The sequence below is a fragment of the Lepidochelys kempii genome, chromosome 12, assembly GCF_965140285.1.
Source record: "Lepidochelys kempii isolate rLepKem1 chromosome 12, rLepKem1.hap1, whole genome shotgun sequence".
NCBI classification, from domain to species: domain Eukaryota; kingdom Metazoa; phylum Chordata; order Testudines; family Cheloniidae; genus Lepidochelys; species Lepidochelys kempii.
The window spans coordinates 37,921,036-38,038,491 of NC_136391.1; the positions used below are offsets into that span (position 1 = coordinate 37,921,036).

Genomic DNA, 117,456 nt, shown 5'->3' on the forward strand with positions numbered 1-117,456 from the left:
ATAAAAACACTAGATAATTCACAAACATTCAGAGAATCTCTCACCAGCTGCATCTGTTAGCTGAACTTTCTCTTTCTTTTGGGGAGTGGGGGTGGGGAAAGGGAAGCGAAGGGGAGGAAGAAACAAATTGCCACATTTTTTCTGTGCGAGGACATTGGTTAAACAGTAAACCGCACTGTAGTGACCAGCAATAGAGTGCAATAGTTTCCTTCCCTTCATTTTACGGACTTTCACCTGTAAAGTTGTTCAATGTTTTTCCCCTCAATGTGTGTGGATTTAATGTTGGTGTCAGGTGCTGACCTGACAACTCTGGAGACTAACACCCTCTATTTAGCAATAGTAGAAGTGCAGTCCTTAGAGCAAAGGAATAAACTTCTCCCATACAGTATAAAACCCCTTTAAACACCAGGGAAGTTTGGAACGGGTTTGTACTTCTGACTGTGAAATATATTTCAATGTGCTGTCACTTAGCTCGTATGGACATGTGATGGAGTCCTGGGAGGTGAGCTTTCCTCAGGCGACTGCCATGAAAGATCTACTTGATTTAAAGGAGGGAGTTAGCCACTGCTTCCCAGCTTGGGTTTTGTGAAAGTAGACTATACACAAAGATTTTTTGTTTTAAGATAGTAACTGTAGTTCAAATGTCAAGAATATTGATTCAAAAGGTGCCCCTCCAAGTCTGCAGTGGTGATGGGCTAGTCCTAAGAACATAAAAACACCATACTATGTTAGACTAGTGGGCCATCTAGCCAGTATCCTGTCTTCTGGCAGCAGCCAGTGCCAGATGCTTCAGAGGTAATAAACAGAACAGGGTAATTTCCAGTGATCCATCCGCTGTCATCCAGTCCCAGCTTCTTGCAATTTGAGGTTTAGGGACACCAAGAGCATAGGGTTGCATCCCAGATCATCTTGGTTAATAGCCATTGATGGATCTATCCTCCATGAACTTGTCTAATTGATTTTTAGCCCAGTTATAAATTTAGCCCTCACAACATCCCCTGGCAATGAGTTCCACAGGTTGACTGTGTGTTGTGCGAAGTACTTTTTGTTATATTTGTCCTAGTCAAAGATTTAGCAAACCATTCTGGAGGACAGTAGCCAAGGGTTTAACAAGAAGAGGCTTGTGATATGGCGATTCCTCTGGGACAGGTGAGTCTGGGGGAAAGATTACTCCTGGACAATACTGGGAGGAGGGTGGCCCAGTCAAATGCTTGAGGAATGGCTTATTCTACAGCAGAGAAAGCTGGTTTACAAGGGTAAGGGGAGACAGAAGGCACAAGGGCAGATTATGTGTTGGCCCAGACAGTTCTGCTGGGATGAAAAGCAGACAGCTTCCTCCTGAAACAGCTAGGTTTTCTCCAGAGAGGGCATGTTGGAGAGAGAGCCGCGGGGCAGGACACTGAGTGAGTTTCCTGGAGGAGAGCGTGCTATCACTCTAAAGAACTGGCTATACGACTGTTTACAGAGTGCTAGTGTGAGCCCCATTAGCCTAAGTCTATAGACCCAGGCTGGGAGGCTCACCCCAAAGTGTAGTGTAGATGTTCCCTCAGAAGCCAGTTTATCATTACTGATGTGTGATAATCACTTTCTAAGGGAGAATGATTGTGGACTCTGACCTATGGCTGGTTGGATAAAGGCGGAGGTAGGTGGCTATTCTCTGCCATTCTAGTGTCTTTAATTTAAATATATTATTGCTCTAAAAAGAGGGCAGGTAAGGAATTTCACAGGATCAGCTTTTTCCCAGCGGCAGGTCCCAACAGGGAAAATATTCCCTTGTCTAATTGGATCTGCTATTGTATAGCAGACAGGTAAAGGTGTTTTTTGCTGTGTCAGTATTGGTTCTCTTTGCTTGTGTCATCCCTGTAGCCTTTAAGACTCAGTCGATGGAATCTATGTAAGTTGGAATCAAAGCTAATACATAATGTCTCTCCCAGGACTGAAATATTCTGCTGCAGTCTACAGAAAAGAAAGTCTTGGCATAGGATTCTCCAAATGTGGGCCTCTGTAATCCTGCCCAGAGCTGCCTTCTAACAAACGACACCATGGCCAATGCCTTGTGTGTTCTATTTCAGGTTTGACAGCTCGTGTGACCTGGTGGATAGAGCATGGGAATCAGAGCTAGGACCTAGGCCGAGCTCTGCCACTGACCTGCAGAGTAGGGTAAGTCACCTCACCTCTCTGTCCTTTATGACCCCTCTGTGAAGAAGTGGAGATAACAATACCCCTTTTTGTAAAGTGCATTAAGATGCGTGTGTTAAAAATGTTATATGGGCCAGATTTTCAAAAGTGCTCTTCTCCCATTCAGGCACCAAATCAATACTCCAATTTTAAAAAAGCGCTCTGCACCCACTAACTCCCCCTGAGTTAGTAAGAGCTCCTGGGTGCTGATTAGTTTTGGGTAGCTGGCCCCCAAAGTGCTAATGGAATTGGTATTTCCTGTACCGCTGCCTGCAGTCCATGAGAGAACAGCAATTCAGAGAATATCGTGAATTCTAATTCTGTGTAATGTCTAAAGCTAAGGATGATTTTTCTTATTCAGAGATGGAGTGGCTCCAACAGTGAGCCACTTGCTGTGAACAGCTTTTAAAAGCCGTCTCTTTTAAAAGGGATCTCCCTAGTTTTCAATCAGTGGGCAGAGGGGTCAAGCATAGATTGTATTCCTATAGTTTAGATTTTAAATGCACACCAACCTCCCTCATGATGATCAGCCAACTTGTTTCAGCTGCTCTTCTCTGTATGATAGGTGTAAACATTATAGATCTCAGGGCTGTCTTTCTCAGAGCAGTCAGTCGCGTTTTGTAGTGATCTCATCCTATGATTATATAGCTACCAGAAATACTTGGCCTTGAATCATAAGGTGCCTACTGAGCCTTCCTTTCAAAATGAGAACAGGGCATCCTGTAATTTTAATTTATATTTCCTTCCTAGAAACTGTAACCATGCTACAAGTAATCACCAACTCATCAACCAGTTGATTCAGGGATCCCCAATGTACTGAAGTATTCTCATCTTGTTCAGAATGTTGTCTGACTGGCTGCAGAAGGAGCACTGACTTTAATGCACCATCATGGCAAGGTCATGGGTCACCCCGATAGCTTATAGTACTGTATAAGGCAGTTAAAATTAAAAACAGTTTGATTTTAGCAGAGGCTGGTGGCTGGGCAGGCATAAATGAAAACTGGGTTTGCAACTGAATTGTTTGGATTCTGCTACAGTTCTAACAAGTTTGATACATTGATATGGCTTGGTCCAGGTTTCAAAATGAAGATTGGTCTAGACTAGGATTTAAAGGTGCCAGACGGAGTTACTTAGCTGTACCTAATAAAATTCTCTAGGTGAGGCACAGCAACTGTATGCTAGCATTTGCAGCTGAACATGTGAGATACTGTTGCACTTCCTTAGGCCAGATTTACACTGCAGACCTATATCAGTATAACTACGTTGTTCAAGGGTGTGAAAAATCCGTCCCCTGAGCGACATAGTTATACGGACCTAACCCCCCGTGCAGACAGTGCAGTGTTGATGGGAGAGCTTCTCCCGCCAACATAGCTACCGCCTCTCGGGAGGTAGATTAACTATGCTGATGGGAGAAGCTCTCCCGTCAGCATAGGAGTGTCTTCACTAAAGTTCTACAGATGCAGCTGTATCACTGTACATGGAGATAAGCCCTTAGTGTAGATAAAGCCTAAATGCACCATGGAAATACTGAATCATGCAACTTTCTTATGCTTAAAATAAACTGCTTCCAGACCTTAAAGTCTCCTACCCCTTGTCCCCCCCCCCCTCCGTCTCCTTGACAAGCTAAACTGTTTTTATGCAGTCTGTGTTAATAGGAATAAATAAAAATACATATTAACTGAGCTGGGGTCAATGCTAAGGCTATGAGAAGGCAAATTTTGTGATAAATTCCTGTGTTCAATTCTACAAACAAAATAGTCCCTTAGAAGTAAACTTTTCTTGGTTCCACCCCACCCCAGAAGAGGATGTATTTTGGAAATTTAGGCTAAAATGGTTCAGCTGTTTTGTGTTATAAGAGCAGGGGAAATACACTTATTTTGCTTTGTATTATAAAATCAAATACCCTGAAGATTGTTCTGACTTAGTAAGTGGCTGTTCTCTCAGAGGCAGAAAACCTGTTGGCAGGGGACAGGACTCAACAGCCCTGGGGCTCACTTCCAGTTTGTTTTATGTTCCTAAAAACCCTTGCTTCAGGATTTCAGCCGGCCACTTGCCGAGGTCAGGAAGGGATTCTCCCTCCCCTATATCTTCTATTTTTAAAATCCTCTGAAGCATGCAATGGCTATAGCTGGAGAAGGGACATTGGACAGGGAGGGCCAAGGCTCTGACGTGGCACTGAGCATTCTCTCTCCTGGTGCTTCCCTGTCTGGTTCTTGCTCACATATCACCATATGTGGGGTCAGGAAGGAATTTCCCCCTTGGTCAGATTGGCAGTGACCTTGGGGGCGGAGGGGTTGTTTTTTTGTTTGTTTGTTTTTGCCTTCCTTTGCAGCAAGTGGGTACAGGTCACTTGCCAGGATTCTCTGGGTATATCTTACAGGGAGCCTCAGGCAATGGTGCACTTCAGTCGCTCCTACTCTCTGCCTATGGCACATAATAGTGTAGTCTCCCATGGGCTGTAATACTTTGTCTCATTTCAGTTGTTGGGTTTAGTGTGTTTGCGCAGGTGTTGGGGTGGTGTGGGTGACCTGTGATATACAGGTCAAAGTAGATGATGGGGGGGGGGTGTCCTTGCAACCTTAAACTTAAATAATGCCATTGATGGTGTTTTGATACAGTTGTGGGGACGCAGCCCATATTACCAAGCCTGATTGGGACTGGGATTGTTGCTTAATGTCATAAGAACGGCCATACTGGGGTCAGACCAAAGGTCCATCTAGTCCAGTATCCTGTCTTACGACAGTGGCCAATGCTGGGTGACCTAGAGGGAATGAACAAAACAGGTAATCATCAAGTGATCCATCCTGTCACCCATTCCCAGCTTCTGGAAAACAGAGACTAGCGGCACCATCCCTGCCAATCCTGGCTAATAGCCATTGATGGACCTTTCTTTTTTGAATCCTGTTATAGTCTTGGCCTTCACAACATCCTCTGGCAAGGAGTTCCACAGGTTGACTGTGTTTTGTGTGAAGAAATACTTCCTTTTGTTTTAAACCTGCTGCCTATTAATTTCATTTGGTGGCCCCTAGTTCTTGTGTTATGAGAAAGAGTAAACAACACTTCCTTATTTTCTCCACACCAGTCATGACTTTATAGACCTTAATCATACCCCTCCCCCGTTAGTCATCTCTTTTCCAAGCTGAAAAGTCCCAGTCTTATTAATCTCTCCTCATATGGTAGTCATTCCATACCCCTAATCATTTTTGTTGTCCTTTTCCAATTCCAATATATCTTTTTTTAAATGGGTGACCACAGCTGCACGCAGTATTCAAGATGTGAGCATACCATGGATTTATACAGAGGCAAGATGCTATTTTCTGTCTTATTATCTATCCATTTCTTAATGATTCCCAACATTCTGTTAGGTTTTTTGACTACCGCTGCACATTGAGTGGATGTTTTCAGAGAACTATCCATGGTGACTCCAAGATCTCTTTCTTGTGTGGTAACAGCTAATTTGGACCTCACCATTTTATATGTATAGTTGGATTATGTTTTCCAATGTGCATTACTTTGCATTTATCAACATGCTTCATGCCTCTAGGAAAAGAGAAGTAATCACTCACCCTTAGGCAAAGGGTCTGGGAAGGACAAAATAATGGCTAGATGAGAGGACTGCTGATCAGGTTTGTCATAATAGCATCTGCATTTTAATGGTGCCATTTAGGTTGTGCAATATACACCTGCTCTGTGAGATGTGGTGAGTCTGTGTGCGTGGCGGGGTGGGGTAGGGATGAGCAGGTGACCTCTGAAGAGGTGAACTGAATGGGGAGGAGTGAATTGTTTTAGCTGTTGTTTAGCTGCAGGAGATGCCCTTACAGACTGGGAAACTGTCTCGAAGCTAGATCCAGAAGCTGTGTGTATACAAGTATTTATTCCTATTCTTGTGCTACCACAGTGCTAGTGTGAGAGAGACCATCTCTGCCACCAAGGGGATTGAACCTGGGAGGGACCTCTAGGGTTGAAAGCATGAGTCTCACTAGTTATAAAGACATAAAGAGCCAGGCTCAGTAACTAGGGGCAGTAACAAACCCATATCCTATCTTGATCAGATATAGAGGAGGACAAGTAATCACACAATGCTTAAACCGCCAGTGTCTGGTCTCTACTGTTCTAGCACAAATAGAATTAGAGCTGCGATGGTTGGAAACGTAAGGGTGATGATAACAAAGACAAAGTCCGAGTGGTCCCCATATGGTACAATTAAACTCATCTTAGGGCATCCAGTTACAGTATTTGCTGAACCCAGCAACATGGCTGGGCTTTGCTAGTGTAGGCCTGTGGGAGGAAATTACATGGAGGGGGCTATGGTTGTCATGGGGATGTTTAGATGGGAGTGGGAACACCAAGTGCTGGCATTTGGAGGTTGGTATGATGCCAGGGGACAGTTTGTGGTCAGTGTGGTGCTGGGAGGTGCTATATGTGGCGGTTGTGACACTGATGGAGACATCACACGAAGAGGTTGGCATGGTGCTGGTGGGGGTATCATGGGAGTAGCTGTGGCTGGCATGGGCGTGGTGAGTGGGCAGCATGTGGGGGCACCATGGTCTATGTGGGGGGGGGGCTGAGGTTGGTATGGCAGTGTGTGGGGAGCTGGTGAGAAGGCATGGGGTGTGAGGGAGGCTGATGGGAGGCATCGCAGGGGGGTGAGGCTGTGGCCCGGCCAGGCTCATGGGATGAGTTGTCCCCATACACTAGGCTTATGGCTTGTGAAGGGAGTATTGCGATGGAGGTGGGGGATGCTGGGGCTGGCAAGGGGGTACCGGGGGGGGCCGGCAAGGGGGCCGTGAAGGGAGTATTGCGATGGAGGTGGGGGGATGCTGGGGCTGGCAAGGGGGTACCGGGGGGGGCCGGCAAGGGGGCCGTGAAGGGAGTATTGCGATGGAGGTGGGGGATGCTGGGGCTGGCGAGGGGGTACCGGGGGGGGCCGGCAAGGGGGCCGTGAGGGGAGTATTGCGATGGAGGTGGGGGGATGCTGGGGCTGGCGAGGGGGTACCGGGGGGGCCGGCAAGGGGGCCGTGAGGGGAGTATTGCGATGGGGCTGGTGAGGGGGTTCCGGGGGGGGCGGCAAGGGGGCCGTGAGGGGAGTATTGCGATGGAGGTGGGGGGATGCTGGGGCTGGTGAGGGGGCCGTGAGGGGAGTATTGCGATGGAGGTGGGGGGATGCTGGGGCTGGCGAGGGGGTACCGGGGGGGGGCCGGCAAGGGGGTCGTGAGGGGAGTATTGCGATGGAGGTGGGGGGATGCTGGGGTGGCGAGGGGGTACCGGGGGGGGCCGGCAAGGGGGTCGTGAGGGGAGTATTGCGATGGAGGTGGGGGGATGCTGGGGCTGGTGAGGGGGTTCCGGGGGGGGCCGCAAGGGGGCCGTGAGGGGAGTATTGCGATGGAGGTGGGGGGGATGCTGGGGCTGGCGAGGGGGCCGTGAGGGGAGTATTGCGATGGAGGTGGGGGGGATGCTGGGGTGGCGAGGGGGGTACCGGGGGGGGGCCGGCAAGGGGGTCGTGAGGGGAGTATTGCGATGGAGGTGGGGGGATGCTGGGGCTGGCGAGGGGGTACCGGGGGGGGCCGGCAAGGGGGTCGTGAGGGGAGTATTGCGATGGAGGTGGGGGGATGCTGGGGCTGGTGAGGGGGTTCCGGGGGGGGCCGCAAGGGGGCCGTGAGGGGAGTATTGCGATGGAGGTGGGGGGATGCTGGGGTGGCGAGGGGGTACCGGGGGGGGGCCGGCAAGGGGGTCGTGAGGGGAGTATTGCGATGGAGGTGGGGGGATGCTGGGGCTGGTGAGGGGGTTCCGGGGGGGGCCGCAAGGGGGCCGTGAGGGGAGTATTGTGATGGGGCTGGTGAGGGGGTACGTGGTGGAGGGTGCTGCTCGTGACGGCGCATCGTGGGGGAGGGGCTGTGGCTGCTGAGATCGTGGGGCAGCCTTGGGCCGAGCTCCCCCTGTGACGCACGAGGCCTGGCGCTGGCCTGGGGCGACTAGGGGCCGGTTTGTTACTCAGGCCGCACGTGAGGGGCGGGGCCGGGCCGGCCTTCGCGGCTGAGCACCGCCGCGTTCCCTCTGTTGCGCGCACGCGCAGGGCCCCCGCCGCAGCTCCGCCACACTCAAGATGGCGCCGGGGGCAGGCGCCGGGCCCCGCCCCCTGTGACGCGCGGGCGAGCAGGCCCTGCGGGGGGTGGTGGTGGAGGCAGGGGCGGAGCGGCGCCGCCAGTAGCCGCTGGAGCCGGGCCGGGCTGGGCCAAGCCGCGCCGCCGCCATGCCCTCCGAGAAGAGCTTCAAGCAGCGCCGCACCTTCGGTGAGGACCGGGCCGCGGGGGGACGAGCGGCCGGCAGGGGGGCCCGGGTACCGGCGGCGGCCCGCTTCGCGGCGTGGGAGGGGCCGCTCCCCCGGCCGGGGGGGGCTGCGGTGTGTGAGGGGGGGTGATTAGCGGGGGAGGGGGCTCTGGGCCCGGTACAAAGGGGGGGACCCCCGCTCTCTCCTGAGGGGCTTCACCCCCCCCAACCCCCCGTGCCCGGCCTCGGGAGGTGCCGCCCGCCCCGGGCCGGCATCGCTCCGGGGCCCGGCCGCCGTGGGGACCTGCCCGCCCGGAGCGGCCGTGCCGTGGTGTTGAAGTGAAGGAACCGCGTCATGGCCCCCCCACCCCCCCTTGTTGCTCCCAGGCGCAGCCCAGACCCGGTGTCACTTCTCTCGACTGAGTCCTCCCGGGGGGCGCGGGAGTCAAGTGCTGGTGACTCACAGGCTAGGCTTTTTTTTGTTTTTAAAACCCATCCTTGTTGATCCAACAGTCCGCCGAGGGGGACCTGGCCCTGACAGAGCAGGAGGAACTGCATGGGACGCCAGTGCCCTAATTTTGAAGAGGAATTAGTGAGGGAGTCAGATAACCACCTTATTACAAGGAGTTGCAACAAAAGGCTACCCAAAGATGTAGTGCTGGGCAGCTTAACATGCATTAAAACGGTTGGCACTGCAGCTGGCATTGGAGGCTTGGCTTTAAAATGTCAATCCCCTCCCCCCCCCCTTTTTTTTTTTAAGCAGGGACAAGATTAGAGGCTCTCTGTTGTTGTTATACTTCTGTCTCAAGTGGTTTCCCCGCTTGCTCGAGTGGAACAAGAATCCTAGCTTTGTCTTGCTGCCACACTGCAGAAAATGAAAGCAAAGGTTATAGTGTGGTTTATTTTCATTTCGTATGGTGTGGTACTTGTTCCACATCAGCAGGCCGGGGAACCTGTCTGTGGGTTGGCAAGCATGGTAGCAACAGGGCTATGCTTTCAAATGGAACGGGATCCTGAAAACTATTGGTTAAAGGAGTTTTGTGGCATGGTGGTGTTGAGACTCATCCTCACAAAAGGATGAAATGTACTGCAGAATTAGATTCTTGGGCTGGTGATATTACATGTCCACGTAATCCATTATTGACTGCAGAACTCCCAGGTGCCAGAAAACCCCTCTCTTCATTGTATGCCTGGAATTAGGTATGTAACCCCTTCCTGTCAGGGTTGAGCATCTAACTTCCGCTGTGATGTTGACATGAGAATTAAATTCCACTTTCAGTTTTTAATTCTAACATGTGGAAATAATTCTCCACTTAAAAGTCTGTAAGATGACTAAAATGCATTCCTTGCATCCCTGTTTAGTTCTTCAAAGCATAAAATACCCTGTTTAATGTTGGCTGGGGAACCTAGATTAGTCCCTTTCAGTAAGCACGGGTTTAAAGCACAGTTTGCTAGAATGGTGCCAACACACTTCCTGGAGTCAAAAAGCTTGAAGGGGCTGCATTCTTTGATCTGTTCATAGAGATCAGGGAGGAGGACTGGAATACTATCTCCTTTTTATTGCTCCTGGAGCCGCCATTTTCTTAAAACAAGAATTGGCAGCACAGCCTATTCCACTTGAAGTGCAAAGTTTTCTATGCAAAATAAAATTGATGGAAATCATTGGTCCAGATTCTTCCTGCATCTGTCTCTGGGTTGGAGTCTAACTATACTCAGCAGCCCCTCCACAGTCACTCCCTTGTACTCTAGCTAGTGTCTGTACTGATGTTGCTGGCAAATTTTACCAATCTAATCTGTCCTTTCTTCTGGAACAGGGGTGGGCAAACTTTTTGGCCCGAGGGCCACATCAGGGTGCAAAACCGTATGAAGGTCTGGGTAGGGAAGGCTGTGCCCCCCAAACAACCTGGTCCCTGCCCCCTTCCACTTCCCGCCCCCTCAGAACCTCCGACCCAGCTGCTGCCCAGGCAGAGCAAGCTGCACTGCCCACACAGTGGTGTAGCAGCAGGGGAGGGGCCAGGGGCTAGATTCCTTGGCCAGGAGCTCAAGGGCCGGGCAGGATGGTCCCATGGGCCGGATATGGCCTGTGAGCTGAAGTGTGCCCACCTCTGTTCTGGAGCCTCAAATACCAACATCAGCTTCCCTCCAAAAGCCGTTCCTCCCCCCCCCCCCCATTCCTATCAACAGCTTCAGTCCCAGGTATTAAGTTCAGCTAGGATGGCAGCCAATTAGTTGCTACTACAACTAATGCAGTCAGAGTACAGCTTTTATCTGTAACTTACTGAGGCCTGATTTTGAACATGCCATACACAGTAGTCAGAGAGATTTGTCTGGCTACCATTTTGTGCTGCTTCTACTCTACCCTATTAGTGCTAGAATCAAACAGAATTCCCATGTCTAAGCTCATCTCTTTCAACAGAAAAGAAACTAAAGCCAAGTTTATTTGGTTGGTTGAGGATTACTGTTCCTTCTCTTCTCCCCCCCCCCCCCCCCCACAGTCCTATTTCTGGTAAATTTAAGATTGGATATTGCTTAATAGCATACTTTTCTGTCCTCAGACATGGTAATGGTGGACCCTAAGGACTGTGGGTAGTGTTTATCTGGAACTCAGTGAATTAGAACTGGTCTCTACTGAAAGTTAATTTTGGTATTGGGGGTCTTGAGCACCAGGAAGTTTGTAATAAAGATCTTAAGTTTTGGGAAGTCATTAATTCCCACATATCACTGCAGACCTGCTCTTTAGAAGCTTTAGGTTTGCTTGATTCTTGTTAGACTAATTTAATTTTAAAATCATGAGTCACATGTGCTGCATGTCATTACTAATCACATAGAAAACTTGCATGTAATTGTTGGATACATGAGATCTTAGCAGGGACCAAAGAATAGCTCTGAAAAGCAGTTGATTGAATGACAGGCCAGGTAATCAGTCCTTACCTTAGAATAAAAGGTAATGGGCTCAGTTGATGGGAGAGGAAGAATGGTCAGCAACACCCCTGAAGATCTGTTCTTATTACAGGAGTCTACTAATGCATCTAGGCTGTACTGTAGCCTTTAGTCCTTTTTCTGCAAGAGGTATTTATAGAGGGACATGGCCCATAAAGCAGAGAGAAGTGGAGATAAAGTCTGAGTTCATGGCAAGTCCAAATTCAGGCCCGGTGTAAGCAGGCATAACTAACTTGAAAGTAATTGTATCCGTTTACACCAGGTCTGACTTCCGTTTTGCCCAGCGTGTTAAGTCTGTGCTACTAATACCTCCCTTTAAAAGGAAACTAACCTTGTCTTGTGAACTGGCATGGGTAAATACTGAACAAGCCAGAGGTTCGAAGAACAGCACCATCAGCATGGGTGACGTGGTATGCAATTAATGGAAAATGGATAACTAATTCAAATGTACAGTGTTAAGTGGACATTGATCTAAGAGCTAAGACTACATGCCAGTATATAGCCAGCAACTCCCTCTTCAGGAACACAACATTAAACCTAGGATAGTGTCATGTTAAGTTTCCTAAACAGGAATATAGGATAAGGGATAACAGGAATAGATGCGGCAAATTCATGTGATTAAATGTCCTTTGCTTTAGTGGGCATCGCATTCTGCATTAAGACAGTATAGGTTTCTCAGCCAAAATGAGTTTAGTAGTCATCTTTCTGGTCACAGAACAGTCATCCCTGATTGGAGAGTTGGTATTTATCATTGCTTTATTTTAGACAGTTGCCTTGACTGAACCGGTTCTTTCCTCTGAGTAAATTCTTTACCTCTTTTTTTTTTATAGCAAAAAGCCTACTAGCAAGTAAGAGCCCATGGAAATAGCATACCTTGTATCCCTGAGGCTTAGAACAAAACCAATGTAGCGTGTATCTGAGCATTTAGATGGGCAATATTTTTTCCTCCCACAGAGCAAAGAGTAGAAGATGTGCGACTGATTCGAGATCAGCATCCAACAAAAATACCAGTAAGTGATTAATAACTTTACCTTTCTTACCACAGAAGGGAAGAAAGGCCAAAATGTATTAGGAATCCTCTGGGTCTGTAGGAATAAAAGATTATTCCTTTCAGGGGTGGCCTGGTCTTGAGGAAGTAATCCTCAGACTGGCAACCAATGACCAACGTGCTAGCTGGTGGCTGCTGCTAATCAGGTGAAATATGGTGTGTATGGTATAATGCGACTTGTAACAGAACCACAGTCCAATGAGAATCCTATGTGCAACTCTTTAGATGCAAAAACTGAAGACCTGTCTTTATAATAGAAGAGTACTCAGTAACTCCTGTCAGGAGTGTAACCCTAAAGAACAAGGGCTAAGTTATGCTTTGATTTGAATTACATCTAAGGATCCATGCTGCCAAAAATATGCCAACTCCTATCTTCTAAAAAAAAAAACAACCAAAAAACCCTTCTATCTAGAGCCTTCTGAGGCCTGGTGGGAGTGCTTCTTCTGAAAGCTTGGCTCCTGCGCCACCCACTTGCACTCTGTCTACACAAGAAAGGTGACCCATAGCTGGAAGCATCTGTTAGCCACAGGTCCTGCCAACTCCACCTCACTTTGGCTGATGGGACCGGTCTCCTTCTTGAAACTAGAAGTGTCTTTATTTTTTGACTCTTACTGCTCTAGATGCAGCTCTGTCAGTGGTGGGAGAGCTACTGTGTTCTCTAGGATTTGCTCAGTAGTAACTCAGGCAAGTCAGGACTCCTGTCCAGGCTACCATTTCCTTCTGACTAGGCTATTGTATGGGTGGTGAATTCTGAGTTCCATTGTATGGGCAGCCTTGATCTTGCCTTTGCAACTGCAAAGCGCAAAAAAAAAAAAAAAAAGCCACCCTAGTTTAAAATCAAAAGGAAGCTATGCCAGTAAGGATAATGTGGTGCTAATTTTTCTTCTTAATTTACCATTCTTTGCATGAAAATTGCCTTTCCTCCCTGTCATGGTGTAAAATGATCTTTAGGGGGTGTTAGTAAAGTGTGGGAGGCACTTTGTTTCTCTGAAAGCAACAGCAGTAATTTAATTAGGGGATAACTTAATTTGAGGTCTTTGCTCTCAGCTGTTTCCCAGTGCTGAAAACTGATGACATAGCCAGTTGAAGTTCCTCTACAAAGTGTCTGGTTTTTGTTTTTTTTGTTTTTTAAATCAAACACTTTCCACTGTTCTTGCACTTCACTAGCAAGTAGCCCAGAAGACTGTGTTCTACAACAGAGCTGGTTTGCCACTTAAAATGGAAACCGAAATAGCTGGCGTGGACTATTCCTGCACTGCATTGATTTCTCGATAACCAAACCAGTTCCGTTCTTCTTTCTGATTGAGCGAAGGTCCTCGCTGCCACTAGACCAGACTAATTTTATAACAGTACCCGCGTTTAAACTTGTGAACGGAGTAGAAGGAAGGTAATTATTTACAACCAGGCTGCGGAGGAACTGCCACGCCTAAGGTAAAACCGCTCCTTACCACCACAGTTGTTCAGCGTGTTCTACCCTTGAATGTAGGGTTATAAAATAACCAGAAACAAGCCCCTGCACGGCCTTATAACTGCTACTTCAGAACTTTTTTCCTTCCAGGTCATTATTGAAAGGTACAAAGGTGAGAAGCAGCTTCCAGTTCTGGATAAAACTAAGTTCCTGGTACCAGATCACGTCAACATGAGCGAACTAATCAAAATTATCAGGTATGTTAACGGTTGAGTACAACACGGTGGATCAAAATAAAGTCATAGTTCAGTGTTAATCTGCTAGCTAGTGAATGCTTTGGATAACTATGGTAGGACAATGTCCTCAAGCTCGCCCCCTTGTGGCACAGCATGGCCTTGTGGGCCTGCTGCCCTCTGTCTCCCTTTTTGGGCTTTCAGTGACTTATTCAAACCCAGGGATTGAGGACAAGATGCCCTAGTTGTGGGATCTTATTAACTCTTTTTACAGAATACAACCCCTCTCTCCACCAGTTTAGCCCCTGAAGTCTAACCTTCAGCCCTGGGGTTAATGCCAACAAGTATGTTCTCTCACCTTCATGGGTCCCTAGCATGTCTCCTGGCACTGGATTAGCATGCAGAATAAAGTCAAGCACATCTGATGAGGCATCTACAGCTCTCCCCTTGGAGGGTTACAATTCAGGCCAGCTGTAGCCCTCAGTCAGCTTCTCCCCAGTTAGCCTCTTTTTACTTACTGCTTTCATATGTCCACGTAGCAAGGTTAACAGGTCAAAATTGTCATTCTCCTCCTAGGAGTCTTGGGTAGGTAGCTTTTCTCTCTAGCAATACTTCCCTCCAAGGGAGCACTGGTAGCCTTTTATCAGGCCTAGGCACTCATTAGTTAATTGCCTAGGTGATGTTAATTAACTGCTTACAGGTGTGCTGAGATGACTGGTTCCAGTAGTGTTGTCAAGGAGAAGGGTGGGGAAACGGACTTTACCCATTTCATACTTGAGGGAGATGGAGTTTAGCTTAGTTTATCCACTTATTTTTTTCCCACTACATTTGTGGCTTGTTCTCCTTGAATTCTGTAATGAGCAGACTGGGCCCTGGCTCCACTTTAAGGGGCCAGCCACCTGTGACACCCTTTAAACAAACTACAGTTTTTTGTACCAATATAACTATCAGTTAGGGGTGTAACTTTTTTTATCCAAATTGCTATACCAGTACAACCTCTGGTGGAGATGCAGTTTTACTAGTATGGTTTCCCTTTCACATTTGAGAATATAGCTACACTGCAATAAAGCATCTCTCTACCACTATAGCTGCATCCCGACTAGGGGGCCAAAGCACTTTAAGTATGTTCGGTCTAACTAAAGCAGCCCTTTAGTTTGTGTGTGGACAAGCCCTAAGTGAAAATGTTGAATCCCATAATACAGATTCATAGACTGTGGGGCTTTGATATCCATGCTTCTTACTGAGACTGTGGCTGAGTACTGTAATGCTTTTGCTTTGTGTTGCTTCAGAGGAAAGTCAAAGATGAAGTTGGGGGGGGGAGGAAGAAAGAAAGAAAAAACCTTAATATGTTACTGTAGCATAACGGCATTACTGTGCAGCAGAGGAGATCCATGTACAGTTCCCTATCTTGATGTAAGCAGAGGATATTTGATTTGAGGGTAGTAAGTAGTCATCAGTGTTCGGTATCATTCACCATTTTGAGTCTAGTTTGTTGCTTCACTAATGTTCTAAAGCAGCAGTTCTCAAACCTTAGCAACCCGAGGACCCCCATTTAAAAAATTTTGAGGGTCCCCCAAACTCCCTCGCTCGGCCCTGGCCTCACCCCACCTCTTCCCGTCTCCTGCTCACTCCATCTCCCCCTCCCTCCGTCGCTTTCTCTCCTCACTCACTTTCACCAGGCTGGGGCAGGGGGTTGGGGTGCAGGAGGAGGTGTAGGCTCTGGGACAGAGTTTGGGTGCGGGGGGGTGGGGGTGAGGTGCGGACTCTGGGGTGAGGTGCAGGCTCTGGAAGGGAGTTTGAGTGCGGGCTCTGGGCTGGGGCAGGGGGTTGGGTTGGGGTGCAGGCTCTGGCTGGGCGGTGCTTATCTCGGCCGGCTCCCGAATATGACCAGCACATCTCTCTGACAGCAGCTTCTAGGCGGGGGATGGAGGTGGAGGTCACCACGCACTGCCCCTACCTGCCAGCACCGCCCCCACAGCTCCCATGGGCCACAGTTTCCAGCCAGTGAGAGCTGCAGAGTCAGCGCTTGGGCAGTGTGTGGAGACCTCCTGGTTTCTCTCTGCTCCCCCACTCCCCCGTGTGCTGTCCGCTTCCAGGAACGGCACAGAGCCAAGGCAGCCAGGGAGCCTGCCTTAGCCCAGGTGTGCCACTGGACTTTTAGCACCTAAAATCTTCCAGTTTGGCTTCAGTAGCCTCCAGGAGATAGAGGGACAGGGAGGAGTTGAAGGAGAAAGGTGGAGGAATTGATCAGTGGGGCCTGAGAACCTCCTGGAGTACTCTCAGTGACCCCTGGGGTCCGTGGATCCCAGTTTGAGAAACACTGTTCTAAAGAATAGAGTGGCTGTTTCTCTGGCTGAACTGTATATGTGAGCTACTTCTTTTAGAATGGTCTTTGGGACAAATACTGAAATAGAGACCCTCCCCATATGGTACTGTAAAAATCCCCCTTATGGGATTGTTACTGTCATAACCTAATTCAGATTCTTACATAAGAACTACTAAACGTGGGAACTGACCTCAGAATTAGGGTCCCAAAGTATTTTGGAGCAGTTTGAAAGACTTTTAAATTAAGATCCTACTTTAGCAGTAGGACTTGTCTACACAGAGACACACTGGACAACTTAATCCAAATTGAAAAGGAGTACTTGTGGCACCTTAGAGACTAACCAATTTATTTGAGCATGAGCTTTCGTGTAGCTCACGAAAGCTCATGCTCAAATAAATTGGTTCGTCTCTAAGGTGCCAGAAGTACTCCTTTTCTTTTTGCGAATACAGACTAACACGGCTGTTACTCTTAATCCAAATTAACACTTAACTAATCTATTTTACATTCCCACCTAAAGTGTATCAAATCCATGTGTGGATTCAGAATTAAGGTGGCTTTAATTTGGTTTCTCTTACCTTAATTCCATTTGGAAGTGAATTAAACAAATACGGAAGTGAATTAAGAGAAACCAAATTAAAGCCACCTTAATTCTAGATAAGAGCATCCACACATGGATTTAAGGCTGTTTAACTAATCCATTTTAAATTCATACAAAGTTAATTTAGATTAATTTTCCTGTGTCCCTGAGTAGACAAGGCCTTAGCTGAAAGGCCTTCCTGCTACTCAGTTTTTTTGTCCATTTTCATGCTGGACTTCAGTGCCCTTTAATGACTTTGTGCAATTGGTCTTGGTCTTACCTATGTGCTTTTGCATATACCAAACTGTAGCCACTCTGCGGGAACGTCCTCCTGTGCTGTCCATTGGCTATTACATTCAGTAAACCTTTTGTACCTGAGTGGTTAGAATTTGAGCTCAAGGTGGCTCTTCTACTCTGCTGTAGCTAAAAGAGTAAAGGAATCTTCTGTTGAGAGCTCTACAGCTGATAGAGCCAAAAGCAGAGTTGGCAGGAAGCAGCTCTGTCCCCAATGACTTAGGGTGGTAGAACGAGTATTTATGTGCTGCTGGCTGCTTTGGAAGGCAGTCTGACTCCTCAGCTCTATACTCAGGCAGGAACAGAATGACAATGCATTAATTTCTTTTCAAGCTCCCCATTTCTCCTCACTTTAATCCTGCATGTATCTGCTCCAGTGCAGAAGGCTGTGTACTCCAAAGCCCAGAGTCTTAAGAATAAGCATGTTTTTCTTGCTTCAGTCCTCATGTTTATGGGCAAAGCTATGGGTTTTTTTCTACAGAAAATTGTAATGCATGTCATGGCAGAGGTGTGGGGGAAAACAAGGATATGTCACAAAGGGTGGGGAGGAGCTGGAGAGTGAGCTAACCCCACAGCAGTGGTTCCTGTCCCACAAGGCTGAGCTTGGCTCCCCACTCCAGGCATTGCAGTGGAGGCAGAGGGCCAAATTTGATTGGCACTGGAGAGCTGGATGCACCAAACCTGAGCAGCCCTGCAACCATGTATGCCAGATTGCAACACCTGGAGGCCACAGAAGCTGCAGGGATCACAGACTTATTCAAATTCACAATGATCATGAACACTGATCTTTGTTCCAAAAGCTTAGCCTTACTGGTGGTCCCACAGAAGGCTATTTGGGCCCCTCCTCTGTAACCTTGTAAAGGCCAACTTGTTTAAAAATGTCAGGGTGCTTTCCAGGGAATATGAAATGAAAAGCTCCTCGAGTTAGGCTGAGCCTGGATTCTCCAAGTGCTTGTAAAAGACATAATTCCATCCTTCATTCTTTCAGTGTCATAGAATCATAGAATATCAGGGTTGGAAGGACCTCAGGAGGTCATCTAGTCCGACCCCCTGCTCAAAGCCGGACCAGTCCTCAATTTTTGGCCCAGATCCCTAAATGGCCCCCTCAAGGATTGAACCTAGAACCCTGGGTTTAGCAGGCCAATGCTCAAACCACTGAGCTATCCCTCTGTAACCTGGCTTTCCAATTCCACAGCTTTGCAGGCTCTAGGGCCTGACTTCTAAACTGTGCATGCAGATAAACAGTTCTAATCTCATGTTTGCAGTTACCTGATTTAAGTAAATGAGCCATTTCTACACTTTTGGATTTTTACCAACTATAATAAGAACCCCTGGCAACTGCTCTCAGCACTCTTGACAATCTTTAAAAATATACTAAACAGATATTCAGTTCCCCCTCTCAAATGGATAGTCAAGGGACAACAAATACAATAGAAGCTAACAGTACACAATCCCAGGGGGTTTACCTCATCAGCTCTCCGAAAACACCTGTCTCCCCACAGGCAAAGGGCAAGGTGGGCCTTAGCATGCACACTGAAGACATGATAAGGAAGTGAATTCCAAAGGTCTAGGGTGCTAATCGAGAACACCCTTCCAGCTACCCATGGGGGTTCAGGTGATGTCATTGGGTGAATCTGGGCCTCAGTTTCATACGGTTACAGTAAGAGGTTCCTTAACTAAATCTAAATGCAAAAGTCTTTTGGGCCTTGTCTACATAGGAACTTTTTTGTGGTTCTACCAGTATACTTATAGTTATTCTGTAACCTTTATGCAGACACTTTCGAGTGTCAGACTGCCTCTTCTCAGTTTAGTTTAAACGCCTTCCTAAGTGACAAGCTAAGCTGAAAATGGCACTTTTATACTGGAATAAGTGTCTACACAGGCAGGTTTGTAGCAGTATAACTATGCTGTTTTAACCCCACTGGCGAACCTGGCAAACTTTCCCATGTAGGCCTTGTACAAGAGACTTTGGGCAGGTCTACACTATGGCCAGGATCAATGCTCTGAGATCGATTCACTGGCGGTCGATTTAGCAGGTCTAGTAAAGACCTACCAAATCGACTGCAGATCGCTTTCCAGTTGACCCCTGTACTCTACCCCCAATGAGAAGAGTAAGGTAAGTTGACGGGAGATTTTTCTCCTGTCGACCCACCGCGGCATGGACCCGGCTGTAACTCAACCTAAGGTACGTTGACTCCAACTACATTATTCATGTAGCTGGGGTTGCGTAGTGTAGGTCGACTTACCGCGGTAGTGTAGACATAGCCTCAGCCTCTATTTCAGGGCTTGTCTACATGGTGTGTTAGTGCAAAACAGCTTAGGTGTAAGTTGTCTGGCACGCTAACAGTGCTGGCATGCACTGACTGTTTCTGGCATGCCTGATGTAGTCCTGCTTACAGGACTAAGTTAATGCTCACTAGGAAATTTTTACTGCATGCCAGTAGGTCTGCAAGGACCATTAGTGTTACTCCTGGAGGAATTCTGCACCACAAAATAAAAAATTCTGCACGCAATATTTGAAAATACAATATGCAGAATTTGTCAAAATAACGATATAATGATGCCAGGTACAATTATTTTGGTGATTTATTTCAAAATATCTGTCAGCAAGTATGTCTGTAACAATACAGACAAAAAAAAGATTCTGGTAATTTTTTTTGATTGCTTACTAGGCATATTAATACAGAACTTTGTGTAATTCATTTAAATTACAATGCAGAACAGTATTTCCTGTCAGAAGCAGTGCAGAGGCTTTAGGGAGTTGAGACCGGAAGAGCTGAGTGAGAGGGAAGGAGCCTAGGAGTGAACCTGGAGGGTGTTGGGTGTGGGTAGGTGGTTTGCATTGGGCATAGAATTTTGTATTTTCCTGCATAAAATACATTTTGTCTAAGAAGTGCTGCAGTTCTGCCTTTTGCCCAGCAGAGGCCTCTGTGGCGCCAGAACAGCAGGCTGAACCCAGCTGGCTGTTCTGGCACCACAGCGGCTCCTGGTGGGTAAAAGGCAGAACTGCAGCACTTCATAGGCCAGAGGCCTTTTGTGCGGGAAAATACAAAACTGTGGAAGACAGATGAATTCTGTGTGTCGGTGGATGCACAGAATTCCCCCAGGAGTATAGTGTGCACCAGCACATCACTCGCCAACGCAGCTTGTGGAGAAGCCACAAATGAGCGTTTGTTAGATGATACTGGGGTAACGCGAAGTTCCATTACCATCGCACTTCCCTTCTCTCTCTTTGCTTAACAGACGACGCCTGCAGCTGAACTCCACTCAGGCTTTCTTCTTACTGGTGAATGGACACAGCATGGTGAGCGTGTCAACCCCCATATCAGAGGTGTACGAAAGCGAAAAGGATGAAGATGGATTCCTGTACATGGTATATGCCTCTCAGGAAACTTTTGGAGTGCAATCTTCCGTGTAATCCATTCAAGTGGCTTCTAGCCTAGGATTTTGGTTTTACCTTCTACCCCCCCATCCCCACCCCAGGAAAAAGAAAGGGATGTCACCTACTCCTCAGTACCTTAGCATAGTCTTGCTTTAGCAGGTGTCCTCCTCTTACCTTGCCTTGTTTGTGAATATTAAACAGCTGAATGCCAGTACAGACAAGCATAGATCTAGCTTCGAAAACCTGCTGTCATATTTCACATAGGCACACTTGTTTTAAGTCTCTGGACTTCCTGAATGGAACCATACCTTGCACATTCAGATTGCCAACACAAGAAACACTTGATGGTCTTCAGTGACACAGGAACTGGCACCAGTTTCCTGGTGTGAACAAAAGTGTTTGTGTGACATCTTTCTGTTAATTACTCATACTGTTCCTAGAAAGTGCTCCTTTGCATGGAAAGGCTACCTTTTCCCATCATGGAGCAAACATGTTAGGGTCTAAAGTACAAGTTTGTGCATATTAAATCTTTAGTCTAACTATGGAATCATTTGCCTCAGTATTTGCAGAAAGTGAGGGCAAGTGGTGGTGGGGGAATAGTTTCATAGTACTGCTACTGCATAAGATAAGATGCCAGATTCCTGGACATTATTCATACCAAATGCCACAGCTTTACTCTAATTGTAGCAAGTCCATATTTTAAGATGATTCCAGGTTAGCTCCTGGACCGTTAACATTAAGAGAAACTTTAATCTGTTAAGAAGTTTCACTGACACAAATGGCTGCTCCATGTGAGCGAACTTTCAGTGGGTAGACCCTCCTACCCTGAGGGGCTGCTTTTCCAGAAAATAATTGTTTTTTTTGGTTAAATTACTTCCATAACCATGCCTGAGTGATAGATGCAGCCCCTAAAAATGGGTAATGCCCCCCTAGTGATCTTGGTCTTTAAAATCTTAGTTTTACTCCATGCACTATTCTGCCTAATTTGTTTTTGATTACTGCTCCCTATAGTCAGTAAAGCAGCTGTATATCAACTCTTCAGGGCTGAAAGTCCGACTGCTTTGTTTATACACAGTTCTACTGAAAACATTGGATTCAAACATGAATCTAAATTGTCTGTCATTTGTTCATGCCATAACTGATGGGGGAAGTGCTTTATAAAATCATTTCACATTCAGGAATTGCTATTTTAAAGTTCTGAGGTACAGCTGTCACTGAAGCTTCCTGCCCACTGGGTGGAGTTTAAAAATTTGGTGTTACTAGTATCATGAATAGGGATGCATCCTATGCAGAGGGTTCCCAGTAGGATCAGTGTCCTGCCTTTAGAGTTGTAAAGTTAAGTATTGCAGACTAAGATTTACCCTTGTGTATCATGTGTTTGAATTAATTACATCTGTTAGTGGAAGTTAACTTACTACCAGGGAGAAGGGGAGGAGAGAAGCAATACTACTGCATCTTGGCACTCTGTACAACATCCAGGTGTACAATTTGTACCTACAGCTTTCTGCATGCATCTTGGTCACAATACTTATTTAATTTTTAAATGTTCATTGTTTTTTACTTAATGTAAACTTTAAACGCAGCTTGTCTTATGTTTAGTTTTTTGTGTAAAACCATCCTGTTAACTCATGACAGCCATTCTTGTAATTACTGTGTGATCAGTATGACTGATTTCTGTACAAATGTTGCTTTTTTTTTAAATTAATACAGTGCTATGACATGACTCAGTCACAGCTTGAGTGGTAATTTAGACTGCTTTCTTCTCATTTTAATGCAATAGCCATTCCTAGAGAAGGGCAGACAAATGTGTCAAGGGCCACCATATGATTCCAGTACCCAGAGCTGAATGATAGGTTTGTCTGTTAGTAGATCAGACTGTGGATTAGCAATCTATGATGATGCTTAGGACCCTGAACAACCATATTAAAATTAACTCTGTTAGAATGGAGGCACCCTGTCACAAAAGAAAGGGAGAAGTTAGAAGGAGGGGCTTGTGGAGCTGCCATCAGCAGGCAATCCCATTGCGATTTAGTTGTTCGTGGGGAAGGATGCATTATGTTTCCCGTAGCAAAGACATAATGAACTACCCACACAAAACCATACTAATAAAATAGCTTGAATATTTTCTGCACAGAAAACAGCTGTTCCCATCTCATCCAAGATTTTACTTAAAACTTCCCTCAATCTAGCTTTTTATCCCAAGGCTAACTTGTTATATTCTGCAACATTAGTCACTGTTAGCTTTTTTTCTGAGTTTACAGGAACAAGTAAGTTTAAAGAAATCTCATGTTTTTAATTTGGGGTTAGATTCTACACCACTTACTCCATCAGTAGTCCCCACTGACTTTACTGGGACTATGACCCGTAAGGTACTACAACAGGCATAAGGGTGGCAGAATCTAGCCCTTCAGTGATTTAATAAACAATTCAGAAGCAATTGTAGGTACTGAGACTTAACTAGGGTTTCAAAGGAATGGATCTAGCAAGAAAGCAATGAGCAGACAGCACTTTGTATAGCTTACAGCACAAAATGCCATTCTTCCAAAACAGTGTTTTAATACTGGCTTTAAGGGCTATGGCTGTGTTCAGCAGTTCCACTTGTCTTTCACCTGTGAAGACCAGACTTGTAATTCTTTAAGTCACAGTGTGGTCCTAGTTTATAAACACTGCAGAACCCCCTGCTCACTAACCCAACAGTCAGTCTTCTGAAATGAGGTCCAGGAGTGAAGTGTCACGTTGTGGACAGCAGTACCTTGCAGAGTAACCTCAGTTGTGCTTGACTCAGGCAAAGTTTGTCCCTCAAATTTTAAATATTAGAGAATAGCAGTTGCATAGAGACACAAACAATGTAAGGTCTATCTGATTCATTAGCAGATGAGTATAGTTAGACTGAGGGTGGCTTTAACTGTAAAATGGTTCTGAATTATTTTTAAGATAGTTCTCAACTTAAGTTGGGAGAAAACTAAAAGGGATAAAGCCTTTTAAAAGCAATTAAGGACTTGGACATTTTTTATTTTCCATACATTAAATTTACTTAGATAAAAACATTCTAAAAATGTACAATTTTACCTTTAACAAAGTATAATAAAACATAAAAATTCCAATACCAGAATACTTGACATTTACAATTCAAAATCAAATTAGCTGAATATTAAATATTTACAAAACTATTTTAAAAATATTTATAAAGTTACATGCACAATTGACTGAAGTAAGGGAAATGGCTCAAATTGGAGTAGGAGTTTCCTTTATTCCTAGTGGAAAACTATATCCAAGAGAAACTGTTAAACTATACTTCAAAACATAGGATTTGCTTTGTTTCTGTACCAAAGCATCTTTTACTTGTGTAAGAACTTAAACAGTCCCAAGGGTTTGTTGTGTAGTTCCTTAGTATTGTAGTAACTTACCTTTGGCCTCAACCAGCAATATGATTTTCCAGAATCTTGCAAGTGGTAAGTACATTTACTTCCAACGAAACAGGACCCACTGGATTTACAAAGGAATTCTAGACCACTCCCAGAATCCAGGGCTTTAAGTGTTCTATAGGACTGATGCCATTATGAAACTGCAAGAACTAATCTGTTTTCATTTGGGGGAGTGGAATTAGTGTGGCTTCTCTGCCAAATACCATAAACCAAATTTTAGTATCTGTACTAACAAGCAGTAAATGGCATGAAACTCAAGCTGAGGTAACAGTGGTTGGTTTATACTATTATTTGAGGAAGTCCTTCACCTATTTTGTGGCTGAATTTTTACTGGTCATGTTTAATACAGTTTAGGAAGTTTCACATAACATGAAACCTGATATTACTGTAGGTAAAGTTACTATGAAATCCTATTAATACCTGCTTCCTGATATGAATCTTCCTTGTTGACCCTCCTAACTAATGTTAATGACACAAATATACTAACCTCTAATGCTTAATTTCAAATTGGACTGCTACTGTCAGAAGAGTTTGTTGGTAATTCTGGCTTCATCCTCCTAACACTTCCATCACCAATACTTTAAAATCAGAAAGACTACTGTGAAATTGCACTATATACTATATATTCCCCCGGTAAGGAAGCTTAAAGTTATGACCCTCTTTCACATTCCTACAGTGCTGAGATTAAAAGCAGAGAATGACCAGGAGTTTGTCCCTCTTTTGCATTTTAAAGTCTCAGGTATCCTATAGTGCAATCTAGTTTGTAAACTAGATATTCTTACACTGCCAGGGTAAAGATATGAGTAAAAAGCTTATTCTGTGTCTATTTTCCATATTTGGACATACAGAAATGGTATTATGAGCTGGTTCTTTCAGTCACTCTATACAAACTAATTTGAGAGGAAAGATGGACTTGTGCCTTTTTAAAATGGATTATATAATTAAAGTGCTCTGTTTCGGCTCACCAACTTTGGTTGTTCTTGGTACAAACTGAACAGATTATGCTAGCAAAATCAGCAGCCATAATTCAGGTTGATGATTTAGGGAAAGCTCTATAAACAATACTTGCTCTTCAAACATTTCTACATTAAGCTCCACTTCCTTCCATTTACTCAGGCTCTTCTGAGTTTGAATTTGAAATCAGCCTTAAAAGGTAATTTTTAAAGATAGTTAAGTGCACATTAATCAGCCTAGGAAATATCAGCCTTAACTTTACATAAAGGAAACATTCTTGAAGAGAAGAATTCTGAATGCAGGAATGAAACCATTTTTGAAGACACTAACTGGATAAAAGTTCAGTTTAATAATCCTTGTTACCCTTTTAATGTGCAGTGAATATTAAACAGACAAGACTATACTTCCCAGCCTTACCCATGAAACAAAATGTAACTGGTATAGAAAACAAGAATTTGTTTTTGTTGGTTTGAGAGAGGGCTTTTAGTCCTTGCATGTGTGTTGAAATAGTTTAAATACAGTTCAATTTTAAAATAGTCTTTTGTTTAAAAAAAGTGAAAAAATGTGAAAGTTTGGCTTTCAGCACACGTTCCAGGCTACTGGAGAGACCATCAAAATCCTGTAGTAAACATTTTAAGTGAAAACTGCAAGTTCCCTTTAACATACTGTATGACAGCTTTTTTTGTACTATTGTTTCAAGCTCATTAAGGCGAAGTAAATTGCATTGTCAGTTCTCATCACGTTAGTGTTGCAGATGTGAAAGTTGCTCATGAGACCATTCTATATAACCACCTCAAAATACAGACATAGCAAACAATTGTTTCAACACTGTCTATAAATACTGTGTAGTGTGAACAGAGCTGAGGATACAGAAGTATGGCGTTTCTTCATTGCATAGAAATAAGAAAAAACAGAAATCTTGTTATTTTTGAAAAACCAAATGTTACACAACTTCAGGCTTTGGTTTCAGTAAGCCAAAAAACTGTATGACCTCCAAAGGAAAACTGGGATAAGTTTGGTGTCTTGCCATCTCACGTTACAATGCCTCTTTATCAATACTAATTCATCATATTGTCCTAGCCTGTTGTTGCTTTCGGGTGAGGCTGACAGTTTTGAGAAAACGGAACTGAAAGGTGTCCCAGACGTTTAACTTCTCTAACATTTGCCATTAAAATCTTGATTGACAATTTATTGCATTAGCTACTTAAACTCACACTTCAGTAGCTAACGCCGGATCTACCCTGAAGAGCTTTGCGCACACGTAGAAAGCGTCTTGCACTGATCTGGCTTCCTTGCTTTCAAACCAGAGCAAGATGCACCAGGACAAGTGCTATTTATTCTGGCATAGCACCTCTACCCTCGGGTTTGCACTGGTGTAGCTATACAGGTGTAAAAAAAATCCCACAAGGTAAACAAGGCCTCAGGTATTAAAGTTGCATACTCTAATCTGGAAAACAAGAATCACTTTAAATGTCAGGCCATTTTTTAAAAAAAAGGCCGCACCCATTGCAGCCTGTGAAATTCCTTGGGCAAGACAGGACAAGACCTTTTCAATTCAGCAACATGAGCTTTGTTTGGCTTCTGCCTAACTCTTAATTAAACTTGCCAACTCAAAATTATGTATGCTAGGTAGTTAACACCAAAATTAGTAATCTGGAGTCTACGGCCACAAAGAAGGCTGACAGTAAATCCTTAAAAGTCTTCAAAATAATGACGTTTACGACCCTTTACATGTTTGAATTCCTCCCCTCTGACTCCTGTAGCAAAAGCCCTGGGGTACGAGTCAGTTTCATTACATAAAGTAAAGCAACAGCTTGCTAACTCTGCTGCCAGAGTTTATTTTTAGGATGGTTTAAAATTCATTTACAAAAGCAGAGTAGTAAGGTTTCTGTGAAAGAGACCTATACACAGTAACAGGACTTAAAAGGTGTTTCGTGTATTACTTAAAAAAAAACCCCTCTTTTGTGAAGCCTTTATGGCCCTGGAGTCTCTGGGACTTGGACCCTTGGAAAACTAAGTTACTTTCACTGCTGGTAACCCACTTCTATCTAGTAATAATGGTGACAGTGAGAGTACGGTTGTTTCCAGAACGAAATGAAACTGCCATGTGTGTTCTTTTGGAAGGGAAAGGAGAGAATTATTTAAGATTTTTATTGTGTAGTAAATCGCATAGCCTGCTGGTGCCAATGTTCAAAGGTTGGAACTTCTTTGCCTCTTGCACTGGTCTCGGAGTGACACTGTCTGCTAAAAGTGCAGAAGCCTGAATAGTTTTACATTCTTCTGTAGTGCAATCCTTAAAAATCCCAGAGATTAGTGCCTGATGACTTTTGAAAAAAAGCAGCCATTTTACCTAGCCCAGGGTTTCAAAGGCTAGCTGGCACACAGCCGCTCACACCTTCAACCTCCAGCTCTCATTTCAGATCACATTGTAGTAGCTGCCCTGGAGTTATCCTTTTCATGGTAGAAGGTCCAAAGATGGCAACATTCTTCAGCAGAAGTGTGTAGGGTGGTTGGTTTTTTTTGCATTTGCAACAGAAAATGTAGCTGGCCAACTTCACCTGCCATCCACTGCGCATCAATCGCATGATCCGTATTAGGCAAGTTCCGACTCCAAGATCTAAGCTTGAATTTTGGCGATCAAAAATGGGTTTGATGCATCCCTAAGCTAGATTTTCTACCTGTCTAGTAAAGTAAAGCACCTTTGGATTAAAAAACACATTAAAACTTAACAGTAATGGACTTCTCAGTTTCATATTTAAAATTCCTTATCTCCATGGCTTACAGTGTTCTCTTGGCAGAGAAAGTTATCAGTCTGTGGAGTCAAGACTTTCAGCTGGAGGGGCATATTTCAGCCTAAAAGTACCTGTAGAAGAGGGAAAGAGGGGGAAAGGAAGTCAACAATGCAAACCTTTTTTAGCAGTTCTCTCTCACAGCATTTTAAATATCTGCTTCTTACAGACTATGCAACAGCATTATAAAATGCTAAAATTAAAAAAAAAAGGATTTTTTAAAATTTAAATTAAATACTTTTCTTTTAAAAATAAACCCATTTAAAATTTATTAAAATATAACCTATGTTAAGGCCTAAATTTAGTATACTCTATACAATTATTTAAAATTAAATACCAAATTATGCACTACGTTTGTGCTGCCTTTGGGCAGGTCTACACTAGAAGTGCTACATCGGTGCAGCTGCGCCAGCGTAGTGCATCTGGTGAAGACACTCTATGCTGACCGGAAAGCACTCTCCCCGCGGCATAATTACTCCACCTCCACGAAAGACGGAAGCTATGTTGGTGGGAAATCATCTCCCGCCAACATAGCGCCAGCGTGGTCAGTGCTTAGCTCACCGTAACTTGCGTTGCTCAGGGGGGTCTTTTTCACACCCCTGAAAGACGTAAGTTAGATCAACTTAAGCGGTGTTGTAGACCTGCCCTAAGTTTTACAGAAAATCAAGCCACTGAACTGATGGAAGTCATTGGCTAAGCAACAACCTGGTTCTAGGTGAAGTGCTAAGCCAGCTTTTGACAGCAGTCGCCTCAGGCACAGAGAGAATATTTGCATTCATTTCAGTTTATTCAACTAGTTAAGTTCAGTAACTGGTTCATTCAAAGTTAAGAGAGGGACTGAGAACTGAAAAAGCAGGAAAACTTGTTTTCCTCTTCCAATATGAGTAAAAAGTAGGTGTGGGAGGATGACATCTACTAGTTCTAAAATCTTGAAGACATCATGACCAGAAGTAATCAGATACTACTACTTGTTAAAAAAAGTTTTAAATGTACTTTCTGATAAACTTACTTTTCCCCTTATGTATCCAGCACAGTTTTATTTAACTACCTTATTTATTTTAACTAATAATACACAATTTTGAAATGTTAAAATACTGTTATGTATTAATTGAATTCAGTTTCCATTCAACTGCAGCTTGACACAAATCACAAGTAAAAAAATTAATCATATTGTAAATAAAGAATGAATCATTCACCATTTACATAAAAATGTAAATAACTAAGAATCTGAATGAATGTATGTTAAACTATATATGCTTAAATAAATGTGTATAGATGTAATGTAGCCTCCTGGTTAGCAAAAAAGTGCCAAATTATACCAATGAATGAGAATCAGCCTATCATTAGGAAAATAACTGAGGTACAAATGCAAAACCAGACCGATGATATAAATTCAAGTTTCCTGCTTGCTGATGTAAATCATGATTAAGATCAGTGATTAAATCATTTTGATTTAAATCAATCCATCCCCTTACACAATAAAAGCAGCAGCCAACCTCACTCATGAAGTTGACAGGGAGACATCTACTTTAGGTAGGAGGAGTGGGAAATAAAAACACAGCACAACACAGAATGCTGCTGTGGCTAACATGCAACTTCGGGGCAGCAGAAGTTTTAAGATCTTCAAAACTGCAGTAATTTACAGGAGTTGATGAAATGCAGCTTTAACATGCGTTACAGAGCACCAGTCTAGTGGTTTAGACTCAGGCTGTGTCTACACTACGGCCCTTACAGCGGCTCAGCTTTACTGCTGCAACTGTGCCACTGTAAGGTCTCCCGTATAGCCGCTCTGTGCCGATGGGAGAGAGCTCTCCCGCCGTCATAATGAAACCACCCCCAAAGAGTGTCTCCTGCCGACAGCGCTGTCCACACTGGCGCTTTTGTCGGTGAAACTTATGTCGGTCAGGCAGGTGTTTTTTCCACCCCCCTGACCAACAAACGTTTTGCCAACAAAAGTGCTAATGCAGACAAAGCCTCAGAAGTCTGCGATTGGCCTAGGATTGACTGAGGCAGTGCCACAATTTTCGGAGCTGCCACTATCCAAATACTAAGTTCTGGAAACAACACTAATTATTATTCATACTTTTAGCACTGCTGGGAAACTCCGCCTATTCGCTAAAAAAAAAAAAAAAAGGATAAGTTCTGATGACATTTTCTGCACTATCTAGTCCCCACCCCAAAGCACAACCTGAAATATTGTTTGCGGTGTTGTAGCTCTGTCAGTCCCAGGATATCAGAGAGGCAAGGTGGGTGAGAGAATATCTTTTATTGGACCAACTTCCGTTGGAGAAAGACAAGTTTTCAAGCTTATCTTTAGGTCACCGGAAAATGAGCTCTCTGTAAGCCCAAAAGCTTGTCCCTTTCACCCACAAAAGTTGGTCCAATAAAAGATATTACATTTCAGATTGGCAAGGTATCACTTTAGTATCACTAGTTCTAGCCAAAAGTCTGCTTTTCATTCTGAAAAGTTATACTGTGCACACTATTATTTGAAACACTGAACTTCAGGAAAAGAGACGTTTGACCTCAACATACTCTTGGTAAAGTAACAGTTCACTCCCAAATGTGCCCTGTCCTGATCCATGGATTTAAAATCTCTTTTAGAGGTGCCTTTGCTACAATACTGGAAGATACATACATGCCATGGACCCCACATTTTCAGTAATCACAAGCCAAGTCCCTCAAGAGGATGCAGACACTTCATTACAGATGTTGCACTCTACTTACGTACTTTTTAAAAAAAATGTATGAACTTTGAAGATAACCTTCAAAACAAGAAACAGACAATGGCTCGGGGGCCAAATTCACAGACAGTATAAGCAGCTGCAACACTATTTCAGTCAGTCAATGAAAGTTCAGCCCCTCCATCCCTTGAAGGGAAATTCACTCCTGTGCAGAGGACCAACACAAGACTTGTAACAGCACTTATGCCCTAAAGCAGGGAACATGGGATACACACAGGAGTCAGCTTAATCTTCTGTGAATTTAGCCCAGAGCATCTCTCTCTTTTCAAAGACACTTGCTTATAACATGATATTTTTCTGTATTTAAATGAAGACTTGATATAAAGACAAGGAAGGTACCATCATTAGATTTCCGTCTCATCCCCACCCGTACAGGTAACTCCCATTCAGATCAACATGCGGTTCCGCACACAGACTAAGCAGCCCCACATCACCGACTTCTTACCTTGCCGATTGAAATCCATTGGTGGCTGTTTGCAATCCTGAGCTCGGTGACCACTGGCCCCACAGTTGTAACAGGAAAGGTTCCCATTTTTTTTGTGGCTTGAACCATTGCTGTTTCCCATCATTCCTTGTGTCTGATACACCCCTGCTGTTCCTGCCATAAAGTTCTGCACTGGGGGCACTGCAAACGTGGACTGCCCACTCATTACAGAGTCTGGTGTTAAACCACTGGCGTAGGGAGAAGGAACCATTGGAAAAGTCGTGCTGCCGTTGTACTGCTGCGTGTTGATGTAGCCATTACCACACAAAGGACTGAAGGGTAGAAATGGAAAGGTAAACATTGAGGAACCTGAAAATGGGTGCTGGAAATAGTTAGCATAACTGACAGTCATACCACCTGAACCACAGTTCCCACTACACCCACAGGAACTACACACCATACACCCAGGTGGCTGCTGCTGCTGATGGTGGTGGTGGTGATGATTCTGATTTGGTACTGGGATACTCCCTGCAGATCCACTACTACTGCTGTTGCTGCTGTTATAGAAATTGTTCTCGGCAACAGACGAAAGTGTGGGGCTGGAACTGGGGGCAGGACAACTGGGCAAATTTGCCAGGTTTGCAAATGATGGGGATGGGTGGCTGCCGGAAGAGGCAGGGTTACTGTTTGCACAGAAGTTGCCTGGCATCGGAGCCACTGGCATACTGCTCATTGCAGAAAAGGCAACTTTGGTGTTGGCTGTATATAGAGCAGTCCGGGGATTGATTATTGCAGGAGACACACTTATTTGCATATTGTTGGAGCAGGAAGTTTGTCCAGCAGTGGCAGAATCCATAGGGACAGAAGAAGAAGATACCAGGAGTTTGATGGGTGGACGTGCCATGTGGAAGACTGTGCTGGATGCTACAGTGGCAGCAGTACTTGCTTCCGCTGTTAATGATGTCTGTTGAGTTGCTTTTATCACTCTGTCCAGAGTTGAAGCATGTACAACTTTGGTTCGAGGACCACAGTTAACAGAAGATGAAGAACTGTTTTCAGGAATTCCTGAAAGTACTTGCAGGGGCTGATGGGGAGATGATGTGGGCATCACATCAACCACTGTATTTCCAAAGCTCTTGTCCATTTTAATGCTGCTTCTAGATCCAGGTGAAGCTTTATTTCTTTCTTCTAAAGACAAAAGTGAATGCACAGAAGAGGAAAGTAGCTTCACGTCTGTATTTCGCTCTGACTTGTGCATTGCATTTAGCATACGGATAGGGCTGATGTGGGTGGAGGCTGCTGTCATCATTTGCATTGGCAAGATATGGTGGCCAGAAGGATTGGAGCTGGCATCATTCTGCACTGGTAGAACCTGGGCTGTGGGTCTGGCGGAGCTCGAAGTGAAATGATTTAGTAACATCACTGGCTTCTCCTTTTCTGAACTGTCCAAGTGAATCTCTAAACCTAGAGACAGAAAGATCTATAAATACAGCTGCTTCACTGGACAGGACAGATCAACACAAACATAAGCTTTGCTTGGTTTTCCTTACGTCTCTCATTCTCCTCAGCACTATCGGAGCTCTCTTCCCTGGTCTGGATCCCCATGGGGCTGGAAGAGGAACTTGAGTACTCAGAAGAACTACCTTCTCGGGGAAGCGGATGGGCTGGCTGATCCACATCTACACGCAGCTCTAGGGATAAAGAATGCGTGATAAATCAGTTAGAAAATATGAAAACTATTTGCTAAATTGTCATCTAGATGACAAAAGCCTGGTACAATACTGCAGTTTATGATTGTGTCTCCCGCAATATTCTAACCCTTAATACACAAAGACGCTTCAGGCTAGTGGGGATTCACATTGCCCTGAGGAGCAGGAGTCCAGAGAAGTAATGGTTACTCAGCAGCTCAACCAGCTCTTCATATGCAAATCATTGGAATGATAATTGTATATTTGTCTCACCCAAATATCACCAGGAACAAGATTCCTCATGCAATCAACTAAGTTTTGGAAGAATATGATCTCAAAGGACTGACACAAATAAAGCAATTCAGTTTTAATTTGAGGTTGGGGCAGTCAAGCTATGAGCTTGCTACTGTGCAAGAACATATCCATCCTATAACCTTATAGCTTAAGATGGTGCACTTTTCTTTATATTGCTTATTTACCTGCAGCATGGTTGCCACGAATACTCTGGATAGGCCCTACATGAGTAGTAGGAGGGACCCTTGCCACTCCACTGCTGGTAACTGAAGAAGGTGTTGCTGGATTTAGGCACCGTTTCTCTGATTTTTCTCTACAGTGAATGGGGTGGAGGGGAAAAAACAATTGGTTAAAACAATTTGGTATTTAAACAGATTTCTGAATAAAATTGAGGCAGATGGGGTCTATGTTGTCTAACTCAGTCATCTGTAAAAAGATTATGCTCAATTTACGATGCACAAATATGAATATGTGGAAATTAAATCAATCCTAACCACTGCTTCTTGCCAGTATTTACATTGGTCTTTCTTGTTATATGGTATTATACTGAGCCACTTATTTGTACAAGGTATTGAGGGTAAAATATCACAAAAGGAGAAACTGAATTCTATCTGATTAACTAAATAGAGTGAAACAGAGAGCTAGCCCTTCATTCCAAAGATGAAGAGGAAGCTAAATGTAGAGAATTTAAGAGAGAAATTAAATGTGATTCAAACTTTACAAAACCTAAGGCCTGGTCTACACTACAAAGTTAGGTTGATGTAAGTCCCTGTGCATCAAATGCCTCATTGTGCATGAGTCGAGACTCAAATGTGTCTCTGGCCAAAGTAAGCGCCCTGTTATGGCAATGAGTAGCACCACCTCCCTGAACAGTGTGGAGCCACAGTCGACCTACTAAGGTTGATGCAGTGTGAGTACAGACACTGCACAACCTTTGTCAACCCAAAACAGTCCTCCATCAGCTGTCCCATTCCCTGCAACAGTGACTGCTTTGGTCACAACGGTAAATGAGAAAAGCCTCCCCATTTTAAAACCCTCTGCATATTTCTGAAATGCCTTTTCCTGATTGCCCACCTTAGCTGCTCTCCCTTGTTGTATACAACTGCCCAATAGACCATGCTGGCTCCACACCCTAGAAGCACTCCTGCCTGGATTAGACAGCACAGCTACGGACGAGCTGTAGAAACATGGTCATCTACAAATAGATGGCACAGGGGACACAAGCAAAGGGGTACAACAGAGATCAGCAGCAATGCCGCATGAAAGCAAAGGAACTGTGGCTGGTATACCACAACATCAGAGAGGCCAACAAATTATCTGGTGCTGAGCCACAGACTTTCTGCTTTTATGAGCTACATGCCATACTTGGCAGAGACCCCACCAACACCCTGCAAACCACTATGGAGACCTCAGAGGAGCCCAAAACAGAAACCTCCACTGTGAACAGGGAGGAGGAGAAGGGGGGAGATGTGGCGGGGGGAGGCAGCAATGCCACAAGCCAGGACCTGTTTGAGACTCCATCACAGTCTAACCAGTCCTGCCAGCCAAGCCTGGAGGAGCCCAATGAAGGGGAAGGGACCTCTGGTTCTTGTGTTATGTGAAGGGGTAAATAACACTTCCTTATTCACTTTCTCCATACCAATCATGATTTATACATCCTCCCTTAGTCATCACTTGTCCAAGATGAACAATCCCAGTCTCTTTACTCTCTTCTCACACAGAAGATGTTCCATACCCCAATCATTTTTGTTGCCCTTCTTTGTATCTTTTCCAATTCTAATATATCTTTTTTGAGGTGGGGCAACCAGAGCTGCATGCAGTATTCAAGGTATGGGCATAGCATGGATTTATATAGTGGCATTATGATATTTTCTATCTTATCATCTCTCTGTTTTCTAATGGTTCCTAGCATTGTTAGCTTTTTTGACTATTACATATTGAGTGGACGTTTTCAAAAAACACTAAAACAGTTTTAAAACAAATATTTCCCCGCAACAGAGACCTCAAATATATGGTTAGCTAGATGTATTTATGTGGCCCACTTGGCATATTTGGATTCTACAGAGCTGCCCTTTCAAATGTAAAGCTAGTGTTTTCCAATGTGCATCACTTTGCATTTATCAACACTGAATTTCATCTGCCTTTTTGTTGCCCAATCACTCAGTTTTGTGCAATTCTGGAATCCCTGTGCTGGAGCGCTGGGGTGAGCTCAGCACACAGATCCAAGAATGTGGTCTTTTGCATCCAAAAGTTCTGCAGCCACTTCTCGTCGTCTGAAACCTGCATTACAATGTGATCCCACCATTCAGTGCTTGTTTCTTGGACCCAAAAGCTGTGCTACACCATCTGAAGCTGCTCCATGAATGCCAACAACCTTGGATTGTTTTTCGCTTTGTCTCAGCAAACTGTCCACAAAGAAATCCTGATGTCTTCCATTGTTGCGGTACTTTCTGCGAGTGTGCAGATACAGGAGAATCATGCGTCTTGTACTTGCAGCGTCCATGAGAATAGCACAGAGCTCTGCGGGCTCCATGCATCTGTCAGAGATGGTGGACTCTGAGAAGTGCTGAGCAGGTTTGTGGGATTTTTTTTTAAAAAAAAGTCATGAAAATGATGGGATATGGATGGCATTATGGGGTGGAGAGAGCTGCATGTTGGGAACTTGACCCCTCGCTCCCAGAGATCCCTGCACGACTCATTTCTACCCCACAACATATTGTGAAAAGTTCCCAACAGGCTTTGAGCTGGAGAGTAGTGCATGGCACACTGGGATATCTACCCATGGTGCACTGTACTTTGCATCGACACAAGCACTTCTGGCATGTATGCACAGCGCCAATGCAAACAACCAAGTATGCCCAAGGGACATACAAACTTCAGCGGCTGCATGCCAATGTAACTTGTGTCAACCAAAGTTTGTAGTGTAGACAAGGCCTTCAACTAATCAAAATGTTGGGAGGGGACTGTGGTGTGTGAACCTAAACACTGGAACAGGTTTAAAATAAATATTTCCCTGCAGCAGAGACATCAAATACATCGTCAGCTAGGTGCATTTATGTGGCCCACTCCGCATATCTGGATTCCACAGAGTTAACCTTTCAAATGTAAAGCAACTGTAACCAACGCAGTGTTGTTTGCCTGAGTCTGCAGAGAGCACAGATGAATGACGCACAAATGTGAACCCCCCCCCCACCTCACTTCTGTATTAATCTGGTTTGGGGGGTAACCCCAAAGCTCCATGACAACAGCTATTTATTTACAGGTCATTTCATCTGATAGGATGGGAAACAAGTGAAAGTGAAGCAAAGGGATGAAGGGGTTTGGAAGTTGCTTCCAGGAAGAAAAGGCAGAGAAAAGAAAGCAGGAAAGTAAAAAAGAGAAGGAGGATAGGGAAAGGAGAGAAACACAGGACAGAAAGAGCATTGTTGCTAATGGTGAGAATGTTTTGCCACTGAGTGATGCTGAATTCAACCTTAATAATATTGAAGACAAGCAGGAGTTTAGTTACTATATACAGGGCATATGCCACCTTTGATCTTGATGCAAATATCCCACTGACATGAGTTGCTATTCCATGGTAAACTGAGGGGAGTAAGTAATCCTAAATTTATGCTCCAGATAACAATTTAAAATGGAACTTGGCCCTCTTGAAGTTTACACATCTATCCTACAATGTCTGGGATTCAAATACTGCAGTTCTGAAAACTTAAAATTGAAAGTGACTTTCCTTATCCAACCTGAGATAAATTAGAAAACACACACAGGAAGAGCACAAATAGTGAAAAATAATGTGGATTTTTAAAATTCTTCCAATGTTAATAATTTAAGGAGTAATTAGTAGCATAGTTCAAGAAATTTGTTTACTTTATGGGTAAGTTAACAGTGTCCCTTTGAAGTTGAGTTCACCAATTCTTTTATGTGCTTATCTTATCGGCCTTGAATAATCAATAATAAAACAATAAGTACTAAATATAAATAACCCACATTTTCAAAGTGCTTTTCAAACTAATTAAGTCTCCATACCCCCCTGAAAAAGAAGTAGGATCCAGATTTACAATGGGGAAAGCCTAGAAGGTTTAACAATTTGCTCTGTCCTCAGAGCAAAACCCAGAGTAAAACTGGGATTAAATTCAGGAGCTTGTACAATTCTAGTGCCATCTAACCATATTTTACAAACTGAAAAAGCCAGACAGACTACACACCACTCCTCACAACACACATACTTACTTTTCCAATTCCAGCTGGGTCTTGAGTTTTTTCTTTGCTCCCATGGTGAGGGATTCAAACTTATTCAGATCTTCTTCAGTAAGGCTCAGAAACTTTTAAAGGAGGAAATATGGAGCTGATTTTACAGTGTGCAATATATGGATACATACATTTCAAAAGACCCTACTCTATTCTCAGTGACTTCCAATTCTGAGAAGCACCTTGAAGACTCTTGTTTTAAACATGTATGTGAATTTTAATAAGTTTTATTCCAATTTTAAACTAAAGATTTAGGGCAGTATAAAAATGGAGGACTTGGATATTCCTAAGAGCTTTTTAGATTAATTACAAATATACTGTTAAAATATTTGCCTATATTGATAATTCACAGTAAAGACAACATAGTCCGTGTGCATACTGAAAGGCAATTTTGAGCCAAATAAAGTTTTAAGTTCTGATTCCCTAAAAAAACCCTCCCATTTTGAGACTTCTCCCCAAGGTATCTAATAATTATCTGCAAAAAGAAAAGGAGTACTTGTGGCACCTTAGAGACTAACCAATTTATTTGAGCATAAGCTTTCGTGAGCTACAGCTCACTTCATCGGATGCATACTGTGTCTTTCCACAGTATGCATCCGATGAAGTGAGCTGTAGCTCACGAAAGCTTATGCTCAAATAAATTGGTTAGTCTCTAAGGTGCCACAAGTACTCCTTTTCTCACACGGCTGTTACTCTGAGACCTGTCAATAATTATCTGGCAACTATAGGAATGACATAGCATACAGGAAACAGGTAATTTTGGGGTTAGTCAATTTGGTGCAAGAAATATTTGACAAATTTTGGGAAGGACAAGTTGTAAGGGGCAGATTAAGGTTGCAAATTTCTACCACTCCTCCCTTCAGTGAAATACTTAATGTACATAGCACGAGGACTAGCTCAATGAGGGTAAGACTGTAGCAGAATGCAGGGCCATTAACTACTTCCCAGCACACAAGGAGGGCTGCTGTAATGTCAGAAGCGGAATGATGCCGGTGGCAAGGTGGTGAGAGATGAGTGAACCGTAGGTTGGGGATTCTTTTGGTTTTGTTTGTTTTGTTTATGATAAATTGTTTTTGACTTACACTGATAAAGATCTACTGCTAAAAAAAGTCATTCTGATTACTGCTGCTTTATTTCAGCTGACTCAACCCAGAGTATACCAGTTGGTTATCAGAAGTTAAAATGTAATTTATTTTCTCTGAATGTGTCATTTAACGCAGAAATCATTTAGCTATCACATCTAGAGCAGAGTTCAGTTTTGTTGCATGGGTCAATCTAGTTGCAAAGATACTGTGACTATTTTTCAGCGGAATATACATACCAATATAAGCACAGCAGTTGTTTGAAAATAAAAGTCAAACATTAAAATATGCACAATTTTGTCAGGAAAAGGAAAACTGACTATATATATTTTTCCTCTCTGAATGAGGAAAATCAAATTAGAAAACTGTGGCCTTAGGCCATCCTCATTAAAATAATACCTTTCAAGCCATGCTGCAGTGCTGAAAAAATCATTGCAATTCAGAGCCATGACTTAAAAGAATCAGAGTAAATATTTAATCCACCAGAGGGCACTCAAAGTTCAAATATAAAAAGAGGAGGAGGTTAATTTTACATGTATATTACAGATAGAGCTGCATATTATAACAAGTACTTACATTCATCTGATTAAAGCCAATTTACTTCAATGGCATTCATGACACTTTTTATGTAAATATTCATGCAATGCAAGTGATTTTTGTTCACAACGTTTGTGGAAAATGAAAACATCCAACACTCATGCACATGTTTACCCACACAGAAGCTCACTTCAGAAGTGAATCTTGACATGCATTTGGATAACCAAGGCTTTTACAAATAAGAGGGGAAAAAATCAATCAAGAAAGAGAATAAACTATGACTTAGATGACTTATTGCACATCAAAGGATGAATAGTGAACAGGAAGAGCAAAGGGGGTTTGTAATAAGCCAGACGTTGAGAATTCTGAACAAACTAGGAAATATTTAAAGTAAGTCTCTGGATAGTTCATACACAAAAACAGGAGGCCATTTAATCAAATAAAGTGTTCCTACAAATAGTTTGCCCAGCTCTAGCTACAAATATCAGCCAGTCTAAATGTAAACATTAGCCTATTTTGCCATTTCGCTTTTCTACACATGCTAGAGAATATATGGCTTATTTAAACAACAGATTCCTTTCTCCTATTTAGCCCACCACTTTACCTTCTCCATTGTGAGTTGTTTGAAGACAGGATAATACTTGTGCAACCGCAGTTTCCTGAGCCAGTCTAAAATCCCATTTTGCTCCTGGGTCTGGGGCGTCTGTGAACTGGAAGACAACATGGCTGAAGAGGTGTCCATTTGGGAGCGGTAGGCTAATGATGAGCCTGTACTCCCTGAATGAGAGCAGTGGGGGACTGCAACTGAAGAAACAGCTGAGTGCTGTACATGATTCTGTGAAGACTGAATACCAGCTACTCCACATATAGGTCTGCAAAATAGAAAAATAATCTGATTTAGCATACCGAATTACTGCCATGCAGAGTTCAGTCAGTATGATCATACACACACACCCATTCACCAATAAAATAAAGGACAAGGTTTCAGGGATCCAACACATTGCTTATTTTATAAGTTACTGATTTATACTTTTAAAATCCTATACTGCTAATACAATGGAAACAGTACAGGTTGTCTAATATTAAAGTTGAGATTCCAACATTGGCATAGCTTTCCCCATCAATGCAATATATAAAAAAATCCATTGTGAAATAGTTTTTATACATGTGGAGTGAGTGAATCTATTCAGTTACCATTATTTTCCCCCTTGGTCTTTCCACTTCCAGAAACAAAAATCACCTCTTAACTGTAAAGTATTCATTACTCAATTTCTGGATTTGTCAAATCCTAAGCAAAAAGGCAGGAATACGTCCTTCCTTCTCTTCTCACAGCTGCGTTGAGCCTCTGTTGGAAGAGGTCAGTGTCTTCCCTCAGGAGAGCCAGATTCACAGTTTGAAAAACGCTGACCCCTTAAAGGGAGACACTCAACTGAAGTATGGAGGAAACACTATGATGGGCCTCTAACAAAACCTAGGTGATATTAGAGAAGACCATGGCTGTGTAATTATGGCTGCATGAGGATTATTATTATTTACTACTTGTATTCTGGTATTGCCGATGAGACCCCAATCAGGGATCAGGGCCCCATTGTGCTAGATATGGTACACACACATATAAAGAAAAGATGCTCCCTGCCTCAAAGAGCTCATCATGAAAGCAGAGAGCGAACAACAACAAACGGATACAAGCTACAGGTGGGGCAGTGCGAGGTAACAGTGAGACAAGTATGACTAATATAATAAGCAATAATCACAGGGAATTCTTCCACCACTGTGGGCCAGCTGGTTCTAACAACAGTAGGAATACTGATGTAAACTGACTGTCACAGTTTTACCATTCTCAGCAATTTTGCTCAGGGCAGGTAAAAACACCACACAAAAAATGCCAGCTGCTTGTCTATGCTAGAGCTCCCACCTCTGCAAGCATGAGTACAGCTGTGCACCAGTGCTAACATTTCCTAAAATCTTCCGTGTAGACAAAGTCAGTGAAACCATAGCTTTCAGAGTTCACTGCGCGGAGAGTTCAACAGATTAACACAGGTGAGCATGCACCCCCAAGTGCATATAACAACACTGCATATATTAAAAAACCCTCTCTTGAACAAGGGCATGCAGATAACTACTTAAGTGAAAGAATTTTACAACTCTACATTGGACACAGAAGTCAGGTATCTCACCTTCCAGATGCACCCAGCGTAGTGACTACTTTATAGAGAGAGGAGTTGCCAGGACCTAAACAACAGGGAGATTAAAAAGTTTTGACTGGCATCAATTTACTAGATTTATGTCAATAATATGTGCATTTTAAACTGTTTACTTAAACTCACTTGAACTCTGAAGTTGCTGGGAAGAAGATGAAGTGCTGAAGAATTTCTTGACATGGTCATTTTTCAGCACATGGGAAGGTAAGGATGCCAAATACCTAAAAGTTAATTTACAAAATTATGTTTGGTTTCAGAGTAACAGCCGTGTTAGTCTGTTTGGCAATTGACCATGAAATCAACATTGAAATCAAGACTGAAATTTGCATTTACCTTTATTTTTTTATTCCTATTGAAGTCATGCTATTCCTTTATACTGTCTCTATTTTGGTTAATAGTTTACATTCAAAGTTGATTTCAGACTTACGAATGCAAGAAGTTGGAACAGAGAACAATTACAAGACAGAGTGTATGGGATAAACTTGAAAATTGCCTCTAAAAATTGTGAAACTAAAGCCCATAAACAATAGCTGTCTACTATTGTTAACGCTAAGCTTTCAAATGAACAGCACGCATAGTGCCTGGCTATATATTAAAAAAGGCTGTAAAACTGGTGTCACATGTTTTCTGCTAAGCTCATTCCTCTTCTTGGAAACTAAAGATGGCAATCTTCTTGAACTTCTTAATGTATAAAACATACATTATATTAATGTGCATTACCAGAGTTTTTCTTAAAAGCAAAAAAATTTGTTTGGTTTTCACCTGCCAAATCAGCTGCATATTTTGAAAGCACTAAAAAAATTGTTGAAAAGTAAGGAACAAACAGGGGGAAATGTTTTGACTGCATCTTCATATTTGTAATGTCTAAAAAGACACTGAGTCAAAAGTTACTTCTATATACAGTTTCCATCCTGAAAGTTCACAGTTCATTTTCATAGTTTACATCAGCAGAGACACGAGTAAGTCACTAATATGAAAAATGAAACCACTACAAACTGGGAGTCTTTATTTTGTAACGTAGTTAGCTTTTTAAAAATAAACGTCTATCTTTCTCTGTTGTGAGGATACAACCTTTGCTTTGTAAAGAGACTCTGCTGCTCTGTTAACCTAGACTTGTGGAAAACTTTTGCCAACTAAACAATAGCAGTGACAAAGATATGAAGCCTAAAAGAGATTATTTAAATATTAACATTATTTATCGTTACAATCTAAGCATACATTTGTTGTCTTTACTCTGGCAAAATGGTGTCCACCAGTGCCGTTCCAGCAACAACAGTAATGGGGAAAAAATGCTCTGTCCTGACTAGGAAAACAAGGTGTTTGGCAAGCATACTAACATGTTAATTAGCATGTTTTCCAATAACACTTAGCATTCAGAGCAGACAGGTATCTAAAAAAGTCAGCTTGTAGAACTGCTTATAGAACTCTTTTAGCACTTTGAAATAAACCAATCAAACCAAGTGCTTGCTCACATCATTTTGCTTGATGGTGTTCCACATTACCGGTAGATAGTTGTAAACTATTATGGTTGGTCCACAATGGCCAAGTGAATCATGTTGGGAAGAGCCTTTTTAAAACCATATATTAATACGGTTTTATTAATAGGATTTATATGCCACTGCAAGTGGGGTGTAAGGACAAATCATAAAGAGACTTAGAAAATAGTTTAGCTCTACAGACACACAAGTGGACCATTTTACATGAGCATAGCTGCTTTTTCTACTTTAAAGTAATGGCAACCTCACAACAATTTGATTCACATTAACTGTGAGGAACAGCATAATGCCCTGAAAAAGTGTTTAAAAGACATCCTCACATAAATGAGGACTATTACCCAGAAAACCATTTTTTTGTATTTTTCCTAGTTCTGGCTGTGTTTCTCCATTAAGGGCCCAGACCAATTTTAGAGATCTTACTCAGGTAAAACTCCCATTTGCAAGAAAAGATCTTGTGTGAATATCACAAAAGGCTATATAACTAAAACACAATCTTCAAAAATGCTGACAATTTCATCTTTTTTTCCTGCTACTTCTTACAAGTGATTAACCCAAGTGTGGCCTCTATCTAAATTACATATTGAACAAGCTTAAAACTTCACTCTTAACTCACTTTGTACTGGAAATGATCTAAATGTGCTCACTTTTTCAAGGAACTTTTTCCACCTTAAGGCCAACCAATTTATTTGAGCATAAGCTTTCGTGAGCTTCATCCGATGAAGTGAGCTGTAGCTCACGAAAGCTTATGCTCAAATAAATTGGTTAGTCTCTAAGGTGCCACAAGTACTCCTTTTCTTTTTGCGAATACAGACTAACACGGCTGTTACTCTGAAACCTGTCACCTTAAGGCCGTAATCCATTATTTGCTGCTACCAAGGAGCCCCATGATTTTTACTTCTTCGGAAAGTGTAACATAGTGCAATGTGACCATGCTGATTTCTACACATAGGGTCCAAGTCTGTCAAAACTCTTGTACACTGAAATTAGTGGAATTACAAGCAACTATGTTTGTAGGATCAGGCTCAAAGTTCTTGAAAGTAGTTTAAAATATAGACAAGATGTTTCTATTTCCTGATTCTTCCCCTTCCGATCCCCACTAGGACAAGGAAGCCAAGCGGCAAGTAAAAATTAGCTTTCAGAAGCATACCTAACATCTGATTCCAGGTCCATGTGGTTCCTTTCTAGGTAAAATGAATCTGGACCAGCTAGGCAAGGAATGAATTTCTCCAAGTTTTCTTCTGGGTACAGCTGAGATAGCTAAAGGAAGAGGATATTATAAATTGGAAAAAACAGGTGAAAAGGTGGCTTGTTACTTATCATTTGAGGACCCTGAAATAGTTCATGAGTTACACATTTATGGAGTTCAATCTATTCATATTATCTTAGGGCGCTTCTCAGATATAATTGAACAAAATCACATATAGAGACAAAGTACAAAGTAAAGTATTTTAGAGTCCTTTACCTTTGAAATAAATTCAGTCACTTCAGTAGAAGATTTGGTTACCAATATCACTGAAGAATCAGACCACAAGACCTTAAGAAATGAAAAGTGTTCGGTTTAGTAACGAAGCACACAACTCTATGGTTAGCTCTAAGAAACCTGGACTCAATAAACAGCAATGTTTATGTCACCCATTATGTGCATAAAGGCTTGGACCATCTGTATGTTTGGCATAAACACATAAATTTTTGTTCAAACACAGTTACAGTCCCTCAGCTCACTATTTTTATTTTGAAGATGGCTGCCCACCTTTCTCACAGTATTTGACTCCTGGTAACTGCCATTATAGCTAAGACTATTCAGAGTTCTTAAAATGTACTTTACATTTTATAGAGCCTTGCCAACTATAGCAAATGTTAACACGAAATGGGAGAAACACTGACTGGAGAAATATTTTCCTCCCATTGTTAACTGAAACAGCTGGTTTGTAGAATCTGAACAATACACCACAGCATGTTACACAGCTCATTTGCAATCAATCAATTCCATATGTAATGCAAAGTTGAGGATCTGAGGAATACATCCCATATAAAATAGCAGAGGCTTAACACTGAAACCTGCAGTTATTCTTCTATCTACACACTTTAGACAGCACCTTGTGTATGTTCTAGAAAAGCGAAGAGATTAACTTCTCTTCCTACCTGCTTTTCTATAATAAGTCCCTACAACTTTTTTTTTTTTTTTTTTTACCAATATTACATAGACATTCATTGGTTTGTGGCTGACTGGTTTAACTGAGCCAAGAGTAAGAGTATCTTGGCAGAAAGAATATCAGAAAAGGTTGGCTAGCATTGCTGAGCCTAAAGATCCTTAGACTGAAAATCCTGAGGTCAAGTGTTTGGAATGCATCTGAATTTTCAACAGTAATGTATGGGAGAAGCCTGTCATTATGTTTTTAAATAGCAGGAAGTGATTTTTCCACAACACTAGTTTCAATGACAACTGAAAACATACAAGGTTTTTCCAGCCATCAGGATTCTTCCAAAATACTAGTGAGTGGAGAGTAAAATACATTACATAATTGAGGAATTTCCTCTTCCTACAGTTGCTACACCAAACCCAAGAAAGAAAATCCAAGGAGTTTCTACTTCTACAAAATGTCTTCTCCTCTCCCCCCATTCATCTCATGCTACATTACCAATTTTCTTTCAGGATTCATGAGCAGTTTCACAAAATATGAAAGGAGATATATTTCTCTCCCCCCCGACTCCCCCCCCGTTCTGTAATAACAATAATTAACATCTAGCAGACCATTTTATGTTTTGATAACATTTTATAGTTCTCAGCATTTACAAAACAATTACATGATTTCCAAATCCATGACAAGTAATTCTCATCACACCAAATTGCTTAGTCAGCCTTGCTTCTTTTCCCCATTGCATCTAAGCAGCATATTTGAGGAGTTTTTAACCCTGAGAATCTCAATTTATTGGTTTAGCTAAACTGTACCCTGTCCTTTCAGACAGTTACAGAGCATCAACTTGAAATTATAGTTTCATTTGGAAATTTTGTATCTACTATCTGAATTATTATCACTGAAATTGCAGGGTGAAAACGGTGTGTGTTTTATTGTTTGTTTATGTTGTGTATTTGACAACACTGTGTGTGTAGTCAGTATCACAATTTTGTTGATAGTCTAGCATGGCATCTGACACACACACTTTCCCCAGCCTCTCCAAGAGGGTGTTTTCAGTTTTAGATGTGCAACTGTTGTTACTGGTAGTAGCAGCAGACACAGAGGAATGGGATGGTGAGGATTGGTGGGCCCAAGCATGCGTGTTGGCGTTTTGGGGCCTATCCTAAATACATTTCCCTCCCTCCCTCTCCCCCAGCCCCACACAAAATTAAGGAATTTTAAAAATTCAGGATATTGTTTAAAGGGTATTCTATCAAAAAGATCAAGTTGGCAGTGTCACTTTGAAAAGCCAAGCTTTATTTTGAAACCTCATGTAATATCAATTAGCACTGTCCAAAATATCTCTGAGTTTATGGCCTTATTCTGAGTGGATATGTGCCACAAACCAAGCCCAGTTTCCAGTGCTTGAGATGAGGCACAGCAAAATGCTTCTCTCTCATCCAATATGACTGATGTGTGTTCTTGAATTCTTAATACAACACTCAGGATATTTCTTTGATTATAAAATAAGGTCACAAATCTAAAAAGGCAGTGAGGAAAAAACTAAACAGAGGAAGGAAAATACTCAAGAAAACAGGCTGCTGAATTTCATTTAAATAAGAGTATGGCAAAAAAACAACAACCTGATATGGATGTTAAATCTATCACATAAAGACAGGAGCATGATCAGCTTGTGTCAGACATTGACACTGGCAGTATTACCTTCTGAACCACCAAGCAATGGACGATGTCTCTATATTGCTCAATACCATAAGGGCCTGCATTTACATCAGAACTTACTCTTTTTTAAAGCCCTTGTCAAGCATACAGTTGTCCGAATTTGGCTTACATGGCAACATGTGGACGTGCAATTCTGGAAGGCTTCATATGCTGAATCCTATGGAGCAAAGATAACCTTCCTGATCCATAGAACCCCCCAGAAGAAGGGCAAGAGATAGATTGGACACTACCACCAACACTTCCTGAGCTCATCTTGGTTTCAAACAGAACATTCCACAATGGAATTTTATCACCTAAGTTCTTTCTAGGAGGGTTGTCTGACGTGGACACTGAGAAAAACACTGAGCTTTTTCTTTAAATTTCTCACCTACCATCACTGCAAGATTTAAGGCAGATAAATGATGTTGTCTATCCCTGTTCAGAGAGGGCAGGTCTAGATGGCATAACGATAAAAATTCCAGAAACCATCAACACCTTATCTATATTGAAGTTCGACTGTTGCTAGGACCAGTGGTAGTGCAGTGGTGAAATATTTTATTTTTCAGTGTAGATAAGGCCTTATTGTCATTAAAACACAGCACAAATAATCATAAAGTAAAAGTTTAACTTTAATGAAGTCTCAAGCATCCGTATAGCTGTTTGCAAAGGAAAACAGATTGCACTTTGGTGCCTAACCATACAGAAAACTGAAGTTAAGTATTTACCACAGATTTAAGGAACAACATTCTTGTAATTAGCATACAGGACTGGGAATCAAGAGAGCTGGATTTTATTCCTGGCTCTGCCACAAATGCCCTATGTGACTCTGGGCAAGTCACTTATTCGTGTCTTAGTTTCCTCACCTGTAAAAAAGGAATAATACGTATCTCTCAAGGGTATTCTGAAGCTAAATTAACTAAGGCCAGATTCTTCAGTCTGCTAAAGAATGTAAAGTGTACATTCTTTTTGTACAACATGAACAATGTAAAGTGGCCTTAAACTAGCCAGAGAATTCCCCATGTTCAAGGAAACTTTACATGAGGGGAGAGAGCTGCATACGCTGCTTCACTGCCTCCTGCAACAGCCTTCCCACAATCTGCTATGTAAGCCAATGGGTCACAGCAGAATGAAGCTTTGCCACACCCAATCTGCCATTGGCGGTGCAGCTTTGAATGAGGCAGCTGCAACTGATTCCATGTGGCTTTGGTTGATCAAATTCTGCTTTTGGTGCGTCAAACCCGGGGGTTCTCAGGCATACCAGAATTAAGACAAAAATATATTAAATCTAGATGTTCATATATTCATAGACTTTAAGGCCAGAAGAAACCATAAGATCATCTTGTCTGACCTCCTGTAGGTGCTCAAGTCATGCTGGAATGCTCTGGAATGGCATTCCAGTATTTCTGGCTCAGTTTTCGGCCAGGTTACTGAGCTGTCATCTCTCTTTCCGGAACAGGCCTGAAGCAGAAGGGGTGGAGGTGACAGTGTGAGGAAATGGTGCCTTTTCCTCCTCCACTTCTGCTTCTGGGCCATTCTGGCACGTTCCAGCACTTCTTGTATTTTTTTAATGACTCGAGCACTCCTCCTGTATATCACAGGATATCATATTTTACTTAGTTATTCCTATATTGAGCCCCAAAACCTGTGTTAGACTAAAGCATTACTTGTATTTGGCTAAAGTATGTCTTCCGGAAAGGCTTTCTGTCTTGGTTTGAAGACATCAAGAGATGGAGAATCCACCACTTCCCTTGGTGGTTTTGTTCCAGTGGGTAATCATCCTCAATGTTAAAAATTTGTGCCTAATTTCTAATTTGAATATGTCCGGTTTCAGCTTCCAGCCGTTGGTTCTTGTTATGCCTTTCTGGGTAAATTACAGAGCCCTTTAATACCTGGTATTTTCTCCCTGTGAAGGTATTTATACACTGTAATCAAGTCACCTCTCAATCTTCTTTTTTAATAAGTTAAACAGTTTGAGTAAGTCTCGCACTATAAGGCGTTTTCTCCAAACCTCAAATAATTTTTGTAGCTTTTTTCTGTGCTCTCTCCGATTTTTCAACATCCCTTTAATAATGCGGACAACAGAATTGTACACAATATTCCAGTATCAGTCTCACCAATGCCATACACAGAGGTAAAAATCCTCTCTACTCTCACTCACTACTTTCCTTTTCATACATCCCATGATTGCATTAGCCCTTTTGGCCACAGCAGCACACTGGGAGTCCATGTTTTATAGCCTAGTACCGATCCCTGTGGAACCCCACTAGAAACACTCCCATTCAATGATGATTCCATTCAATGATTTTGAGATCTGTCTGTTCGGCCTGAATGTTCCTTAACTGTTTCAAACTTTCACATTCATGTTTTAAGTATTTTCTTCTTTTCTCTCACCCCATTAAAAAAAAAAAAATCCTCAGAACTTACCTCAAAGGAATATTCAACATTTCTTTCATTCTTCTTGTGTGCCAATCCCTTTACTTCCACTTTTTCAACACTCACTATTAAAAGTAAAGAAATGAGAAGAATAAGAAGGAAGTCCCTAAACACCAAGAAAACTAGTTATTCTTATCTAGCACCAACGTTTGTTTTGAGAGTGAAGCATGGCAGTATTACAAGCATATACAAAAATAAATTTGCCTCATTCAGTGCACAGGAGGAATGGTGATCATTGAATGGGTAGCTGTTTAATATTTCTTTCAGTTTTCATCATTCAACGTGCATCCACATGACTTAGTTCCTGCACACCATCCAAACCCTGCACTGAACACAGAATTCTTTATTTGCTCATGGTCTTTCTATGGCACTTAAGTTTGAGTTTACCGTCACAACACCCATGTGAGGAAAGGAGATATTATCATCCCCATTTTGCAGACGGAAACTGAGGCACAAAGAGATTAAGGGGAAAAGTGTCAAACATGTCCACTAATATTAGGTGCCTGACCTTTTTCAGAGCAGTTAGCATTTTCATAGAGCTTTATATGTTCCAAGCACAGCTCCCATTTGATTTCAGTTACAGTGGGAACACTTCAGCCTGAACAGTTAAAATTTGAAAAAGATTTAAGCAATTGAAAATAGGGTCTAGTAGTGGAAGATGTTAGGCAACTTTACTGGCATTGCTGCCACCATCCCCTATGATACATTACCACAAAAGACAATCCTCCACTTCAGATTTTTGGCTACATTATCTCCATGGAAGCCTTACTTGGCTCATCAGCTGCACAAGAAAACCCCTAGTTCAACTGTGCCCTAGCCCTGATCCCACTCCCGCCCTCCGAACCCCTCGATCCCAGCCTAGAGCCCCCTCCTACACCCTAAACTCCTCATCCCCAGCCCCACCCCAGAGTCCACACCCTCCAGCCAGAGCCCTCACCCCGTCCACACCCCACTCCCCCACCCCAGTCCAGAGCCCCCTCCTGCACCCTGAACTCCTCATTCTGGCCCCACCCCCAGAGCGTGCACCCCCAACCAGAACCCTCACCCCCTCCCACACACCAACCCCAATTTTGTGAGCATTCATGGCCCATCATACAGATGTGGCCCTCAGGCCAAAAAGTTCGCCCACCCCGATCTAGATCCTGGCTATTTTAGAAACTTCCTCCTTCTCCAGCCTTGTCCTTACTCATCTTTAGTCATATGCTTTTTAGGAATCCCACAATTGTTTCATAGGTCAGCTAATGACCATGCCTTTGTGATACCAGTTTAAGTTGTGGTATGTCCCGTGTCTCTCCCCGGCCATCTCAACCAGTCTTTCTCCACTTAATTCCCCCCCATCACCGCCAAACAAAAATCAAAAACCTACCATGCATTTTCAATGTGGCTACTGTTTGCCCCATATTTATTACTTACTACCTTTTCCTATCCTAGAGCCCATCTTAATTTAAAGTTTTCAGAGACATTCCCCTGTCCTTTTTGAAACCATAATTTAATTATTTTTATTGTATTTTATCACTGAATTGTACCCTCAACACCTTAGTTTGGAGGTGGAAGATGTGGCACATTAAGAATAAGTCATCTCCCAAAGGGTTTTGAAAGGGTGGCTGTACATTGCTTTGAAGATATACAAATGCTTTAAAATGGGTAAGATGTTTTTCTCTCCATATATGTACTAAAAAGGAGTTCAATTCACCCTAAAGCATAGTTAGAATGGCTGTAGATTGAACATGGACTGGAATTAAATGCACTTAGAGATTTATCATGACCGGCAAGCAACTTTAGTTAATGTTCATGTCTCTAGAGTGGATCATAGACATTAACTGAGTGGATCATCATTTGCTGGGTAAAACTGCCTAAAGGTAAAGCACGAACCAACTTGTTGAAGGACTGGCATAAATTTCTGCAATATACACATCTTCACAGATTGACAGAGGGAAGGGAAGCCATTTAGATTTGGCAACTGTTACTCAGTTGTCTTCAAATCTTCAACCAAGTGTTACCGTATTGGCTTTGTTCTGCATTCCTTGAAGTTTTTTTAGTATTCAGATAAGATCTCTAGAGATATCAGCAAATGCTAGAGTAACTCAAGCAAGACAGGGCTGTACGTGGCTGTAAAATAAAATAGTTGTGTACGTTTTACTAGTTGGGTTATTGACATAAGATCATATTAAAAAACTATGTATGTGTATTCCCATGAATTCTCTTCACCTAAACCAGCTAACATGTTAAAACTACAACTTGCGCTGCTTATACTAGGACCATAAAATGTTAACTATTGTATGTAGAAAAAAATTCCTAATGTGGATAGCATAACTCATTTTCCCACTTAAGATAATCCATGATCAGCTACTGCTAAAGGATCTTAATTTGTTATGGGGAAAAAAAGAAGTAAATCTAAGAGAACAATATAAATAGTATAGTATCCAATCCTGTTCCCACTAATGAAATCAGTGGAGGAACTCATGCAGCAGGATCAGGACTCTCTGGGTTCTCAGCAGAATACAGTACCTTTTCCTGAGATATATTCATCTTAATTTCACAAACTGCCTTAGGGAAAAACATTGCACAGTAACAAAATATATATTTATTTTAAAGGTAACACCACATAATAGGGAGGAAGCCTGAAAAAAAACAAAAGCCTGCACAGTGGGAAACTTATTTTAGCCAATACCAACACACACCTACATAACATACCATGATGAGGCTATGTGCAAAGCCAGGTGTGTTGGTTAAATAAATCAGTTATGTAATTTATCCACTGTTCTGAGTCAATTAAATGCACTGTACTGAATACATCCCTAGCAACCATCCCAATTAAAAAAGTGTGCCATTTATCAGTCAGGTGATTAAGTGGATTCTACTATATTGGCAGCTTTGGAGGATTCTGTAAGATTCAATTTATTCTAGAGCATTCAATACAGTTCAGTGCACAGAAGTTAAGTTCCTATACTGCATCCATCACAATCATCATCAGAGTTTTCCTATTTAGATATTAACCTTCTAGTAATCTTCTCCCAACTAGTTAATGTTATTAAAAATGTCACAGGTCTAAACAAAAAAGTCCAGAACTCTGACAGTCACTGGGTGGGTGTTGGAATGGACATGAGCAACACATCTCAAAGAACAAGAGTTACGAGAGGTAGGTAACCATTTTTTCTTCTCTGAGTGCTTGCTCATGATGATTCCAAGTAGGTGACTCCCAAACAGTCCCTAAAAGGCGAGGTCGGAGTTCACCAAGTTGCAGACTGCAGCACCGCTCTGCCAAATGCGGAATCATCTCTGCCCTGCTGAGTAATGGCATAGTGCGAGGTAAAGGTGTGGACTGATGAGCACATCGCTGCCCTGCAGATGTCCTAAATGGGGACCTGTGCCAGGGACGCTACTGAGGAAGCCTGCGCTCTTGTGGAGTGCGCTGTTAGTGCTGGGGCAGGTATCTTTGCTAGGTCATAGCACATCCTGATACAGGCCGTGATCCATAAAGTGATCCTTTGGGACGACACTGAGAGCCCCCTCATCCGCTCAGCAATTGCAATGAATAGCTGTGCTGATTTTCAAAATGGCATTGTCTGCTCAGTGCTAAAAGCTAATGCTTGTCTGACATCTAGGAAGTGAAGCATCCATTGCCGGTTACAAGCATGCAGCTTAGGGAAGAACACTGGAAGAAACATGTCCTGATTTGTGTGGAATTGAGAAACTACCTTTGGGAGGAAAGCCTGTGTGGTCGCAACTGTACCTTGTTCTTATAAAAAACAGTATAAGGGGACTCGGACATCAAGGCCTTAAGCTCAGACACCCTCCTGGCTGAAGTTATAGCCACCAGGAACGCCACTTTCCAGGAAAGGTAGAGGAGAGAACATGTTGCTAGGGGCTCAGAAGAAGGGCTCATCAGCCTCTAGAGCAGGGGTGGGCAAACTTTTTGGCCCAAGGGCCACATCTGAGTGTGGAAATTGTATGGCGGGCCATGGATGCTCACAAAACTGGGGTCAGGGTGCGGCCGGGGGGGGGGGGGGGGCAGAGGAGTGAGGTCTCCTCTACCACTCCGAGTTGTAGGAGTGTTTGCACCTCCTATACGAGTAATTGCTCATGAGAAGAGTCCCTGAAGAAGGTGAAGGTGGGTGGGAAGGGGGAGGAAACTGAATTGGAGAGAATATCCCAATTCAACCACGCTCAAGACCCACTGGTCTGAGGTGATTTGTGCCCAGGCATGGTAGCATGGGATAGATGATTCATGAAGGGAGGGGAAGGATCTGGACTGGTGCATCCCATCTTCAAAAGTCTGGCTTGGAGGCTGAGGGCAGCCTTGCTGAACCCTGGCCCTTGTTAGAGGAGGGCTCAGAAGGTCTGCATCTATTACTTCTGCCTCGCTTCCTGCTATTGTCCTGTCTGGGGGGAGGGGAGGATTAGGGTAGAAGCAAGGGGTAGGCTGTGGCTTCAAATATTTCCTGCGGGCGGGGATGTATGAAGCCCCAGGGACTTCAGTGTTGCCCGTGAGTCTTTAAGGCTGTGGAGCTTAGAGTCTGTTTGCTCCAAGAAATGCCATGAGCTGTCGAAAGGCAAGTCGAATTGTCTGCTGAACTTTGTGCAAAAGTTCCGATGCCTGAAGCCATGAGCTCCTTCTCATAGCTATGGCTGTTGACATAGTCCAGGTTGCCAAGTCTGCAGAATCCAGGGAGGCCAGTTAGGAGGTCCTCGCAATGACCTTGCCTTCCTCAAGAACAGCAGCAAACTCCGAACAAGAGTGAGCCAGAAGCAGATCCTTTAATTTGGACAATGTGTTCCAGGAGTTAAAGCTGTAGTAGCTGAGGACTGCCTGCTGTTGCATCCTCCACCTGACACTCCCGCACTGGGGATTCCACAAGAACCGGACTCAACGGACCTCCCTGTGAGGCTGGAGTGGGTGGTGCCAGCTGGGTCGCAGCAGGGTGTCCCAGCGAGGGACGCAGCCCACTAGTGCCTCCTTGCTCTGCTGCTCTAGTGGGAAAGCAACCTCGGTCAGTCTTCTTCTTGTGTGACACTGGCGAATGGGAGCGGTGCTGTGCACTCACACTGGAGAAGGTCTTTGGTGCCGGGGAGGAGCACTGCCAAGGGTCTCTATCCTTTCTCTGCACTGCGGCCTATCTTACTGCGGATGGCGCACTCCACACCAAAATGCTGAGCTGGGGTTGGACACTGCCTGTGCTAGCTGGGGATGAAGGGCTGACTCCATGAAGAGCAGTTTTAGCCTAAAGTCCCTCTCCTTCTTAGTCCTTGGGTGGAAGCCTCTTCAGATTTTGCACTTCTCAGTCTAATAGACTTCCCCCAAATGCTTGAAGCAGGAGTCATGTGGGTCTCCCTTTGGCATAGCACTTCAGACAGGAGCTGCACGGTTTGAATCCCTGAGACTGAGGCATACCCCAGTTCCTGGGAGGGGGAGAACGCGGTGGTGGTGGGAAACCCCCAACTAAAACGTCTCTTAACTAACTATGAACTAATGAAAACTATCTAATCCTAAATTTAACAATTTATTGGTACAACAAGGGAAAGTCTACTAGGGGATCACTTGCCATAGCAAGAGAGGAGAGCTGCTTCAACGACCATCACTGGTGGTAAGAAGGAACTGAAGAGGCAGCGGGTCAGCAGGGACCTACATTCACCGCCATGGAGGTGCGACACCAGGGGGTTCCACAGCTGACCTGACAGGTACCGCTAGATGAAAAACTTTCCAACGACTGTGCACGTGGCACGCACACACCTACTTGGAATCAACATGAGCAAGCACTCAAAGAAGAAAAAGTTGTACCCCTTTTTTTGCTGCTTGATAGATTACAACACAGAATCTGTCTCATTTACTCAAAACCCCCTAGGAATTACTTAGAGAGTTAACTGGGCTATATCATTAAAATTACACTTAAACTTTCATGTGGTACCTTGCCAGAAATCCCCCTCTCCATCATCAGGATCATAATGATATAGCTGTAATACATATTGTTGCATAGAATGAAATGAGTAGTGATTTCAACTCAGACTGATACACATATCCAGTCCACAACAGCAAAGACACCACCTGTTGTCACTGGCAGTTGGGGCAAAAGAAGTGTCCAGGACCAGACTAGTAGGGTTGTTGAACCACCTCTCGAAAGTTGGCTTGCTGCTTGGGATTAAGGTAGTGGTAAAGCAAGGAAGCTTCATTGTTGACACCCAGTGGAATGCTGACCATTCATACAAATCATAACTTGAATAACTTCTTCTCTTCAACATGCCATGCAAATGGGGGTGGACGGGGAGAAGAAAAAATGGTGGTGTTTAGGAAGAAGCTTCTTTTGGGGGCAGGTCATTCCCTAACAGTCTACCATGGGGTTTCCTGTGCCTTCCTTTTAAGGATTTGGTACTAGCCACTGTTAATCACAGATAACTGGACTAGATGGACCACTTACCTGATCCAGTATGGCAATTCCAATGTTGAGGGTTTTTTTAAAAAAATTCAAGATTAGCAATCACAGCAATGAAGACTTCAAAAGGATAAACAATGTAACAGACATCAGCAAGGTAAGAACCAATATTTCAAAAGTAAACTCTGCAGATGAAAAAATCAAACATCTGTCTCCTTTTACAATTAATTTTAAGGGTCTTATCAACAGAATTTACAATGCCCTGGTTTTCGTTTTCTTATTTCATAGATGGCTTAAACAGGCTGATGCTTTTTTCAGGATACGTTTCCTGTCATGTTTCCTGAAATCAAAGACCGGTTATAGATGAAGGCCTTTGAGACATTTTTGTATATAGACAAGCTTAACAGAAGAATAACTAGACTGCAAAGAGGAGCGTGAAAATCTGACACAGCAAAGCAACAGAGCTGACCAAACAGGGATTAAACTAAATGATTCTTGTGGTCCCTTCTAACCCTATGATTCTATAGGGTAAATCACAAAATTAAAAACTCTCCATTTAGAACAAATGCTTTGGAAGCCTTTCAGTGAGAAACAACCATGCACTCAGTGTGAAAGAGTATTTTATAATACATAGTATTTTATCTGCACATAGGTTCAACTTACATTGTATGCAGAATAGTGGATACACGATTTAAATTGTAAGATCCACATGGCAGAGACTGTGTTGACTTTAATACAGCGACCAGCACACCGTTGGTACTCAGCAAATAAAGATGAGAGAAGCTAGAAGTCACGATTAAAAAGGCAAACCTCACAGGTGAAATTCTATGCCCTGTGTTATGCAGGAGGTCAAACGACATGATCATAATAGTCATTTGTGGTCCTAATCTATTAACTTAATTCATGAAGCTTTGTTTCCTTACAGGAACACTGAAGCATTCAAAGAAAAGTACAACTGATTAAATGTTTGTTTAAAATATGTGCTTGTCTCAAGGAATTAATAAAACACATTCCAAGTAATTGTTTGCTCACAGTTTTTAAACAAATGTACAGTACAGTATCTTAAAAAATAAAAAGAGAAGTCATGTAGGAGTACCTTTCTAAAACAAAAGAATCCCTAAAAATGCTGGTAGAATGCCAGGAAAAGTAGAAGTGTGGTAAAAAAAATAGTCATTTGTGCATAATATAAATTAACTTCTTTAACTTTTAAAAACAATTTGAATAAACCAAGCACATACATTAAAAAAGCCTCTTGGTTTTAAATTTCTCTACGAGTCTTTTTATCTCCCCTACCATAAAATGCTTTCAATAAAAAAGGCAGATATTTTCCCTCATTTAAAATCATTTATCGTCTGGATCCTGAGAGTAGTGGAACACGACAACTTCTCTTGAAGTTGGCACTATTTTATGCAATAGAATTATGAGATCCCAGCAAATACATGAATGGATCTGCTGCTGTACCAAATTTACAATGCTAAATTTTGCGATCCAGTTACCATCACATTTTATTTTACCTGCTCTCTACCAGTCAGCACACAAAGATTCACATACTGCAAGCCTAGAGGGATCCATAGAGAATTAAAAAAAAAAAAAAGTTGAAATTTTGTATATAAATGACAACATGGAAATGGCTGGCCAGGTCTACAGAAGGTGGCCATCCTGCCCAGGAAGCTGAAATAGATGGGAATTGAGGGCTCAGCACCTTTCAGAATAGAGCACTCAGAATTTGGTAGTAGTTTGCAATAGTGTATTAAATTCAGTAACAAGTGAGATGAGAAACACAGCACAGAGTGGAAGTTTAGGAAACTACATATTGTAACTCCCTTTAACAAATTCTAAATAGTCACTCATCATCACAGCAAATCCCACAGGGACGTGGCCTCCTTACAAATCGACACCTGGATCGATCTCCGGTGATGTGGTCTGATTGTATATCCAAAAATTTTTTTAACATTAATTCTCAATAAACAGAGCTGTGATTATAAACAGAGAGAAAATTGGCGACATTGATCTGTCCTTGATATCTCCCCACAGGAACCCTCTATTTTGAAGAGAGTATCCCAGAGGCCCTACATTTTATAAATACTCAGTTGAACTTTCAAACTTATGACCCAGTAGGGTCTGAATCATTAAATATTAAAAGGATGACATAGAAACCTTTAGACTTAAACTATGCTCCATTTACCAAACAGCAAGAAAAACTACAACTTCTTTTGCCACACATTAACTCACTCAGCAACCATTCCTGAGCACTGTCAAAAGCAGGAGCCATCCAATCTGCACTGAAACATTGAGGAGGGAGAGTGGGAAGGGTGAGGTATTTAAACAGAGATGTCCTTTCTTTTATTTTGGGGGCGGGGGGGGGGGGAGAGGATTGTGTACTATTACAGAATCTCTCCTTTTGGGAGAGGAAAGAGAAGGTGAAGAAGAGGAGAAATACACATTGTATCACTTATAAAAGCTGCAGATTTGATAACAGACAATTTTATAAAAAGTATTACTGCAAGAATTACATAAATGCTAAATTAAGTTCTAAACTGACAAATTTACAAATGCACATCACTCCCAGAAATGGTAGCTAATTATAGTAACATCAGAAAAAAGAGCATCAGTAAGTAAAATATACCAAAAGACCCTTTCGACACTCTCTAAAACTAAGAGGTGGTACCCTAACAATGAGTGAAGGAGGATGCCTTTACAAGTCAGTGTTTCTTTTTGAAGAATCTCTAAAGGTAGCTAAAAGAGGAAAGCTGGCTCCAAAAAGGATGAAATGTAATGCATTATGTACAGTTAGGTATCGGATATGTTGATCTGTCACATAAGGATGCTCCTTTTTATTGTTATATTAGTGATGAAATGTAAATTATTAAAGCTCTTGTCACTTGGAAATCACCAGAAAGAGTAGCATGATTTGCTGCCAGAGGATTAACCTGCTTTCATGTAAGAAGTTACCTAATAAATAATCACCATCTAATCAAGGTATGCAACATGGACATTACATCAACTGATCTGGCAGCCTCTATACAAGTGCAAGGTCTGTTTCTGCTGAGAAGTATTCAAGTTGTGTAATAATTTAATACATAGCTTATACGTCCCTCTAGAAATGAATGCAGACTATGACAGCTGTTGAAAAAGCATGAAAGAGTAGTATGATCTTCTGACATGGACAGACCGAAACACTGTCCTCATGAAGCTGCAGCAGAAGACAGAAACACAAGGGACAATCTCTCCTCATCTGGGAGCAAGTATAAGGTGACTACTTAACGTTACTGTGCACAGTTCCTTCTCAATGACTGGATTTTTCTGCATAAAAGCACGTATTATACTGTTATCAATCTACTAAGTTCATGCATATATTCTTCTAGATGGAGACTGGTACACTTGTAACTCAGCAACTCAATTATGTACTTATCGATGTGGAAGTGAAGAAACACAGTTGTAAAGCAGAACACTCAAAATGTTCTTAAGAGCCCTATGAAGTGTTCTTGTCGCTGGGTCAGTCCCAGGATATTAGAGACACAAGCTGGGTGATGTAATGTTTTTTATTGGACCAACTTCTGTTGTGGAGAGAGACAAGCTTTCAAGCTACACAGAGCTCTTCTTAACCTAAACGTTTTATTGAGGACTTCCCTAGGTGTACAGTTACCTTGAGGGAACAATCCCTTCACTAGATCCAAAGACCACCAAGGTGGCAGACTTTTGTTTTGTGAGGTAATAGCGTTTATCAGATTTACTCAATTTTCATAGTCTTCCAGTCTTTTTGAGTTTACGTATCTCAAATTAAAAATTAGGAATAGGATCATACTCCTCAATATGATCCTATACCTAATATTTAATTCCGCAAATTAAATATTAGAAATAGGATCATATTTGGTAAATTCTTCCTCCTGGCTCCTAACCTGCCTATTGGACCAGCTCTGTCAGGCTCGTACTATTCCTTTCCATTTTCCTCTGATGTAGAGGGGGTAGGACCAAGCGGCATGGTTTACCCTTGAATCTGAACAGTTTTTCATTTAGAAGAGGCAAAAGTAGGGGGGAGGGGAAAGGATAAAGTCCTACAAGGAATCCTGACAGGCCTTTGCTTTTTCATCCACTTGTGCAATTTAAGATAGTGGCCAAACCAGGGTCTACTATAACAGCTGCCTCTGGAACCTCTCAGTAGTTGCTATCAGTATGTCATCTTATCTCATCTTCTGCATTTCTTCTTGTTGGCCTGTTTTCCCTTCTCTTGGGTCTGCTCTGCAGATGGGAAGCAGAAGTTTTACAAGGCTCCTCGCATGTAGTTGTTGCCACAGAGGACCCTTTTTCCTTCATGGAGGACAGGAGTTCCTGGGGGAGTAAGAGAGGGAGAAAGAACTATCTATCCTAGAAAGCTTAGTAGATAAAATGTCAAATGATGGTGGGATCCAAATGAGCCTCACAATGGGGCATATTGTCTTTCTGTAGATGCCCACCATAAAGCAGCAAAGAATTGCCCCGTTGAGAGCTGCCTCTTAGACAGTGAGGAAACTGGAGCTGTGAAGAAAAGGAGCTATAGCCAGAAAAGAGGCAGTGAAACAGCTCGTCTTCTGTTTGTCTCCACTGCCTACTCTAGAAGAGCAGCAGCACACTGTGGCTGGAAACTGGTGTTCTCCTGGTGCAGTGAAAATAACTTTCCACTCAACAGCAGTGATGTCCACAGAATGCTAATGGTGGGAATACTCAGGAGAGCTGTCATTTTTCCTTGCTACTTGGAAATTAAAGACTTTCTTCCAGTTTATAGAATGTGTTTAGCACTGGGCTCAATACACAGGTTTTTTGTTGACAATGTGATCCTAGTTCAATTTAAAATAATACCCAGAAACCTACAGGCTGCATTATCCCACAGGAAGGAATTACACAGCTTTAAAAAAGAATGTCAATTTATTTTTTGGCAGCATATGGAAAACTCAATATTCATGGGCTGTGTCCCCTGCCTCCATTCAAATGGCTACTATTCAGCATGATCCTATTTCCTCAGTTTGGTTCATTTCATTTGCAGACTGAGTAACCCTTTCATGTTTCTCCAAAACAGGATCTAGATTAAAAATAACCCAAACCCTTGCCCATGTGTTTTAGCTCTTACAAGCTCAAATCAAAACAATGTATGAATTTAATGAACAGAGAATAATGTTGTCAGCATTTTAGCTAGCCACAAAAGGCCACAATGTTTACCGACATAATCGTTCCAGGATTTTATTATATTTAAGGGGCTATGGAAAAACATCTCACTGTCTGCACTCAACGTGGGAGATGACTCATATCTGGAGAGGAAAATCTAAAGCCCAGATGAATATCATTCAGCTGTTTTCAGAAAAAAACATATGTTCAAACACTAGAACCTAAATAATTGAAGTTTTTCTTACCAAATATTTTGGGCTATCAGCACTAAGTTTTGTGTTACCACTGTAAAACTGGATAGCTTACTCACTTTACAGACAGCTGCCACGGGTTTGCTTGTTTTTTTTTAAAAGTTAAAACATATTTGTACTGAATAATTTATTCAAAAAGAGCTGCTGTACTAGACATATTGTAGATCAGCTCCTGGCACTCTTACGAAGCGTGAGAACAGTCACATGCTAAACTAGACAGGTGCTATTCCTTTAAAAGTATACTTTTCATGGACACATAGCTAAAACTATTATGTGGTAGGCAGAAAAGGAGGGGGGTATTGAAACCTCTGACAACAAAATTGAACTGTGTAGCAAGGACGAGGAAGGCTTCAAGAGTCCTATCTTATTAGTCACAGATACCGCAGCTACAGAGGAAATGTTTATTTTTGCTTTATTAAAAATACTCTTCAAAGGTTGGTTTAAGGAAAAGTGTCCTCTATAAAAGCACAAAATACCTGCACAGTAATCTTGCATGCCCCTCTTTTTTACAGGGTGTGTGTGTGACAGGGAGTACACTATTCAAACGTAGGCACACAGTTGCATGTGTAGGCAGGCACCAAACCTGCAAAGATGTGAAAGTGTGGCCATACCTTCATGAACTGTGAAGAAACTCCCTACTGCCTTATACTGCACAGTGTATAAAGTTAAGCATGTGCAGGATTGAGGCCTCAATCTGAACATATAATTACTATATTTGTGTACACAAACTAGGTAACTGTATGCATAACTGCATCTAATTAGCTATTCGAATATACAAATGTGGGGAATACATGTCAATTATGCATACAAGTGGATGCCTGACTTGCCTAAAAATCAGGCCCAATGTTTTGTCTTAGTTTTCAAGTTAGAAGACAAATGGTAATTTTCTCTAATCAGAGTAAAGTTCTGATTTTCAGAAGTGTGCTCATGAAATTGCTGTGACTGTATGCATAAATGCTCAGTTCCAAACAGTTTCAGTACCTGAATATTTCTGCACATACAGTTAAAGAAACAGGCTTTTCATGTCTAATCACAAATTCCAAACCAGTGAAAAATATCTTTTAGCGTAATCTACAACAGAGCAGATATACAAAACTTTGTTTGTAAATTAAATATGTAACTTTTTGGAGAAGTAATGTGCCCACACCGCGAACCACACTTTACTTTTAGTCTGGTTCTAACTGACCAGGGGATTGTTTTATTTAATGTCCTTGCTCGGTCTGCCTCTGAACATTAGGAGTTCTAGGCTTTGGGTTTTTTTTTTTTTTTTTTTTTTTTAAAAGGGACAGATCTATCCTACAGAGAGAATGCTCCTTGGCAAGAATTTTTAATTCAGCAAGAAACAAAATGTAACTAGTTGACTACAAATCCTAGTTCCTTGGTGTATAACTTGGTGTATAAAACAATCTCAAAGAGAGCCATTTTCTATGGAAAAAATATGTACAAGTTTAGCTGTACTAGGAGTTAGCCTCTCTCTCTGCCCACAACACATATAAATTGTACTAAAATGCAGGCCAAACTAAAATCCCACCACCTCCCAAAGAGAAAAAACCTAATGAAACTGAAGATTCCAAATTTCTAGATACATCTAAAACAGATATATGCTGTCACCTGAATAAAGGCATCTGAATAAAGACACACCCCATCCTGGCACATTTTGGAAGGAACCCATCCAGAGAAGAGCACTGTACACCAAATTTATGTTTCTCCTGCAAATGGGAGTCTTGATTTTCTCCTGGGTTGTAAGAAACAGCCTCAATTCAGAAGGCCAGATTCTTACACCTTTGGCCACGATGACTAGAGTGGCCCCATTTAAAAACTGTGAAATAACTGGTAAAATAAGAGTACTATTTCACCGGCATACAAGGATAAGACTCTGGTCCAACATAATCAAACTACATCAGCTCTATAAGAATGGAATTATTAGTAGAAAGTCCTATTCTAAAGCACCCACAAATATTATTTGAAATAACGTATGTTGCCAGATATCTGTAACTTACATTAAAAGTTTCTCCTCTGATCCAAAACCATGATTAAGTCAATAAACTCCCCAGGTTCTACATTCATTCAGATAAATGGGGAACTAATGTGTATAAGGTTAATTTTGTTTTCCATAAAATATTATTCTAGTCCCATTATCTGAAACAAAAACATGAATGTGTCCAATCAGGTCTGAAAAGGGTGTGCAGATTGAAGTTCTAAGATTAGAATTTGACTGAATCCACCAGATTAGGATCTGATTATTTTATTTATATTTTTATTTACAACATGTTCAAAACATGAATTTGTGGTCTGCAGTACATAGCCATGTTAGTGTACAAGGGACCACGTCAGTGAGATTACAATGCAGCTGCTGCTGGGACAGCATGCCTTGGCTTGTGGTGCTATCTGGTGATAAAAGACCAAAGTATTAAGAGTAGATGGCAGCCTGCTCAAACCTTTACTGAATAATTTCTGCAGCTCTGAACAAGTTAAAATCTTGTAGTTCTGAAACAAAATGCAGCAAGAGCATGTATTTCAAACTCACCAACAAAAAAATTATTCAAGCTAATCTTTTCAAGTTAAACACCAGATTTGTTGGACCAACCCACAAGAGGCAAAAAATCCAAGTTAAAACATTGTTCTTACTATTTATTATTGACCATGTTTATTACAGTAGTCCCTAAGGGCCAGTGAAGATTGGGGCTCTATTATGCAAGGCACTGCACAAACACAGTAGCAGACTGTTACTGCCCCAAAGGAGTTACAATCTCAATAGACAAGACAGAGAACTGTGGGAATGGGTATAACACACAAGCAGAATGAACGCAATGGCAACAAATATGTTAGTGCCACAATTTTTGGGGGGTGGAGGGGCAGGAGTCTAGTTAGAAGAGGATATGCTAAAAGATAAATGGAAGGGAAGGAAGATGAGAGGGTCCTGGCAAGGGAGAAGAGAGTCAGAGAAGCAGATGTAAAATGGAGTCCAAGCAAAGTGTCTCTGAGGGACTTAGAGGGAGAAGGCTGGAACAAAACAGCCCATCAGTACAGGGCAGAGGAAGTCCAGTCAAAACTAGAAAGTTTTCGGAATGTTTAGAGGTCCCTGCTTTGGCTGCTCCTATTCCTACTGGCTGGAGTCTCTGCAGGTTTATCGAGTTCACATGGTGGGACAGAGGAAAGGGGAGGCACCACATAGGTCCTAGTGCCCCTGTAGCTGCTGGATATGGTTTTCAATCGGAACACCTGGTCGAAAAGGGACTGCTGACCGGTGGTGCAGCAGGGCTAAGGCAGACTCCTTGGCTCCACATGGCTCCCGGAAGCAGCAGCATGTCCCCCCTTCAGCTCCTAGGCATGGGCAGCTCTAGGCATGGCCAGCTCCTAGGAACCGTGGCCAATGGGAGCTGCAGGAATGGTGCCTGTGGATGGGACGGTGCACAGACCCGCCTGGCCACGCCTCCTCTTAGGAGCCAGAGCAGAGACATGCCACTGCTTCCGGGAGCTGCCTGAGGTAAGCGCCGCCTGGAGCCTGCACCCCCTCCCGCGACCCAAGCCCCTGTTCCAGCCCTGAGCCCTCTCCCACCCTCCGAATCCCTCAATCCCAGCCCAGAGCACCCTCCTGCACCCCAAACCTCTCATCCCCAACCCCACCCCTGAGCCTGCATCCCCAGCTGGAGCCCTCACTCCCCCCTGTGCCCCAACACCCTGCCCCAGTCCTCATCCCCCTCCCGCCCTCCAAACCCCTCATCCCCAGTCCAAAACCCCCTCCTGCACCCCAAACCCCTCATCCCCAGCCCCACCCCAGAGCCCACACCCCCAGCCAGAGCCCACACCCACATCCTAACCCACTGCCTCAGCCCAGAGCCCCCTCCCATACCCTGAACTCCTTATTTTTGGCCCCACCCCACAGCCCACACCCCCAGCCAGAGCCCTCACTTCCTCCCACACCCAATCCCCCTGAGCCAGCCTGGTGAAAATGAGTGAGCGAGGGAGGGTGGGGAGAGTGAGTGAGAGGGAGAGGGGAAGGAGTGAGTAGGGGCAGGGCCTCGGAGAAGGGGCATGGCAAGGGGTGGAGCAAAGGTGTTCGGTTTTGTATGAGTAGAACGTTGGCAATCCTCCTGATGGAGCACCTCCTCCACAGGTCTGGGTCTCAGGGGTGTTGGGGAGACAGGTGAGTCTGGCTGGGCCTCCTTGAACCCCCTTCTTCCCCAGTGCAGCAGTACCTGCTTTGGCTGCTTCTGCTCCTACCAGCTAGAGTTTCTGGATTTATCAACTTAAATGTTAAATCCTTAATTTTCAGTATTGCATGTGCATAAGTGCATGTTTTTCTAAAAATGTAGGCCCCAACATTCTGATTTATGCTAATTTGTAAAAAACCAAACAAACAAACCCCCCCCCCAACAATCTTGTGTTCAGTAAAGCATGACTGCACATTTTGGTTCCCAGTAGGGATACGGCAATAATTCAGCAGGTGAAATAAAGTTAATACTCAGCATTTGCAGGTCACCTTTTCAGTGCATTGTAGAACCATTAGATAATTAATCCTCACAACATCTCTGTGATCCTGATATAAAGAAAAAAAAAAAAAGAGATAAAGCCTATAAGGAAACTGAGGTAGCGATTTGAACTGTATTGGTCAAAGCCACTGGGAATCCCTGGTAACTGGGATTAAAGTCACAAGAGGATGTCCTCTAACCATGAGACTATGCTATATCTTGAAGAAAGGTGATGGATACAATCACATTTTAAATTTCAGTGCTCTGCCCCCACCAGGCCTTGCTAGCAGATACCAATCGGAAGACCTCTACAAATTCTTTAATATCAGCCTATTGAATACCATTGTTTTGATTGAATACAATAGGCTTTATTTATTTTAAACTCCCTCCATACACCAATTAATACCTATGTCATACCAAACCTGCCTTTATAACGCAATTGAATCGTTTCCTCTCTTACACCCATCCTCATATGACTGCTTATAGGAAATTATTTCCCAAACACTTCATAAGCATTAGTTACCAATCCTATCTCCATTTAAATTATACAAATTGAATAATTCATCCACAGAGGCAGAAAACACAACAGAAGAATAATCCTTCTAATGCATCGTTGTGCTTTATGCCACTTCCTTTCAGCTGTGTATATTAATGATGTAATTTCAGCAGGGTTATCCTTTCCAGTTCTGTTAAAAATAGCATGTGCATGATACACTGATGAAATGGATCCACTCTAGGTGGTGAGGTAATGCAATAAATCCATTGCTCTTTTACAGAGGCATAAAGAGCAAGTTAGAAAGGAAAATGAAGCCCTTACTTTTCCACTTAGCTCCATTTTTTAATTTGGAAAACAGTCCTGTAAAATCATTTTTACTCTGGTCCAGGGGGTCTCAAAATGTGGATCGGGATCACAAAGTGGGTCCCGACCCCATTTTAATGGGGTCACCAAGGCTGGTGTTGGCCCCGGACCCCAGCAAGTCTGAAGCCCAAGTCCAAGCCCCACTGCCCAGGGCTAAGGTTACATGCCTCCCCGCTCAGGGCAGAAGCCCTTGGGCTTCAACCTCCCTCCCCCACCCTCACCTGGGGCGGCAGGGCTTGGTCAGGCTCGGTCTTTGGGTCCCCCCATCCCGGGGTAGTGTAGTAATGTTTGTTGTCAAAAGGGGTTCACGGTGCCATGAAATTTGAGAACCGCTGCTTTAGTCATATGCACTGTTTAACATAATTACATATTGAAAGATTTTCCAGGGAAGAGTTACCAACAGACGGTGGAGTTTGGGCACCTCAATAATGTTTTCCTCCTTTCAAAAACATTTAGGTTTCTTGTAAGTTTAACCTTAACTCAGAACTTTCCGCTTTAAGTAGTTGGTATTTATATACTACAACATTAATATAAGGATTTATTTTATACCAGGGGTTCTCAAACTGGGAGTCGGGACCCCTCAGGGGGTTGCGAGGTTATTACATGGGAGGGGGTCGCAAGCTGTCAGCCTCTACCCAAAGCCTGTTTTGCCTCCAGAATATATAATGGTGTTAAATATATTTTAACGTGTTTTTAATTTATAAGGGGGGGTTACATTCAGAGGCTTCTTATGTGAAAGGGGTCACCCGTACAAAAGGTTTGAGAACCACTGTTTTATACCCTTAAACTAACGAGATGTACAGTCAACCTTAACTTCAAAGGGCTCTTTTGTGTATGTCAGAGACGTGAGGCATTATCTCCATTTTACAGATGGGAAAACTGAAAACAGAGAAGTGAGTGACTGACTAAGGTCATATTCAGGAAGTTCCTTCTCACAGCTATGGTTAAAACTCAGGAGCCTGAGCCACAAGACCATCTTTCCTTCTTTTATAATGGCTCCTTTAAAGAACAGCATTTAAACTGGAGAAACTTCCAAAAATAAATTATATTTTTACATTCCATTGTCTTTCATGCATTATTTCCTGTGCTACATTTATAAATCAAAAGATACAGAAAAACATGTTACATTTGCACTTCAATTACTTGCAAATCTGAAAACATTCCATGATTTTTGATCTTGTGCATTGAGACATCTGATATGCAAATCCCAGAAGCGGCATCAGCTGGACCTTAGAATGCAACAGGACATTTTTAAAAAGTGAAAGCTTCCTTCTTTAAAAGCATTTGTCCTTCAATTGAGTTTACAAGCTACCATTTGCAAGAGGTCTGACCTTAGTGCGAGTTTGATTACACTGGTTGTTTCTTTCTCACAGTCCATCAGTTCCTTATGCCAAATACTGAATATGTGAAATCATGACCACTTCCATGGCAATAAACTGTTGTCCAACACAAGATACATTCACTTTAGAATTTAAAAGAAGGGGAGCAGAATAGAGAAATATTTGCAGTAATAGCAGGAGAAGCAGAGAAAATTGGTGGCAAAGCAGACAGATTTTTAGGAAGTGTTCTTATATTTCCCCTCCACCCACCTCCTCATTTTTAAACCAGGCCAACATTGTCATGTCAGTGTTCATTACTGGAAATATTACATCTCCTCCTGCTGCTTATTTCACTATTCAAATCCACAATATACGGTTTGTGATTTCCAGCGTTGCCAAGTCTTGCAATTTTATCTCAAGTCTCATGATATTTGGTATTTTTCTTACACTCTCAGCTTCTGGGTTCATATGATTATGTGAGACTATGAGCTTTCATTGAAAAGAAAAGTTTCTAGCCCTCATGTTTAGAGAGAAAAATGTTTGGTTTTGAGGAAAATCCTATCAGCTATTTGAAAGAACAATATAGACAATGGCTGGGACAGAGACATGCAGGCTGGTCTGCGAAGTGTGGTCTCCAACTTTGGTCATTAAACCTTTGAAAGATGGTGATCAATCATTTTTAAGGGTTTTTGTGCCCTCAGTGCACCATCTCTTAGAGAAAGAAATGAGTTAAACCTTATAGTGTACGTAAGTGTCTGTGTAGGTAACTGGAGAAAACTGGGGAAATAGATTCAGCCGCCCTAGATCAAAGGAGCCACATCTGGACCTGCAAGCTGACACAGCTGCAGAAGCTTCATAAGAGATAACTCTGGGTAGTGTCAGCATTTCATTGTCTAGATAGCTACTCCCTTGCTGTGTCCAAATGGTCGGGAGGAAACTGTATTCAAGGGATGTAAGCTACTGCTTTCTCTTATTTTTCCTCTGTAACTAAGATGAAAATGCCTCATCTGATTCAGTTTAAGAGAAGTGTAAATCTAGACATGCTAAGCAGTTTCTTTTGTTTTAATTCAATTTTCTCCATTATTAATAAATCCTGTATTTGTTAAGAGTGAGTATTATTGTATGGGTCACTTCATGCAGACCTTCCCAGGAAAAGAACTTAATAAATTCTAAGGACATGTACTGAAGGGTAAAAAGCTTCTGGATTCCTGACCCCACCCCACACAGTTTCAATCAAGGGCCAGGACAAAAGAAAGTAACATATCTCACAGGCCAGGGACAAGATACTATCAGGCAGCAGTAGGCAAACAATCAGAGGCAAAGCCAAAGGACCTACCGGGTGATGGGAGTTGGCAGTAGTATTGGTAACACATGAGTCCTGTATGACACTTTGCAACTTTACATCAAATTTGTCACATATGTCTTTTCCTACCCATTTTTATAAAAATAAAATCTATTAGAAGACTGACATGGTTATATACAGTAGTTTTCATCACAAGTAAGTACGAGTCCCACTAGAAATTTAGGTATTAGTGCAACTTCCACTCAGTTTTGTGGACATAATCAATTTGAAAAACCATTGTCCATTTTACCCCTCTATATTAAGTTAGAAGTAATATACTGACTAATGCCATGACTCTGCGTATAGCAAACACTGCATTAAACAAAAGGAGTACTTGTAACACCTTAGAGACTAACAAATTTATTTGAGCATAAGCTACAGCTCATGAAAGCTTATGCTCAAATAAATTTGTTAGTCTCTAAAGGTATGTCTACACTACGAAATTAGGTCAAATTTATAGAAGTCGGTTTTTTAGAAATCGGTTTTATATATTCGAGTGCGTGTGTCCCCACAGAAAATGCTCTAAGTGCATTAAGTGCATTAACTCGGCAGAGTGCTTCCACAGTACCGAGGCAAGTGTCGACTTCCAGAGTGTTGCACTGTGGATAGCTATCCCACAGTTCCCGCAGTCTCCGCTGCCCATTGGAATTCTGGGTTGAGATCCCAATGCCTGATGGGGCTAAAACATTGTCGCGGGTGGTTCTGGGTACATGTCGTCAGGCCCCCCTTCCCACCCTCCCTCCGTGAAAGTAAGGGCAGACAATTGTTTTGCGCCTTTTTTCCTGGGTTACCCATGCAGACGCCATACCACGGCAAGCATGAAGCCCGCTCAGCTCACCGTCACCGTATGTCTCCTGGATGCTGGCAGACGTGGTACTGCATTGCTACACAGCAGCAGCAACCCATTGCCTTATGGCAGCAGACGGTACAATAGGACTGGTAGCCGTCATCGTCATGTCCGAGGTGCTCCTGGTCGCCTCTGTGAGGTCGATCAGGAGCGCCTGGGCAGACATGGAGTGACTTGGAATGGCTTTAGAGTGACTTGATCAGGTCATTCTCTTTAGTCCTGCAGTCAGTCCTATTAAACCATCTTATGGTGAGCAGGCAGGGGATACGGATTGCTAGCAGTCCACTTGTACCATCTTCTGCCGGGCAGGCAAGAGATGAGGATGGCTAGCAGTCCTTTTGTACCATCTTCTGCCGAGCAGCCATGAGATGTGGATGGCATGCAGTCCTTCTGCACCGTCTGCTGCCAGCCAAAGATGTAAAAGATAGATGGAATGGATCAAAACAAGAAATAGACCAGATTTGTTTTGTACTCATTTGCAAACCCCCCCGCCTAGGGGACTCATTCTTCTAGGTCTCACTGCAGTCACTCACAGAGAAGGTGCAGCGAGATAAATCTAGACATGTATCAGAGGCCAGACCAACCTGCTTGTTCCAATAAGAACAATAACTTAGGTGCACCGTTTCTTATTGGAACCCTCCGTGAAGTCCTGCCTGAAATACTCCTTGATGTAAAGCCACCCCCTTTGTTGATTTTAACTCCCTGTAAGCCAACTCTGTAAGCCATGTCGTCAGTCGCCCCTCCCTGCGTCAGAGCAACGGCAGACAATCATGCATCTGAGTTGAGAGTGCTGTCCAGAGCAGTCACAATGGAGCACTCTGGGATAGCTCCCGGAGGCCAATACCGTCAAATTGTGTCCACAGTACCCCAAATTCGACCTGGCAAGGCCGATTTAAGCGCTAATCCACTTGTCAGGGGTGGAGTAAGGAAATCTATTTTAAGAGCCCTTTAAGTCGAAATAAAGGGCTTCATTGTGTGGACGGGTGCAGGTTTACATCGATTTAACGCTGCTAAATTCGACCTAAAGTCCTAGTGTAGACCAGGGCTAAGGTGCCACAAGTACTCCTTTTCTTTTTGCGAATACACACTAACACGGCTGCTACTCTGAAAACTGCATTAAACAGTTGTCTAAAAATTCAAGAAAACTAAAGACAGAATGAAGATTCTGGCTGATGACAGTAATTTTGAATTAAAACTGACTTTTAATTCAAAACACACAATGACAGACACACAATACTATTACTCATGTTGAGCCTGATTTTGATTATAATGTTTGAGCTCTGAAATCGTTGAGGGTGCGGAGGACTTGAGGGTGCTCAGCACCTTTCAGGATCAAGCCTTCCATCCACTCTACCCTTTATTTGGTAGAAAGTTGTACCCTTTCTTAATTATTCTAACAATTTTCAGTTCTATTGTTCAGTGCTATCATTAATACTAAAAGGGTATTAGAAATTCAAGCTACTGTGCAAACAAAACAAAACCTTAATGAACGCTAAAGATGTGACTGCAAGAGAGTCAGGAAATTCAAGAGTTAATACTGCTATAAGCACATTTGACATGCATTATTCTGGATCATCATACAACCTGCTAAATGTAGTCTTTAAATATATGCACACAGTGTGGTAGAAGCTTGCTTGTGGGAAAACTGCATTTACACATTCCCTTGTAGTAAGAACTCAGACAACCACCTTAAATACACAGAGCATAACTTTCAGCTGACACCAGCTCACCACAGTTCTTGACCAGTAGGGAAATGTCTTTTTAGCTATTTTGGTAGGACTGTTGCTGATGGACTGCAAGGGCCTTGGCTGCATAGTGCTGGATATCTAATGTTGTCACTTTTGAACCACAACAATAGGCACCTTAGAGTCTTGATGTTTAGAGTCTCTCTTTAAAAGTTATTCAGTAATGAATTTCTTTACAGAAAATAGAATGCTTCATTCAGTTTGTTAATTTAAAACTCAATAACATGTTGCAACTATGACCAAGGTCTAGAACAGTCTAATGTTACATAGACACCAAAATCTACACTTTCAGCGGCGTGTAGAGACACTGCATGCCCAGTTATCACAGGTATAAACAGCAATGTAGACAGGGAAGCACGGCTTCAGGGAGTAGAGTGCCCTATGAGCCTGAACCCTAGCGTATATAGCATACATTGCTCTCTACACACCCAAGCAGTGCCTCCCACATCTACACTGCTGCTGGAGCCTTTCCCTGCAGCAGCACAAGACTCTGGTAGGGGGAGAAAGTGGGAAAAGGCTCTGGCAGCTAACTGCCATGTGTAGCTTACACACTGTAGTGAATGCAGATGCAGCTCCTTTGCACTGTGACATGTAGCTACATGTGCTGTACACACCACCACAAGTGTAGATAAGGTCCAACATTGTAGTTTGTTCAGTTTTTAAAGTAGATGAACGGGACTAGGATGTCAGACTTTAGTTTTTTAGCTTCTGGTGTTTTTTGTTTTGTTTTTAAACTTTAAAATTGTTTAGTGCTTGTTAAGTGAAAGACTGATTCCTAGCCTGAGCCAGTAGGTATACTGTAATCAAAGGCCGCAAAAGTTTCCCCACAAAGTTCTGATACACCTACTCCCTAAAACAGATCCCCAATACTTTACCATTCCAGTCCCAGGTCTCTCTTTAACCATGGCAAATTACCATGACACATATTGTGATGTGGAAAAAGGGGTGAAGAGGATGACTTCAAACAACTTATTCTGTGATCTAACTAGGATATTAACTCAGATCTCCAAAGTACAAAACTAACATTTATCCACTGTGCCATCTAGCATCAAGGAATTTGACTGAGCTCTAAGCAGAGGACTAGGAATTTCTGAATTCTAATCCCAGTCCCGACAGACTCCCAAAGTGTTCTTGGGTTAATTACTTCTCTACCTCAGATTCCCCAGACTTAACAGAGGGCTGTACAATTAATAAAATATCGAAAACGAATTGCAAGCTTTCCCATACTCCCTTCAAGAGACCAATTTTTTTAAAAAAATAGTCCATACATTTAAAACTTGATTGTAACTTTTCTCTTAATTCCAGTTTAATTCCTTCAACCTGATCTCCAGCTCCTTGTAAAGAAAAGTGAATTTCATGATTTATGCAGTATATAAGCTTCAGAAAGTTGCTTAATATACAATAGGTTTAAGTCTAAAAGAAAAAATGGAATGTTAAAATATTTTTAAAAGCACACTAATCCTTGGATTCAATAGCTAGAATTAACTGCAAAATACCTGATGTTCATACAACAGCTAGCATATTACAGGAAGTAAAATAAGGCTGGAATGTAATAATGTCTTCTGTGTGATCCACATCTGGCTGACAGTTTTATCTATTCTGCTACATTTGGAAACGGAGCTCTACTCAATCAAAGGTGAAAACAAAATAAATTAAACTGATATAAACATCTGAATAATGATGTAGGGTTGGTATAGAAACTTGGTTAAACAGAACATGTTTCTGAAGTATTATAATATGTAGCATTTAAGAACGTATTTAGGCTTACAGAGGAGGACCTCATATCTTTGGAGATACAAAAACCAAGCACAAATATTTAACATAATTGTACAATTTACTTATTTAAAAATTATCCATATTGCTGACACAGAGGTCTTCTGCCAGTGCCAAGTTTGGATCCCAAACCAGCAGGATCTGAGAATGCTTTGTATCCCTTTCTAATCCCTTCCCCTCTGCCAGACGACATGAACGGCGTCAAGCAGCTCTGGAGAAGACCTGTTGAGTTTTGCTTGCCAGAAGGAAGGTTCCTGCAACACAGTTTTTTGTGGGGACAGGGTGGGCTGGGAGGAAATGATAGGGGAACAGGAAAAGGGCAATATCAAGACTGCCCAAGGAAAATATACTCAGAAGCAAACTAAGATGACAGACAAAGGTTCTGGATAGCTCATCATACCACAGATTTTTGACGATCATAGAATGAAACTTGTAGTATGACATGACAATTACTTACAAATAACTTCAATTCTCCAAGTAACCCTTGTTCCCCTGACACAGCTGAAAATGACAATTTCTGTACTGTTAATTTTTAAATCAGCAAATTGTTAATCCACAAAATAAATAGTGTGTGAATGGCTATAAAGAGACTCCTAATTACCTGGACGTAATTTAAATAAGTAAATAAACAAACAAACCAACCAACCCACCACATTTTACATTTGCTACGTATGAACTGAAGAAAATGGACAGCCTTATTGGACAGGTCTACACAGCAGTGGGGAGCATGCATCCCAGCCAAGACAGAATGACTCGCACTAGCTTGAGCCAAGCTAGCACACTAAAAATAGCAGTATGGATGTTGCAACTTGAGAAGCAGCTCACGCTCTCATGCCCACCCAGCCCCTTGGGTCCATATTCGGGTGGCTAGCCTGAGCCTCTGTTGGTGCTGCAACATCCACACTGCAACTGTTGGCGCACTAGCTCAAACTGAGCTAGCATGCGGCTGCCTAACCAAGCTGGGAGATGACTGCCAGCTGCAGTGTAGACATAAACAACTACACTGAAATGATGGGTAACAGTTCAGAATCTTAAGATGGAAGTGGTTTTAAATGTTGATATTCTCAAAACTGCCTTTTTCAGCAGAAACTGATAAGGCAGTTTGTATATACTTATTTTTAAATGCAATGTACTAGTTCACTGACATCATACACTGCTCTGAAAACTTATTTTAATCTTCTCTCAAAGGAACAGTGTCTGACAGCTCAACTATCACGGACTTCGAAGACAGAATTGTTACTGTTTATTTTTTGTTGATGTTATGATGATACGATGTGAATCTTACTAGATGTTACTAAAATAGTATTTTTTCTTGTTGAGTATAGCTTAATTATATAGTCATAGACACCACATCTCTTCCATCAGTTTTTTCTAATCAACAGCCCATTCCCACCCAACTCATAAATACTAGGAGTTGGAACATCACTGAGTCCCACTTGTTGTCCTACTTACTTCCCCCAAACATACAAATCCTTCCTGCTACCACCAAACAAGTCCCAACTCCAGCTTCCCTAAGAATTTCCAATATCATCTCCTCACACAAATCTTGATTCCCAATAACACTGAATTCTCTGCAGCTTTCCAACTACCACTCAAACTCTCCAAGTAGTTCCACATCTACTTTCAAACTCTTGTAAATTCTTCAACCCCTCCCAGTGATAATAAGAATTTTGTCTTTAAGAGCTTGAATATCTATAAAAGATGGAAAATAATCCTATTTATTTGGCAACCATAAACAGATCAGGAATGAAGCAGTAATGTATACTTAAGGGTGCTCAGCGAACCTAAAATGAGATACAATGACCACCCACATTACTTCCAGTGTTATTCTGAACACACTTATCTCCTGAAATTACATTTTCAGTCATGAGTACATCCAATGAAACAATGACTTACTCCCTAATACATCCCACAACAAGATGGAGCATTATTACATACCAGTTTATGCCTCCTACTACTGCTCCCCACCCACAAATTAACAGTGTAATTTCACTCATTTTGATTTCCAATATACTGGAAGTAGAATAAAGTTGCTTGTCAGCTACAGAGAGTTTTCTAATCTCTTTTATCTAACATGATAAAACTGTACACAAGGGAGTGAACACAGGTAATTCTACAGAAGTATACAGTACCCGAAGATGTTCGCATAGCTTCTGGTTCTGAGTTATCCGGAAAAATCTTCCGGAAGGAGCCCCTGAACAATGCAGACAAAGCAGCCAATATGCACAATACAAAGCAGCCCACATTCTCAGAACTACCACCAGCTGGACTCAACTCCGAGTACATGGGTGCTGCTTGGGTTCAATGGCCATAGCATGCCACCTGGACTTGCACAGTTCTTCTGATGTCATTCTACCTTGCGACATAGTCCCAATTCATGCTGCACATGTGCAAGTTACTTTCTCTGGGTCCATCAACTTGGCTCAACCACACTGTTGAGTTCTTACCCTAACTTTTTTTGGGAGGGAGAGGCAGGGGGTGGGGGGGGTGTAATATTGTTTCCCCAAAAGGCAGTGGATGCCACAAACTGAAATTAATCCTGAGGAGGTGATATCTGTTTGGGTATGATCAGAACAATAGTTTGAGCCCATGTGTGTGCAAAAAGATGTCATATGATTTTTTTTAAAGGGGTACTGTATTTCAGTAACCAACTCAAATTTCAGCCACTAACCCTACCCCAAACCCAGAAGTTAATAAAAGCAAGCACGTGTATTTTAGAGCACTTAAAAAAATATCAGTTGTTAAAACAGTAAACTAGTCTCATTCTTAACTACAGCAATGCTAATATTCCACTTTAATAACAGAGAAAGAAAATAATGGACGACATAGTGCATCAAAAATATGGAAATAGAATACTACCAAAATATAGGGTGCATATATATAAAATAATTTACAGATTACAACCCTGATCTCCTGAACAATTTTGCTTCAGTCAGTACCTAGATCTAATAAAATTACCAAGTTTCTACTCATGCGATCGAAAAGACCATGAATTAGAAATTATTTGGTGACAAAGTCAGTAGATTAGTTACTTTAAAACAGGCTCAGATCTGGTATCAAATAGGTGGGTGAGTACTGCTGTGTACCCTGTAAAGTTATCTACCAAGTGTATACACAGAAGCAAACATCTAGCTTTTCTCATGTTGAAGCGAGGTTCCACTGTGAAAAAGACGATAATGTAAAAATGGTATTGTGGGGTGCCATATTTGTTGTCTGAATCATTTCCATGCTCCCAAAGCTGTGCTGGTTCTGCAGGAACAGCAGTAAAAAACCCAAATAACCTTGGTTGCCAAGTGGACAGAGCACTGGACTAAGACTCAGGAGACCGGGGTTTTACTTCCTGGCTCTGCCACTGGCCTATTGGGTCATCTTGGGCAAGCCATTTCACCTCCCTGTGCTTCATTTTCCTCATCTATAAAATAGGGATAATAATTCCTACCTCCTTCGTAAAACGGGGATAATTATGCTTGCCTCCTTTATAAAGTGCTTTGAGATCGACTGATGAAAAGCATAAAGGTATTATTATTGTCACTAAGTCAGCAGAAAGAACTCTGAATACACAAAAGGAACATATCTACTGAGTTAGAAGATGCCATTTTTATAACACCACTTTTCACAGTAGAACTGCACTTCAATTGGATGAGTTTCTAGAATGTAGATTTTGCAGTTCGTTATACCTACAAGACAAAGGTTCACTCTTGCACAACCTTATACAAATAGCCCCACTGTTGTCAATGGGGACTATTTGCGAGCAAAGATTTCCTCTAGTGCTTCTAAAGAGAACTTAAGTGCACATCAGCAGACAGGAGGGAGAGCAACATATGCAACCCGTTCATAAATAGTGTAGAATAAAGAAACAATACAGAATTGTTTTTGTGCCAATTATAATTGTGCTCCAAGTTATTTGGGGAAAAATCCCACAACAATAAAGAAACCTCATCTAAAAACGGGTAAGTATTTGCCTTCAGTGTTGGTCTGAACTGAAGTTGGAATATACAATTTTGAGAAATGGCCTATTTCAATATTTCAGTTTTCCCCCAAATATGTGATGGCATAGATTTTTTCATCACAGCAATTAATTCCCTCAGGGTGGATTAAAAAAAACGCACAATTTAAAAATAAATTAATATCTGTTTTTATTTATTTAAATTAAATACAAGTTTATTTTAAAACAACCTATTTAACATTAAATTTGAAATTGACAATCTATATTGAGGCAGACATTACTTAGAATCTATTCAAATTATTTAAACTAAATACAAAGACATTAATGAATTAATGTTTGCTATAAGTTTTAAATAAAATCACACCAAAGGAAATACAGGAAGTCCCTGGCTAAGCACCTGGAACCAGAGTCTGCTGAAGTGCTAAACCAGCTTTTGACAGCAGTTGTCTTTTCTGCAGATGCACAGAGAATGTTTTCTTAATTTCAATTTATTCAACTAGTTTAGGTTCAATAACTAGCTCATTCAAAGTTAAGAAACCAATCAGAAGTAGAAAAGCAGGAAAGCTTGTTTTCCTCGTCCAAATTATAAACAAAAACTAGGTGAGAGAATGAGATCACTAGTTCTAAAATCCTGAAGGACATGGTGAACAGAAACAATCAGTTCAATTCATTAATTACAGATAAGACTTCATTTGTTTAATAGGTCAGTTTTAAATGCAAAACATATTTTGATAAACTTTTCCCCTTATATATCCAGAACAGTTAAGATAATTTTTTAAATTAAATAAAAGTATAATGCTGGTTTTTGCACTTTTATGTTTTAATTTGAATTTCTGTCCAACTGGAGCATGACACAAATCACAGGTAAAAAGTAATCTTATAGTAAATACAAAATGCATAATTCACCATTTTCTAACATAATAAGTATAAAAATTAAGAATCAGGATAAATGTAAATTAATCTATATAACTGCTTAAATAAGCATGTATGGAAATAGTGTATTATTCTAGTTAGCACCAAATTTAGTGTAAAGGTGGTATTTAGTTGCAAATCAACATGTTTTAATGGTTACCAACCAAAGAGAATCAACCTCTCATTTAGGAAGGTAACTACTAAAAAGTACAAATGCAAAACATGATTAAAATCAATGATTTAAAGCAAGGTTTCCTGCATGATCATTTAAATCATGATTAAACTCTGATTTAAATCCATCCATCCTGGATTCTGTTGGCCCCTTTCTTTTTCTACCTCAGTTATGCGCCATTGTATTTGCTTGTTTTTACTGCTTATCATCTTGGGCTATGTAGTCTTGGGGACAGGGTGCACTCACTAAAGGAACAATCATGCAGCCTTTACTCATGCAGTAGGAATATTATAGGATTACCATATGTCCGTATTTTCCCAGATATGTCCAGCTTTTTAGTTCTTAAATAGCCACCTGAAAGGAATTTTTAAATATCTAAAAGGTCCGGGATTTTGCCACATCGGTCGGGATGCCCTCTGTCCCGATATCGGGGACCGCTCAACTCACCGCGCGCACCAAAGTCCCGGGGCTGGCAGGTCCCGGCACCCGCCCACCGGCAGGAGCCTGCAGTATGGGCAGTCCGTAGGCACAGAGGCGGAGGGGGTCTCACATGCTGCACCGGCTCCCTCCTGCCCAATCAGAGCTGTGGTAATCAGGAGGAGCCAGAGGGACCTGCCAGATGCTTCCTGGGGCCCGCCCCAGGTAAGCACCACCAGGACTCCCCACCTCGCCTCCCGGCAGGTCCCTCTGGCTCTTAGGGTGAGGTCGGGTCGGGGGGAGGGGCGGAGGGTTCTCTGCGCACTGGCAGCACCTACAAGTCCTGCTCCACGGCTCTGGCAGCTCCCATTGGTGCTTTTCCCAGCCAACGGGAGCACAGAGCTCACGCTTGTGGCGGGTGCAGCACATGGAGACCCCTCGGCTGCCCCTGATCCTAGAAGCCAGAGGACCTGCGGCAGGAGGGGTGAGTAGGCAAGCGAGGCGGGGTGAAGAGGCGAGCCGGCAGCGGGTGGGGGGGTGAGAAGGCAAGCGGGGGGTAGTGGTGAAGAGGCGAGCGGCTAGGGAGCCAGTGGCTGGCGGGCGGGGAGGGTGAAAAGGCGAGTGGCGAGGGAGCCAGCCGTGGGTGGGGTCCAATGGAGCAGGGAGGGGGCAGAGACTTTGGGGAAGGGGTTAGAATGGGGGCGCAAGCAAATACACCCTCCCCCTCCCACGGAGTGTCCTCTTTTTTGAATGTTCAAATATGGTAACCCAAGGCTATTAGAATGAGTAAGGGTTGCAGAATCAGGCCTGATGCTCTTGTTTTACATTTAAAAGTTCTACTACGTTTGGCCATAGGTGCAAAACTGCTAGTCCACCTAAAAACATGGATGCATAGCTGGGAATGAGGAACAGTGATTCACCTTCTCTATGCTAAAAGATTGCAGAGATCGTGGTTGTCTCACCTGAAGTTAAACTGGGCCACAAAAGCTGCATATTTGTGTTTTAGTAGTAGCACGGGAAAGGAGGAGAGAAGACGTTGAATTCAGGGAAAATGGCCAAAGACTAGTGGAATTCTGCCACCTCCCAGAGAATGAAACTGGCTGACAGTGCAGAAAGCCATCTTCAATACTGAAGAAAAAGGAAAGATCAGGAAGATAAGGCACTTGGACTTGATCCCTGCAAAAGCTTGTAGCAGTGACTTGAATCTTATGAATACCCACAGAGAACTTCCACTACAGATAATCTGAGGTAGGAGCAATGACATATCAAACAAAGTACAAGTGAAATCTGAGAAGTGAGACACTAATAATAAGAAGATTACAGTTTTAGTATATTTTGAACTTTACATTGCCTTTATTATAAAGAGCCTTTTGTTTTGCACTTCAACATCTGGTCTACTGTACTTTATACCACTGTGCTTTTGGAAAATATGCTGTGGTAACTGATCACGGTTAGTGCATTGCTAAAGTGTCACATGCACAGAACAATAGTACTCATTGCCTACATGTGTTATTCACCTCAGAGCTGAAACACTTTGTTTTGAGCGTTAACGTGCATGGGTCATTAATAACTTCTCTGATGAAAGAGATAAAATTCTAAGAATTACAACATTGTTTACCAAATGATGAACTGAGATGTTTTCATTTAAATTTAATCAGCTCTACCACAAATGTTCTTTCTGGAATTGAGACAAGAGTAGAATATTTATAACTCTGAATAATCAGCACTCACTGCATCCTATGGGCTAGCTACTAATTTGTTCTATTCATGGAATTCCAATGGATGTCAAAAGGCTCTTCCTTTCTGGATTATTTTTCCTTTTTGGCAGAGCAGGTGGCTTTCCATCAGCCACCAGTCCCAGCAGTATTATTTTTATTGTTATTGCTCTCGTACAGCATTTGGTGATGAGCACCATGAATACTGTTAAAATACATACATAAACTGGAATTTGGTGCAAAGATGAAGATAGAATATGCATCAAGAAACTAATACCACCTTTCTTACTCAAGACAAGCAGTCATGCAACTAGTAATGTGCGGAGGGGGACCGTTGTTTTTTGTTCAAAACAAATTCTATACAGCCAGGTGTATTTTTTGTTGTCATAAGAAATCCAATCTATCATATGGAAATTATACTATTTCTTGTATTAAACTTCCCTGTGTTGTCTTAAGTAGCTCTTTCACTTTGCCTCTAACACAGAAGGTCTTGTACTAGTTTGCAGTAACTAATGCTTTCATAGCTGAAGCGAAGAACATATTAAAATGCTCTGCTTTCCCACTTATATTTGATTTTTAATAGAAATGTAGAAATGCAGATATCCACAAAACACGTATCCAGATTTACAAACTGAAACACATAACAGCTTAAACAGAAAATGTTCCCCTGTCAATCCTTCTCATTTAAAGGAACATATGACTTGCATAAGCACTCCGTAGCAAAAATCTACATGTTATATTGGCTTTCGCATTTGATCATCCACAGTTTTTTGCATCTTTGTGACTGGTGGTAATAAACATGAAATGATGTACGTGAGACACTTTGCATTTTTACTGTTTTTGTCCATGTTGGACACGTACAAAAGCACCTCTAAGTGAATTCAGAGAATCAGGGCAAAGACTTAAATGTTTGTGGAATTAACAAGAAGACAGGGAACCTTGCACCTCACCCATTCAAAACGTTCAATTAAATCTGAACTGCCTAGATATAACAATTTGATAACCTATCAGAAAATGAGTTGGTGGTTCCAGCTGAGTTCTCTAGACTTGGATCCTATTATGGTGCAGTCCACGCTATAAGCAGGATATAGTTCACTGTAGATAATGTAAAGCAATCTGAATTAGCTCCTCATTGGCAGTGACAAAAGGATTGAACGGACATGGAGATTGTACCACTAATTCCACCCTTAGCAGATGGCCCTTCCCAGCCAGGACTGAAGCAGTGAAGAAACCTACATTTCCACTATTTGTGCTGTGACTCTTCTAAAAATACAGAACTTCACTGTTCAGGGCGGCCACTCCAGCTGTTTTTGTAAGAAAAAAATCCATTCAATTTAAAAAGTAAATCTGAAAAACAATTCTGTGACTCCTGCAGTTAAAAAATGCTGAAGAGTTTAGACAACTGAAATTTAGGATGACCTGCAGAAAAGAAGTAATAGATCAAATTATGCCAAGAGTCTCTAGTGATTGCTAATGGCAGTGACTGAAGGGACATCTAATCCATGAATCTGGATTGATGGTGACTGCAGAATTCCAGATTCAGTACATTAATAAAGGCCCAGAATTTGTAAATTATATCCAGATTTTGTTGCAAAGCTGACTTTGGAAAAAAGAAGAACACATTCAGATGTATTCACTTCTTACCTGAAAAGAGAACACAGAATGTGAAGGAAAGACAGGAAGAATAGTAAGAGGCCAACATGGCTACATCACGAGATCTTTAATAATCTGAAAATCAAACAGGAACCCTACAAAAAATATAAACATGGACATATTGCTAAGGAGGAGTACAAAAGAATAGCACATGCATGTAGGGACAAAATCAGAAAGGCTAAGGCACAAAATGAGTTACACCTAGACACAGGCAACACATGGGGGTGGGGGATCATGCAGGGTGAAGTGCTGCCCCCCCCCTGCCAATTTCTGCTTGGCCTGCCAGTGGGGAAAAACGTTTACTCACTTTCTCATAACTGCAGGTTTCAGAGGAACAGCCGTGTTAGTCTGTATTCGCAAAAAGAAAAGGAGTACTTGTGGCACCTTAGAGACTAACCAATTTATTTGAGCATGAGCTTTCGTGAGCTGAGCTGTAGCTCACGAAAGCTCATGCTCAAATAAATTGGTTAGTCTCTAAGGTGCCACAAGTACTCCTTTTCTTTTTTCTCATAACTGTTGTTCTTCGAGATGTGTTGTTCATGTCCATTCCAAGCAGGTGTGTGCACACCACGTGCACGCCAGCCGGAAGACTTTTCCCCTAGCAGCTTCCGTAGGGTCAGCCTGGGTGCCCCCTGGAGTGGCGCCTTCATGGCACCCAATATCGGGCCCCGCCGACCCCCCATCCCCTCAGTTCCTTCTTGCCGACTATTCTGACAGAGGGCTAGGAGGGTGAATATTGGAATGGACATGAACACCACATCTCGAAGAACAACCGTTATGAGAAAGTGAGTAACGTTTTTTTCTTCTTCGAGTGATTGTTCATGTCCATTCCAAGAAGATGATTCACAAGCTAGAGCTCAGAAGGTGGGGTCAGAGTTATCCACAGAAAAGAACACGGCTCGCCCAAAAGCCGCATCGTCCCTGGACTGTTGTGTAATTGCATAGTACGACGTAAATGTATGTATTGAGGACCACGTGGTTGCCCTGCAAATTTCCTGAATAGGGACTTGTGCCAGGAACGCTGCAGAGGAGGCCTGGGCCCTGGTAGAGTGAGTGGTTATCTGCAGAGCGGGCTCCTTTGCCAGGGTATAGCACTCCCTAATGCAGGACGTTATCCATGACGATATGTGTTGAGAGGATACCAGGAGGCCCTTCATTCTGTCTGCCATGGCTACAAAGAGTTGGACGGACTTCTGGAATGACTTAGTTCTCTCTATGTAGAAGGCTAAGGCCCTACACACATCCAGTGAGTGCAGCCTGCGCTCCCTATTGGAGGAGCATGGGTTGGGATAAAACACTGGGAGGAAGATGTCCTGGGTCATGTGAAAATGGGAGACGACCTTCGGGAGAAAAGCCGGATGAGGCCTGAGCTGCACCTTATCCTTATGAAAAACTGTGTAAGAGGGCTCAGATGTGAGGGCCCTGAGCTCCGAAACCCGTCGAGCCAAGGTAATTGCCACGAGGAACGCGACCTTGAATGAGAGATATAACAGGGAGCAGGTGGCCAGAGGTTCAAATGGCAGGCCTGTGAGCCTGGAGAGGACTAAACTGAGGTCCCAGGCAGGGACAGGCTGACGCGCATGTGGGAAGAGCCTGTCCAAACCCTTGAGAAAAGGGCTGACCACAGGGTTTACGAAGACCAAGAGACCATCTGAGCCCGGATGGAAGGCTGAGATAGCGGCCAAGTGGACCCTTATTGATGACCAGGACAAGTCTTGATGCCTTAAGTGAAGGAGGTAGTCCAGTATAAACGGTATGGAGGCAAGGAGCGGCAACTGACTACATTGCTCCGCCCAGATGGAAAACCTTTTCCACTTGGCCAGGTAAGCAGCTCTGGTGGAGGGCTTTCTACTACCCAGGAGGACTTGTCTGACCTGGTCCGAACAAGACAGCTCTGTGGCACTTAGCTATGGATCATCCAGGCCGTAAGGTGGAGCGACTCCAGATTCAGGTGCCGGAGTCGGCCCTGGTCCTGCGTGATCAGGTCGGGGACCAGCGGTAAGGCGAGTGGGGTCGCTATGGACATTTCCAGGAGCGAGGTGAACCAGTGCTGCCACAGCCACACTGGCACTGTTAGTATGACTCGGTCCCGGTCCCTGCGGATCTTGAGGAGCACCCTGTGGACTCGGGGGATGGGTGGGAAAGCATATAGCAGGCAGCCCTCCCATGAGAGAAGGAAGGTGTCTCCGATGGACCCTGAGCCGTGGCTCCTGAGGGCATAGAATGTCTGACATTTCCTGTTGCCCAGAGTGGCGAACAGGTCTATCTGTGGAGAGCCCCAGAACTGGAAGATTGAGCTCACCACGTCTGGCCGAAGGGACCACTCGTGGCCATTGAAGGTCCAGCTGAGGCTGTCCGCCAGTATGTTTCGCACCCCTGGGAGGGATGAGGCCTGCAGGTGGATCGAGTGCTCTATGCAGAAGTCCCACAGCTCAAGCGCTTCTCGGCACAGGGGAGAGGAGCGTGCATCCCCGTTTGTTGATAGAAAACATCTCCGAGGTGTTGTCCATGAGGACTGAAACACATCTGCCCATTATGTGCGTTTTGGAAGCGTAGCATGCCAGATGCACTGCCCTCAGCTCTTTGACATTGATGTGAAGAGTGAGGTCCACCACAGACCAGAGGCCTTGGGTCTTGAGGTCCCCTAGGAGAGCCCCCCCAACCCAGATCCGAGGCGTCTGACACCAAGGTGAGTGAGGGCTGAGGGCTGGCAAAAGGCACCCCTGCGCAAACCATTCAAGGGTCGAGCCACCATAGGAGGGAGTCCAGTACCAGGCGGGGCAGGGTTACGACCCTGTCCATCGCATCTCTGGCTAGTCGGTACACTGACGCCAGCCAAGACTAGAGTGGGCGCAGCCTGAGCCTGGCATGCTGCACCACATATGTGCAGGACGTCATGTGTCCCAGCAGCTTTAGACAGTTTCTTGCTGACGTCATGGGGAACTGTCTGAGGCTCTGTATAATGTCCTGAAATGAGCGAAACCTGGCCTCCGGGAGGTACGCCCTGGCTTGGGTAGAGTCCAGGACCGCGCCTATGAATTCTATCTTCTGCACCGGTGACAAGAGTACATTTCTCCTCATTCAGGAGGAGACCTAAGTCGAGGAAGGTCCTCCTTATAAACTCGACCTGAGCTTCCACCTGGGCTCTTGAGTGACCTCTGATCAGCCAGTCGTCAAGGTATGGAAAAACCTGTATCTGGCGCTTGCACAGCAATGCCACGACGACTGCCATGCATTTTGTGAATACTCGGGGGGCAGTCAACAGTCCGAACGGAGGGACAGTAAACTGGTAGTGGCCTCTGTTCACCAACAAATCTGAGGTAGCGTCTGTGATGTGGGACAACTGCGATATGAAAATACGCATCCTTCAAGTTGAGGGTGGCGTACCAGTCTCGGGGATCCAGTGAGGGGATAATAGAGGTTAGTGAGACAATGTAAAACTTGAGTTTCTTTACGTGCTTGTTGAGCTGTTGCAGGTCCAGTATGGGTCTGAGGCCCCCCTTGGCCTTCGGTATGAGGCAATACTGGGAAACCCTTGCCCCTTAGCTCCTGAGGAACCTCCTCCACTGCCCCTACTGAGAGCAGGGACTGCACCTGTTGAATTAGAAGTTGCTCATGAGAGTGGTGCGGGAGGGTACGGAATTGGATGGAATATCCCCTCTCTACCATGTGGAGGACCCATCAGTCTGAAGTAATTCGAGACCAGGCACAGTAGAAAGGGAATAGACGGGATGAGAAAGTAAGATGGGAAGGATCCAAAAGGTCATACTGGCAAGCCGTCCTCGACTGTATCCTCAAAAGGGTGGTCTAGAGCCTGGTGGGGCCTGGGCTGGCCCGAGCTTTGTCCAGAGGACGGGCGTTGCCTCCTCCGAGTGCTCCTATTCTGCCTACGTGGTGGAGCGTCTTGGCAGTTTTGGGTTGGTAAGGACGAGGGGCAGGTTGAGGCGTAAAATGTCTGAGCTGGGTAGCAGCATGTGAAGCCCCAGTGAACAAAGGGTAGCCCTAGAGTCCTTCAAGCTGTGAAGTCTCTTATCCGTCTTCTCGGAGAAGAGAGCTACACCCTCGAAGAGAAGGTCTTGAATGGTCTGCTGGACCTCAAGGGGAAAACGAGAGACCTGTAGCCAGGAGCCTCTCCTCATAACTACCCCTGTGGCTGAAGTGCAAGAGGCCGCGTCCAAAAGCTGCTTGCAAAGATGCCTGGGAGACCAGTTTCCCCTCCTCCACGAGCGCAGAGAACTCCCCCCGAGCTTCCTGGGGCAGAAGTTCTGTCAAGTTAGCCGTAGACGAGCAGGTGTTATGCCCGTAGCGGCTTACTATGGCCCGCTGGTTGGCTATATGAAGTTACAGGCCTCCTGTCGAGTAGGCCTTCCAGCCAAACAGGTCCAGTTTCTTGGCATCCCTGTTTTTAGGGGTGGATCCTTGAAACCCTTGACATTCTCTCTGATTGGGCCCCGTTGACCACCAAAGAGTCCGGAGGAGGGGTGTGTGTAAAGATGTTCATACCCTCTAGAGGGAACAAAGTAGCGGCGCTCGGATTTCTTGGCCGTAGGTGCCAGAGAAGCAGGAGTTTGCCACAAGTTCTTAAATGTTTCGGTTATCAGACTTGATAAATGGCAATGCAACCCTGGATGGGCCGGAGGGAGACAGAATGTCTATGACAAGGTCTAAATCCTCTTCCACCTCCTCTGCTTGAATCCCCAGGCTTTGGGCAGCCAGTCGCAAAAGCTGTTGAAGAACCTGGTTGTCCTCCAAAGCTGGGGCCGTCCAAGTCCCCGCAACCGCTTCATCGGGTGAGGACGAGGGAGAGAGAGAACAGGAGGTGGGCCCAGTTCACTACCTTCAGTCGCCCCCCCCTCCCCGGGGTCCCTCGACACGCGGTACTCGGGTTGTGGAGCTGGTACTGATGAAGAACTCTGCACTGCAACCGGTAAATCCGGCGGGACCGAGACCGTCGGGGTCGGTAGGGACAGAGCTGAAGCTTCCACCGGTGCCAGTGCCGGAGCTGGCTGAGGTATCGGCGCCGAAACCATGTGAGTTGGCAGGGCCACTCCGCCCCAGGGTGGCGCCGACGGTGGCACGAACGACGCCGAGGACACCAACACCGTTCTGGAGCGCGGACCATGGACTTGACCCTGGCTCTAATGGTACACCCAGGGTGTTCAGAAGGGCCATTGAGCAGGTGGTTGCCACTGTTGCTGCCACAGTGCCGGGTATGGTTGGTGACTGCGCCGGAACCTGGACCTTATGCTCCGCAATCTGCTAGATTGAGCTGAGTCCACCTCCGACTCGGAGGTCTCCGAATAAGACGACCACAGAGGAGCAGTCCTCTGGGTCGCCAACGAACGACAACTCGATTCCAGGGAGTGGTGCGCTTCCTGAGTCTGTGCAGGCGGTGCTGGAGATGGAGACCGACGGACCATCATGGTTGGCTTACCCCTGGAGTGGAATGGGGGCATGCAGTCACCAGAGATTTGTCCCTCCTTTAGGTGGAGGATGGCACCAGGAGATGCATCAGGTCCACTGCTGCTTCGAACGCCTCCGGCGTCGATGGTGGTTGTATGTCCACCAGATGGTCTGGGGGCTGAGGAGGGTTTGGACTTGACTGGACCCCGGCCGGGGCAGGAGTTGACAAAACCCTGGGCAGAAGCGAGGCGGAGGCAGTCTGTCCCAAGCCACTTGCGGACGGCGCCGGCCTCTTAGGTGTCAAGGGGGGGTAACCAGTCCCTCACCGGCCTCTTCTTCTTTACCGGCACCAGAGACGGAGAATGGTGCCGACTGAGGCCAACGTCCTATGGCCCAAGTAGTGGCGGTGCCGGTGGGTTTTAGAGTCCTTAGCTGGGCCTGTTTCGCACGCCTTTGGCGCCGGAGCGCTGCGCTCCGAAGACGACATGCTTAGTGCTGGGTCATTGGGTCCTGGGTCAGATTGTGGTCTCAGAGCCATCTCCATGAGCAGGAGTTTTAGTCTCTGCTCTCTGTCCTTAAGGGTTCTTGGGTAGAAACCCTTGCAAATGCGGCACTTGTCCTTTTGCTGAGTCTCACCAAGGCACCGCAGGCAAGATGAGTGAGGATCACTCTTGGGCATAAACTTTCCACAGGATTCAGAGAGTTTAAACCCCGGAGACCTGGGCATACCCCCGAAGGGGAAACAAACTATCTAACAAACCACTACTAACTGTATGAAAAAGCATAACTAGAGAGAATAACTATTGAACTATGTACACTAAGAACAAACACACTGTAAGGTGCTTGCTGTAAGAGCGAGCAAAGTTCCAGCTAGCCATCACGAGCAGTAAGAAGGAACTAAGGGGATGGGGGGCCGGCAGGGCCAGATATTGGGAGCCATGAAGGCGCCACTCCAGGGGCCGCCCAGGTTGACCCTACGGACGCTGCTAGGGGAAAAAATCTTCCGGCTAGCGTGCATGGGGCACGCATACACCTGCTTGGAATGGACATGAACAATCACTCGTAGAAGAAGGAGAGGGTGTCCTTCTCCCGCTGTGCCTGCCCCTCCACACATTCAGATCCTGTCCCTAGCACCCAGGCCTGGGCAAGGAGTGGAGGGAGCGTGACCAGCCATTTTTCATGCCTGCCGCTCCAGATTGCTGCTTTGGGCGGTGCAGCGGCTGCCTGCAAGAGCCAGGCTGGGGAGGCAGCAGGGGGCTGCCCCCTGTCCAGGCCTGGCTGCAGGCACAAGGGCCAACCGAGCCAGAGTCCCCTCTCGCTCCCAGCATGTACTTGGCTTGCTCGGCCGTAGGTAACAATGGTGGGGCAGGGAGAGTGCAGTGGGCCCGGGTTAGGTGCAGAGCAGGGGGGTCGCTGGGCAGAACAGACACATGGGGGCGGTCATGTGTCCTCCCCTTTACATTGTGCTCTCCCAGCATCAGGAGGCACGAGTCATCTATGAAGAAAATGGACATAAAAGGCCATAAGAAGAGATTCTTCAAATACATTAGGAGCAAGAGAAAGTTGAAGGAAAGTGTAGGTCCTCCACTTAACAGGGAAAAAGAGTTAATGACATCAAGACGGCTGAGGTGTTTAATGCCTACTTTGGTCAGTCTTCGCTAAAATGGTTAATGGTGACCCACTACTCCACACATGTAATATTAACATGAAGGGGGAAGGAATGCAAGCCAAAACAGGGAAAGAACAGGTTAACGAATATTTAGATAAGTTAGATGTATTCAAGTCGGCATGGCTGGATGAAATTCATCCTAGGTAGTTAAGTACTAGCTGAAACAATCTTGAATTGTTAGCAATTATCTCAGAATTCAAGGAGATTGCTGAGGTTCCAGAGGACTAGAGAAGGGCAAACATAGTACCGATCTTTAAAAACGGGAACAAAGAGGATCCAGGGAATTATACATCAGTCAGCCTAAATGAAAAGATACTGAAGCAAATTATTAAACAAGCAATTTGTAAGCACCTGGAAGATAACAGGTTATAAGGAGATAGCCAGCATGGAGGTGTCAAAAATAAACCACACCAAAGCATACCAATTTCTTTTGTTGACAGGGTTACTGGCCTACAGGGTCGGGGGGAAAACAGTAGACATGATATATATTTCAGAGTAACAGCCATGTTAGTCTGTATTCGCAAAAAGAAAAGGAGTACTTATGGCACCTTAGAGACGAACCAATTTATTTGAGCATAAGCTTTCGTGAGCTGTAGCTGTAGCTCACGAAAGCTTATGCTCAAATAAATTGGTTAGTCTCTAAAGTACTCCTTTTCTTTTTATGATATATATTGACTTCAGTAAGGCTTTTGACACAGTCCAACATGACATTCTCATAAGCAAACTAGGGAAATGTGGTCAAGATGAAATTACTATAAGATGGGTGCACAACTAGTTGAAAGATCATATTCAAAGAGTAATTATCAATTATTTGCTGTCAAACAAGGAGGGTGTCATTCCGGGATCCAGCGCTATTTGATATTTTCATCAATGGCTTGGATACTGGAATGGAGAGTATGCTTATAAAATCTGCAGATGACACCAAACTGGGCAGGATTGCAAACACTTTGGAGTACAGGATCAGAATTCAAAACAACCTTGACAAATTGGAGAATCGATCAGAAATCAACCACATGAAATTCAGTAAAGATAAGTGCAAAGTACTACTCTTAGGAAGGAAAAACCAAATACACAACTACAAAATAGGAATAACTGGCTAGGTGGTAGTACTGCTGAAAATGGTCTGGAGGCTATAGTGGATCACAAATTGAATATGAGTCTATAATGTGATTAGCCTTTTTCGTAAATGCATACCATTCCAGAGTATATTAACAGCAATGTCATACGTCAAACATGGGAGGTAACTGTCCCGCGCTACTCAGCACTGGTGAGGCTTCAGCTGGAGTACTGCGTACAATTCCGGGCACCACACCTAAGCAAAGTTGTGGACAAACTGGAGAGAGTCCAGAGGAGAGCAACAAAAAAGATAAAAGGTTTAGAAACCCTGACCTATAAGGAAAGGTTAAAAAACTGGGCATGTTTAGTCTTGAGAAAAAGAAGACTGAGGGGGGACCTGATAACAGTTTTCAAATATGTAAAGGGTTGTTATAAAAAGAAGAAGGCTATCGAATGTTTTTTGTGTCCACTGAAGGTAGAATGGGACATAATGGACTTAATCTGCAGCCAGGGAAATGTAGGTTAGATATCAGGAAAAGGTTTCTAATTATAAGGATAGTTAGGCTCTGGAATAGGCTTCCACAAGAGAGGTTGTGGAATCCCCATCATTGGAGGTTATTAAGAACCAGTTGGACAGAACCCTATCCAGGATGATCTAGGTTTACTTTGTCCTACCTCTGGACAGGGGGCTGGACCTGATGACCTCTCAAGGTCCCTTCCAGCCCTACATAGCTATGATTCTAAAGGAGATTTATTTCCTGCTCCTAATGTAAACTACTATGTATAGGAAGTCATTTTAAACTCAGTCTACAAAGAGAAAGTATAACAAAAAACAATTATTTGAAGAAAAATTAACTTTCATAGTAGAGAGACAAGGTTGGTCTGAAGAAGAGCTCTGTGTAAGCTTGAAAGCTTGTCTCTCTCACCAACAGAACTTAGTCCAATAAAAGATATTATCGGTCTCTCTAGTACCCTGGGCCCATACAGCTACAACAACACTGCACACAACTTTCATAGTACTTAACTAAGACTTTTGTAGACGGTGATAATTCTAAAGACTAGAGTCCTCAAAGACTTCACATTAGTCAATCAAATGTCATGTTCCAAAACACAATTACCAAACCAAAAGGGACATTTCTTGCACAGATGCACTGATGTTGAAAGTATATGTCCTGAAGGCAAACTGAATTATAAGTATAAAGTATGTCACCTTTGAGACTGGAATCAACTATTCAAGCAATGGCACTTTTTCATTTATAATAGTAAAAGAAATAAACTGACAACTGTGGGAAAAAACCCTGAGGCTGTTTAAAGTACAATGAGGCACTTAAGACTCAATGTGCATGCAACAAGAAATCCAAGCTTCATTTGCTTACAGTGTGGAAAGGAACATATTTCTCCTACAATGAAAAGGAAATCTCTGTACATTTTACAAATATAGAAAAAGATAGGAAGGACAGAGGTCTAGCGATGTCTTATCTCCCTCCTTTACCCTGCAATCTAAATTCAAATGTGTAATAAGAAAGTCTATTTGTGCTTACTTTACAGTTTCCTTTTTTGAGTAATAAGCTCAACAGATCCACTATAATGGGTGCACTGGCCTGCTTACAGCTTGGGAACAGAAACAGAACTTTCTGTCAATGGAAGTAGGTAAATAGCCTACCACCTAACGTTCCATCCAGTTGAGACAACTTCCACAGCCAAGACCATTCAAATATACTTTCCTAAATTTTCGATTGTATTAAATATACTTTGAGGGAAAAGCACTACAATGTCTCCTACTGAAAAGCATGCTCTCCTTTCTTCCCTGTGTCAGGATCCTGAACTTGACCATCTCATGGTCACTGCCTCCCAGGTTCCCATCCACTTTAGCTTCCCCTACTAATTCTTCCCAGTTTGTGAGCAGCAGGTCAAGAAGAGCTCTGCCCCTAGTTGGTTCCTCCAGCACTTGCACCAGGAAATTGTCCCCTACATTTTCCAAAAACTTCCTGGATTGTCTGTGCACCGCTGTATTGCTCTCCGAGCAGATATCAGGGTGATTGAAGTCTCCCATGAGACCAGGGCCTGCGATCTAGTAACTTCTGTGAGTTGCCGGAAGAAAGCCTCATCCACCTCATCCCCCTGGTCCGGTGGTCTATAGCAGACTCCCACCACGACATCACCCTTGTTGCTCACATTTCTAAACTTAATCCAGACTAAGAAGACTAAGTCAAGTTATATGTGAAAGATAACGTATATAGATGTTTCCAGCTAACCATCTTGTAACACACAGATGAGCGAGCAAAACAAACAAACAAACAAACAAACCAACCAGGACAATATAAAATACTGCAAATACACTAACTACACTATTTATACAAATTAGAATTACTGAAGCTAAGTCATCTCCAAGAAGTATTCAGTAGACTTAACAGTATAGCCCACTGCTTTTCTTGCCTCCTTCACCAGCTAGGAGTACGTAATATTTCTACCTCCAAGTGCACTGAAAGTTGGATACTAAGGGTGAAGGGTAGGGGGTTAATTAACAACCATTGTCAATATTTCCAGGACCCAGAAAATCCTGCTAAAGACACAAACAACCACAGAGTGTATGGTTTACTAATATTTCTGAGAGCCAGGATGCAAATCATTTGCAAATTTTATCCGTGGACCAATTCTCTGGCTTGGTAAGGACCTGGCCCTCCTGCTTGCCTAGGGTGTCTGGAGTGCTTCAGGGAGACCTGGCCCTCTCCTTCACCTCTGGGTTGCTCTCTGTTTCAGGCACAAGCTCCTCTCTGCAGCTGGGGCAGTCTGGCTTAGGGCTCCTGACTCGAGAGAAGGAACTAGAGCATTTGCAATCTGCCCCAGCAGCAATCCCTTCAGAGAAGGGATATGAGGAAAGGCTGGCTAGAAACTCCTGGTCAAAAAAGACAGAATTAAAAAAAATATTTACAGTTGTTTATGGCATCTCCAATGGAGTAAAATTCAAAATCTTTGGGTAGTTCTATCCCTGAAAGCCTCTGCTACAATGGAGAGACCCCTGGTCAACTGTCCACCCAGGAGTGGAGGCAGAAAGCTATGGGGCTTTTCCACAGAAGGGCAGTCCTGGCCCCAGTCCTTGCCCCAGGCAGGCTGTCAATCTCAGATCTGACTCCAACCTGCAAGGAGAGGCCCAACATCCCACAGGACAGACATAGTCTTTGTTGCTGGTTAACTAGAAGCTAGAATACTAGTTACTCAAATAATTGTATTTGTTGCATGATTCCTTTTGATCCCTAAGCATTTTGCAACATATACATTAAACAACACCCCTGCAAACAAACTGGTTATCCTATTCTAAAATTCATAGATTAAAAATAAAAAAAGTGTAAGAGGAAAATGTAATTAATTTCAGTCTGTACCATGTCTAGTCTTGGCACATTTTCTGGTGCTAGAACAACAATCATGGTCCAAGAATGAAAATTCAATGCCAAACCCTGTCCTATTTTTGATAGATGGAAGTCACGAACCTTGGCAGGTTTCTGCCGAGTGTTGCATTTTTCACAGCTGAAGAAATAGCTACTTACAGCATTATTTGGCTGTAAACTTACTGCTACTTATAGCTATTGGGATTATTGTTGGGTATATCACAAAATAGGAGTTTCCAGTGGAGACAAGCCAAGAAGTTTTACTTAGGATCTTTAATTACTTCCATTCTGTTTTGGCTCCTCTGCTTCTATAGCAAATAAATAATGTTGCACTTGTAAAAGCACCTTTCATCAAGGATTTCAAAGTGGTATTACTATATCCATTTTACAGATAGGGAAATTGAAGCAGAAAGAGGTTGAGAGAGATTTATCCAAAGTTACATAGCAGAAACCCAGAGACCAAATTTACAGGCCACTGCTCTAACCACTACACAACATTGCCCCCAGCAAAATGACTAGATTTCAGCTCTTTATTTGAACTTATCGCTCAGTCCATAACTTCTTAGATTTGTTGTTGCATTTGAAGCCTATTCTAAATTTAAAGACAAAATATTAGCACTAATTAATGTGTGTAATTTATCGGCATTATTTCTTCTATACAGATCCTACAAAGGCAGTTAACAAAAGTTGTTCTACATAAGTATAAAACTAGCACAGCAGATTTTACTCGGAAGCCGGCAGGTCTAGCAGGAAGGCCGTAGCTCAACAGTCCTTCCAACCCCAGCATCCTGGGATGGGCTTGCATAGCAGTCAGCAAGGCTAACGGTCAAGCTTCAGTCAGTCGTTCCTAGTGCCTCAGAGTTCTCCTGGCAGTAGCCAGTAGGGGGCACCCAAGACCTCCATCTCCACCATCTCAGCTAAGGGCCCCAGGGGAGTGCGATTAAGTGCCTCAGTTGTCTCTTTCTACTGCACCTAACTAGCCCCCCCATGCTGCTTCTTAACTCCCTGCTCTCTCTTCAGTTTGGGCACATGGCTGCAGTCCTCTCCCCAATCCAGCAGGGAGTTCCCATTCTCAGCAGCTCACATGATCAAATAAGTATTCCCCAGCTCTCCTCCGAGTGTTCAGTTATTCTATCTCAACAGGGAGTGAGGGTGGAGAAAGTGTCTTAAGAATGGCCATACTGGGTCAGACCAAAAGTCCATCCAGCCCAATATCCTGACTGCTGACAGTGGCCAATGCCAGTTGCCCCAGAGGGAGTGAAGCTAACAGGTAATGATCAAATGATCTCTCTCCTGCCATCCATCTTCACCCTCTGACAAACAGAGGCTAGGGACACCATTCCTTACCCATTCTGGCTAATAGCCATTAATGGACTTAACCTCCATGAATTTATCTAGTTCTCTTTTAAACCCTGTTATAGTCCTAGCCTTCAGGCTCTTATCCTCCTGGTTGTGGTTTTACCCACGATCCAGATCTTTCTCCTGTGGATAGCTCTGTCCCCAGAAGCTGAAAACTGTCTTGCTACCTTTGGACAGCCTCTCCTTCATTCCTATTCTCCCCCGCATTGCCACTCTCCCCCTCCTTTGAAGCATGCTCCACAGCTGCTGAGGGGTGAGACTCTCTTAGTCTCTGTATAGGGTTTTAAACCCCATTACAACTAGCTCAGAGCTAAAAATATTCTCCAACATAACCATGGACCACATATTTCTCTGCCTGCAATAAAAAAAAAAAAATAGTGAACTCAGATTCTGGGTGTTGCTGACCTAAAGTAAAGGAGACTGACTTATGCTTAGAAATACTCAAAGGGATGGGAGTGGAAAGGGACGTTGCTCTCCACTCAAAATTTCAGGAAACCTATTTTTTCGCTTGTGTCCCCATTGAATGTACCATTAAATGTCTAGAACTGTTCCTTCCTATACCAACCCCCCCCCCATGAGGCTGACTACACCCATGGCAATGTATCAATTTGCTACAAGTACAAAGGTCAAAGTATGAACACAATCTCTTTTAGCTCCCCATCCACCACCAACATTCTCAAACATTCTTTTAAATAACCGATGATCTCAACATGAAAGGTATGCTTACACACAGATATTGGACACTGAAAGGTCTGTACATTTATTATTACCTACTGGCAATGCAGCATTAGATTGAACTCCTAGTGATTTTGGATGAACATTCAGTTTTCAGAGTTAGCAAATGAACAGAACAATAGGGGTTGTATGGCTGGGGGAAGGAAGGTGTCAAGCGTCGACTGATTCTCGTACTATCTACCCCTCCTTACTGCACACACAGGAATGTCCTCTTGAAAACCAAAACAGAATACCAAAACATAGCTGCTCTTCTACCTGTTGTCTCATCTCTAAGAGGAACAGCAACAATGACTATAGCAAACATTTTTATACTAAAATATATTAACTAACTACTTATATAAAGGACACAAGATATATGGACTACCAATTACTTAAACAAATCAGGAGACATTTAGTTTTCGCGAAGACATAATTTGACAAAAAAGAGTTAAAAGGAGGTTAAGTTGTAAGCAACATTCTTGCTAACTGCCCAGCAGAATGTGTCTCTTACTATAAAAATTTAACTATTTATTGGAAGACTAAGATGACTTTCTCCAATGACCATTCTACATTCAGTGTGCTATCCTTGCTGAATTCAACAAGTTAGCAAAGAAACACAGTTACAATCTTGCATCAGGATTATAAAATACTTCCTTAAAGCAATTAGAGATATATGATGTGAATTATGCAAAGCAAGTTGGGACCCACCTTTGGAGTGTTTTCCTGAAGATCTCTTGGGTAACGACTCCTCAATGGAATGTGCCGACGTATGTAGTGCATTTTCCAAACTGTTACTGACACTTTTTATGGGGGTCTCAGATCTTGGAGTGACCTGGAAAAAACAAATAAATAAAGCTGATATAACTTTGGAATATTCCATTTTCCTCTACTACATGAATAGTGTTTCAAATTGAGTTAAGAGCCATCAAGAGCATTACTATTCTATTCTAAAACAGTTATACATTTTTCAGTATATTTTTACAAGTAACAATTTGGTAGAGGAGCTTTTTAGTCAGCCATTTGTAAATCTAAATTAGCCTTCATAATCCACACAGTGGTACACAAAGTACCATTTATTTTAAAGTGTTATGCTCATGCAACAGTCCATTTTAAACACATTTTAACAGAAGAAGAGTTTGTACTTTAAGAGCAAACCTGGGTTACTATGTCAGGCAAAGGGCAACCACTTTTATGTTGTGTCATGTATCTTAAATATTACTGCAACTAGGGTGACCAGACAGCAAGTGTGAAAAATTGGGACAGCGGGTGGGGGGGGGGTTAATAGGTGCCTATAGAAGAAAAAGCCCCAAATATTGGGACTGTCCCTATAAAATAGGGACATCTGGTCACCCTAACTGCAACAGATAAGAAACCAACTTCACCTCTCAGGACAAAAAACAGTGTAAGAAAGTGACTCCGTTGGCTTTGCAATTTGGGAGCTTGCCATCAAGATCTGAAGACTATACTTTGATGAAAAATGATTCACTGTGAAAGAGAAAAACTTGAACAAGTAGGCTGCATCATCAAAAACCGACTTTATAGCCTAATATGTACCTTTTGAACTGCACTTAGCATAAGGAACATATTTTCACTGTGACTCAAGAGCTAGAAAAACAAACATAAATCATACGAAAAACAGAACATTTAAACTCCTTTAGTTGCTGTCCACAACAATCTGCACATTTGTGCTACAATGTAGAGAAACACCTATTGTTAGTAGCGTAATGTGAAGAATTTACCACCTAAAGCAAGTCAATTAGCATCTCTCATTTTCTGAAAAAGGAGAAGCAGATATGGCGAATGGTCACATTAGCAATAGGCTTAAGTATCTGAAAGGTGAAAAACCTGTGTGTTTAAATAGGTTATTAATACCAACAAAAGTACTCATGTTAACAAATGCACTCCTTGAAATTCAACTGCCACATTTTGAATTAACAAGAAATCCCAGTCTGAAGGATTCTAATTTAACATAGGTTCTATCCTTTCACAAATCGCAAGAGAGGAAAATGTAATCTCAGTGTAACAAAATAAACTAGTCATTATTCACGATAACTAACATCAGAGTTTACAATTTCCTCTAAGGTTCAGTCACATAGTGATTCCAGGCAGGGTCATGAGGACGAAAGCAATTTTTAAAAAACATCTCATCCACCCCATCGTTAGCCTAGTATATTGTGACTGGATTACATGTTTTAGATTTTGCATAATTTCTCTGTTTTTGTAGAATTATCCCTTTGTGAGGTTCACATAAGACATTGGCCTTCACGTGTGTGTCACACATACACTTTAACACCTAAGTGCACAAGAGAAGGGATTTGAAAAACTGCATTCATAAAACTCATTTGTTCAAACTATGACAGTTTACACCTGTGCTAGAGAAGTCGACCTGCTTTTAAAAAAACACCACCAGAGCCCCCAAAAGGGAAAGACAGATTATAGGAGAAAACCTTGAGAGATGTTGGAACAGAAATGACTACAACTCCTGTCTTCCTCTTCAACATCACTAGACTGCTTTTACTTTTTTAATTCAGACATTTACTTGGAGGCCTACAGCCAAGCACACAGGTGCCTTACACCCATAAGAACAATTGTAAAACAGTGAAAAACGAAGCTTTCAGATTAAAAGGCTAGCAATGAAACCCTTAGCTCACTCTCACACACACACACACACACAAATCCCAATGCCCTAACTAAAATTTTTCAAAGGCTTGATCGAAGAGCTAATCACGCACTGTTTCTGAAGCTCATTAAACTCAGACTCTGGCGGATTGCTGGAGAGAGACGTTCCAGAGGGCTGGGCATTCTGCTGACTCCAACCTGCTGCTGGCAGTGGAAAGTTTAACCCAAGAAACAGATTGATGTTTTCCCAAGTAAGGCCTGCTGTCACCCATTTTTGGTTATACGCAAAATCTGAATTCTTCCCAGGAAGACATAAATCCGTTTGTTATTTTTGGTAAAGATCAATTTAGCCCGCATCTTGACCAGCTGAACTCATATGTTATCTGACTCACTCTCACATTGAAGTACAGTAAATTCAAACTGACATACAACCACAACACTATGATCAGTTCCAAACGGAGCACTTTAGTTAGAGAGCTAATGGTGTTATGGTCAGGCTCACTATGACTGTTTAAAAGTCTTCACGCAGATTTTAAATAACTTTTTTCCACTGTCTTCCATATCCTTTGACGTTACATATCATTGAAGTTTTTCTAGAGAAAGGGAAAGTTTCAATAAAAAATGTTTTGTAATGTAAGTAATATTTTCAGATCAGCCAGCTATTTTAAAATTAAAGAATAAGTGATATTTGATTGGACCACACACACTGCAATATCCTAAGATTGCATGAACTGTGAAACTTGCAGTCCTAGAAGAAAACTGACATGAAAAATATCAACATTTACACACAATTACGTTTTTACAGCCACACTACTCCTGAGGGAATTCTGCGCCAAGCAAATAAAAATTCTGTACACAATATTTTAAAATTCTACAAATTTTATTTGTCAATAAATAAATGTGGAGGCTCCAGCATGGCAGCGGGGAGCACAAGTCACTGGTTGCACGAAGATGGGAGACCACCATACAACACCCACCCGTGCCCCATGGACATGGACTCTGCAGTGAGGCTGCACCCAACCCTGAGAAAGCGCAAGGGCAGGGCCTGCCCCAGAAACACCCCAGAGCCCTGCACACCAGTTGTGGGCAGGCAGGCTCAGCTCAGCAGGATCCAAGTACGGAGGGGCTTAGTGTGGGAGGATACAGGTGTGGGGTGAGAGGGTTTTGTGGGGGGGAAATCTGGGTGCAGGCAGCTCAGTGAGTAGTTGCGGGGCAGGGGCTGGAAGCACAGTGGCTCATTGAGGGGGGTTCTGTGCAGAAATTATATATCATGATTCATTAAATACAAACCATGTTAATTGAGTCACAGTTGACAAATTTAAAATAGCAAGAAAATTCAGAGTTCAGGTTCTTATGTCATGGTTCCTATGTATTACCATGCACAAAGGTAAGTTCATAATGGAAATACTGACAACCCGTTCTGTAGCTGTACAAGAGGTAATAAGAGCTACCAGTCTAAAATGTTCTCACTAATGCATGGATGGCTCAAATAAGTTTGGGAAGAGGTAAATCTTTGAAGCCAGCTTTACTAAATGTTAGCTGTGCTACCCAGTGAGGATGTATAACAGTAGATTTACTACACAAAGTCCTTTCATGAGAACAGCAGTGTTCATAAATGGGAAATTTAAATTGGTAAGTATTTAAGTAGAACAGTAATTATCTGTTCCCTTTCAGAATAACTAACCAGAATACAAAATATATAGGGTTTAACTGAAAACTATTTGTTGGCCTCGACTGAATTAAAACCAACACTATCTAATGTGTAACATGACTACTTATACTCTCCAAGTTTATGAAAAGATTACATAGGTGGTTTTTTGGGAACAACTTGTTCTGAAGAAATTCATGGGGGATGTTTATTTACTAATACTCTATGCAAAATAAATACGGATTTCCTTTTCTATTCAGTCATACATATTCAGAGTATAAGAAAGACTAAAAACATACAAAGTGAAGGCTGGATAAGAGAATAGCACTAAGGAGCATCTAATGGCTTCAAGCGCAAGAGCTGCATGAATGAATACAATAATTTCCTATTTATTGTTGAGGGAAAAATCCACATAATGTTGCAGATATGAAAAATAACTAAGGATTGGGGAGGCAGGAATCTTAGAAAGTAATGGGCTCCACTAATTTTTCACCCTATAAATTACATTGTCTGAGAGCTTCCTCTAACTCAATTTAAGATTTTTTTTTTATTTTTTTCGTTTCCAGACCTCTCAGGTTTGGGGCCACATATAGAGAATATTTAACAATTTTGTTCCATCTTTTATAAAGTCTTGGGGAAAATTTAAATAGCAGTCCTTTCAATCTCCAATTAGCATGAGCTAAATATTGTGGGATCATTCAGATACTACAGTACTGTTTTAGAATACCCACTCAACCAAAAGATGTTACAGCTGAAGACTGCAGATTGGGACAGGGTCTCTCCTCTTTTCTGGGTTTTAGGTACATAGCTGCTTCTAAAAAGTGAACCCTGAGTGATTTAGGCTTCCATTTAAAAAAAAAAAGAACACCCCAGAAAAACAAAAACCTACCCATCCCTCTCAGTGTTACTCATTTCAATTTCCTAACTAGCAATAGGAGACTAGGTCACCATTCTAAGTTTGATCCATGAAGCATGAAAACCAGGGGCTAAGCTCCAAGATGCTGTCTGAGGCCCCAGTTCTGCCAACTTTTGCATATGTGAGTAACCTCATGCATGCCTGTAGTCCCAATGAAGTGAAAGGGACTATTCACAGGTACATCTGCAAGACTAGGGCATTACTGATCTTAGATATAGGCTTTTCTCTTTAAAATACATGATACCACTGCTTACCTTCTTAAATTTACACATGTAGTTAAGACCTTTGCTGGACTGGGGCTTAAATGCCTCAGAAAGTGAATACTGGGAATTTGCCCATATCTAACAATCAATGGCCAATGCTGAGCCAGGGCAAGCTTCATTGGCACAAATCATGGCTTTCCTTGCCTATACTTGGGCATGCCTTGGTGTAGCTTCATTGGGGGCCAGCCATCAATACTGGTGTAAACAAGTCAAATTCCAGATACACACCCTTGGAATAAATCCTGATGAGTAGGAATCTCTCTTTCAGTTTCTTAAATGCAGAAAGATTTATGGGTGAGCTGCAAAGGATTTTTAGAGAGAGTCTGGCTTGTGCCCTCTTGTTTTTTTATGACTCAAACAAATTCCTGCTCCTGCCTTTTTACGTGTTTCTGACTTTTTGTTGTTGTTTGTTTTAAATCTTAGACCTTGTCTGCATTAGGAATTCTGGCCACCAATGTAGCAACACTTGTGCAATCCCAGTCTAGTATAGAAATGGAAAGCTGTGATTTGCACTGCAGCAGCATACCCTGGTTTTAAATCACAGTAAGCTCTAGTGGTACAAATCACTGCTTGGCTTTCCCTATCTAACTAGGGGCTCATACAGTGCAGTTACACAGATGGCTATTCACTGATGGCTGGAATTGGGATAAATCTCCAGTGTAGAAAAGGCCTTAGAAATACTATGAAGGTCAAGTCTAGTCATCCCTGCTGTTGCTGGACAACATTCTGCATATCACAGAGCAGATGATGATGATCTGGTGGTCCATTCTCACTGTAAATTCTATGACTCTGTGTGTATTATATGCTCACAGACCTTAATCAAAGGTGTGGCAAATGCTGACTCTTTAATAGGGCTGTCAAGTGATTAATGTGATTCGGTTTTTTAAAAAGCTAATTGCGATTAATCGCACTGTTAAACAATAATAGAATACTATTTATTTAAATATTTTTGGATGTTTTCTACTTTTTCAAATATACTGAAGTATAACAGAATACAAAGCATACAGCGATTACTTTATATTTATTTTTATTACAATATATGCACTGTAAAAAACAAAAGAAATTGTATATTTCAATTCACCTAATACAAGTACTGTAGCGCTATCTCTTTAAAATGAAAGTTGAACTTACGAATGTAGAATTATGTACAAAAAAAACTGCATTCAAAAACAAAACAATGTAAAACTTTAGAACCTACAAGTCCACTCAGTCCTACTTCAGCCAATTGCTTAGACAAACAAGTCTGGTTACAATTTGCAGGAGATAATGCTGCCCATGTCTTGTTTAAGTCACCTGAAAGTGAGAACAGGCGTTCGTATGGCATTGCTGTAGCCGGCATCGCAAGATATTTATGTGCCAGATGTGCTAAAGCTTCATATGTCCCTTCATGCTTCAACCACAATTCCAGAAGACATGAGTCCATACTGATGATGGGTTCTGCTCGATAATGATCCAAAGCAGAGCTGACCGACGCATGTTCATTTTCCATCAACTGGAGTCAGATGCCACCAGCAGAAGGTTGATTTTCTTTTTTGGTGGTTCAGGTTCTGTAGTTTCCACATCGGAGCATTGCTGTTTTAAGACTTCTGAAAGCATTCTCCCACACCTCATCTCTCTCAGATTTTGGAAGGCACTTCAGATTCTTAAACCTTGGGTCGAGTGCTGTATCTATCCTTAGAAATCTCACCTTGGTACCTTCTTTGCGTTTTGTCAAATCTGCTGTGAAAAGTGTTCTTAAAATGAACATGTGCTGGGTCATCATCCGAGACTGCTATAACATGAAATATATGGCAGAATGCAGATAAAACAGAACAGGAAACATACAATTCTCCCTCAAGGAGTTAAGTCACAAATTTAATTAACATTTTTTTAAATGAGCATCATCAGCATGGAAGCAAGTCCTCTGGAATGATGGCCAAAGTATGAAGAACATATGAACGTTTAGTGTATCTGGCATGTAAATACCTAGCAATGCCAGCTACAAAAGTGCCATGCGAACGCCTATTCTCACTTTCAGGTGACACTGTAAATAAAAGTAGTCAGCAGTATCTCTTGTAAATGTAAACAAACTTGTTTGTTTTAGCAATTGGCTGAATAAGAAGAGGGACTGAGTGAACTTGTAGGCTCTAAAGTTCTACATTGTTTTGTTTTTGAGTGCAGTTATGTAACAAAAACAAAATCTACATTTGTAAGTTACACTTTCACGATAAAGAGATTGCACGACAGTACCTTAATTGTGAAGTGAATTGAAAAATACTATTTCTTTTGCTTATTTTTACAGTGAAGTATTTGTAATTATTAATAATAATATAAAGTGAACACTTTGTATTCTGTGTTGTAATAGAAATCAATATATTTGAAAACATAAAAAAAATCCAAAAATATTTAATAAATGTCAATTGGTATTGTTTAACAGTGCGATTAATCATGATTAATTTTTTAAATTGCTGTTAATATTTTTGAGTTGATCGCATGAGTTAACTGCGATTAATCAACTTTACTCTTTAATAAAGATTTCCTTTGTCCAGAAACCTTTACTAAAATTCCATAATGCACACAGGGCCATAGAATCTTCCAGAACACACAAAACCTGAGCTACTGCTGTAAAGCAAACAAAATTTCCTTTAAAAGAAGACTTCAGCTTTAAAAAAAAAATAAAAAAAAAAAAAAATACATCATTAAGCAGCAAGAGGACACAACACAACAAGACCAGAAGTTCCACAGCTTTCATGCAATTCTGAATTATAGTATTTATGGGGTGAGAAATAATGGGAAATACCGTTAATCTTTCCCCTCCACTCACTGAATCGTCACTAATATTTGATATATAATGCAGTTTTGAGCACTTAAATTAGTTACCTACTGCATAAAAGAGTCAGATCTTTTCAAATTTATAAACCATTTAAAAGGATTCAGGCCTTTTTTAGATTTTCCATTTGAGATCAGAAAGAAGTTCATGCAAGTATAGACTGCGGATCACTTCTATATTCTGCCAGTACAACTTTTATTTTAAATAGAAAAGCAGTCAACAGAAGACAGTTTAATACTAACAGTGACTTAGGCACGTATCAGCATGATCTGATATGCAGGTCTCTATCCTGAACTACACAGTATTTTAATGTATGATTTGAGATTAAACGTGCATAAATTTCTCCTTACGTTCTTGATAGGGCTTTTGTTTATACAATTTTTTAAGGCGAAATCTGTCCAGTAGCAAGAGGCAGACCCACCATCTATACAATTAGAGTACATATGTGTACAATTTTAGCTGCAGATATTCACAGTATGATTCATATCTACAAAGAAAGCAACAAAACACATTGACACTTGCACTAAGTACCATGCAGGTCCATCTTATTGGTCCACTTGAAAGTATCCAAGACTTCCAGTATAGGGCTTTTTGTCTGTCTGTCTTTCTCTAAACCTTTAGACCATCTCTAAATTTGGAAAGTTTACAAAACAATTCCCAGCCAGCATCAGTGGTAATAGTAGCCAAAGCATGAACAAGGTTCCTGCAGCCAGACCTGATTTTATCACCACTTAATTAAATCTACTGAAAGCATGTTTAATCAACACTGTGGTTAAAAAATCATCTGGCCATTGAGGCTAGCACCATTTCAGCTGAACAGGTGACAGTACTGGTTGATACACTCGAAAGGAAGCCTACACTACAAAATTAAGTCAACCTAAGTTACGTTGATGTACAGCCACCACAATAATTGAACCAGTTTTACATGTCCACACGATGCTCTTTGTGTTGGCAGTGCACGTCCTCACTGGGAGCACTTGCACTGATTTAACTGCCAGCATGGTGCATTGTGGAACAGTTTCTGAAAGGCAGCAACAGTTGATGTAAGCAACGCAGAGTACACTGACACTGCATCAACCTAACTACATCAACTTAAGCCCTATGCCTCTCGCAGAGGGAGAGTTATTAAGTCGGTGTAGTGAGCAAGTTACATTGATGAGAGCTACATTTTAGTGTAAACGCTTGCAGAGTTAGGTCGACATAAGCTACCTTATGTCGATCTAACTGTCGCATAGACTAGGCCTTACGCATCAAAATAGTGTTATGCTTCTTTTGCAGTTGCCAACTCCCAGCATCGCATTTGAGAGGTGAGAGGGGAAGAGAAGGAAAGGCAAGCCTTATATTTGTTGAAGTGCAAATCAGGCAGTGAACGGACTTCTAGTTTGCCTTGTCACTGGAATAATTCACAGATACTCTGATCTCACTGACTAACAACTCACAGATTCAGAAGGACATGTGAACAAGATAAAATCCATATTTTAAAACAGTGAATATAGGTTTAAAAAATGCTGTTAGATAGTGACAATATTCACATATAAAACAGGAAAATAGGGGCTGGGGAAAGCCAGCCAATGTTTAAAAGCAACATTTTCTAGTATATCATTGACTCTACAACTCTTCAATTAAGAAGTTACTCCTAAGCAATTGGTCTGATTACTTTTGGATCCTTTTTAGTTAATTATGAAGGCTTTAAAACTGCATATTGTGCAGTATTTTAGTTTAAAAGTGTCAGTGATTTCAAACACTGTTGAGGTATATAATTATATTGTTAGCAGTTACCCAAAAGCTAAGTAGGTTGGCAGTTTACTGCCCCACATAATGCAAAACTCACACAAGATGTGGATTTGGATGACACCAACACCATTGTCTTTACTGCCTTTTATATTTCTCCTAATTTACATACAGGCAAAGCAATTCTTGATTCATCCTGCTCTCTTCCCTTTTACAAATATTGAACATTTCAAAGGAAAAAAATCCAAACCTTCTCTCCCAAGTTTCATATAGAGCTAATTTTAACAGCTAAGTTATGTCATTGAAAATAATCTACAACAGAAAGGCTAATAGCCCTTAACTATACTCATGGAAATAGCATCTCTAGAATTAGCACTTCTTTTGTTTTCAGCAAAAACAACAAAACCTCAAAATGGCAAAACACAAAATATACTCTGCAACTCACTCACACAGGACATGGCTTCAAGGAAAAAGTTATTATTAGACATATTGGAGTAATAATTAGAAGGCTCAATCAGGATCAGAGCCCCCTTGTGCTTGGCGCTGTGCAAACACACAGAAAGAGACGGGCCCTGTCGCAATAACCAGCTAAAGAATCATAGCACCTCAATTTATGCAATTCAAATCATACATTTAAAAACACAGATTTTTAACTGACTGGTTAAATACTTCAAAACAAGGTTGCTGTTCAACACCTTTGAAGTTGCACACTGAAATGTTTATGTGTGGTTAACAATTGCTAGCTTTGCTTTTCCATGGGTGGTTTATACACAGTTTGAGCACTGATTTAACTAAAACAGTTTAGAGACTGGTTCAGGTAAAACAGTGCAGTCTCCTTTTATTCTCCTTTTATTCTATTTTATTCCTTATATTTATACTCACTTTTATTTCATATGAAGAGTGTCCTACTTCAATTTTGCTTAAGTTGTAATTGATAAGAGTCAATAGATAATTAGAAAAAAATAGTATACAAACACAGGACTTGAACACAATGTCATGGCTGAAGAAAAAACATCATAGTCTGCATTAAAAAAAAGTGGAGGGAAAGTCAACATCATTATGAATTCAGTGAAAGTTTTTTGGCTCTTTCTATTTGGTTTCTCACAATGGAATATTCAGTCCAATTTCCAAATAAGCTTGATTTTAAATGCCTAAATAAGATTCTCATGTTAACATTCATTATACTATTGGGTAACATTCATTTAATTAAAATGAACATACTACTAATAGAGACTATTTTACCCCTTTCAAATCCTTCCTATGCAGTTATAAAAAAAACCTTCCTGGTTCATCCTATTAAACCATTTTTGTGAGAAAAAACAAGAAGCGTAGGATTAGCATTAGTAAATTCTGATAGTCCAAGTAGGGAGTCTCAACTTTCCAATCTGGAAACTCAGTACCTATGCGTAACCCACATTAACATGGTGTGGCTCACTGTACCCACGAATGGTCAGGCCACAGAGAGTTCTGTGTATGCCACTGCCTCAAAGGTAAGAGAACTGCTCCTTTAGCTCATGTAGCACAGGCTCTCACTTTTAGAGCACAGGAATTTGAATGCAGGTCCATTGATGACACAACCATGCAGTTACCATCACAAATGAAAGAGGACCAGGAAGAAAGTTAGGGCTCACACTGTCCCATCTGGGGTACCACCCCTTTGTCTTGAAGTCCCTGGCTGAGTCATGTGGTAGGGGAACAGCAACACTTCAATTTCTAGCCTAAACAGGTATTAACATAGTAAATGACTGAACAAGACATAATTCCTCATGATAGATTGGAGGCTAAAGATTCAATTTAAAACTAGAGTTACCCAATAGTGCTAAGAACAATCCAATTATTACCCTTCCTTTGCAAGACTGGCATAAAGCCAGAGAGCTCCTAGACAGGACTCAGGTTCAGCTTTCCAAAAAAAAAAAATTATATGCACACACACACATTTTCAAAATTTGGTTCCATAAAAGGATTACAAATTTCAGTTACTGTTTCCTCAGAAATATTCTCAGGTCCTTCAATCAGCTGCAGCAACACAATATAAAAACAAAACTATTTTGCATGCACCTGAAAGTAAGACCTTATCACTAAAACCAGATCCAGCGGTCAATATAAAAACCCTCTTAAGCAGCTTATTTCCAAAGTTTTAAATGAGCCTATGGAATAATATGATTGATAGATATCATATGCTACATTCTTAGAACAGAGCTGTTGGTACAGCAATTGGAGGCTGACTGGCCTACCATTCATAAGATATCAATTTGCAACAGAATCACACAACTACAGTATCATATTAACCACTGACTGTGTTACTTCCTTTCAACTGCAAACAAAATATGGCCAGAACTACTATGTAAAAGGCTCTGACTCTGCAGCTGACTCCACCCAGTCAGATCCTTACACCTGCACAGAGCCCCAATGAAATCAGTGGGCATTCCTCAACATAGAATCAGTTGAAGGACTGATGTCCAAAATGTTACTCACCTAAGGCAGCCTTATTTCACTGTTTGTTGGAATGCCCCATTGTATAGTATTTCTTGGTCCTGGTTCAAAATTGTTTTATGTAAGTGACAGGTAGAAGGGGAAAAGTTATTGAAATACATCACCCCCAAACCCTCATCCCTGCAACAGTGGGAGTAAAATTGATATTATTAACCTGTTTTCATCTACAGTTAAAAAAAAAAAAAAAGTATATCCTAAATCAGTGGATATCTAAAGCAAAACTTGTTCAACACCCAGAAATTTGAATTAATTAGTTCAATTTTTTTAAGCATACTTCCTATCTCAGAAAACACAAGTTTCATACAACATGGTTCACCCTCAACCTTAAGTGACTAGACTGGATCAGCAATCCACAGAATCAAAACTGCCCAACATCTAGATCTACCTCAGACTGGGACATGCAATCTCCTTCCAGATGTAAGCATATAACACGGAACCCTGTATGTAATGAGTTTAACATTTCATGGCTATTATCCTTTTCTTCCTGATCCTTACAAAATATGCACATACTTCACTGACTGTAAATTGGAATTATTTTGACAATTACACATTTTTTTCTTCCCAGATGTGTCTTGCTTGGTATGGGAAATAACATTAACATGTTGACACAAACATCATTCAAATACCATGACAGCATTGATGTTATATTTGTGCTGGAAGAGTCACTTTCATTATAAATGCATTTTCAGAGGTTTATAGCTCCTTCCAAAATTACTCCTTTGGTCTGAAGTTTCTCATACTTGTTCACGGCCCAGAAAGGATTGGGGAGAAAGTGAGCTGTTTGTCTGTTTTTTAATTTTAGTAAAATTATGTGCGACTCCTTTTGAGCGAACTGAAAATGAAAAAAATAAAAGGTGGCCTTCATGTATTAATAGATTTTTCAGACACTGCTGCTCATGGATAATTCAAGTGTTTTCATTTTTAAATTCAAATTTGAACTATAAAGATTCCTAATCACTAAAACATTGAAAAGTTACAAATGAATGAAAATGGCAGTCACTGCCCGTGTGTTTTCCCTCTCAATGTAAGTGTGCACAGAGTACATTTATCTAGCTATGTGTTCAAAGGTCTATATACATAACTGCACAGCGCCTGTGCTGCTTATTTTGATGACAGAACATGCACTCAGCGTTGCTCTTAATTTTTCAAAATATAAAAAGCAAGGAATTTATATAAAATACTACATTAATGCAAAATAATAGTTTGATTTTATATGGACAAAAAATAAACTATGGTTTCAATTTGGCTAGAAAACCACAACCTTTTAAAGTCACAGACACTTTAGATAAGTCATTAGGCTATTTAAATTATACACTGTATCAACAGCATGGAAGTCTAAGGTAGTTCCACTGTATCTTGTGACAAGGGACATCTCAGTGTTTAAGATGAACCCAGAGGAGTTTGTGCTCACAGGAGTTTAGCGGACACCAAATACCAACCCAGCAGAGCTTGTGCTCTGGCAAAGAAGCACAAATGATGGGGAAGGGCTGGCACTGGGAAAGTCTTTATAGAGCTCTGATGGCTGGGGCCCCAATGCAGCTTATCTTCTCCTGGCACCTGCGCTGACTCTTCTGGGCGATGTTGTGATCATGCAAACGTTATCAAGTCACATCATCACAGCATCCAAACCTGCAATGTTTGGATTTAATTGTGCACAATTAAACATGGCTGGATTGAATAAGATATATTGTTTTTCCATGCTCTTTGTCCAACTATAGATTTAAGCCAACTTCTTGTTCTAAAACGTATTAACTAGATACCAGCATCTGAACAGCTTAGCAGCCTTCTCTTAAAAACAAGTCTGAAATTGTCTCAAACAGATTATCTTAATTTCAAAAGACAATGAAAATATATACAGATGCTCCCCGACTTACGCAATCGTCCCATTCCGGAACGACTTGTGTAAGTCGAATTTTGCATAAGTTGGAAATGTATACCTGACCATTACGCCCAAAAAAACCCCACACCCCTATTTTAAGCTTATGGAACTTTTTACGTAAGTGCGTATTTGCGTAAGTCAGGTCTTGCGTAACCCAGGGAACGTCTGTACAGTAAAGTGACACTAATTTTTTGTACTCCCTTAAAGAAGAGAATTTTGTTACTATGTAAACTATCAGTGTTCTTCAATACACCAGACCCTCGCTAGAACACGGGATTTGGTATCCATGCGCGGTACCGCGTTAACATGGGGACCATGTTATAGCAGAGACCGCGCTAAAATGAATTGCAATTAAAAAAATTAAATTTGGGATCCATGGCCACGACCGCATTATATGCAAATTTGCGCTATATAGACGCACCTTCTGGCAAGGGTCCAGTGTACCATATGTACGATTCCATGTTTAAAATACACTGCCCCAAAGGCTATTTTTCTTCTGAACACAGTAGCAAGTGACTACCAGAAGGTAATTTTTATTGGTACCAGGAAGAACAGTAGAATGGATTCTCAATCCATTTTAGAATGGCTTAAACGGTGCTGCACTTTCTCAGCTAGATAAAAATTGTATACTATTAGTGAAGACCAAAATGGTATGCTCTCAGAGGCATTCATGTCTTTATTCCTTGAGCATGTTCACTTGGTCCTGATCCTATTTCTACAGAACTTTTGTATGCGGTAAGTTTTGCTTCTAACCACCAAGAAGGTGAGAGTGGGGAAGATGGAACTGAGGTCTGTATATTTGTTCTTTTCCTTATTTTGATTTGATGTCATGCTTCTTCTGCAGAATAGAAACCATAAGATTAAGTATTCGTATGGAGGCTCCTCCTGCAGTTAATTATATCCTTATAGCCTGTACTGAAAATATTTTTCCATCTATACATCATTCACAACAAAAAATTAAATTGAACAAAAAGTAAACCTGTAACCTCTGCTTGTTGGCTCCATATATTTTGAGACAAGGAAACAAAATGTTGAGAAAAAGCACCCAGATGTCCACAGCCGAGTATAACCTCTCCCTCCCCCCCCAAACTTTCAAATTTAAGGCAGCAGTATCCAAAGGAATGTACAACTAGAAGGAAACTTATGTTACGGGACACCTCCAACACGTACCTACCCATCTTAGGCAAAGATCCAGCTCCCACTGAATTCGATAGTTTTATCGGTCCCTTAAGCAGCCACTTTAAGTACAACTCCAGTGCAATTTTGTTCAGCATTTAGATAGCCTCTCCTACTGGGTTATGGTTAAGTGGGACCTAGACTCACCAAAATTTCACTGCCACCAGACAGACACTTTTAACAAACCTAATTCCTAACCCCTCCAGTTCATAATCCTTGAAGACAGATGCTGACTCCCATTTCCAGCTAGATTTTCCATGTCTTTCTCCCTCGCTAGTCTTTGATCTGCTACCCATGAAGTGAGGCAGTCCAGTTAGTCCAAGCCCATTTCTGTTGATCTACTTGTGACTCACTGATGAATGTCCCCCTTCTGATTATGACACAGATCCCAAGGATCCTAGATGAATCTCTGACCATCCCATCTACTAGGCAATTGATTTTTGCTGTTCCCTTAGGTTGTCACTTATCACTAGAATGTTTGAGTGGTAGGAAGGAGAAAATATGTGGCTATGTTGTTTAAGCCTTCAAAAAAATAGTTTGAGATATTACCCAAACCCTGAAAGGAAGAGTGTGAGGTTGCAATACCCACCTTATGGCAGCCAGGGTAGGTTGCCATGGTGCTAAGAGTAGGGATGCTGGGATTCTTGCTGGTGCTGGCCATGATGTTTTGGATCTGGGTAAGCTCTTGCCTCAGTACCTGCTTCTGGTGGAAGCTAAATGCAGGGTGGTTGGACGCCATAGTGAAGAGCAAGAGAAATTCATCCCCAGTGCGGCCCTCGTTGAGCTGCAGCCCATAGTTGTTGATGACAGAATCAATGTGGGTAAGTGTGCGGAAGAGGACTCCAGCTGCCTCTCGGTGTGCAGACCCCAACAAGGCAAGGGATACCAGCAGTTTGCTACGTACCACCTCATCTGTCAAGTTAGTGAGGCTACCCAAGTCAGCAGGGTTGTTGGCCTTGATTTCAGAGTCACGTAGGGAGTGATAGTCCTTGCGGGCCAAGTCCTCTAAGCAGGCACCTAGAAAGCGCAGTTCAAGTGGGATGCACAGGTCCAGGAGGCCACAGAGAAATTCCACTCGCTGCGGGGAGGGCAGTTCTGAGAACCAGCGGTACACACTGTCCCTCTGCAGCCGTGGGCATCGCTTCTCTACCATGTTGCTCCTGCAGCTACCACCACCTCCACCAGTGCTGGTGCCCCCCCAGGAACAGGGGAGATACACACTGGGGAGTGAAGGAAAGTGCCCAAACAAAAGGGAGGGAAGCGGGGGAATGGGACCCTGAGAGGTAAGTGCCCAGATACAAGAAGGGGGCACCCTAAGAGCAATACACACTGGGTCCCAAACAGTAAAAATCCAGGAAAATCAGGGTCCTCACATCAGGGGTGAGATACAGATGGCGGTGATGCAGAGACACACAGGGACCCTGGAGGAGGGGTTGCTGATGGGGGGGGGATGTGGGGACACGCAGGATTCCCGGGGGGCGGGGGAGAGGAGGCTTCCAGTGGTGGGGATGAGGAGACACGCAAGGACCCTGGTGGGGAGGGGCAGGAGGACCCCAGAGAAGGGTTTCCAATGGAGTGATGAGATGACACGCAGGGACCCCAAGGAGGGGTTACCGATGGGGATGTGGGGACATGCAGGGACCCTGCGGATTAGTGATGGAGGATGACAGGACACACAGGGAACCAGGACGGGGTTAGTGATGCGGGGGGGGAGCTGACGGGACACGCGGGGGCCCGGGAGGGGGTTAGTGATGGGGGGTGGAGCTAACGGGACACCCGGGGGCCCGGGAGGGGGTTAGTGATGGGGGGTGGAGCTGACGGGACACCCGGGGGCCCGGGAGGGGGTTAGTGATGGGGGGTGGAGCTGACGGGACACCCGGGGGCCCGGGAGGGGGTTAGTGATGGGGGGTGGAGCTGACGGGACACCCGGGGGCCCGGGAGGGGGTTAGTGATGGGGGGGTGGGAGCTGACGGGACACCCGGGGGCCCGGGAGAGGGTTAGTGATGGGGGGGGGGAGCTGACGGGACACCCGGGGGCCCGGGAGAGGGTTAGTGATGGGGGGGGGGAGCTGACGGGACACCCGGGGGCCCGGGAGAGGGTTAGTGATGGGGGGGGGGAGCTGACGGGACACCCGGGGGCCCGGGAGAGGGTTAGTGATGGGGGGGGGGAGCTGACGGGACACGCGGGGGCCCGGGAGGGGGTCAGTGGGGTGGGGGGAGCTGACGGGACACGCGGGGGCCCGGGAGGGGGTCAGTGGGGTGGGGGGAGCTGACGGGACACGGTCAGTGGGGTGGGGGGAGATGACGGGACACCCAGGGGGCCGGGAGGGGGTCAGTGGGGTGGGGGGAGATGACGGGACACCCGGGGGGCCGGGAGGGGGTCAGTGGGGTGGGGGGAGATGACGGGACACCCGGGGGGCCGGGAGGGGGTCAGTGGGGTGGGGGGAGATGACGGGACACCCGGGGGGCCGGGAGGGGGTCAGTGGGGTGGGGGGAGATGACGGGACACCCGGGGGGCCGGGAGGGGGTCAGTGGGGTGGGGGGAGATGACGGGACACCCGGGGGGCCGGGAGGGGGTCAGTGAAGGGGGGGGAGAAGACGGGACACGCGGGGGCCCGGGAGGGGGTTAGAGATGGGGGGGGGGATGACGGGACACCCGGGGGCCCGGGAGGGGGATAGTGATGGGGGGGGGATGACGGGACACGCGGGGGGCCCAGGAGGGGGTCAGGGGGGTGGGGGGAGATGACGGGACACGCGGGGGGCCCGGGAGGGGGTCAGGGGGGTGGGGGGAGATGACGGGACACGCGGGGGGCCCGGGAGGGGGTCAGGGGGGTGGGGGGAGATGACGGGACACGCGGGGGCCCCGGGAGGGGGTCAGGGGGGTGGGGGGAGATGACGGGACACGCGGGGGGCCCGGGAGGGGGTCAGGGGGGTGGGGGGAGATGACGGGACACGCGGGGGCCCCGGGAGGGGGTCAGGGGGGTGGGGGGAGATGACGGGACACGCGGGGGCCCCGGGAGGGGGTCAGGGGGGTGGGGGGAGATGACGGGACACGCGGGGGGCCCGGGAGGGGGTCAGGGGGGTGGGGGGAGATGACGGGACACGCGGGGGGCCCGGGAGGGGGTCAGGGGGGTGGGGGGAGATGACGGGACACCCGGGGGGCCGGGAGGGGGTCAGTGAAGGGGGGGAGATGACGGGACACGCGGGGGCCCGGGAGGGGGTCAGTGGGGTGGGGGGAGATGACGGGACACGCGGGGGCCCGGGAGGGGGTCAGTGAAGGGGGGGGAGATGACGGGACACCCGGGGGCCCGGGAGGGGGTCAGTGAAGGGGGGGGAGATGACGGGACACCCGGGGGCCCGGGAGGGGGTCAGTGAAGGGGGGGGAGATGACGGGACACGCGGGGGCCCGGGAGGGGGTCAGTGGGGTGGGGGGAGATGACGGGACACCCGGGGGCCCGGGAGGGGGTCAGTGGGGTGAGGGGAGATGACGGGACACCCGGGGGCCCGGGAGGGGGTCAGTGAAGGGGGGGGAGATGGCGGGACACCCGGGGGCCCGGGAGGGGGTCAGTGAAGGGGGGGGAGATGGCGGGACACGCGGGGGCCCGGGGGGGGGTCAGTGAAGGGGGGGGAGATGGCGGGACACGCGGGGGCCCGGGAGGGGGTCAGTGAAGGGGGGGGAAGATGGCGGGACACGCGGGGGCCCGGGAGGGGGTCAGTGAAGGGGGGGGGAGAAGACGGGACACGCGGGGGCCCGGGAGGGGGTCAGTGAAGGGGGGGGAGATGGCGGGACACGCGGGGGCCCGGGAGGGGGTCAGTAGGGAGGACAGCGGTCCGGGGCGACGCGGCACCAGGGACCCCGGGACCCCAGGGCGCCGGCAGCCGGGTGAGGCCGGGCTCCGCGGGCCGAGGAAGCGGGGCACGCTGCCCTCTCGCTCCCCGCGGCCGGGCGGGGGAGCAGGCCCGAGGGGCCGGGGAGCTGCGGGGGGGCAGGCCGGGGATGCCGGGCCAGGCCCCCGGGTATCAGCGGGCGCAGGGCAGCGCCGCGTCCCTGCCCCGGGCGGCTCGGCAGAACCAGGTCCCTGGGCCGCTCCCCTCACGGGGCGGCTCCGTCCCTCCGCTTCAGCCCCGCTCGCTCCATCCTCCGCCGGCCTCCCAGGAGCCCCGCGCCCCCTCCGCGAGCCTGTTCCTCCGGCTGGGCCCCGCGCCGGCTCGCCTCCCGCTGGCTCTCCGCGGCTGACGAGCGCCGCCCGAGCCCGGCCGCCCCCGCCGGCTTCAACCGCCACCGGAGAGCCCGAGCCGCCACCACCGCGACAAATAATCCCCGCCGGAGGCAGCGAGCGGAGCGGAAGCACAGGCACTGTGTGTGAAAGTGAACGGCCGGCGGAGGAATCCCAAGCCCCGATCGGGAAGGAGGAGGAGGCCGGAACTCACTCCCCCTCCCCACTCACTCGCGGCCCACCCCTCCGCGATGCCCCGCCCTCTTTTTCCCTCCCTCCGCCCACTGACTGACCGGCCTGGCTACGATTGGCTCCTCCCTCCTGGCTGCCAACCTCCCGAGGGCGGGGGCCGCCTCGGGAGGCCGGGATGTCAATCAAGCGTCTTAGTCCCGCCCACCGCTGGATGACTGGCCAAGAGCGACAGGGGCGGGGCGAAATAGGAAGCAACAGCGTGTGGCTGCTTCTTTGACTGCCCCGCGCGTGCAGCCTGGGAGCAGGGCGGGGCTGGGCTGGCTGCTGGGGACGGGGCCAGGCTGGCTCGGGGGACAGCTAGGACCGGGGGGCCAGGCTAGCTCGCGGGGGGGCCTGCTGGGACGGGGGGGGGCAGGCTGGCTGGCTCGGGGGGGGTCTGCTGGGAGCGGGGGGGCGCAGGCTGGCTGGCTCGGGGGGGGCTGCTGGGACCGGGGGGGGGCAGGCTGGCTGGGGGGGTCTGCTGGGACCGGGGGGGGGGGCAGGCTGGCTGGGGGGGTCTGCTGGGACCGGGGGGGGGCAGGCTGGCTGGGGGGGGTCTGCTAGGAGCGGGGGGGGGCAGGCTAGCTGGGGGGGGTCTGCTGGGACCGGGGGGGGCAGGCTGGCTCGGGGGGGGCAGGCTGGCTCGGGGGGGGGTCTGCTGGGACCGGAGGGGGGCAGGCTGGCTGGGGGGGGTCTTCTGGGACCGGAGGGGGGCAGGCTGGCTCGGGGGGGGTCTGCTGGGACGGGGGGGAGCAGGCTGGCTCGGGGGGGGTCTGCTGGGACTGGAGGGGGGCAGGCTGGCTGGGGGGGGTCTGCTGGGACCGGAGGGGGACAGGCTGGCTCGGGGGGGGTCTGCTGGGACTGGGGAGGGCAGGCTGGCTGGGGGGGTCTGCTGGGACTGGGGGGGGGCAGGCTGGCTGGGGGGGTCTGCTGGGACCGGGGGGGGGTCTGCTGGGACCGGGGGGGGGCAGGCTGGCTGGGGGGGGGTCTGCTGGGACCGAGGGGGGCAGGCTGGCTCAGGGGGGTCTGCTGGGACGGGGCGGGCAGGCTGGCTGGGGGGGTCTGCTGGGACCGGGGGGTGAGGCTGGCTCGGGGGGTTTGCTGCGGCCAGGGGAGGCCAGGCTGGTTCGGGGGGGGGGGAATTTGGGCTTGCGGAAGGCAGCCCTGTCTGGATCCCTGCCTCTCTCGGGGATCTGGGGCAAGGGGCTGCCCCGCTGGAGGGCCTGGCCCTGGGCTGGTGCTGCACAGCAGAAGCCCGTTGTCTTGGGGGAGGCGGCGAGGCAAGGAGCCCTGGCCAGCCCGGTTCTGCAGGCTGGCTGTGGAGCTGGGAGCATGTGGCTTTTCACAGGTGGCTGCTCCCCTTCAATAAATGCTAAGGAAACAGGGCGGCTGCTGCGTCCAACTCAAATCCTGTACAGTCCAGCATCGGCTCAGGAGAGGGTTTGCTGCAGGAGTGGATTTTCATGGCATGGAGCTGTTCAATATTAGTGTTGTCTTTTTAATCTAGTGTCAGCTGGCCCTGTAGTGGGCTATAACTCCCGCTGTACATCATCTCCCAAAATGATGCCTCGTTTTCTTTCTTTGCTTTTTGAGGGGAGTCTTCTCTTATTGTCAGTTAAGCTGAAAAAGTCTCTTTCTGACATTTCCTTATCTCCTGAACATTGGAGTAGACGGCGTCTTCCAGTTTCAATATTTTCTGTGGTGTATGGATTGGGAAGTCATTCCCTGGGTTTCTAACTTGTCTTATCTCCTCTTATTTCTGACGAGGGGGCCATCCAGCAGCATGGAAAATAGTGTGGTTCTGCAAAGGAGTTAGAGGGAGGGTACGGTTATGGGGCACCATTTCTTTGTAGTTGCCTACATGCTTTATTTGTTTTAGATAGCAAGGATTGGCCCTGCTTTGAGCAGGGGGTTGGACTAGATGACCTCCTGAGGTCCCTTCCAACCCTGATATTCTAGGTATGGAGAAATATACAAAGTTCAAAGCATATATGGAACAGGTGAGATCAGAAAGATAGCATAGCATGAACTCGTAAATGAAATAAAGCTACTGCCGTTAATGTTAACCTTGACAACATCTCTACCAGATTAGCCAGCTCTCCATGGTCAAAGACATTTTGGCATTTGATCCTGGCGTGTCTTTAAATGTAGTGTGAA

At 43.6% G+C, this 117,456-nt stretch overlaps 2 protein-coding genes across 2 annotated transcripts; one reads left to right on the forward strand and one right to left on the reverse strand.

Moving 5' to 3' along the window:
- The first annotated feature begins 8,318 nt into the window (after nucleotides 1–8,318).
- On the forward strand, nucleotides 8,319–22,376 carry MAP1LC3B (microtubule associated protein 1 light chain 3 beta). The gene is made up of 4 exons (XM_073308145.2): nucleotides 8,319–8,468; nucleotides 12,340–12,395; nucleotides 13,992–14,098; nucleotides 20,515–22,376. The coding sequence occupies exons 1-4, from the start codon at nucleotides 8,429–8,431 to the stop codon at nucleotides 20,687–20,689; spliced, it is 378 nt and encodes a 125-aa protein (XP_073164246.1). The 5' UTR covers nucleotides 8,319–8,428; the 3' UTR covers nucleotides 20,690–22,376.
- Nucleotides 22,377–23,660: 1,284 nt separating this feature from the next.
- Nucleotides 23,661–113,445, reverse strand: ZCCHC14 (zinc finger CCHC-type containing 14). The gene is made up of 13 exons (XM_073308144.2): nucleotides 111,442–113,445; nucleotides 96,027–96,150; nucleotides 48,793–48,866; nucleotides 43,995–44,066; nucleotides 43,680–43,789; nucleotides 41,163–41,257; nucleotides 41,013–41,067; nucleotides 39,440–39,707; nucleotides 37,199–37,290; nucleotides 33,157–33,284; nucleotides 32,540–32,680; nucleotides 31,011–32,453; nucleotides 23,661–27,895 (listed from the first exon to the last, which is right to left on the reverse strand). Exons 1-13 carry the CDS (start codon nucleotides 112,003–112,005, stop codon nucleotides 27,840–27,842), a joined length of 3,222 nt encoding a protein of 1,073 aa, XP_073164245.1. The 5' UTR covers nucleotides 112,006–113,445; the 3' UTR covers nucleotides 23,661–27,839.
- Between the last annotated feature and the right edge of the window lie 4,011 nt (nucleotides 113,446–117,456).

What these genes read in the sequence shown, in the direction of transcription:
- MAP1LC3B (XM_073308145.2), top strand. Translation starts at nt 8,429, where the DNA reads ATGCCCTCCGAGAAGAGCTTCAAGCAGCGCCGCACCTTCG. An exon ending in CAAGCAGCGCCGCACCTTCG is followed by an intron (nt 8,469 to 12,339) that starts GTGAGGACCGGG and finishes TTCCTCCCACAG; the next exon opens with AGCAAAGAGTAGAAGATGTG. An exon ending in GAACTAATCAAAATTATCAG is followed by an intron (nt 14,099 to 20,514) that starts GTATGTTAACGG and finishes TTTGCTTAACAG; the next exon opens with ACGACGCCTGCAGCTGAACT.
- ZCCHC14 (XM_073308144.2), bottom strand. Translation starts at nt 112,005, where the DNA reads ATGGTAGAGAAGCGATGCCCACGGCTGCAGAGGGACAGTGTGTACCGC. An exon ending in CCTACCCTGGCTGCCATAAG is followed by an intron (nt 96,151 to 111,441) that starts GTGGGTATTGCA and finishes TGTTTTTTCCAG; the next exon opens with GTCACTCCAAGATCTGAGAC. An exon ending in ACCCAGCTGGAATTGGAAAA is followed by an intron (nt 33,285 to 37,198) that starts GTAAGTATGTGT and finishes CATTCACTGTAG; the next exon opens with AGAAAAATCAGAGAAACGGT.